This window comes from Gambusia affinis, linkage group LG01, assembly GCF_019740435.1.
Source record: "Gambusia affinis linkage group LG01, SWU_Gaff_1.0, whole genome shotgun sequence".
NCBI classification, from domain to species: Eukaryota; Metazoa; Chordata; class Actinopteri; order Cyprinodontiformes; family Poeciliidae; genus Gambusia; species Gambusia affinis.
The window spans coordinates 35,170,114-35,287,451 of NC_057868.1; the positions used below are offsets into that span (position 1 = coordinate 35,170,114).

Here is a 117,338-nt window from a genome sequence, read left to right on the forward strand (position 1 = left end):
TAATAAAATTACATACAACAAAATATAAAGTTAAGTAGAAATTTTGGTATTTTAAGGATGAAAATGACAATAATTCATAGGAGTAAGAAAAAAAAAAACAAAATCAGGAATGATTTTTCAAAATCAGTATTCCAATAAAAAAATTAATAAATGTTCAGCAAAAACTGCAGGTGTGTGTCTGTGTCTGGTGAAATTTTGGCTAAAACATGTTTGTTTTTCATTCAGTGGGTAGAAATACTTCATAATAAAATTACTAAAGTAAAAGTAAAAAGTACAGCGCAGTAAAAGTAAAAAGTACAGCGCAGTAAAAGTACATTGTTTTAAAGTTTCTAAAGTACATGGTGTATATACCATGTACACCATGTACGTGTTTCATAATCTGTTGTACAACAACAAATGAAAAAGACCAAATGATAATAATAAGATAATGGAAATAGTACCACAAAATATTGTGATAAAATTCCAATGTCACCTACTACTAGTATAGTACCAAAAATTGTAACCAGGTAAGAGCATAGGAGAAATATCAACATATATTTACTTAAGTAAAGTATTCTGTTCAAATGTTCAGAACATCTGATTTAATATTTAAAACGTCATCAGACAAAACTATGAAGTTATAAGCAAATTGGTTTATTTAAAAGACCAAAATAAAAAAAAATGTTACACAAGCAGTAACTACAGAATAACAAATTCAATCTGAATGAATATTTTAATCATGAACCCAGAACACAGACAGATTCATGTTATTCTCTTGGTGGATGGAGATCTAGAGGTTTCCTACCAATCTGTGACGTATGCCGTGACGCAATTCCCCTCACTTACTTTTAACTCCGTGTTTGATCAACAACGATATAAGTGAATAAATACACAGTAATATCAGTACTTAGTGGCAGCTGTTGTCACATATGGATGATAGTTGTTTTGTTTGGATGAAGTAGCAGAAACAGAGGGGGTCAGTGTGAACGTGGTCAGCGTTACGTCACAGGATAACCAAGCTGCTGCGGAATGGATGCGGTTAATAAACACGTCATTATTTGTTTTCCTGTGTTTGTCATTTAAAAACAAGTAAAAGCGACGAATGGGAGCGGGGTGTACCTGTCCGAGCGGGAAGTCATTATTTTCTGTCTCTCTGCATCCGCCGGAATCCTGCATCGACTGCAGCCTTGAAGGGAGTCCGTCTGAGGGACGCTGGGGGATTATGGGTAATGTAGTTAATCAGAACCATCATCATTAATCTGTCTCCAGATGTGGGCAGAGCAGACAAAAATTGTACTCAAATAAGAGTAACGCTACTTCAACTTATTTTTACTCAAGTAAAAGTAAAAAGTAGCCATCCAAGAAATTACTCGAGTAAAAGTATTTGGTAAAAAAAAATTATGTACTGAGTACAAATTATTAAATGATTAATATTTAAATATTACATAAGGTGGACCAAAATATAAGTGGATATTTTGGTATTTTAAGGATGAAAATGACAATAACTCATAGAAGTAAATTAAAATAAAAATTTAATAAAAAAGAACTTAAATTGTAGGTGTGTGATGAATTTTATTTACTTTTTTCCCCCCATTCAGTGGGTAGACAATCCAGAAATTTAACTCAGGAGTAGAAATACTTCATAACAAATTACTCAAGTAAAAGCAAAAAGTACAGCGTAGTAAAAATACTCCTAAAAGTATTTTTTATTTTTTCTACAACGTTACTCAAGTAAATGCAATTGAGTAAATGTAGCTAATTACTACCCAACTCTGTCCATCCCATATCTCAAAACAACTGACACACAAAGAAGCACCAGTATTTTAATAGTTTTGTTTAATAATTAAATTTTTGACATAAAAAAAAAAAAAAATCAGACAATGTTTAAAGATACACATGAATATAATAATTAAGCAGAAATCAGAGCAGTACAACATTAGATCAGATTGTCATGATGCTTTTTTCATCACAGTTCACAGTCTGTAAAGATGGCGTCTGTCCGTCATGTCGATGCTGAGTTAAAGTCTTTCAACGTCATTCTGCAGCTCGGATGGATTTATTCCTCACCGGAGCGTCCAGTTTCTCCAGCTAAGATATTCTTCCAAAAGAACCTAGAAGAATAAACACACCGTCAGAAACATCCAGTGGCGTCTAACTTGCTCATTTTTCGGTATCCCAGCTGTAAGCAGCTGCTTCTTATTTCATCCAGGCAGTATGATTGGAAACAGCTGGGACGGTTTCACACACAAAGGAAGGAACCGACCCGTCTGACATGCTGGAGCTTGTTGGTGAAGCCTGCGCCGTAACAAAGTGTAAAAACAACAATTTGCTGTCACTGAAAAAGAAAGAAGGGGGGTTTGTTTCTGAGCAGTTGCCAGGAAACAGTTTTACAGAAAACAATCAAGCTTACAGAATTCTGGAAAAACAGCACAATGTTGTTTTTTTTATTTAAACCATTGAAGAAAAGCCACAGGATGAGAAGTGATCACTGTTGAATGTTCGCTTTTCTTTAAAGCTGACCTATTATGGTTCCCTGATCAGTTTAGGAAAGATCTATGGTCTATACAAAACATGTTCTTCACATTTTTTCCACAAATTTATTCTAAGATTTCAGTTTTGAGATCCTATTAGAACAAGCTGTTTTATGGCATCCTGTGACTTTAAATCCAAATAAGCTGCTGCTGGCCACGCCCTGAAACTCAACGTTTACACTCAAACATGAAAATGGCTGCAAACAGATGCGCAATTATAAAACCGTAAGTCTTTGAAAAGCATTAGTAGAGCCTCCTGCACAAACATGCAGCAAGTGGCTTCTGAATGGTAAATCAACAAAAAAACTTCTTGTCGTTTCCAGCAGCCAGTGTACAGCAGATACGGAGGTAAAACCGGCTGTCCAAATACGCTGGAGCTCTGATTGTGTTGCCAAACCAGGTTGAGCTCAGCTGGGGTTGCTAGGTAACAGCACAGTGTCTGTCGAGCGTGACTCGATAATTGGGAAGGTTTTGAAACGGCTCATTTTCCAGACACCAAAAAAACTTTAACTTAATCCTGGAAACATCTGGGTGTTTTTTTTTACCACTTGGGTTGTTTTCAGAAGCAGCTGAGATCCAAATATAAAGATAAAAACGTAAAAAAAATTAGAATTGTACTTAATGGTTCCCTTTAAATGGCTGTTGTTTATTCTACCAGTAGTTTAACAGCTATGATGAGGTCAACTGACCAATTATTTTTAATCAAACGAGAGTTCAGGCGCTATAGGCAGAGCCTGTGTGAGGCTGAGCAGAGTGAGATTAGACGTTTGTTTTTCTGACTCGTCCGTACATGAAAGATAAACTGTACAAACATTTTTTCTGCCCCCATCATTTCATATCTACTGTATCTGCCAGGGTAAAAACAGATAAGATGTTACAGACAGTATGGCTCTGTCTGTTAGTTGTTAAACCTTAAACCTTTTATATTAAAATGCCTTACAGCGTTTATGTCGGACATGTTGTGTGGAATGATTTATTAAGCCAGTGCAAAATATACAGATCTGTTTATGTTGCACAATTCTTCAGTGTTTTAAGGGGTTTTGGTATTGTTTCAGAGTGTAACCGCAATGTAAGCGCTGTAAACTTTAAAGCAGAACTCAGTTTGGAGTGAATAAAACACTGGACCAACATCAGCTGATGACGCGGCTCCCCACATCATCACAGACTGTGGAAACTTTACCCTGAGCCTCTAAGCTCACAGCAAAAACAAAATATTACAGAGTATTTCTGGTCCAGTTTCTGTTGCAAATATCTTAGTACACATGAAATAAGACAAAACTAACTGACAAGTAACTTTTCAGCAAGATATATCAGCTTGTTTTAAGTTAGTAATTCATTTATACTGATGAAAAACTACTAGTTCTACTGCTAGATTATTTCAAAAATAATAATAAATAATCTGCCAGTAGAACTGGAACGTTACGTTGCGGTTACACTAATATTTTGTGTTTTTATAGTGCTCTACCTCATTCGCATATGTAACAAAATTGAGGTTTGCATTACATTTAATCCTCAAAAATATCCAGCAGAGTCATCGTTTCTGTGTCAGGGAAACGTTGATACAAGGAATCCTCTTGTATCAAATACCTCAATACCTCTGTTATCCTTGTTGCTTGTACACATTTCTTCCTTCCACTAAGCTTTACAGACAGCTCTGGAAAAAAGAGCCACTGCAGTGAACCCGATTGAAAACCTCCTGGTTTTTCCACCAAGTATTGATCTCTGAACTCTTCCTGAGTTTAAACATTAGTATTGTTGTTTCTAAATTGATATAAACTTGTTTTCTTTACATTATTTGAGGTTTGAAAGCACTACATCTTTTTTGTTATTTCTCATTTTCTGCAAATAAAAACTAAATGTTGCTTGGAATTTCAGAGACACGTTCTTTTAGTTCATAGAATAAAATAATAATGTTCATTTTCCTTTATTTTTTTATTAAGATGCTCCTGCAGCTTTTGGTTGTGTAGGACAGATTTTTTCCTCCTTTCTTTGTCAGGACGTTCTGAGAAAATAAAATCAGGCTATTTCCTCAGTGTTAGTGACCATAAAACCAGAACAAAACAAAACATCAAATGAAGGCCGAGAAGTCAGGGTAAACTAATTCAGCTTAATAGAAACAATATAAATGTTTAATTTAGTTACTTATTCATTTTTTGTTAAATTTAAATTTGTAGCAAAACAACGAGTCAAACAACTAAAAAAGCCTTCTGTCTACATATTTGACTGTCTGGTATAATTAAAAAATAAAAAAGGGAAATTAATGCTTTTCGTTTCTATCTGGTAAATTAAAACGACAGCATTAAACTTTCTAAGTCACCTGTGTTGTCTGAGTCTGATAAGATGGGAGAATGAAGGTAAAACTGTAAACACAGGATAAAAAGAATCGATCAGCATCTCAAGTTATTCTCTCAGGTTTTGTCCAGATTTTTGTTCAGCTGCAGCTCGATCATGTTCTGCACAGCAGGGAGCCTGAGCTGCTCACCGCTGGAGACCAGAGAGGAGACGTGTCAGGAGAAACATCCAGAAGGAGAGAAAATACAGGAGAACTTCTCTTTTTAATGTCTGAAAAGCCAAACTAATTCCAATTAATGCCACAATATTACTTTTATTTTAATTAACATGGCTGCAGAAACTAGATTTTTGTTTTTGTTGTGTGAAAATGTATGCAAGCCCCTGAAGACGCCCCTGTTTACCTCTGCTGAGCAGCTGCAGGTTGCGCCCTTCCTCCTGCACCTGGAGCTGCAGCACCTGCTGCAGCAGCTCCTGCCGAAGCGTCTCTTGCACCAAACCCATCCTCTGCAGCTTCTCCCCATTTAGACGCAACAAAGCTCGGCCTGCAAAGTGAAAGCTGCTTTCAGACATCTTAGTCTTTACATCATCATTTAGGCTTTTCCACAATTCTGAACAAAATCACTGAGGATGTTTTCACATCCTGATAGTCCGGTAGACTCGGCTTGACTGGGGCCCAACGTTGCAACATTTGTTACATTTTCAGCTACTGTGGTTTGCTTTCACCATGTGTCAAATGATCCAAACTAACTGGAAAAACCTGTTCCCCTTGAGGGCGCTGTGTCAAGAACCACTGAAGAAAACAGTACAAAACTCCCAGAAGACACTGAGCACAACTTTCTTTTTCACAAAATTTAAACAAAATGGAGAAGCGTCAGATTTTAGTGGTTGTGGATTTTCTCTTTTGTCTGATAAAAGACTATTCCTCCCACTGGCACGTTTGTTTTGGTTGCTATTACTCAGAATGCCCTGCATTATAGTCCAGTTCCTGCTTTTGGATGAGTCTCTGGTCCGTTTGGTCTTCACATATGCATTCAAACCGCACCAGACTTCACTTCAGCCAAACTGAGACCGAGGTTTTTAGATGGACTAGAGAACAGGTGTCAAACTCCAGTCCTGGAGGGCCGCTGTCCTGCAACCTTTAGATGTGCCTCTGCTGCACCACCTGAATAGAATAATTAAGGCTCTGGGGAACTGATCTACACCAGGAGGAGGTAATTAAGCCATTTCATTCCAGTGTTTTGTACCTGTGGCTCATCTAAAGACTGCAGGACTGGAGTTTGACACCCCTGGACTAGAGTTTTCTTTTTTGGTTCTATCAGAGTTTGACTGCACGTTCAGACTTGGCCAAATGAACCAGACTAGAGTTCAGTTAAAGAGCACCAAACGAGGCTGGTGTGAAAACACCGCAAGGGTCTGTTTAGTTGGCTTTAATCAAACTCAAGTTCATTTGTCTAGAAACTCAGGTTCCTGAGGGGAAATCTGAATGTGAAGTCAAACTCTGATACAAATAAAAAAAAGCAAAGTAACGTAGGTCTCTGTTCGGTTGAACTCAACTCTGGTGCGGTTTGAATTCAAGTGTAATCAATCAATCAAATCAAATCACATTTTATTTGTATAGCACATTTCAGCAGGAAGGCATTTCAAAGTGCTTTACATCAAATCAAACACAATGCAACATAGAATCATCAATCAAAACAGAACATCAAGTCAGGTTCCATCAATAAATTTGCAATTGATTAAGTTTCAAATACAACTCTAAACAAGTGGGTTTTTAGTTGAGATTTAAAGGAGGTCAGTGTTTCAGCTGTTTTAAGGTTTTCTGGAAGTTTGTTCCAGATTTGTGGTGCATAGATGCTAAATGCTGCTTCTCCTCGTTTGGTTCTGGTTCATCACAAGGAGATCCCACCAAAAGCAGGAAGTAGTCTACAGCGCAGAGGATTCTGGGTAAATATAACCAAATGTTAGACTTACCACAAGTCTGACGTTAGAGGGAGAAATGACTTGTGGTCTTTCACAAAAGACAAAAAATAAATCCTACAACCGCTACTCCATTTTTATTTACATTTAACGTCTGCTTTTGAGGTTTATATGTAATTTCCTTCAGTAGTTCTTGTTGTAGCGCCCCCAGAGGCAAGGAGGGGAACAGGTTTTTCAATTAGTTTGGATCATTTGACAGTGTGGTGTGAAAGTGAATCACAGCAGCTGAAAATGTAACAAATGCTCCAATTCTGGTTCCAAATCAAACAGATCCTGAAAACACCTTTATTTTATGTAATTTTATCAATTCTCTAAAGAAATTAAAATTCTAACTGAGCTAAAACAGGAAAGGTTTAGTCTGATTTACTGTCAGATCACTTTAAAAAGGTGATTATGTGTCTTCTGATGGGTGAACCTGTGATGGCGTGCTGTGAGAACGCCTCCACGTAGGTCAGGTAGTTGTGTGGACAGTGTTTCTTCAGCCATTTACAGACATCCTGCTGCGACCAGAGAACGACGGGCCGGATCAGGCTGGGCTGCGTCGGACTCGTGTGATAGATGCCGTAATTGTCACTGGAGCGGTACTAAAAAAAAAAAAAAAAAACAGACAAGCAGCAAAACATTCAGGACAAAACGAGAAAATGTAGCTCAATTTTTAAATCTTTACTGCAGCCTCACGCTTTGTTGAAAAGTCGGCTGCAGCTGAGAATAAAGGCTGAAAAAGTTATTTATTTTCATGAGAGAAACCACCAACACTTCAGAATGTAAACTGCTTTGTTCAAAGATGATTTGCAGGACTGACCAACAGTTAACAGAAATATTGACTTGCAGAAACGGGTCACAACACAGTCCTGAAGACAGCTGCTGCTGTTTAAAAGCTTTTGCCAGATATTGGAAATGCATCTGAAATGTATGCAGAAACAAAAACGTCTCTGAAGAGTTTTCAATCCTTCGTGGATCTGAATTTAACTTTAAGCTGAACTCTGACAACCAGAATCAGTATTTATGATGCCGAGTCTCTGCAGGTGCGGCAGAAAAATCCAGCATGGGCCACTGGGATCAAACACAAACATTTACATGATGTATAGACGTACATAGTGTACGCAACAGTGCTGAGGCTTAATACCTAAATCTAAGATATTTTTCAGACCAAATCCGATTTTAACTGTACGAGAATAAAGCTGAAATAATACAAGAGTAAAGTCATAACTTTACAACTTAATTCTGGTTTTATTTTGACTTTATTCTCATTATTTTTCATAAACTTGCTACTTGGTATGTCCTTCATACTCTATTGTAAATGTTTGAATTTAATCTGTTTTTATTTTTTTTCTACTTTCTAAAGCAGAAATGACAAAAGTGGCTTTTATTTCAAACCATCAAAATCCCTCCTGTGATTTTTATGGTTTAATTGCGAGAATAGTAAACATATTAAAATAAAATTTCTCCAAAAGAACGACTTAAAATTACAAGAAAAAGTTGTTTTAAAGAAAAAAAACGTTTTGATAATGAATAATTTTTTATTATTCTCCTTCTGTTAAGACTTTATTGTCGTATGAATTTATGAAAATCTTCTTGGTGTGTATTTGAGTCGATGACATCTCAGGAGGAACAGAAATGGAGCTGAAATCAGTGGAAAATGTCCGATGATCAACTGTTTTCAGTTCTGCAGAAAACATGAATGTGATTGTTGAAAACTGACCAAGTAATCGCTGAAAATCTTCAGTGATTAAATCTGACTTTTAAAGTCTTTTTCACTAACAACCTCCATGTGTTTTATTACAAAACCCAAGTTCTTGTTGCAGATTACAAGAAAATGTCTTTGAGGAAGGAATTTGATAAAAAACAAGCGATAAAGAGAGAAACAAAACAAGATGTACTCAGAAGAAATCAGGACAATCAGCTTCCTTAAACCTCATGTGATGTCATCAGAGGAATGCACATGCGGAGGCTTGTTTTTATGTGGAAGACGAGACCTGCAATTAAACAAAACAAAAAAAAGTAAAACTGCCCCTAACGTGTTCTGGATGTGCTGCAAGCAACATCTAGAGGAAGTTTGATGAGGTTTGAATTAAAGTCTGGGTGGTGAGTAGCTTTAAAAATGTCAAGGATGTAAAACTGTACATCAGAAATCCTGTTGTCTTTCATAAATATATATATATATATACGTACTGCCAACTCTTAAAATGACATTCTTAAAATCCAACCACATATACATCTTCAGTTTAATCTAACACTTTACTCCAGATAAATGTTCTTTCCAGACGTTCTTTCTCAGAATTCTAATTCTGTATTTAGAATCCTGAAAATATTTTTCAATTATGTTAGTATATGAAAATGATACAGCTGTTTCTTCATGCTGATAGGATTTGTAAACCTGCATTTTATAGACTCTGAAAGACAGTCCCAAATTTATTTGGTAGATTTAAATTTTAAGATTAGATTTGCCTGACAACAATAAATAAATAATTTAAACTATTATAATTCTGAGATTAAAGTCAGGAATCTGAAGAAAAAGTCGGGATTTTGAGAAAAAAAATAATTCTCAGGAAGAGTTTTCAGAAAGAGTCAAATTTTTCTGAAAAAAGTCAGAATTTACTGGAAAAAGTCAATTCTGAAATTAAAGTTCAGAGAAATTTCAGAATTCTGAAAAAAAAAAGTCAGAATTCTTAAATTAAATCCAGAATTCTTAGATTCAAGTCAAAATTCTTAAATCTAAGAATTTTGATTTAATGTTTAATCCTTACTTAATATTGAACATCCTGAGTAAGGATGTTTAATATTCCACAGTGAAACATGTTGTTGCTCTGAGCCTCCAGCGAAGGAACAAAAGAGCGCCGATGATGAATGCAGGAGCAGTAAATGAAAGGATGACATGTAAAAGATGAAAGTGAAGTGTGGAAGCAGTAATAATGCTGCTCACAAAGCCGCACAACCGCGTAGCAACGATTAAGTTCATGTTCCACGAGACGAAAATAAACCAGCCGCTGCTCTGTGTGTGCTGCAGAAGAGGAGAGGCAAACAAAGCAATGCCTGCGACTCTGTTATCAGCCCAGCCCAGTTCTGTTTGCAGCTTTAGCTTCAGCTCCCAAAGGCCTTTTAAACTGCCTTTCATGGGCTGGAAACAAAGCCGACTTGTAACCGCGGGCTCTAAATGAGGCCAGTTCACAGCATAAATGGACTGCGACTGCAGACAACACTGACCGCGTGAGGAGACAAAGCTGCATCAGATAACAAGAGACTTTAATTTAAGCTGGAACCGCTCACGCTTCTGACCGGGTTTTACAAAGAACTAGGAGGGTAACGAGACCGGCTCGGCCGACTGGATGCTATCTGGCGCAATAATTTCCGTTTCTCAATAAACAGACACAGTGGTGCAGCAGAAAAGTGTGAGCGCTGGAAGACCTTTACTATTTAAAGCTAGAAGGCGGTAAGAGCCGCCGTGCCGCTGGGGGGAGAGCAGCTCCCATTCTCTGCTAACAAAGTGTCCATTAGCCACAAAGGAGGAGGGCTTGTTAGACTGGGATTTTTATTCTAGTCATGATTTTCTGCACAGAGGAAAAGATGCAGACCAGCACAAAGGACGGTTTTCCTCAACAAGACATCACACCGTCCATCTTAGTGCTGGGCGACATGGATTACAAAGAAAACCTCAGATTTTTATCATAGTAGATCTGATTTCTATGACGGAGTATTAGGGAAACACTTAGAAAATAAAAAAACAATGAGAAAAAAGTCCAAATAATGTCACAATTTCAGTTAAAATACAAAAAAAAATTAAGTCGAAATATTATGAGAATAAAGTTAGAAAATTCTTACTTTATTCTGGTATTACTACAACTTTAGTCACATCCTATTTTGACTTTATTGTTGCACAACTTTATTCTCATAATATGTAAAATAAATGCAAATCTCTTATAGATATTTTGTACATTCAAAACATGATTATAAATATCTAAATTTACTAATACAGTCTCTCATAAACCAGTTTCAGATTCCTGCATCTTAGATGAGGTGAAACTGATTTTATGTGAAAACGGTTTGCCATATAGAGTGGCGATCATCTCCAGCCAACAGATCGGAGTAAATTCATTTCTATCATGTCCATATAAACAAAAATCAAATTAATCAATGTAGTGAAGAATTAAAGTATTTCTCTGTTCAAACAGCATCGGCTTTACTGACGTCTCCTAATGGGAGGTTGTTAAAGGCTCCTCGCCAGCGGAAAAGGCTCTTTATTTATAACATTTACCATGAGAGTGGCTTAGGTTATTCTTAATGCACGGCTAATTACACTGCTATTAGCTTAGCCACAGCACTTAGCGACCCCGAAATGCCACTTTCTGGTTCAGGTTTCTAACAGGAACCTTTTGTTACTTTTTTAGCCTGTTTCACTTGCTGCTCAATGTCTGGAGGCAAAATAAATGATAAATAATAATCTAGCCAAACAGCCAGCAGCTAAAAGAAATTGATATGGGTTCTGTTGGGCTTGTTCAGCTCCTCCAATCTGGAACAAACTTCTAGAAAACTGCAGAACAGCTGAAACACAGAGTTCCTCTAAATCAAGACTAAAAACCCTCTTGTTTAGCAAATAACATTTAAAATTTTGAACCGTGATAAACAAAACATTGAGCAACATATTTAACGTGTGTTGATAATTTTAACAATGGCACTCGACAAAATGTAATGTCTGTTACTGATTTTCACAATTATTGACTATATGAAGTGTTTATAATGTTTTTCTACACTTTGAACTGCCTTGTTGCTTAAACAAATGAACTTGGTTGTTTGTTAGAGATGGTAAGAACTTCAAAACTTGTAATTTTGAGAAAAAAATTAATTTTGTTAATGTGGGATTTGAATGTAATCAAATTTAAAATCAAAGTTTCCAAGTTATGCTACAATACCAACAAAAATGTATTTATTTTTACAGGGAGAGTCAATAAATGTGGGAATTGCTGCATTTATTTTGGCTTCTTGGCACACAATTAATCTGACCGAAAAAAAAAAAAAAGAAGGAAATATGTTCAAATCACATCCAGCAGTCAGGAAAAGCGACGTTATCGACTTTGCAGCTGCAGCGATCAGTTGAGATCAAAATGAAAATACCAGGATTATAAAAAAGCAGCTGCAGCGTAATTACAATAATGAGCCAAATGTCTGCAGCCAAGCAAAAATCTCTCGTATTTGCGAGTGGCGGAGTTCGATAAATAAGTTCTGACAACATAATGAAAAGGAATTTGACTGAAATTAAAAAAAAATGTCTCAGCAGAGGCGTTGTCTGAGTCTAGCAGCGAGAGCAGAGGCAGCTGCTCTGGGAGGAATGAATGGGTTTTGTGTTTGTGTTGTTTTTTCCTCTGGCAACAAAGTTTTACATAAAAGCCTCCAATAAGCTGCCAGAGCCTGAGCTAGTGGCGATACAAAAACACGTGTAACAGCCTCTGTCCATAAACTCAGGAGTGGAGATCATCAGATTTGCATCTCATTTGGTTCAACATCCTCTAGCCGTACTTGTTCATCACTCTCTGTGTGTTTAAATAGCTGGAGAGGGTCGTTGAAATCTGATGGCCGGTCCAAATTAGCTGCTTATGAATTCATGCCCAGAACTGTTGATGTAGAACACGTGTCAAACTCAAGGCCCAGGGGCCACAGCTGGCCCGCCGTAGCTTTTTATGCGGCCCTTTAAAATCCAAATTACACCAATAAGTTCTTCTGTTTTCACAAATCTGCGAAATTCACACAAAATCAACAAATCTCTGCATTTTTTTCTGATTTTACTGCAAACTGTATCAAAATTGTTCAAAAAATATTGAGTTTAAGTGACTGCTGCCTCAGCAGTACTTGATGTCAAATTGTAGTATGTAATTGACACAGTGAGTGATAAAACTTCACATTTATCATCAGGTAAAGTGCTTTACAAACATTCTTAAATTGGCAGCACAAAATCTGCAATTTTGATTGCCAAGAAAACACTAAAACGTCACATAATCCTGGAGGACTAGCTATTTATTGATTTTTTTAACAATTTAATTGGTTTTATCAATATATTCTGGCACACCGGCCCTTTAAGAACATTCAGATTTTTGACATGACCCAAAATGAGTTTGACAGCCCTGATGTAGAAACCATTTTTGAATTTATCATGTAGTTTATCATTTATCACGATACATTTCTTATCATAAGAATTAGAATAAAAATCACAATAAACTCCAATTAATGATGTTTAAACCTCCTAAAACTCAAAACAATAAGACTCAGCAGTCTTATTATTTTCTTCACTGTTAGTTCAATATACAATATTTAATTTGAAAATATGATTAGAAGCAGTTACTATATGAAGCTTAGTCACAAAATTCAAACTTCTTTATGTGATATAAACAGTAATAAACAGTTTATTACTGTTTATATGACAACAGTAATAAGTAGTTTATTACTGTTCATATGACAGTAATAAGTAGCTCTTATCATTTTTATTGATGATGGTAACAGAAAATATTGTGATAAAATTTTAAGCCCTTATAGCTCACACCTACTAACATTTTTATCTATAAATTGAAATAAAATAAAAGGATTTCATGTAATATAAAACAGCAGCATCAGAGCAGATTCTACTTTTTATGTTTTTACACTTCATTAAGCCTGATTAATTTTTTGTCACTAAGATTTTTTTCACATTTAGTAAAATTTACATTTATGTTGAAACATGCACGATTGATTGATTGATTAAAGTTTTGGTTTGGGATAGTAGATAAAGTCTAGACATGGTAACATTTCTCCAAAGTTTCAACAAATTCAATACTTTTACTGATTTTTCAGTACTGCATATGAATCTTCTCAACTTTCACATTTAGCTACAGATTTAAGAAATATTAACAGTATGGAATCTGTTGTGTGCTTTTATATAAACTATTTCACGTTTAAATCATGTTTAGAACCTGGTTTAGACCATATTTCCTGGGATCTGATCAATTTTTATCCAAAACCCTGGAATGGGAACACCGAGTTCTCTCTTCTTATTAAGACTGTAAATATTAGCTGAAACAAATCCTGTACATCTCCAACATGAGCGTAATGACATCAGGCAGGTATTACATGGACGCAGGTGTTTGACGTGCAGAGATCATGTCGGTTCTCTGTACCTGCAGGACCTCCGTGCCCGGCTGCTGCAGAAGCTTCACGGTTCTTCCCCCAGCCGTTTTCTGTCCTCGGCCGTCATGCCAGGTTAGATTCCCACCTGTCCGCCGACTCAGCTGGTGCTTAAAGTCCTCAGGCAGAGCCCTGTACTCCACAGCGGGCCTGCAGAAACTGAAACTGGAGGCAGCTGGGGAGGCAACAGGGGAAGGAGTAAAGCAATCAGATTTAGATTCCGAGTGCCTTAAAAACAAAAGCCTATGGATACAAATGATTAATTAAAGGGTTAGTCTAAAGTTGACTGAAGTTGTAGGTCGACTAACGACCACCGTAATTTAGAAGCGGACATTTTCTTTTGTATCAAGAGGGACGACCGTCTTCCGGTAAATTTGTAGTGAGCATCTTTTTATTTTCAACATTATTTTGTGTCAGCTGAGATAAATACCGACTAAGTAAACAGAAAACTGTGGGTTTTTTTCCACATTAATAAACACACTCCACTTTTCTGTTCATCACATCCTCACCTTTTGTTTAATATAGTTGATGCAGCTCAGAAATGCACTTCGGCTCAATGAGCTCTACTAAGGCGATAACTTAAAGAATTTATCGAGTGTTAATAAGTCTAAACAGAACCGAATAAAATGCATTTTATATCTCACAGTGGACTCTGTTTGGACAGTTCCACTTTCACGTATAGCTACGACCCGCCGCCATCTTTGTTTTTGCTTCAACGGCTCCGCTTAAGAATGACCTGCAGCGCCCTCTGCTGGACGGCGGCGAAACTACAACAATAAAAAAAAAGGTCTACGCGGACGTTATTAGTTAATCGATTGGAACCAATTTTAATCTTAACAAACCCTCAGATGGGGTGGAGTACCCAAACATTGTACTCAGGTAATAGTAACACCAGCAAAATATATTTTTACTCAAAGTAAAAAGTGGCTATTCAAGAAATTACTCAAGCTTACAACTGTATTTGGAAAACAAGACTACTCAAAAACAGAGTATCTAATCAAAAGATCAATCATTTAACATTAAAAAGAATTACATTATCAGATGGACCAAAATATAAAATTATGTGGAAATGTTAAAGATAATATTTTTTCCAAACAATTTCAATTAATATAAAACTTGTTAAACATTAACAAAAACTGCCAGTGTGTTTCTGTGTCTGGTGAATTTTTGGTTAAATACAGCATGATAAAAATACTCCTAAAAGTAAATCTTTCCCCGTAAAGTTTCTCAAGTAAATGTAATAACTTTCTATAATGGGGGTGTCAAACTCATTTTTGAGCCCAGAGTTTGTGCCCTGTACCATTAATCTGTAGTCTGTATCACTCACAGTTGACGTCATTATGAAATACCTGATCTGACCTGCTCCTTTAACCACTGCAGGGCTTTGAAATCCAGAGCTCAGGTGGTACAATTACCTTTAGTGAAAGGCTGGTAAGCAGATGTCAGAGCAGCGAGACAAGCCAATTTCTCATCATTACGAGGAGGCCTGCAGGCAGAGATCCAAGCCCCCTCAACAGCAGGTGGCTTCTCCACATCCAGTAATTAAAGCGTGCGGAACTATAGTAAACACGCTGTTACTGGCTCAGATTCTGGCAGAAAGCCGAGGGTCATTACAGATTCATGAGCCAGATTGGACGGATTTTCTCACTTTGAAAAATATGCGTGCAGCTGTATCAGTGTGTGCTACAAAGTTGACTGACACAATTTGAAAGGAGGGCCAGAAGGAACAGAGAAGTGAGGGGGAGCTGGTTTCTGAGCAGCTCATAAAAAGAGTGTCCTGGTGAGGTTTTTTTTTCTCTTTAGCGCTGTGCCTCTCCTCGCTGTCATTCTGGATCCCCTGCTGAGCAGTCCAGCAGTCATTAAGGCTTCATCTTCATCATCAGGTTATCTAAGAAAACTCTGCATGCCATTCTGGTTTCTTTGAAGCTTTGCTGAAATGTGAGCTCTGGCTCATGGTGCTTCTGCTGATGTAAACACTAATATGCCCCTTTCACTGCTATAAAACATAATTAAACCCATTTGTCAGAGGTTTTTGTTTTTACCCCTTTTTAGATCTTGTTTTCTCTCTCTCTCTTCTGCGGGAGGAAAATGTCCTCATTAACTACAAATTGCTTTTTTCCCCATAGCAAACATCTTCAGTGAAGCCTGATTACTGTTTGTTTAATTTTACTGGAGTGAGTGCTGCAGATAGAAGCTCCTCTTGGTTAACTTTGACATTAAAAATCCCTTTCAGAAACCTTGGCTCTGACTCTAAAGGAAGCTTTGAGCTGACCAGAGCTTTGATGATGTTGCAGATGCTGATTTACCCGTTTCAGCACCCTGTCTCTGTCCATCAGCAGATTGTGCCCTGCAGGCATTTATGTACGCTGCCCTATAGATTGAGAGCAACCCAGTTTTTGGCTGATAATGGATGCTTTGACCTCAGCTGAATCTCTCTGAGAGCGCACAGGAGGCGCTTTGTTTCCTGCTGCCTGCATTTACCCAACGAAACTGGTTTGACAAGTGAACAAACCGGAACTGCACACTGTCTCGCTAAATTCAGCTTGTTTTTCTGAAAAAGACAAGAACAAATGAATGATTAGGAGAGGAATATAAAGCTTCCTACCGTCCACAGCCATGGCGAGACCGAGCTGGAGTGAGTTTAGTGAGTGTCTCCCATGGTCTCCGTGGAGCGACGCGCCTCTCCTCCTCTCCAGCAGAAAGTTTCCTGCGCTGCGTCGCTCCACATCCTCCCGGTTCTGGTGGTTAAAACCAGCTGACGTCCTGCGCGGAGAGTGGGCTGAACTCACTCCAGGCACGCAGGAATATTTCCCCGAGACGGGCTCCTGGAGCTTCCTGCGCGTGCGCCTTCTTCTGTTTGTTTTTGTTTTTTCTTCCTCTCCTTCTCTCGTGAGAATGACACGCGCGGCTGTTTCTCAAGAGGAGCGCGGTGAGCTCAAAGAGCGGCCCCGGGCCCTGTAATTAACGCAGCTCGCAGAGAGACTGAGAAACAGCGCGGATGAAAAGGCTTCTCATCATCTCTGCAGCATCCACCAGAGGGGATTCCCCTCTGCCTTTTCTCACAGAGAGGGAGCTCTGTCTTTCTGATGGAGGCTTTTAGAGCACAAGAGCTGCAGGACAAGTTGCCTCTCCCCGAGTCCTGACCCGGTCTTATGGTAAAGACTGGTTAGGTGACCTATAAGCTGCTGTCAGAAATAGTCAAAGTCATTATTAGGAGCTCATCTTGGCATATAGATTGCTTAAAGGGACAGTGCTATGCATTTTCCAAGCACATATTGTCATTTTATAGTCATATATCAGTCAGGGGCGGCCCAAGGATTTTGGGGGCCCTAACCAGATTTTAATTCGGGGCCCTACATAACATGTGACATATACTACATTCTTAGCTACAATGATCTAAGCATATTGCACATGCTTCATTGTGCTCTAATTAATTTGCATTTTAAAATGCAAATTAATTAAATCTGGAAGAAAAAAAAAACACTGCAAAAACACAAAATCTCACCAAATATTTTTGGTTTAGTTTCTTTTTTAAATATTGTACTACACTTTAATTTAAATATTTAAAAGTAACATCTGCAGACAAATATTAAATTTACAGTAAACACATTAGCAAGTTTAATATCTTTTGTTTCAAAAGTAAGAAGATATTTGTAAAATATGCACAACGTTCGAACATTACAATAAAACCATAAGATGTTCTGGTGCTGGGGCCCAAGGCAGCCACTTAACTCGCATTGCCTTGGGCCAGCTCTGCCTTCAAATGTTATAAAACTGCTATATATATAAACAAGACTCAAAATAAATTTGACTTCTCAATTTATTTACTTAAAATTGGACCTCTGCCATTTTAAGAAACTCTTGCTCTTTCAGAAACTCTGCCTCCAGCAGGTCATCACACATCACAACATTCCTCTATTAAGCCTTTAAAACATTTTACCAGCATTTCAGTGAGAAGTAGCTCCTATGATAAGCCCAGGAGTCAGATGCAGTTCTATCAGTTGTTTGCTAATTGCTGCTGCCACTAGTCTGAAGGAGCTTAATGAGAAAGGCAGTGCCTGGTGAGACCAAACAAAATGGTTTTGGAAATTAAAGAATTTCTCAAACATGCTTTGAAGAATTAAAGTGACACTCCAACTATGTTTTTGATGAGGGAATAATATTATAACATGATGTAACGCTCAAAAAAGTCAAATTTAAATAATAATGCCCATTTGAGAAAAAAACAAATGTACAGTAACCTAAAATGATTCAAGGAGGAAATTTAATTTCATTTTAAATATAAACACAATATTATGTGGATGGTAAAAACAAAACAAATTAACAAAAGTAAAAAACAGATCCTATAGACATTGTTCATCTGAAAATTTCATTTTCCAGACTTGAATGAGCAAAGTTGTTAGCTACAACTATAAATCTAATCTAATCTAAACTATAAGTTTAATTGAATTTCCTGATCTCTAAAAGGCTTCCATAAACCGATGGAGGTAAAACTGAAGCATTTTACTGCAGAGCAGCTGAATCACCTTGAGGAATTTGGTTAAAGCACAGATGACATTCAGCTAAGATGATAATGAACTGCATACTTTAAATGTGACCCAGATTTTTTGACTTTCATAAAGGTTGCTACTAAACTACAGCAGCAACTACAACAGTATTCACATTGTAAGTGAATACCAACCAAATTAAAGTTGTCAGTAAATTAAATAAAGGTAAAATGAAACACCTATTTTTTAAACACTGGATTTTTCACTGAAGTATACAGGTCCAACGCTCTGATGTTATCATTGTTGCTTAAGCTGACAGAAAATGCATCCCAAATAATCAAAATATGATTTGCTTATGTTATGGCCGATATTCAAGCTATGTTCCACCAGGTTCATGTTCCAGAGAAACACAGACACTGTCTTCGCTTCCTCTGGTGGCCCAATGGTGACACATCACAAGTTCCACAAGAGTATCGGATGACAGTACATCTGTTTGGAGCAGCGTCCTCGCCGAGCTGCGCAAATTATGCATTAAGAACAGCAGAAGACAAAGCTCAGCAGCTTCCAGCTGAAGTGGTCAGTACAATAAAACATAATTTTTATGCGGATGATTGCTTAAAATCTTTGCCTACAGAAGAGGAAGCAATCAAGTTTGCTCAAGATTTGACGGGTCTCTGTAATAAAGGAGGATTCAAGCTCTCCAACTGGCTCAGTAATAGTCCTGCAGTTCTGCAAACAGTTTCAGACAACAACAAAGCAAAGAAAATGTTGGAAATGGATCTGGATCTTCCAGTGGAATGGGCACTTGGATTAAATCCAAAGCTTCACTTCAAGAGCGGTCCCACACAAGAAGAGGAATACCGTCAGTAGTGAGCTCATTGTATGATCCCTTGGGGCTCTTTGCTCCCTTCATCATCACTGCCAAACTGCTTTTACTAGAGCTCTGCAGGAGAAACCTGGGCTGGGATGATGCAGTTCACCATCATTTTTCCAAACAATGGACCGACTGGCTGGATGACCTGAAGTGAGTCGCTGTTACAGAACAGCTCCACCATTTCTCTGATGCCAGCCAAGTGGGATATGATACAGTGTCATATATACAATTGCAAAGTGAGCCTCTTGTGCATCTGGCATTTCTCCTAGGAAAGGCCAGAGTCGCTCCTCTCAAGCAGACAACCATCCCTCGAATGGAGCTCACTGCAGCCGTCCTTGCTGTTCGAATGGACCAACTGCTTCACAGAGAATTTCATCTTGAACTGGAGACCTCTGTTTTTTGGACTGACAGCACCACTGTCTTAAAATACATCTGCAGCAAAGCAAAGAGCTTTCATACCTTTGTTGCAAACAGAGTGTCCATCATCAGAGAAGCTACACAAGCTAACCAGTGGAGATATGCGAGTTCCAAAGATAATCCAGCAGATGAAGCAGGGATGAAAGCAGAGGACTTTTTGGAGCACAGCAAATGGATTAATGGACCTGAGTTTGTGTTTGAGTCTGAAAACAGAAGCTGGAGGTAAAGTATGACTCACTTCCTGTTGATGATTCTGAAATAAAAAAGGATGTGACTGGTAATGCTGTTGTTGAGGAGGCTGAAAACCACACCAGTCTTTCATTTTCTACTTCTCGTCCTGGATTAAGCTAAAAACATCTGTAGTTTGGGTTTTAAAGCTCAAAGAACTCCTCCTTCAGCTGTCTCAGAAAAGAAAAGAGTTTTCTGCCATGATGCATCAGTCTACAGACGATGCAAACGTTAAAGAGCAAATGGTGTCGCAAAAGATGCAGCAGTTTAAAACTATGCTGAAAATTTAGTGTTTGGCATCTGAAGATCTGGCTACGGCAGAGCATTTCATTATTCTCTTTGAACAACATCATAGGTTTGGACCAGAGATCCGCTCACTCAGAGCCAGCAAGACCGTCTCTAAAGACAGCCGGCTGTACAGACTCGATCCAGTGGTCGATAATGGAGTCCTCAGAGTGGGCGGACGAACGTCTCAGAAGAGCTGCTATGGTATCTGAAATTAAGCATCCGGTCATCCTGTGTAAAAACATGCATGTGGCAACATTAATTCTGCGTTACATTCACTATCTGCTTGGTCATGCAGAAAGAAACCAAATGTTGTCCAGGCTGTGTCAGAGATACTGGATAATCAGTGAAAACTCTGCTGCCAGAAAGATCCTGTCCGACTGTGTCACCTGCAGAAGAAATAGAGGAAAGCTTCTGGAACAAAAAATGGTCGACTTGCCCCAGGAAAGGGTAAAATCAGACAAACCTCCATTTTCAAATGTTGGTGTTGATTATTTTGGCCCCACTGATGTTGAGAGAGGCAGGAGTATTCTCAAACGTTATTTACTTGCCCAACTAGTCGTGCCTTTCATTTGGAAGTGGCTCATACCCTTGACACTGATTCTTGCATTAATGCAATCAGAAGATTCATCTGCAGCCGTGGTCCAGTCTCTTCCATCAGATCAGATAATGGCACAAATGTTGTGGGACCCAATACTGTAGGCAGAATTCTGACATCACCAGCGATTATATAAGCTCGGCACATCATCTACTTTCATCACAGCCGTTTAGCAGCCATTGTCGATACATTCTCTTGAGAATTTATTTAGCAGTTCGCAGAAAGATTTTCAACTTTGTTTGGTGTACATTTCTTTTGGAGATTGACATCAAGCTTAATGTGAAATCTTTAGAGTTTCTAGAGAAGTGATTTTAAGCGTAGAACCTGAAACAAGAAAAGGTTACAATGGAGTCTGTGACGGACGTGTACGTTGATAGCTAGTCGCTCCCTCACTGACTATGTGCTCCGGTCAGAGAACAGCTGCGACTTTAGGTGTTATTACGGACTTTATTGATGATCATGTGAGAGTGTGTGTGAGTGTGTATGGATACGTGTGTGGTTTCAGCTCTATAAGCGCTCCATACTACATTCGGAAGCTAGTTTACAATCCTGAACATCTTCAGAACAGTAGAAATAACGCTACAATTCGGAGTACTGCTAAACAGCTCTCAAACTGAACTATTCTTGTAACGGTAAACCAAGAAATGAGCGTTAGCTCGGCATTTCCTCGTCTGAATACATTGGAGCTCGCGGTAACTAAGGTTACACAGTTACCGAACTAACAGCGTGTAGTAAACACAAACGGACGAAGGAATTATGTACTTACATTGTCATCAACGCACATGTACACACAAAGAATTCGACATTTTAGTGAGGTGCTGAGGCAGAGCTACAAGTGCCTGCTAGTGGAGCACACACTAAAGTCAAGAGTCATGAATGTGCGCAGGCGCGTGGTACGTTCCTAATAGCGTCTCTGACGTCACGACGCAGGTTCCAGCAGGGAGTTTTCCACAGAGTCCAACCAACCAAGAGTCAAAGAGGTTGCATCCAACAACATTGTCGAAAGGGAGGTACAGCCACCCAAACCACCCAAACACAGGAAGAAGAAGGTGTCATTTGCTGTCTGGTTGGAGCAGCAAGAGCTTAAGATATCTGCTGAAAATATTGAACACCAGGACGCTTCACCTGTGATTGACAACGAATCAATCGCCAAAGCACTGGAGGCAGGAGATCAAAAAGGGGACAGACCGACACCTGAGAGTGAGACCGATGAGAAGAACCAGGTACCAATTAAAACCTGTTTGGAGGAACAGGTCCCCATTGAACAGGAGACACCAGAGAAGGAACAGCCCTTTGAGTCTGGCGTTGAAAATGTTAAAAAGCAGGACACTTCTCTACCGGAAAAAGAAGAAGGTGGTCAGGAAAATTCCTTTAAGAAGGAAATTTGCCAAGAGGAACCTGTGATTTCTAAAACTGAACTGGTCGATGAAAAGAAAAACATCCCAAAATCCCAGAAGAAAGTCAGAAAGGGGGAAAAACAGTTTTCAAATAGTAAGCGCAGCAAGAAGATGCCACTGTTATGGAAATCTTTCCCCGAGCCAGAGGCGTTCATAGATCTCGAGTTTTTCACTGAAAACAGTGACATCAATAATGGACCTCTGCCGGAAAACCAACGTTTTCAGGCAGCTTTTCCCAGCACAGGAAGGAAGACAATTTGGAAAATATTCCCCATGTCAGAACCTCAGATAGATGTAAGTTTTGTTTACAAGAATATTGAAACGCAAAATGTTTCAATGATGACACAAGAAAATGATGAGGCAGCTTCCTTGAGAAAGGAAAGTTATTCTCAGAACACTGTGATTCCTTCAACACAGCTAATCGTCAACAAGGAATCCATCTTCAAACCGCAGGAGACACTGGAGCAAAAAGCAGAGAAAAGTCCATCTACGGGTGAGCCCAAGGACAACATCCAAACTGGGAATTTAACCGAGGTTCCTGATAGTAAAACAGAAGAAAATGTTCAAGAAGAGCGTTTAAATGAAACTCAAAATTTGCCTCACTCTTCTGAAAAGTCAACAAGTCAAGCACAGTGTACGTGTCTTGCCAAATTTAAGGAGACTGAATTGGGATTCATTGAAGTACAAAATTACTTAATGAAACAGCTTGATGAGACGTTCGATACATATAAAAGACTTAATGCTAAACTTAAACAGCAGAAAGACATGATGAGGAGAGTACTCTCAGGGAAGAGAAAAAGCAAGAAGTCAGTGGTTTCTGTTCAAATTCAAAGAGATTCACAAGACAGCCCAAAGCAGAAAACAGTCCATTATAAACCTGCTTCAGGACAAACTGAGACGGATGGACAGGAAACCAGTTATACATTAAAACCAGTCCCTCAAACCTCAGAAACACAACTGAATAGGCATCAGGATCGACAGACCAAGCTATTAAAGAGATCTACAGGCAAGAACAGAAGAGAGTCAGCAATGAAAGATGGCTCTGAATTGGAAAACCTCAATGATAAAAAGGTTTCTCAGGCAAGCAGTGAACAACAAGACATTTCAGTGCCAGAAACAGTTGGAGATCAGGCAGCTACCATCAAAACTGAGACTCATACTAAAGAAACAGTCATAGGTAAACCACAGGAGGCAATCAAAGAAGAAACGGTCTCCACAACACAACAAAACGTGGACCAACAAGTTAAGAAGAAACCATCAAAGAAATATAAACGTAGGATTAAGAGAAAGGCAGCAATGAAAGCTGCCTGTGAGCTGGAGACCGTCAATAATGAAAAAGCTTATGGAGAAAAAACTGAACACAAAGTTTTGGTACCAGAAATAGTTAAGGATCAAATAGCTACCATCAAGACTGAGATTCATACAAAACAAACAGAGATTGCTAAAGTACTGGTCACTGAAGAAGCAACGGTCTCTGAAACCCAACAAAATGGGGATCAGCAAGTTAAGAAGAAACCATCAAAGAAATATAAATGTAGGATGAAGAGAAAGGCACCAATGAAAGCTGCCTCTAAATTTCAAAACCTGAACAATGATAAAGTTTCTTCAAAAAACACTGAACAAGAAGTTTCAATACCAGAAATAGTCACGGATCAGACAGCCACCAACATCACTGAGATTTATAAAAATGAAACACTGATTGGTAAGCAGGCAACTCAAGACAAAATGATCCATGAAACCCAACAAAATGGGGATCAGCCAGATGAGAAAAGGCCTTAGACTAAATCAAAACGTAAGAAAAAGAGAAAAATGGCAAAGAAAGCTGAACTGGAAACTGTAGTAAACCCAATAGAGACAGATCAAAACTTAATCCAAAATAGTAAGAAGCCAAAAACCGATTTAGAAATGATACCTGAGATCCCACAGACAGATTCTGAGCAAAGAGAGACAAACGTTACATTAAACAAAGATTTAATCTACACAGCACCTCAGGAATCAGAGACTCCAGCAGCTGAAGAGTCAGTTGAGCAGAACAATGTCTCTGAGCAAGAAGAGAGCCCCAAGAAAAAGATTTCACTGTGGAGGTGTTTCAAAAAGGCTTTAACTCCATCATGTCTGCGCCAGTTCAAAGACAGAAGTGAAGTCCATCCAGCGTAGACATCAATTTATGTCTCTAGTATATTAGATTTAAAAGGGCGGTGGGGCCATGTGTGGGTTGGGTGATTGGCGGTAATTGGAAAAAGAGCTACAGTTGTTGTTAATTGGACATTTTAATATTAAAAAAGCCAGGACTGGGAATTGAATTCAATTAGAAGGTGTATCCAAACTTTTGGTCTGTACTGTATATAGACATAGATTTCTATCTATAGCAATATCTAAATCTGTCTCGATCTCTATAAATACATATAAATCTAAATACAGATATCTATGTATATATAGATATCTATCTATATATCTAGATATATATACATATATATCTATATCGATATCAATCTCTCTCTTTGTATACCCAGGTCCTGGGTTCGATTCCCAGCCCAGGGTCCTGTGCGTTCTCTCCGGCTTCTTCCCACAGTCCAAAAACATGACTGTCAGGTTAATTGGTCTCTCTAAATTCTCCCTAGGTGTGAGTGTGTGTGTGAATGGTTGTTTGTCTTGTCTGTCTCTATGTTGCCCTGCGACAGACTGGCGACCTGTCCAGGGTGACCCCGCCTCTCACCCGGACCATAGCTGGAGAGGCACCAGCAACCCTCCCGACCCCATTAGGGACAAGGGTGAACAGAAAATTAATGACTGAATGGATGGATGGATGAAATGTTAGTATGGAGAAAAGGTCAGGAAAGAAATGAGTCAGTAGTTGTGAGGGTATCTTACCACCAGAGGGCAGTCTCATTCTGTGTACAGTTCTGTGGATATTACCGGTTTCTAAAAGCGTATTTATTTTAGCTGTAGCGTTAAATTGAATCCAAATTAAGTGGAAGCCCTGTAACATAACTGGCTGCACTATGGCGCATGACTGTTTTTAGAAAGGTGAGTTTGTATTGTTAATAGTAAATATAAATTGACTTATTTTTGACACTTGGAAACAAGAACTCAGGAGTGTAGAGCTTAAAGTTTGGGTTTTTCTGTTTGGAGATTTTATGTTTTCCCAAGTTTCTGAAAGTTTTCCTCTCATGGCTTCATCATTTTTATTATAAATACCAAAGCAGTTTTCAAATTGACAGTTCTACATAATAAAACTCTACTACAGCTTCAAAAAACTATTTTTTTATAAATGTATGGCATAAAATGTTTTATTATGAAAGCTAAAAAAATCTTTTTATGTTTGTTTTGTCTCATTTTAAATATAATAAGACATTGGCACAAGAAACTAGACAACAAATATTTGGTAAAATGTGTGTTTTTCTGCTATATGTAACTTGTGGAACCAATTATTTATATTCTCTAACGTTGGATTTTGAATAAATAATCTAAGTGGAATCTTATATTTGTTCTAGTACATTTTAATGTGAATTTAAGCTGCAAAAAAGATCAAGTTGTCAGTAAATAAACAAAGAACAAAAAAAGACTGTGGCAACTCGAAGCTTATGTGTGAGTTTTGGTGTGATTGCCAACTGTCTCCAAATGTGTATAGACTCCTGCTGCCATCTGTCCGCAAGACTATGAAGTGTGCACGACACTCCGAGTTCCCCTGCGGCCCTAAATGAGGTTTGTTCGACTCTAATGACACATCAACGTCTCTGAATAAATAAATTTTTGCAAATAAAAAGACAAAACAAAACACGTGTGAAGTTAAACAGGAAACAAGTTTGTGAAATTTAGTTCATGGATGTGAACATACTAAAGTCTAAAACAAACAATACGGATGTAACAAGCAGGCATCCTGTAAATAAAAACAGGATACACTGCAAAAACAAAATCTTATCAAGTGTTTTGGTCTATTCTGGTGCAAATTTCTGAGTACACAGGAAATAAGACTAAACAAACTTATAAGGAATTTTTCAGCAAGATATAGGAGCTTGTTTTAATCAATAATTGATTAATTAAAAAAATAAAATACTACTTCCACTGGCAGATTATTTCACTTATAACATGGGAAAAATGTCTTGGTAAAAGTGATATAATCTGCAGTGGAGCTCTACTTAAAATAAATATCAAGGAATTATTGACTTAAACAAGCTCTTATATCTTCCTGAAAAGTTACTCGCAGGTTAATTTTGCATTATTTCAAGTGTACTATCAAGCAATCGAGTTCATTAGCATAGCACATATCAGCAACAAGGCATTATACATCATAAAGCGGGTAGAGCATCCAAATATTGTACTCAAATAAGAGCAGCATTACTTCTACTGAAGTAAAAGTAACAAGTAAACCTCATTAAAAAAATCTAATTTTTCCCCAAAAAGTTACTCAAGTAAATGCAACTGAAAAATACCCAACTCTGAAAACAACATACAGTCGGCAACTGAGAAACCAGTAATAAATATTACATTTTGCGTCAGAAATAAACTAAAAATGCTTAGTAAGATTTTGTGTTTTTGTATCTAGAGAGCACTTTTGCTCATTAGAAGTTGATTTAAACCCACTGATAAATTCAGAAGCATTTTCCAAAATATTTTTTTTAAAGAAAATTAGAATTAAATGTTTGGTTCCTGCTCCTGCTCAGAGCTACAGGAACCTGAGACAAAACTGTCCGGTTAGTGTTACCGAAAAGCCACAAATAAAGCGATTAACAGGCTGGTTCAGAATCTGGAGCGTTATTGCTAAACTCAAACTGAAATAAGGAGTGGGACAAACAAAAACACAGCAGCCCTCCATCTGCTGCACAGACTCACACTTTCACACCCGGCCTCGCCCTGTTCACGAAGTGGCCGAGTTGAGAGGTCCAGGTTTGTCACGAGCAGCGTGACACGCAGGTGAGCCAGGCAGGAACAGTTGGGACTGTGTGACGTCACAGAGAGGAAACTCAGGGTGTGTCCGCCTTGGTGCTGCAGAATAAAGCTGGGCTTTGAGCTCTGGTCCGAGCATGGCTGCTTAGCTCTCTGCAGCTTGTATCACGTCATACAATGGGAGCTTGTTTATGAGTGAAGAGGGCCAAAGAGCTCGTGGAGAATATGTAAACACAAACTGTTTTGTTTCTGAGCTGATTCGGGTGTTTTCAAGAGAAAAAGGCGTGATCTGGAAGAAACGGGGAGACAGGAAACTGGTTTGCTTCAAAAGATTACAGCTAAATAATGAACACAAGCAGCTTGTGGAGCAGAAGGCGCTAACATTTTGTAGTAATAGTTGTAATGTTGCGTTTCAGTGAACCTGACAAGTGGGAACTCGGACCTGGGTTTAACGTCAGACTCGAAGCAAAAGCGTCGGAATTTCAACATGGCGACACCCATAACAGACATAATTTTAACCTTTACTTTCCATAAGCAAACACCACTTTAAATTTTTCTCCAGTTTAGATATTGAGGGCGCTACATGTGACATTGATTTTAGACGCACGCTAACACGTCTCTTGTAAAATTAGCATATTTCTGCCACATCTTTCTATTGTTGAGGTGAGGAGCGGCCATTTTAAAACGTAAAGTTCACCTTTCAAGTCGTAACTGGTAGTAGTTGGAATCGGAATCGGTACCTTTTTCCCATTGAGAAATCCGACTGCTGAGGGCATTCCAGTTGATTTTTCCTACTGGGAAGTCAGAATTTCCCAGTTCCGAGTGCAACCGGAACCTAGCATAAATATACTAGCTAAACACCGGAAGTTGGTGTATTTTTTTCTTAACATTTTTATCCGTTTTTAATTCTTATGTTTTATTTGTTTCATTTAGTTATCAGTTTTGTTCAGCACTTTCGTTAGTGGATACTATTTTTTAAAAGCTTTATAAATAAAGTTGGTTTCACTAGGTGCCCCCATAAAGCACTTTAATACATTTCTTCATGTCTGACGTCATTGCAAGCTAAAATGTGCTGCTATTGCTGTTTATCTGGTGTATATTACACTCATTTGCTATACCTCCATATTAACGTTTAGCAGTCTTTTACCGCTGGGGCCCATCTGCTTCGAGGTTGAAGGTGATTCAGAGATGGTTTTATGCAAAGTGGTTATTTTAGCAATTATTAATTTGAACCAATCTGTCTTTTCTACCCTAGTTTCTGACATAATCAAAAAGCTGCTGCTCACTGGATGTTTTCTCTGTTTCACATCATCTGGATCTGAAAGATGTGAAAATCCCTGATGATACCCAACCTTCCACTAAGGCTGCAGCTAACGATTATTTCAGTAATCAATCATTCTGATGATTAATCAAATTAAAAATTGGCACATTCTGCAAATTTTTTTCATTTAAGCATTTAGACTTTTTTATGCAATATTATAGATGCATTCAAACAACAAGTAATTAAATTCATTTCAAATAAGAAAATAAACGTAAAATTCAACAGCATAGCATCCTTAGTGTTTGCTTGATCACTTGTATCTGCAGCTAAAAAAATAATTTAAACTGTAATATTTTATTAAAACATGTTAACACTGGTATGAGACCCAATCTTAGATAAGTACAAATTCATATTTTCCAAAATATTGGAGAGATGTTTCAGTAATATTCTAGTGATTACTGCTTGGCACTAAAATGGGACTAAGGACAGTTTTGTGAAACAAACAGGCTGCCGGGCCTGTTCTCTATACTCTGGGTGGTGAACTTACTAAAACTGCACAAAGACTTGTGTTGTGAATGAATGTGTGATGTTGTGGGGCAAAGCACTCAGGCCTGGGTGTGCACTGTCACGGTCTTAAACACAGAGTGTTTGTTAGTGTTTGCTCTGGAGGTTTGCTGTTAAGTCAGGTTTAAAGCTCTCTGGGTGTGCGAAGTTGAAAAGATGTTTCTCCGTTTCTCTAGACAGCCTGTAGAAAACACCAACATTACTATCAAGGCTAAGTCCATAAAACCTGATAAAAGTGGCAACAAGCAGTATAATTAGTATATGGTAATTTTTTTATTATTTATTCTATAGGTTGATTAATTGAGATTTAATTATATCTCATTTAGAAGAGAGACCCGTTTTGATTTTTTTTTTTTTTTACCTAACTCTTATGATACATGTGACTAAAACATTTGACAAAATTTAGTAAGAGAATAAAAATGCAGCCAAAAATTTAACAAGTATCATAAGTAGATATTTTCTTTTTCTAAAAGAAGTTTATGGAATAATGGAAACTAAAGATTCTATTTTAAATTTCAACCATTGTTTCCCAAAGGTTTCCTGAGGAAAATGTCTTTCTGAAAGATTTTTTTAAAGTGCTTACATTAAAGGGTTAATTTTTCTATATGCAACAGCAATAAAGCTTTTTCATTCATCTTTACCAGGATTGTCGATATCAATGGATGCTTTAAATTCTTGGAATCATTTCAGTTCTCATATAAACTGCATGGTTATGCATGCATATACTTATGTGTATAAATTGAATCTGTTTGACTTTTGAGATACAAATAAATCAAATTACACGATAGTAACGACAGTAGTTGTAAAAAAATAAAAAAAATAAAGTGGCTCACAGGAGCTACACTATGAAATTGTCTTTATGTTCCAAAAGCTAAGTATAGCTACAAATTACTCATGTTAAGACAAGGTCTTCTGTTGTGCCCTGAGGATGTGGTGTGTTATTTTTTCCTTCTGACATCATCATGGGAAAAAGCTAATACGGGTTAGCCACCGCAATGACTGGTATATGGAGTATTCTGGGTCGATGTTTAATAAAAACTGGATTTTCTACGAAGCTTAATGGAGGAAAGCATCCCACATTTGAGAATAACTTAAGATTTTGGTGTTTTTCTTCTTTCCGTGTGGTTTATTGTCACTCTGGTGTTACATCTGAGGAGGGCCGGTGGGAGGAGATATGCAGATGTTTTCCAGGGGGCCCTATTAGTGACTTACTGAAGTCCTTCAAGCCCACAGTGGACTGCTGTCACCCGAACACAGTCCACCTCAAACAGCATCAACTTCAGCAGTCCTCTTTTTATGCTGTTAATATTTTTACTGCCTTTTTTCCCAAAGGAAGGTTTAAGTAATTTAAAAATATTTCATCCTCCAGTGAAATATCTAGGATTTTAATAGTTCTTTGTCTTCTGTGGTATTTTTTCTTTCTTTCAGACTGATTTTTATTTTTTTTAAATGATGCATTTTGCAGTTGTGATTGGTCTGTTTTTCCCACTAGTTGAAGCCAAATACCCCAATTTATTCACAATTCATCAGGGGCTCAGTCCACACCAGGAGCAGCTGAAACCAACCAGCAGACACAAGTAAGTTCAGATCTTTCAATGTCAAATAAGCAGCAGCACATTTTAGGTAAAACTTTAGATCTGGCATCTGTTTTTGTTTCATTTGTCATGTTTTCTGTACACTTTTTAAAAGGAACCACTGTGCCTACGTCACTGAGAAGACGGTGTCCTTCACTGTCCAGGATGGGGCAGCACCATATGTGAAGGCTGAATACAACAAGTGTTCCTGGGCCAAAAAATGTCCAACTCTCCTGTAAGTGCAGACAAAAGCAAAGGGATGCAAACAACTAATTGACTTACGATTAATTGCAGATTAATAGTTTGTTCAATTAAAATTAGTACCAATAGATAAATAACGTTCATTTAGACCTTAATTTAGTGTTGTAGTTCGGCCGCCATCCAGCAGAGGGCGCCGCTGGTCATGCTTAAGCGGAGCCGTTGATACAAAATCAAAGATGGCGGAGATAATCAACAAGAAAGAGAAACGGTCCAAACAGAGTCCGGTGTGGGTTGCAACATAGACTTTATGAGGTTCTGTTTTGATGTGTAAACACCAAAACAGACTCCTTAAGTTTCACATCTTTATTCAGCCGAGCTGCATGACCGGAGAAGTGTCACTTTATCATTAAAACAATTATTGATTTGCTACGAAGGCGAGGATGTGATGATCGAAAAGCGGGCTGTGTAACAGAAAAATTGTAATGTGATGGAGGGGGGGAAACAAGGGCAATAAACAAGATTTATTTTGAGAGCCGTGGTGAGTTAATTCACTCAATGTAGCGAAGTTTTAACATTCCTTCAAGAGCAACAAGAGAAGTATTTATAGAGTACGGATGTATATATACCTGTTTGTCACATTTATTCTTTTTATATTTTATCGTAATATTAGCAACCGATAAACTCCTGTTTTGTAATATTATATGTTTTGTTTTGGGGGGTTTTCAGCGATTTATGAAAAATTTAGTTCTTCCTACTATGGACAGTCGGTCATCCCTCTTGATTGAAGAGAAAATTCCGGGGGTTTTTAAAAATGGCAGCTATCAATTAATCACTAGTCAATTGATAAGACTAATCAACTTTAAAGTACCTCATTAATCAATAACTTGCAGCCTGTATTTTACTGCACTGAACCCCACAGAAAACCTCCTGGTTATTCCACCAAATATTGATCTCTGAACTCTTCCTGAGTTAAAACTTTAGTATTGTTGTTTTTAAATGAATATCAACTTGCTTTCTTTGCATTATTTGAGACGTGAAAGCTCTGCATCTTTTTTGTTATTTTGACCATTTCTCATTTTCTGCTAATAAATACAAAATGTCAATAGTTCATAGAAAAAAAAACAATGTTAATTTTACTCAAACATAGACCTATAAAGAGTGAAATCAGAGAAACTGATCATTTTAAGTGATCTCTTAGTATTTCCCAGAGCTGTAGATGAGGCTTCAGCTCTTTGACAAAGTGACTGATAACTCCATGTTTTGCTCAGGTATCGCCTGCTCTACAAGCCGATGTTCAAGGTAGCCCATAAAACAGTGACTGAACTGGAATGGCGCTGTTGTCCTGGGTACTCTGGTTACAACTGTATGGATGGTCACCAGATTTACCAGCATCCATTCAGGATGATGCCACCATTCAAAGGTCCACCAATGGAAGGCCCTCAGTTTGGGGGTCCACGGCACAGAGGGTCCATGTTCAAAGGTCAAATGTTCAAGACTCCACCTATGGAACCAAACCCTTGGAGTCAACCGAAGCAATCTCACACCAGCAGTTTCAGCTCCTACCCTCTGCCTCACTTTGGGCCGCTAAAATCCTCGTCTTACCCCGACTCATCCTTTGAGCCTTACCCACCAGAACCTCAGCCAGAACCAGAATACCAGGAGCAACATATTACAGACGGCGACTCAGAGCACCTGGGGGAATACAACCAAAGACCAGAGGATGTTACCCCAGAGGAAATGGCCGCTCCGACCGAAGAACAGCCAGAGGGGAAGATCACAGGTAACTCTCAGAAATGACTGATGTAGACGGAGACTTTCTATTCTCAGTTTGGGACAAAGAAAAATCTTACAATAGAAACTGTTTGCAACAACACAAATTTTTTTGTCTTTAAATAACCATGTTTTCTGCATTCTGCAGGGATCACATCTATGCACACAAATCTGCTTTTAATTACTTTATTAAACTTGATTAAAGCAAGCAAGGAAATATTGATCTAAATCATGCACTGCATAAACACAAAATCTTAAATATTTTGGTTGAGTTTCTAGTGCAAATATTTTAGTACAATTCACATAAGACAAAACAAACATACAAGTAACTTTTAAGCAAGACATGAAAGTAAATAATTTCTTAATGTTGCTGAAAAATTATTACTTCCACAGGCAGATTATTTCATTTCAATAATATGACAATGGAACTAGTTCTTTTTAATCAATATTAAGGAATTGTTGACTTAAAACAAGCTCCTATATTTTGCTGAAAAGTTCTGACTTTTCAGCAAAATATAGGAGCTTGTTTTGAGGTACACTTGAAATAATACCGTACTAATCTAGATATTTGCACCAGAAACCAGACCAATCAGTGCTTGGAGTGTGTTTTTAATTGCTCTGAAATGACTCAGTTTTCTTCTACTTTTTCTAATTGGTAGAGAAAAAACATGCAAATTTCTTGTAATAACACAAAATCCTTTTTAAGTTTTGCATGTAGAATCATTTATATGTAAATTTCCCAACAACAAACCTGACTACTTTATTGGTTTATTTAAAGCATTGCATGTGTTTATTGATGAGTGGGTACACAAACTTTTCTTTTTGGCACTCAAGTTGTTGACCAAACGTTTAGACACCTCTGACTTACACATTCTTCCTGAAAATGAGCTTATCTGATTTTCTGCTTATAGGCCAGGCTCTGGGGAGTGAGACAGAAGAAAGGATATTTAGAATAGAGGAGGACCTGCGGCATCTGAACCACGGTCTGCAGACACTCAGGGGAACCGTGTCTGGACTGGAGAACAGCCTGAGAGCCTCGCTGAGAGACGATGCCAACAGGATGCTGTCAGCTCTGCTCTCTGCTGCTCCAACGCCTCTTGCTGCTCCCGCTACAGCGTCTAACCCACCCACCGTCGGGTTTGTGGAAATTCCTGCCAGAGATCTCGATATGGAGGCCTTCGATGGCAGCCACGTGTTTCCAGACCTCACAGAAATGAGTGGAAGGGTGGAAGAGCTGAGGACGGAGCTGCAGGAGCTCAGAGCAACGGTGCAGGGACAAGATGGAGTCCTGAAGATGATCTCAAATAAAACCAGGGGAGGTGTGGAGAGTTTGATGGATGCTAAACTGAGTGCAGTCAGGGTGGAAATACTCGATGGATTGGAGAAACGAGTTGAGAGTGCAGAGGGTCGCTGCGGGGAGAAGGTTGGAGCTGAGCGGCGGCAGTGCCAGAGGGATCAGCGGCAGCGGCAGGAGCAGATGAGAGGCGCTCTGGAGGAAAGCATGTCAAAGCTGAGGGACGAGCTGGGGAACATCCAGTCGCAGATCCGTCCATCAGGTGAGCTGGCAGAAAGAGTCCTGCATCTGGAAACATCCGTGGCAGACCTGAACCGGTCCGAGATGCACCTGAGAGTGGCTCTCAGCGGTCACAAGGACCACATAGAGGCGATGTTGGAGGGCCGCCTTCGGTATGTTGAAGACAAGCTCAACCTGACTGGAGATCTGGTGGAAGAAGCTGCAACAGGGCGAAGGCTGGAGGCCAGAATGGAGGGTAAGCTTCGAGATCTGGAGAACCGCTTATTGACGGCTCTAGAGGAGCTTAGCAACGCAACCGCCCCCACTCTGCTGGAAGGCCATGCTGTTCCAACACTGGAGGCGGAGCTGGAGTCCCTCCGCGGGAGACTTGAACTCGATGTAGACCGAGTTCAGAAACACCTAAACAACCTGGAGGTTCTCTGCTCCTCTCCTTGCTCTCTTGCCACCCAAAGAGACGCTGCTGGGCCGGGTGAAAACCAAGAAGAACAGCAGAACATAAAGCAGGTTTTAGACTCGCAGAACGACCGCCTGAGCAGTCTGAACTTCACCCTGCAGAAGATCTTAAACACCAGGGAGAGGCAGGTAGACACAGAAAGAGGTCCTCCATTTCAGGCAGAGCTTACGGTTCTTAAGTTCAATGTTCGTTCAGTCAACCACACCCTGATGAGTCTCCAAAACTCTCTGGGCAAAGTGGTCCATCAGGTGGGAGAGGCCAACAGCTCCTGGCACGAACGAGAGCTTCGCCTGGCGAAGCAGATGAAGGGCGTGGTCCAGCTGGTCGGGCATCAGGCCTCCATGCTGGGGGCAGGCGAGCGCAGGCTGACCCGGCTCAAAGCTGAGCTGCAGAACATGAAGAAGCGGCTGGCGGAGGAGGTCCGCGGGTGCCGGAGCACCGCCATGGTGGTCAAGAAGGAGGTAACTGAGGTTGGAGGGCGCGTTGCCAGTGTGGAAGATCAATGTAAAGGTCTGAATTACCTGGCAGAGGATCTGGAGAGAATCAGGGAGGAGCTGGAGAAACAATCCAGCAGTCTTCTTCTGCAGGTTAATGGTACGCTGTCCAGCCACGCTCAGCAGCTGTACGAGCTGAAAGACGAGCTGAGAAACTGCACCGTGAGGGCCGAGCCGACGAGGAGCTCAGAGACCAAACGAGGCGACACATTCACTCTGAATTAGTTCAGTCGGTACGGATGCTAATATCTTCTTGCTGAAACCTTTAAAGGTGACCTATTATGCTTCCTTGAACAAGTTAACATAGGTCTATGGGCGTAAGAAAACATGTTCATCACATTTTTTGCACAAAATTGTTTTGTTTTTTGATAAACAGATATCAATGTGGTCAGTTCTGAATATTTTGAGCTGTTTTATGGCCTCTTGTCACTTTATATCCAACTGATCAGCTGATGGCCACGCCCCCCAACTCAACATTTACACTCGCATGTGAAAATGGCTGCAAACAGATGCATAATTATACAAATGTACTTCTTTGAAAAGCACTAGTGGACCCTCCTGCACAACCAACAAGATTCACAAATGCTTTTTTGATCCCAAATGAAAATGAAATGTTGCTGTAACACATATTAATTCAAGATTCTTCAAGGAGTTACTGTAGATGGTGATGGTTGAATGCAGCAAGTGGATTTTGGATGGTAAGTTGACGACAAAACACTTGTCTTTTCCAGCAGCCATTGTACAGCACATAAAGCAGTTAAACAAGCTGACCAAATGTGGTGGAACTCCACCTGGGTTGCTAGGTAACGAGACTAGACTTGGGTTGGGTTGCTAGGAGACCGGGGCTGCACTCTTCTGAGGTTGCTAGGCAGCATGACTTAAGGAGGTTTTGATACGGCTCATTTTCCAGACACCAAAAAACATTTAGTTATTGCAAAAATAAAAAAATGGTTGGCCTGTTTTTAGAAGCAGTGAAGATTCAAATGGAAGTAAAAGAAATGTGCGAAATATGAATTTTGTATAATAGGTCCCCTTTAAACCTGCACTGAAATAGAAATATTATCATGATATGGAGTGAAAAAATAGAAGGCAGCTAACTGATTAAAATGGTTCCATTCATGACGGTGCTATATGACAAATTATTTTTTTGTAAACAATTTTTTAGCGTGATTGAAGGATGATTCTGTGAGTGTGAAGCTTAGATGAACAATCATTTAACAGTGTTTCTATGTTTTTATATTGAATTTACTTATGCAAAAACAATGATTGGTGTAACAATCTGTTGGACGTTGGGTTTAGTTTGTTTATTTTGACTTTTATTTCTGTGATCCTGATCTTTAAAGTTAATTTTCCTTCAATTTCTCTGTATCTAGGTGTCGCAACGCTACACCTGTTGTACATCTACTTGCCCGTGGAGTATAAATAAGTATAAATATTCTTTTGTTTCAGTCACACGTTGTCAGATCCTACTGTTGTCCACGCGGGTTTGCTGTACTGTTTGGATTTGTTAAATAAACGTTGTTTCACCAAACCGTCGGTTTATTCAGCTCTTTATTTACGTCCTCTATAAAAACCTCATGTTTTTATTGTGTGAATGTTCTCCATTCCCTTAAAAAAAATCCAATAAAAACGTCCGGAGTATTTCTGTTTTTCTTTTAACAACTAGTGAAAAAACAGTCGCTCATCATTTCATCTGATGCAGCATATTTATCTTACATTGACTGTATAGAAGCCTGCAACAGATCCCATAGGTCATAACGTAAAGCTAAAAACAAAAGGTTTATGTAAAAATGTAAATACACGCCGTGACTCAGTTGACTTGGAAAGCTATATTTGGCTAAACAACACCGAACTGTAATGCCAGTTCGACGCTATGTAGCTTAGCATAAACAACCTTCCTCCAGTACGGAGAGAAGTATCGATCCTAATGAGGCGGCTGTTAATGCTAATTCAATATTTGGAAGAAAAGTAAGTACACCCCGTGAATCTATTGCTTGTAACACCATCTTTGGCAGCAGATGACTTGAATTTGGGTGACGCTTCATGTGTTGCTCATTGGACGTCATTGGACGCGGTTGACTCAATGATTTAACCCCAAACCGTCACTCCTTCACCGCCGTGCTTGGCAGTTGGTTTCTGGTGTGTTTTCTGACACGCAAACTAAGCGTGGAACTTCGTTACAGAGTTAAACATCTCCATTTAGGTTGTAACTGTTCAACGGAACCACAAGAGGGCAGTAGAGACATATTAATGTGTTTTGCTTCGGTGCCGTGAGGATCTACGCTGGCAGGGCAGTAAATTATACTCCAGTGCTTTCCAAGAAGTAAGTCATCACGGACAAAGCTCGCTTGCCAGAAGAATATTACAAATTTGTATTATTGCCAAGGTGATGAAGAAAGACAACCCAGGAGCAGCAGCCAATATCTGATTTACACATCACACACGGCTCTCATTGGACACTACAATATAGTAAAAGGTGACCTTGCTAATAACCCTCTCCTGTTAGCTCCTGCTTTGCAATCAGGTGGTAAAATGACAGCTTCATGGGAAATGAGTCCACTGTTGTGTGAAAACACTTTATCCCCAGACATGGGTTGCATGTTAACTGAGGAAATGAAATAATAGAGGATGGAAAGGAGAGCAGACAGGCAGGGAAAAACTCCACATTTATGTTGTTTGGGGAGCTGGAAAATGAGCGAGTTTGAGATGGAAACGTACACCTGAGGGAAAGACACACAGTTTCTACAAAAAGGCAACACTTCACAGTTAAAAAAAAAGGGACCCATGATATCTATCTAATTATCTGCGCTCTCTTCTTTGTATTCCCCAAATGTCTGGATTGGGTTCACAGTAACACCAGACCACAACCCATTAATCTTTGTTTGTTTCCAACAAGACACTTGGACAGAAAGGGCAGACATGGCTCTGGTGAATTTGTCTCTTTCTCTCTCTCCTCATGGTGGAGTTACGCTTCCTGTGCGACACGCAGAGCGCTGACCACCGCCTCCCTCCACCCAAATCACAAAAGGCACAGCTGGCACGAAGACAGACGACAGAGGATATTGGAGTAAACACAGGGCGGCAGCTTTCGAAAATGTGAATCATCCTGTATAATGTCCTCTGCAGAAGCTTAAGGTTAAAGTAGTGTGCAGCTTTTGTCCTCATTACAGTGATGGCCAGAGAACAGACAGAGTTGATTACAGCTGGCTCGCAAACCAGGAAGCCCAGGAGAGAGTTGTGTTAAATCAAGGACTTCTCCGGGATTTGACATTTTCCAAGGAGATGTTACAAATAAAGCTGAGCTAAAGGATTTATCCTCAGCCTGAAGTTTCAGTAATAATGTCACAGTTCTAGAAAATAATCCGACTAACTCACTGAACGGATGCAAAGAAGAAGTAAAGAGGAAACAAAATGAGATATTATCATTATAATAAAGAAGTCATAAAAATGTAAAACAGAATAGGAACAGAACCACTGAATAGATGCTTAAAATGGATACATGTGGATTTTTCATAACTTTCTCCACCTGAACAGAAACAAAACTGAAGTTATTATCTTTGGATCGACAGTCAAACTCATTTCAATTCTGGGCCGCATCAAGATCATCAATGTTGTGGAAGAAAGTATTGATAAAACCCATTAGGAAACTCTTAAAATATTAATAAATATCTGTGTATAAGTTCTCCATCAGGTATAAAACATCCAGGCTTACCTGATTAAATAAACAACCCTGTAGAACTAATTTAAAAATATTTACAAGGAATTCTGGCCCTTCAAATGATTTGACCACAAATCAAGAATGGTAAAAATAAATAAATTAGCCAACAAAGAAGAAAACGATTCATGAACCAAAAACTTTGGAAATTATAATTTTTCTTTTAAAAATGCAACAATCAGAAGCCCTTTCTGCATTTTGTATCTTTCAAGATTTCATTCAAGTTTTATTATTGTTGAGAAAAATCTTCAAAAAAAGAGAAAAGAAAAGAAAGAAAAATTACAATAAACAAATTTTTATATTTTTATTTGATGAATTTTGTGGCTTGCCAGTTTTCAAAATTCGCCCAAAAGTTTGGACACCACAGATCTAGAGAAACTCCTCCATGTGTTTAAATTTAATCGCATTGATTACTGCAACGGTGTTTTCTCAAGAATATAGAATAATTCTGGTCTGGAAAACCACTTTTTATTAATTTTCTTTATTCGGTCACTCTTTTTGTTTTTATGGTGTCAAATACTTGTTGCTTAAATGTGCAATAAAAATAAACTTTGACTTCACAAAACCATAACTGAATTTTTGGTTTGTTTAGGAAACTCTTTTGCTATTATGTTGGTTTTTTTATTTTTTATTTATTCAACACTTAATTCATTCACACATTAAATGTTTGAAAATAAAAAAGGTCTTTGATTTTCCAGAGTAATACACAAAACTCTTGGTGGATTAAAAAAAAACATAAACCAGAACAAACAATGACTCAGCTCACACAAATTTCTGTTTAGCCAGAAACTGGGGGAAATAAATCTTTACAATCTAATTTATTTTCTATTATCACAGCATGAGATTTCCAGAAAGAAGTGGAAACTCATTTTTGCCATTTTCGTGCCTGTACTTGTGTTAAAAACAACAAAACAAAACTGCATATGAGAGACAAGATTTTGCCTCCATTTCTATTGTGTTGCTGTACAGTCAAAGCACACAGTCACAGTCCATTACTGCAAGATACTGAAGGTTAAATGTGGTCTTGGAAAAAGCTTTGACTCAATGCAGAAAGTTAAATCAGGTGATCAATCCATAACTCTGGTCATAAAGAATAAATATCAGAAAAATCTTAAAAGCATAAACAGTGATTGTTCAAAGTAGATAAGTAATTTTAAAGCATGTTTCTGAAACAAAGACTCTCAGGAACAGAAAGGAACTACCATATATGGGCAGTGAGGCGTCGCCTTTTAACGTTTCCTGTTGTAAAAGACAAAATATATCATGGAAACAAAGTATTGTGTGACCATTCGTACTTTCCCTCTGTGCAGGAGAAACAGAAAAATGTTAGAGTTATCATCACCCACCAAAAACTTTCTATTAGAAACGTTTAAATATAGAAAACTGCGATTGGCTTTTCAGGTGAAAAGATGTGTTTTTATTTTTTCAAATATCTACTTCCAGCCAGATATTTGCTTTACTTTACTAAGATTAATCAAAAACTGATCTCACTTTATGTCACCCACAATAACTAGCTGTAGCGGCTTCTTATTTAATCAAAATACCACAATTGCAACAACAATAAAAAAAATTTCCAACATTAACAGAATAACAACAAAGATTTATGCATTTTTGCAATGGAAACACAGTAAGTGTAACAATGCAGGTCAGAACTGGAGCAGGAATCTGAATTGCAGTTTTTCGATCTACACCTTGCTGAGCTTTCTGCACCGCGCTTTTGAATCTCTGTGTGTGGTGCGAGTCTGCCTCTCGGATAACTTGCTGACTTCCTCCTCGATTAACAAATTGCCATAAAGATCTTTGACTTATAAACTCCAACAGAGCTGGAGACGACCATCCCTCTGAAGCCGAGTAGCCAGTGTGCATCGCATTGATACCCAGTTTCACTGATGGATGCATTATGTGTCTAACTTTCACTGCGCTGCGTTAATTTTTCTTTTTTATGCTTTTCTGCAAAACTGTTTGGTTCAGTTCAGACACGGAAATAAATACATACACCATGACGTTAAATAACACAGTTTAAAATGCAGCAAATGCGACTATCTGAGAGGTTTCCATGCGATTATCATGTCCTACTGATTTATTTGCACCACTTCTGTTGTTGTTGTTTTTTTCCAGGTACAGAATAACAAACTTTAATGATCTTTAAAAAGAATTGGACAGAGATGCTTTTAAAAAAGCTTTTAAAAAACGGCTGATTTATACATGTAGGCTCATGTTTTATCCTTGGAAAAGTACAGAGAATAACTTTGTTATCATCTGAGTGTTTTTCACTTTAGGTCTGTAAACGTCCTGTTTCCTGTTACTTATTTTCAGTGTTTATTTTTATCTGTGAGGTTGAAGTTTTTTATGGATTAGCCCCCGGAGACGTTTCAGTGTAACCCACTGAGACTGCTTTGACCTGGACAGAGGGATATTTCTCTCTGTTGGTCAATTAGGTGGGAACGTCTCTGCAGTCACAGTGTAATTTATTTGGTAAAAAAGAAATCAGAAGACTTGCTTACGCCGTAAATATTCACATTTGTACAACCTTTTATCACCTTTATGTGATGAATGAACTTCTCTATATTAAAGTTTGTTTTCTTTCCTTTTTTTAAGGAAAGAAAACAGCTATATCAAAAACTTTTGATATAGCTTTTGATATATAGCTATATCAAAAGCTAGCTATATTGCTAGCTTTTGATATAGCTAGCGAGAATATAATGACCAAACTCTTATAGCTGCAGTATGTTTATAACTTTTACTTTAAAAAAATATTTTCTACATATTTGTTAAAATTATCACCATGTTGTGGCAGTAAAACATAAAACACACATGAAAAAAAAATCGAGCTCCTCTGCCTCCTCCCAGTGCTCCCTGTCAGAAACAACCAATCAGAACCAGGAGGAGGGTCTTAGCGCTGTCAATCACCCTCTTGCCCACCCACTCTTACTTGCTTATTGCTAAGCTACATCTGGTTCACCACAAGGCTAGTTAGCATAGCCACTGATGACACCAGATGAAGGCTTTTCCTGTAACATTGAGCTCTATTTCCACCATAAACACATTCAGCAGCGTACATGAGGATGATTGACAGCGCTAAGACGCTCCTCCTGGCTCTGATTGGTTGTTTTTACCAGGACTGGTGCATTTCTGCAAACAGCAGGTCAGAGAGTAGGAGCTTCATTTTTTCATGTATTATCTGTCTCATTACATACTGTCACAACATAGTTACACTTTTTGGGTAAAACTTTTTTTTTAATAAAAGTTACATATGGCACCTTTAAAGTACTTCTGTTCTTAGTTTTACTAGTGTATTGTCTTGTTTTTAACTGCATTTATAATTCCCTTTATGTTGTGCACCAGACTTGGACATGAAGCTAATTTGACATTTATATTTCTAGTGTCTCTCTGGTCCCAAGTCAGTTTCAGGCAGCATACGAGTTTAATGGGATTAAAAGATACAGAACAAAGGAGAATGATTTAAATCTGCAGATGACATTCACTGTCAAATTATTTATGGTCAGGAAGTGGAATAAAGTTTCCAGCTGCATTGCTTATCACATTGCAGCGTCATGTCGGATTAACTCTGTGCAGCTTGACGTTTTTGTAATCCATTTCCTGCTCTCCTGGGTTGAAATATAAATACGATAATACCCGATTATTTTTGAAGTCTTTTAAACTATGTAAAAGAAAAGTAGCACTGTGAAACATTTTTGGATTGATTATTGCAGAAATGCAACTAATAACTACTGGATTTCAGACTTTAACACTAAAATCCTCAGATTTCTTAGTCATATTTTTCTAACCATTTTGCAACAGTTAAAAAAACACACTTAGTAGACTTTAGATACACAATAACACTGAGAAAAGAGCAATTAACTGCTATAATATAGGGCAAAGTGATGCAAGTGTGCATAACATCACAGCTTAACACTTGGATATTGGAAATAAAAACTATTTCTGCTATTGCTATCACCACAACCAGAAGTAATAATAATACAGACAGTATTCTTAATATTAATATCATCCTCTGGCCCACATATTATTAGACATATTATATTTTTAGAAAACGAGACAGAAAAAGAAAAACCCTGAGACAAAAATATTATTTCCTACTGGTCCAGATTTGAAACACACTGAATTAAATAGTTCCCTGGACTCTCCAAGAATGAGTGTGCATTCACACCGGCCCTGTTTAATTAGGTTTAATCAAGCTGTAGTTCGTTTTCGTGGTAAGTCAGATTTCCTTTGGAGGCATGACAGTGTAAAAGTAAAATCTGGTTCGTCTATAAACCTAAGTATCTGTTTGGTTAAGGTGAACTCTGGTGAGATTCAGTGCATGATGTGGATGCAAACGGGCAGGAGACCGGTCCAAAAGCAGGAAGTGGACTACAGCGCAGGGCATTCTGGGTAAACAGAACTAAACCAAACGCTCTAGTCTGGCGCAGGCGGTAGAAATGGATTCTGGTCTTTTACCAAAGTAAAAGAGAAATTCAACAACCGCTAAAATCTGATGCTACTCCATTTTTGCTTACACTTTTGTGAATCAAGTTGTTCTCACTGTCTTCTTCTCAGGTTCTTGTGGCGTTTATTTCAGTTGTTTCTCCTATAGCGCCACCACAGGCGAGGAGGGGAACAGCTTTTACAATTAGTTTGGTTGTCTGACAGTGCGAAAGCAAACCGCATTTGCAGAAAATGAGTCAAAATAATGGAAAAATGCAGTGCTTTCAGACCTCAAATAATGCAAAGAAAACAAATTCATGTTAATTTGGAAACAACAATACCAGATTATCTGGAGCTGTAGCTGGCTTTCAAAATACAAAGACTGTCGAAATGCTAAATCTAAAATACGGTGGAAAAACATTGTCATATGCTGGAAAGGACTGAACGGTAGCAGAGATATTTTTTAAGCCTTGAACCTTTCCAAGCTGATTTTCTTAAGTTAAAATAATAATTCACACATAAATTTAACTACCAAACCTGTTTCTCATCCCGATCGTCTCCTGCCATCTCCAATAAGCCCCTGAATCAACTCCGCTCTCTGGCTGACCACTGGCTGTGACACTAAGATCGTCTAAATATGCTCGTGAACCCGGCCATGTCAGTGACCAGATAAGGGGCCGGGCCGAGGTCTTAATATGACAGCGTTGCTCTTTACAGCTCTGACAGCCCTGCAACCTCTGCACAGCTCAGGCAGTGAGGCCACGCTCCCTTAAGCAGCTTTCCACGACTGTCAGTCTGCAAGCTCCCAGCAAACTGCATGGCGGGCGATGATAAAGTGGGATGACACAGCGCTTTAGGTGCAGCTCCAGCCTTCCCTCAAAGGCCTGAATTTGCTGTTTGACCTCAAATGAGACTTTATTTCTCAAGTGAATGTTGCATTTGTTTTGGATTGTTGCATTAAGCTCCTCATTCCACGTCAAATGCTAATTGCAAAGAGTCAATGCTGTTTAAGTGATCAATATGCTGAACTGTTGCTGAAGATTTCCAAGTCCTAATGAGCCAGTTTTTTTGTTCTGCTTCACATTTATGGATGGAGCGCCATAGATGAACCACCCACCCACACACCGATATGCACAGCGGAGGCATTTGAGACATTCAGACTATAACTCAGGGACACTGAGGACAGACCAGCCGTCCAATTAGTGGACGAACAGCCATACATCCCCAGGCACAGCCACTCATTTCTTCATTCCAACAACTGGAAACAAACTGAAACATGTTCATCACTGTCCCTCTATTTTGTAAACATTTCTTGAAGATTAAATAGAGCATGAATCACACAGTTATGTTTTTTTGGGGGGGTTTCTTAGTAACTGCAAAATGGTAAGAAATCTGAATGATGTGAAGCTAAAAAAGACAGCAGACGGCAGATGGCAGCTGTGAATAAAACATACATGAGATTGATGCTGGTGAATTTCTTCTAATAAGCTCAATGGAAATGAGTTAATCAGTAGAAACGATACAGCAGCAGACAGGACGGGTGTTTAATCCACCAGATGCAGAAGCAGCAGCAGACTGAGGATGTTTTCAACACTAAAAAAACACCCAACTCAAACATTGTTGCGTTTCAAAAACGATTCCACATTTTTTACATTTTTAACTGCTGCGGTTCACTTTCATACTGCACTGTCAAACAAACCCAACGCTTTGAAAAAAACGGTTCCCCTCCCCGCCTGTGGGGGCGCTGCTCTAAGAACCACTGAAGGAAACACGACAGAGCGCGACTTCCTTCTTCACAAAATATAAACAAAAGGGGATTAGCGTCAGATTTTAGCGATGGTAGTTTTTCTTTTTTGTCTTTGGTAAACGGTCACTAAGCATTTCTCCGTCTAGCGAATGAAACACAAGTTGTTGTTGTTGTGTTTACCCAGAATGCTCTGCGCTGTAGTTTGCTTCCTGCTTTTGGAGCGTCTCCCCTCCACTTAGCACCCGCAGTAAACATTCAAACCGCACCAGAGTTCAGTCCAACCAGACCAACAGGTTTTTGGACAGAACAGAGTTCCCCAAACGAACCGGACTTTCTAGACTAACGGACCAAACAGGGCCCGTCTGGTACTTGTATCCACAACCTCATTCTTTCTGCCAAAACTCAACCAATAAATACAGAGCTTTGCCTTTTGGCTCAGATTTCTCTTCATGGTTATAACATGACAGAATGTGAAAAATTTCAAAGGTTTGAATACTTTTTTCAAGCTCCTGTAAGCTGTCCATCACATCTAACCTTGTTAATTTTTATTTACCATCACTTACTGTTTATCCGACTGTCAGATGCTAAAGCAGCTGCCAGTAACACACTAATTTCTCTGTTACTTTCTGTATGTTGTTTAAAAACATAAATAATTTACAAATACACCGCTGGTCTGAATGGAACTACATACAAACTGATCCATTATAACTCACCAATAAATCAATCCTCTTATTGGAGGAAGGGAATGGAAAATGTATCTGACACACAGCAGTTTAGAGGTGTACATTTCTGAGCGTAACCTTGATGTAAAACTCAATTTAATTTGCTGTGAAATCCAAATATGTATCTGTATAAATCAGCTGTGACTAAGTGTTGTTTAGGTTGGTATCTACATTCAAGATGGTTGAATAGATGCTCTAACATTAGATGCTAAATGTTAGGATGACGCCACTTCTCCACTTGAGTTTAATTAAGATAGAAGTGAAAAGAACATGACGAGTGAGGGTTAAAAGAGAAACTCATTGACCTCAAAGTGAAGAGATTCATATGAAAAGCATCATGTTTTTCTTCAAAAGGTTTTTGCACAAAAAGAGCAGGAAACCGATTGTAATGATGCTGCAGGTCTTTTGCGTTCAGCTTTAGAGATTAACATCCCCTCTGTGCAAAATTCACATTTACATGTTTCGATACTTCAATTTGGGTCTCAACTGCTTCTAAAAAGTGTTTAAGAAAACAACTCCCGGACATTTATTTGACAATAACTTAAAGTTTCTTGGTGTCTGGAAAATGAGCCAATTCAAAAACCTTCAGAACGTTCAGTCACATCCAAAGAGCACTGAGCTGTTACTTAGCTACTCCAGCCCGTTACCTAGCAACAACCCAAGTGGGATTCCAGCATGCTTGGTCAGCTGGTTTTACAGCTGGATGTGCTGTACAATGGCTACTGGAAAAGGCAAGAGTTTTGTTGGTGACCTGTTTATTTAGTATTCAGAAACCACTTGCTGCACTGCAAAAACACAATGTCTTACCAAGAATTATTGTTTAGTTTCTAGTGGAAACATCTTAGTACACTTTAAATAACTTAAAAGTAACTTTTCAGCAAGATATTGGAGCTTGTTTCAAGTTAATTATTCCTTAATAATGATGAAAAAGTACTAGTTCCATTGGTTTATTTCAATTATAACAAGACAATTCTCCTGTTTTACAACTGAAATAATCAGCCAGTTGAACTAATATTTTTTTTATTAATATTCAAGAATTATTGACTTAAAGCTAAACTAATTCACATGTAGCTTTGTTTTAAGTAAATAGTTTTTCAATATTGCTTAAAAAAGTAGTAGATTTTTTTTAATATAACAATACATTTTCTCATATAAGTGAAATAATTTTTAAAGGAATAATTTATTTAGTACAAGCTCCTACATCTTGCTAAAAACTACTGCTAGGTTAGTTTTGTATTATTTCAAATGCATCAAGACATTTGCATTAGAAACTAGACACACATACTTGGGAAGATTTTGTGTTTTTGATATGTGCATTCTTGTTGGTTGTGCAGGAGGCTCTCTGAACGCTTTTCAAAGATGTACAGTTGTAATTGTGTGCTAGCAGCAGCTTATTTGGATTTAAAGTGTAACATCTCATTCTGAGAGGAGCTCAAAATAGACTAAAATTTAATTATAATGATTTTGTGCAATAAAATTTAATGAGCATGTCTTTTATAGTGCACAGACGTATCCTAACCTGTTCAGGGAAGCATAACAGGTCACCTTTAATGAAGAGTGTTTAAAGACAGATGAACAAAGTGAGGGGAAAAACCAGGAGAAGTGGTTGAGACGGGTGGGGGAGCGGTACTTTGAGTCATCACTGATGCTCAGACCTTCACAGTGTTATGCTGATCCCTCTCCCTCGCCCTCCCTCCCTCCCTCTCTCACTCTGAGCTTCTTGTTGTACATCAGCCAGACTCGGGTGCGTGTCCACAGGATGAGGAGCGCACACGCTGCGTGACGGAGCGAGCCCTCGTCCACCTGGACGCTCACGTGCGTGGATTCCTCCACTGAGTGTCAGCCTCACACCGGTCCCCTCATCCCTCCTTTCTTCTTCTTCTTCTTCTTCTTCTTCTTCTTCTTCTTCTTCTTCTGTGTTTTCTGTTTTTGTTTTTCCTCCCAGAGACTGGTCAGATCCTCTCCTCCATGTCTGGCTCTCCACCTGGCCTCCATGAGTTTAATTGAGGACAAGCCATTCCTCCCTGGAAGGTAAGCAGCAGCGTCTGTTTCCACGGCATAACGGTGACTTTAGATATCAGGGAGGTTGATATATTTCATCTTTTTTGAATTTCCTCATGTGGTTTTAAGAGGAAATTAAAAATATATATAAAGATGATACAGCTGAAAACATGGATTGTGTATAATTTTAGGGAATTTTCTGCGATTTGTGTCTGACTGGGATGAAAGAGTATTTCCTGAAGGGCAGCTTGTTTCAGTAAAGTGGAGCCGGATTGTTCAGCCTGATGATTAGATGAAGTCAGAGACCTGACAGAAGACTGTGGGACCCCGCGCAGGATTAGTGACGAGGCGCTCTGATTGCACCTCTCTGCAACAAACAGCTGCTGCTGTTTGTCTTCCAGCCCATGTGGGAACCGTCACAACGGTCGACCGTTTCCAACGCAGCCGGGTCAACCTGATCCCAGGCGGCATGAATTGTTTGTTTGAATGTTTGCCTGCATAAACAAGCTGCTTGTTGTCGTTGCACAAACACATAACTGGGTTTCACTTCGGCTTCAACAGAAAATCAATACCTGTAGACGACGCTTGACTATTATGAGTAAGTGTGGCCTTAGAACTTGGAACAACTTTATTTAACAAAGTGATTCACATTCGGCTTTCAGGGATCAAAGCAAAGGCAGGAAGGAAACGTGAAACAGGATGTTTGCAAGAACTCGATGAATAGATTTGTGTGATTTAATGAAGCAGAAAATCACCGGTACAGAAACTTATAGCTGCTTCTAATCTGATGTATTTAATACTGCTGAGTAATTTTCAGTGATATTAATCAAGGACATGAAGGTCATTTAAGTTTTTGTGTTTAAATACTTAATTTTATCTGTTTTGTTGATATTTAAATAATTATACAATATCAATTAATTTTAAAAGGGTTAAAAATAGGGTTGAAATGACTAATTGGATTAATCATGATGAAATGATTACTACACTGCACAGTGAGCTGTTGCCTTGCAGCAAGAAGGTCCTGGGTCCAGGAAATATAGATACAACCAAGAGACCACGTAAAATGATCGGACGTTTGAGTAAAACTGATTTAAAATGAACTTTGTTCTTTTATTCTATGATCTACTGACAACATGTTTGTGTCGAGAGCACACATTTCCTGTCTGAAAGCAGGATTTTATGTACTTTGTTCTGAAAACCTTTAATTCTTTTGCTTACATTTTCAGTTTGAAAGCAAACAAGTACTAAAGGTTTTGAGAACAGAAGACATGAAATCCTGCTTTCAGACAGGAAACGTGTGCTCTTGACTTATGGCAGAAATATTCCCCCATATTTTGGCAAAATTACTGTGGTTAAGTTATGGAGTTAAATTTGTGTCACAATTATTCAATCAAAAAATTATTACAATTCAAAAAGTTTTGACTAGTTAAATTTTTTGATTGAGATATATATATTTTTTAAAAAATATACTCTTTTGCAAATCCAAAATTTTTGATTACAATTCTATTTTTTTTTTGTTTGACATGATTTTTTTTTTATTATTGAATAATTGTGAAACAAATTTAACTCCATATTAAGTGCTTAAATAAAAAATCTGCAGAAGGCAGAATTATGTTTTAATCCAGTTAATCGATTAATCATGAGAATAATCAATTAATTGTCATAATAATTTATATATCATCAAAAAATCAATAGAATAATTGATTAATCATCAGAATAATTATCAGAATAGCGGAATAATTGATTAATTGTTAGATTAACTGACAGGATAATCAAAAAAATCATCAGAATAATCAATTAATTGGCAGAAAATTTTATTAATTATGAGAATAATTGCCAGAATGAGTAATGTAATCAATAATCGACTATTAAAATAATTGTTAGTTGCAGCCCTACTCAGCCGTGTTTGATGTAAACTAATTCATCTTGACAAAAAAAGGTTTGAATTAAATCCATAAAACCCCAAACTCAACATGATATTCACACCGATTCAGAGTGTATTTAAATATCTGACTTTTTCCCATCGTTTCATTAAAGAAAATTAAAAACCTGCAGTAATAAAGCTCACATTACAGGCAGCAGCAAAGAGGTAGCCGGTGCTACTAGTTCTGTTCTGTACATGACAAATGGTGAATCCGGCCCTGCTGGGAATTCATTTATAGTCTGATTAGATCCTGTCAAGCTCTGCATCTTAAACACTTTAGGTGCGCTGCATCATGTGATCGCTCCCCTCAGACATTGCATAATTTATGTCGCAGCACGGTGCCGACGTTGGAAGGAGTCGCCTCCGATGGCCCTGTCATTCTGCCCAGGCTTTGTGTGAATATTATACAGTTTTGGCATTTGCTTGTCACTGACAGTCCCTCTCAGTTGAAGAGGCAGGCAGGGTGAATACAGTCAGCTTTAATCTCTCAAAGGTCTCCACAGGCTCTGGGGGACGTGCAACAAAGAAACCCTACATGTTTCTGAAACAACTTCCTGCTACATCTTTTTATATCGCTGGGAATTATAAGCCTACTAGATTATCACACACACAGATCGGGGTAGTATTTATTTGTCATTTAACAGCTGCTTTGTTGAATGTGATTGTCAAAACAAAAACAGCAGACAATTAGCAGCGAGTTTGAGATGAAAATTATTTTAGATCTAGTGGTTTGGAAACTGTGAAAAGTAGCACAGGAAGCATAAAAATGTTAGAGCTCTGATGAAAACATTGTTGGTGCCCTGAGGGGGCAGGAAGCCCAATTAAACCAAGCGTAAAAGATGCACTGTGACACATAACCTCCCAAAACACAAACACAAGATATGTCAAAGGCGCAAACTCTGAGGGCTGTCCGTGAACATACTGTACCATTACCACCATTGTGTAATCACTGGTGTTATTTAAGCAAATACAATCACTGATGTTGTTGCTGACGCCACTTTAAGACCATAAAGGTAGAAATGAAATTTAAAGGAGGCCTATTGTACAAACATCATATCTTGGTAAGTTTTTGTACTGCTTCTAAAAACAACCCAAGCACTAAAACAAAAAAACCCACCCAGCTGTTTTCTGGCAATAAGTTTGTGTTTTTTGGTGTTTGGAAAATGAGCGGCTTCACAAACGCTCCATTCCGGTTGTACTCAACTTCTTAGTTGAAAAAATTAACTGAAACGCCAAAAGGAGTCGGATTTTCCACTGGGAGACTGGGAGCAACTCCAACTACCCCCAGTTACAATCTGTAAGGCAGCTTTGCTTTTCAATATGGCCGCTCTTCATCACAACAGCAGTAAAATGTGGTTCAATTTACAGAGATGTATGTACCGTAAAAGTGAAGTTTGCTTATGGGAACCAAAGTTTAAACAGTACTTCTTCTGTTGGCAGATTATTTCCAATTAACATTGGAAAAATGTCTCGTCATAAATAAAATAATCTGCCAGTAGAACTTAAAACAAGCTCCTACATTTTGATGAAAAGTTACATATAAGTTAGTTCAATCATACTACGATGTTTGTGCTAGAAACTAGACCAAAAATACTTTGTAAGATTTTGTATTTTTGTAGTGCAGCATCCTTGGTCAGCTGGTTTTACTGCTGTATGCGCTGTACAATGGCTGCTGGAAAAGGAAAGTGATTTGTTGTTGACTTTACATCAAGAAACCACTTACTGGACTGTTGTTGGTTGTGCAGGAGGGTCTACTAATGCTCTTCAAAGATGTACAGTTGTATAACTGCACATCTGTTTGCAGCAAACGTAACCATTGAGCTGGGGGCGTGGCCAGCAGCAGCTTACTTGGATTTAAAGAGACAAGACGCCCTGAAACAACTCAAAGTAGGCAGAACAGAGCAGACTCAAATCTCTTTATCTAGGAACGATTCTGTGGAAAATAATGTTAAGATCATGTTTTGTATCCTGTTCAACAGGTCACCTTTAACTCCGACACAGATTTCCCTGCAGATGGCCGCTTACCGCCGCGCTCCCCGACCCTCAGCCCTTTAAATGGCCGCTCATTTCAGACGTTTATGAGTGACAGTCCTATTTTCAGTGCCGTCATAAATGTCACAGCATTAACGACACGAGACTTGTTGCAAACTCACGCAGAGCAGATTCCTCGTCATCCTGACAACAGGAATAAATTGCATCGGTTTGAGGCGTTTTCCTCGGCGTTTTCCAGGTTCAGGAGCGCCGCGGACGCCAGTCAGGAATGAAACGGCGGTTCTGCTGCGCGGCCGGCAGCCACTGCATGGTTTATGCTCGGTGTCACCATCTGGAGGTCAGCGCTCTTCTTTCACAGAAGGAATCTAATTAACTGGACATCATAGCTGCTCTGTCGTGAAATGTGGCTCTGCAGACCGTCGGTGGAGTTCAGCTGCTCTCCCTCGTTTTCAAACTGATGAGCTTTAGCTTCATCTCGTTCCTCGAATCTCAAACACACTTTGCTTAAATCAGATCATTTCAAAGACTAAATGATGAGTAAATACAGGAAGTGGTTTTCAAATGGTGATTTAATTGATGAGGAGGAAAAGGCCAGATGTGAAGAAGTAATTAGTCCTTCTTCTTAAAATGTGGATTAAATGTGGTTAGAAGAAATAAATCCTTTGCTTTGAAGCTGATTGACAACATCAGATACGAGAAACTCATCAAACTCTGAAGAAACTCAGGAATATGAGCAAAATGTGTTTGATGATCGCTGAAGCAGAAATGACATTTTTCACATTAATTTAGACAAACTTTTCCTCCTAATGACAAAATAAACAGTTGATTTTGTATTTATTTATTTTTGTCAAAATAGGAAATATGTGTAAATTGGGAAACACCTTTTTAACTTATAATGCTACAAAAAAAAAACAGTCTAAAGACTGAACTCCATCACAAAGAATCAGTGAGATTTCTATATTTCTACCTATTTATTTATAATTACCTCATATAAAATAAAAACATTTAATCTAAAACATGTTCACTGGAAAAGCGTATAAGCATGACCTGGAAATGATTAACGTTATAATTTATAATTTAATGTATTATTACTGTCACTTTTAATAATTTAATTAGACAAAAGCCAACAAAAACAACCAAAATGAGATAAAAACAGATAAAATTACTTTACTATCTATGGTAAATATTATGTGTACATCAATAAAAACTAATTAAAATTCTAAATCTTATTAAAAGAAATTTGCTTTGACAGGAAAAAAGAAAATGTTCAGAAACTTCATAAAATGTCTTGCAGAACTTCAAACATCAACAAAACACATTTAATAATAAAAATTATATAAAATCCTTCTGAGCCACAATCGAGACTGAAGATTTAATCTGAGCAGATTTGGGAGAAAATAATCCAGAAACTCTGAAGAAAGCCTTAAATTCAATGTCAGGTTAAAATAAAAATAAAATAATAAAATAAAATAATCACCTAAAATATAAAAAGCTTTTTAATTCAACATAAAAACACAAATTTTTAACAAGGAAATTAGAAAAACCTGTTTTTAACAAATCTTGTTAATTTGATTAGTGGAATAAAAACACAGGCAGCAGAGAATCAATTTTAATATGAATAAAAAACTAAAATTATTATTATTATTATTATTATTATTATTATTATTATTATTATTATTATTATTATTATTATTATTATTATTATTATGGACTGTAGATTTTCTTGTCCTGTAATGAGGATAGTTTGTAATTATTTTGTTTATGTAATATAATTTATTGATTGGTTCTTTACCACAGTATATTGAACAGGCATTAGAAAACCATAACACGGTTTTAATGACACATTTTTGATAATTATTGAGTCTGTAAGTCAGATATTTTATTCAATTGAGATCAGATTAAATAAGTATTTGCTTCTTCCTACTCCTTTTCAAACAGAAAACAGTGCTAAGCAAATTATTTTGCTCTCCGTTATAAATGCATGTTTTCTCTTGACCTACTGATTGTTTCCTTTCTTGTTTTTTAAAAATCTGTTTGAAATAAATAATTACATGAATGGATGTTTAGTAGAAAGGATCAGGATTCCTCTAACACTGTATTAAGTTAATTTACTAACTCCTTGAAATCTGTGTGCGATGCTAAGCTCTTCGTAGAGGCGGAACAGTTTTTCTTTGATCATTTTAAAATGTTGGATCAACGTTTCCTGTTGGAAACATTCGAAGATCCACCAACTTTTCAGCAGAGATTTGAACAGAACAGTGATTAATTATTGCAGCTGTTTTGTTTTCAATCCTGCTGCAAGAGCTAAAAAGTTTTGTAATTTTTTTCAAATTTTGTTTTAAATTGAGTGCATCTGGATTTAAAACAAAAACGGCTTTTCATCTTTTGCAGGGGATTATTTCGTTTTGTCATTATTCAAAGGAAATCTTTTTTCATTTGTTCCTCCATCTGACTGTGTGGGTTTGAAATACTGAGAGCAGCACAGAGAAGGTTGAAGAGTTAAGTCAAACTGTTACCACTGATGTGGTTTTAGTAATTCATTTACAGGATGCCTTTGGGAATATTTTCACAGAAAAGATGCCCAGTTTCAGGGGGTGTGACGACGACTAAAACTCACAAAACAAGAATAAGTTACGACCAAATTTTAATACTGCTGTCGAGAAAACATCAAAGATCAAATTTACGCAGCAAACAAACAATCATTCTGACATTTATTAGTCTCACCACAAGTTTCAAGCATCTAGTGTCCTGAGGTGAGTCTATAATAAATATAAATTGGGGTCTTAAAAATGCACAATATATACAACTGTACATCTTTGAAAATGATTAGTAGAGCCTCCTGCGCAATAAACAAGAATGCATCAAGTGGCTTCTGGATGGTAAGTTAACAACAACAAAACTCTTTCCTTTTCCAGCAGCCATTGTACAATGCGTACTGGTAAAACCAGCTGATCTGGGTTACTATACTGCAAAAACACAAAATATTACAAAGTATTTTTGGTCTAGTTTCTAGTACAAACATTGCAGTAAACTTGAAATTAGACAAAACTAATTAATATGTAACTTTTCAGCAAGATATAGGAGTTTATTTAGTTAATAATTCCTTAATATTGATGGAAAAGAACCAGCTGCATTTATTTAAAAAAATTTCTGTTAAAAGTGAAATAATCTGGGATAATCTAAGAAGAACTTTTTCATAGATATTAATAAAATATTGACCTAAAACAAGGTTAAACATCTTGCTGAAAAGTTATGTTAGTTTTGTCCTATTTCAAGTGTAATAAGATATTTGCACTACAAACCAGACCAAAATACTTGGTAGGATTTTGTGTTTTTGAAGTGCTTCAATTGTGCAAGAGCTGCAGTACAACATTTACCACTTTCCACATGCAATTAGTGTGTTTTGAAGTGGCTTAACGAACCAGTTGGCCATTTTAGTGATGCTTTCTGCCTCCTTCAGCGTCTGAACAACTTGCAGTTCTTAAATATAGTTTTATAATCCCAACAAAAACCAGAAATTCTACCAAAATGTAAACTTAAGTTAACCTCAAGTATACAAAGCACAAAACAGATCCCACATCACCTTTGTGTGTGTAAGAAAAGTGGAAAATAAAAAAAACTGCACATCTTTTCATGGCATTTAGGTGAGGAAGTTGCAGCTTAATTAGCACATCATCATCAGTTTCACCAGCAGTTTGTTGGCCTAAAATATAAAAATGTTTGTTACGATGCCAAAAAGGAAAAGACATCAGCAGCAACATCAGAGATGCAATTTGCTGTTGCACCTCAATCTGGTCAAACTATTTTAAGAGCTTCATTCTTAGGTGAGAATCACACCTAACAGGAAAAAATCCCAAACTCTAACATGTTACAGCTCATAAGAACAAGACAAAACGGGAGCAATTTGACAACTTCTGAAGGGTTTTGAACGAACATAAAGGTTTCAGACTGCATTTATTAAACCACTTCACTGCAGCAAGGTGACGTTTCAAACGCCGGCTCCTCATCAGACAGAGAGAGGTTTGATGAAGAGCCAAGTGTTTGAAGCGTCACCTTGCAATGTCATCAGCAGTGAAGTCATCGTGGAGTTCTGGGCCAATTTGTTCTGTCAGGATATTTCACCCTTCATGTTGCTCTGCATGTTTCTCTGTACACTTAGGTTTGAAAATGGGTTTGCAAACAGTAGGTTTTGTTACAATGTTATTTGGATAAATGAAACCAAGGCGAAGGGTTCTGATAATAATACTACATATTTTGATATCGACCCAATAACAAATAAATACAAGGCCAGTATCGTCAATACACTGCAAAAACATAAAATCTTACCAAGTATTTTTGGTCTAGTTTCTAATGCAACGTCTAGTAGTAAACATTAACTAATACAAAATCAATAAGTAGCATTTCAGCAAGATATTGGAGCTTGTTTTAGGTAAATAATTATTTAATAAAGGCAACAACATACCAGCTCCACTGGCAGATTATTTCACTTATAGTGAGACGTTTTTCCATGTGAAACAATCTGTTAGTGGAACTAGTACTTATTTTTAACAATATTAAGTAGTTATTTATTAAAAACTAACTCCTAAGTCTTGCAAATAAATTACTTGTAGGTTTTAATTCAAGTGCATTAAGACATTTTCACTAGAAATTAGATCAAAAATACTTGGCCAGACTTTGTTTTTGCATCGAGACTGAAATCTATAAAGTTTTTCATTATTTAAGTTTGATATGTTATCAAACTTTCAACATTCAAGTGTTTGTATATTTTTTCCATTAAGCTATTCTTTTAAATCCTAAAACACAATTTATCTACAGAATAACATAATTTACAGAAATATGGAAATATGGAGTGCATTTTTCCTAAATAAAGTGCAAATCAAGAGAAAATCTTTTCTGATCTGGAGTTGAGAAACTACAAAACAAAAATAGATAAATGTCAAGTTTGAATCTGAACTTTAAGTATTTATATTATCAGGTTGGCATCGATCCAATACTTTTACGGATAACAATGTTTTTAGTTTTATTGAATCATTTACTGTGTGTGATTAGTTTTTAATGACGTCCTGAAATCTCTTGTATTTTCAAACCTTTGAAGTTGAATTTAAATCAGTTCACAACCAGATAAACATTTGAAACTAGAAACTTACATACAGAAGAAGAAGATCACAACATTTTTTCTCACTATCTGATGTTAAATGTGATCAAACTTCTCTTGTTTTAGGTTGGATAGAATCACCAAAATTATTTCTCTTTGCTAAATGTCAGTAAACTTAGCAAGAATTTATTTATTTATTTATTTATTTATTTTTAAATTTAGTAAAAAATGTATTAAATTTTCTGACATTTAGCAAATAGAAACATCTTTGGTAATTCTGACTGACCAAAGCAAGAGACATTTGGTCTGATTTAGCTTCAGACAAAGGAAAAAAACAAATATATGCGTCTTCTTATTTGCTGTGTGTAAACTTCTGGTTTCAATTGAAACAATTTAAACCACAGCTTGAAATAAATGTTTTGTTTTTTTATTATTATGACCGTGTTTGACCGTTTTCCACTGCTTACAATCAACGCTTCAACATCAATCTACTGTAGAGTTCCAGTAAATAAATTCTCCAGTCATTTAAAGCATTATTTGTGATGATCTAATTTGTTTGGTTGTGCAAACATTTTAGATGGGAAATGCTTCAGACGCAGCCTCTTTGTTTGCCTCGAGCATCTCGAAGGAGCACGACATCCTCATGGGTTCCGTCTACAGCTTGTTTTGTGAGTGAACACAATGATCCGATGTTTGCCACGCTGATATGTTTCCTGACATTTAGTCTTTTCGCCATCCTGCTTTTTCTTTCTTTTCTCCCAAAGGTATCCTGTCCCTCATAGGCAACTGCCTTCTGCTGCTTGTTGCTTTTCACAAGAGATCAACTTTGAAACCAGCAGAGTTCTTCATCATCAACCTCTCCATCAGCGACCTTGGGATGACCCTGTCTCTGTTTCCACTGGCGATACCGTCGGCCTTTTCACACAGGTATCTCGTTGTCATTTTTAGTAAACAAGTTGATTTTAATTAAAAAGGACAAACGCAGACAATTCAGATTCCCACTTTTATTTATTTTTTTTAACAGAAAACAGGATGCAAGTTATCGATTATTGAACTAATCTAAAGTGGACTGATTTTATCAATCGACTAACTGAACTTAAGAAGCTTTTTGAGTGTTTATATTTCAAAACAGAACCGTATAAAGAGCATTTTGCATCCCACAGCAGCAGCTGTTTGAACTGTTTCTCTTTTCTGTTTTGTTATGGCGCCGCCGCCATCTTTGTTTTTATCAACCGCCTAATATGACCAGCGGCGCCCTCTGGTGGATGGCGGCCAAACTACAACACTAAAGGAAGGTCTAAGCGGGCTTTATTAGTTAATCGATTGGAACTAATTTTAATATTAGAAGCCATTAATCCCCAGTAGAGATCCATCATGAGATTGGAATTGATTTTTAGCAGCAGGCATATAGCCGTCTCGTTTCTCATGTGTGCAGGTGGCTTTTTGGAGAAATTACCTGCCAGCTTTATGCCATGTGTGGAGTGTTGTTTGGTCTCTGCAGCCTGACAAACCTCACTGCCCTCTCCTTGGTGTGTTGCCTTAAAGTCTGCTTCCCTACTTATGGTGAGGACATAATAAAGCAACAAGCACATTGTTTTTTGTTTTAACTCTGCAGACTTTCATCTCTAATCTAGTAAAGTCTGTTTTATATTTACCTTCACAGGGAACAAGTTCTCGCCCTCACACGCCCGCCTCCTGGTGGCCGGAGTGTGGTGCTACGCATCTGTGTTTGCGGTGGGGCCCCTGGCACAGTGGGGGCATTACAGCGCTGAACCTTACGGCACGGCCTGCTGCATTGACTGGCACGCACCCAACCAGGAGCTTTTAGCTTTGACATACATAGTCTGCCTTTTCGTCTTTTGCTATGCACTGCCCTGCACCATCATCTTCCTCTCCTACGGTTTCATTCTGCTGACAGTGCGGGGATCGCGTCAGGCGGTTCAGCAGCATGTGTCACCCCAGACCAAGACCACCAATGCACACGCTCTCATAGTGAAGGTCAGAGGATGTGGCTGTCACTGATGCAGAGGCAACACCGAGTTCATGGTTTTGCAGTTGACAGAACTTAAAGGGCACCTATTATAAACAGGTTAGGATAGGTCTATGGGCTATACCAGGGGTCTCAAACTCCAGTCCTGGAGGGCCACTGTCCTGCAACTTTTAGATGAGCCTTTGCTGCACCACACCTGAGTAGAATAATTAGATCATTAGCAAGGCTCTGGAGAACTGATCTACACAACGACGAGGTAATTAAGACATTAATTCCAGTGTTTTGTACCTGTGACACATCTAAAAACTGCAGGACTCCGGCCCTCAAGGACTGGAGTTTGAGACCCCTGGGCAATACAAAATATGTCTATTAATTTTATTTGATAATTAGATTTTATTCTGCCTATTTTGAGCTGTTTTAGGGTGTCTTGTCACTTTAAATCCAAATAAGCTCCTGCTGGCCACGGCCCCAAACTCAACCTTTACACTCACACATAACATTACTGGAAACAGATGTGACCGTAACATCTAGGACCCTGAATTAGACTCAAAAGCAGAAGAAGTACAGCCTCCTGCACAACCAACAAAAATGCAGCAGCTGTTTACTGAATGGTAAGGATATTTTCACACCTGATAGTCCGGTAGTCTCGGTTCCATTTGGGACCAAAGTTGCTTCAATTTTCAACTCCAGCGATTTGCTTTTACTGCCTTGAGTCAAATGATCCAAACTAATTGAAAAGCCTATTCCACTCGTCGCCAGTGGAGGCGCTGTACCAAGAACTACAGAAGGAAATGACGCAAAACTTCAGAAGAAGACAATGAGCACAACTTCCATCTTCACAAAATTCAAACAAAAATTTTGCAGTTGGATTTTTCTTTTGTCTTCGGTAAAAGACCAGAAGCCATTTCTCCTGCTAGCACGAGACTCTTGCCTTTGTTTTGTCTGCATCAAAGTTCGACTGGACATTCACACCTTCACAAACGAACCGGACTTTCTAGACAAACAAACTGGAGTTTGACTAAGGCAGACTAAACAGGGCTGGTGAGAATACACCCTCAGTCAACAACAAAACGTTTATCTTTTCCAGCAGCCATTATGCAGCGCTTATAGTGGTAAAACCAGCTGACCAAACTTGCTGGAACCTTTCAGGTTAGTTACTAGGTAGGTTTTTTCTGAACACTCTGGCTGTCTTTAGAAGCAGTCGAGACCAAAATGAAAGTATAAAAACGTGCAAAATGTGAATTTTGCATAATAGGTCCCCTTTAAGGATGTACTAGGTTTTACTTGCTTGTTTTTGTCATGTCTTTTGCATTTGCAGCATTAAAAATTACAGAAAAGAGACAAGGAAATCAATATTTGCTTTTGTTAAAGTGTTGTGAAACCAAACTCAGACTATAACAAATTTAAACCGGATTTTATGTGATACACCAACACAAAATAGTTCTTTACTGTGAAGTGGTAGATCATATAGATGGTTTTCTAAATGTTCTGTGCACTTGCACTTACAGTTATTAAATGCAATGCAATCAATTGGCATCTAAAGTTACTAAATATTTTAGCCACAGGAATTCCCTGAAACAAAATGTTTGCCAGGCTTTTCTGTATCTTAAAGGATTTTAGGTCAGTCATAAGCTAAATGCTGTTAAAGCCAAGACTTTTGTTACTGGTTTGTGATGTATTATGACATAAAATCCCCATAAAACTGAAGTTTGTGATTGTAAGGAGATAAAATGTAAAAAAGCTAAATAGTTTTCCAATGTGTAGGTCATTATCTGTCTGCTTTTCTGCTTGCATTGCTGCGTTCCCCACAGCTGTCCATAGCAGTGTGCATTGGTTTCCTGGGAGCCTGGTCCCCCTACGCTGCCGTGGCGATGTGGGCTGCTTTCGGAGACGCCACAACCGTCCCTCCTGTTGTGTTCGCCCTGGCCGCAGTGTTGGCCAAGTCTTCCACCATCTACAACCCAATGGTCTACCTGCTGTGCAAGCCCAATTTCCGCGAGTGTTTATGTAGAGACACGTCTACACTGCGACAGATGATCTACAGGGGCAGTCCACAGCCGCAGGAGCGATTCAGCTTCACTCCACAGCGCAACAAGGACACGAGTGCCTCCACAAGGTTCTCAAACGGTCAGCAGGAAAGCTACGGGGCGTGTCTGAACTGCACCGAGAATGCAGCGCTGTGTCATGCGACCGCTCCGCAGAAGACTGCCTGCGTCCTGACGGGATCCACCTACACCGAGGTGACAGTTAGTCAGCTCTCAGCCACACCAGGAACAGATTTCATCTAACAGAGCGACTTGCTTCAAACACTAGAAAAGACCTGATGTAACCTGTTTCCTACTCAATCTAAACACCATGGCAACTCCACAGGACTGCAATGAGCTGCTGTGGAATCCTGAAGGACTGAAATTACAAATCTGCACTGGTCTGAGTCAGCCTGAACAGATTTACCACTGACATTTATGTTTGTCTCAAGGTTTACTTCACTTTAAGGTTGCTGGTGGCTTTATTTTATCCAACAGACATTTAGGACTCAAAATCTGTAAAAACTAAGACAGTGGTGCTACTGCTGGATCAGGGACACTTTGTTTCCCTTGTAAAAGAGGAAATACAGAGACACGGGAGATCACATGATAAGAAAGGTAAATGTGCAGCTGTAAAGTGTTTCTCAACTTAAAATCACAACTTCCTGTTGAGTTGAACACCTCTGTGTGAATGTGATGTAATCATTACAACTAGGATTCATTAAAAAAGAAACTTCTTTGGTAACAAACGCAATGCAAAAACACTAAATCTTACCAAGTACTTTTGGTCTAGTAAATATCTTGGTACACTTGAAATGAGACAAAATTTACTTACAAGTAACTTTTCAGCAAAATATAGGCGCTTGATGAAAAAGTGCAGATTATTTCACTTATAACATGAAAAAACGTCTTGTTATAAGTGAAATAATCTGTCAGTGGAACTAGTACTTTTTCATCAATATTAAGGAATTATCGACTTTATACCGGCTCCTATAACTTGCTGAAATGTTTGTAGGATTTTGTGTTTTTGCAGTGTACACAAATATCATCATTGCACCATTTTCTGCTTTTCTGTAAGATCTGACCAGCCGGCTCAGATTTTGAGCAATTTCTTTTTTCTTTTTTATTTTAATGCTGCCATTTTTTTGTGGTTTCCATGGATTCTGGAAACAAGTTTTGGGTGTAATATTGTCTAATTGTGAGGAATTTAGGAGATTTTGTGGAACATAAAGTCCTGTTTTGATTTTGAAGTATGTGAGTTGTTTCTAATCTCCTGAAGTTCTGAATGCGTGTTTGGATCAAGAGTGTGAAATTTATCGCATTCTTCAGCTGTGTCACGTTTGTGGTGATGTCATTTTTACTTCTTATTCAAAAATTTTTATCAGCTGACAGTCCAAAGTGTGAGTGGCTAAATAATTATAAACCAAAGTAATCAGAAAGTAAGTTGAGCCGCCAGTTTCAAGCATCCAGCATCCTGACGTGAGTCAAGCATCTGTAAAAACCGAAAGTAGTCTTACCCTTGGTTGATTTACATTTACACTTGAACATGATCCAAAAAAATCTGTGGATTGATCTAAAGATTAGCGTTATGGCAAAGAGGTCTGTCAATCTCAACGACTTGGATCTCATCACTGAAGATAAACTGTCAAAATATCAACGGAAACATATAAAGGGATGTGATTGTTGTAATGCCAATAATTTCCACTGATTGTTCCGGAGGGTATAAATAGTTTGGCATGCCACTTGTTAATAAAATCTACCTAAAGAACTGATAAATTAACTGATTTTCAAATGTAACCTATCTTTATATTGTTTTAATATCTTTAGCAAGATGCCTGTCTTCTAGAAACAAGCGTCTTGCTTGAACGGAAAAAAAGTAAAATCTTCCAGCAGTATGAATATTTAGCTGAATTGTACATGGCGTGTGGAAACTGCAGCTCTGATAGAGTCACATTTTTCAACTAGTCCAAATAAGTAAGTAGTTAATGATCAAATTGTGTCAACGACGACGGTGAAGTGGCATTACTTTCCTGTGGCATTTAAACCAAAGGTAGAAACAGAGTAGTGTGGTGGGAGAATAAGGACTTTAACACGAGAGAAAATCAAATGTAATGAGTGAATCTGTCAATAAGTGAGTGTTTTTAGTTCTGATGCAGTTAACAAATAGAAAAATAACATTTTAATGTTTCAACTGTTGCATTTCCATTGACCATAAAACTGTGAAAATTGGAATTATAAAAGTAAATTTGCTTTATATAAAGAACTCATGCTTTAGGAGCATTAATGCAATGGAAACACTTTTTTCTCATCTCATGTTCAAAAGCTACTGGTGGAAAAGACGAAGTTGACGACAGGAAATGGCAGGAGGACGATGGCGAATCACTTTTTTTAATGACTTAACACCTGAACAAACTTATTCATCATGTGTGATTTTAATTTAATTTCTTTTTTAATGGAAACACACAATTGCGAAATTCAACATCAGTGGAATATCAATAAAGTTTTGCGCATGTTGATAATGGAAACGCAGCTAATAACTGATCAGACCCATTAAGAGGAAAACTGATCGATTCCAATTTTTACTTGGTTAATTTGTGTTTTTCTACTTTCAGGCTCACTGCAATCAAACCATGTGAATAAAAAAGTAGATTTGTGTTAAGATAAGTTAGATTTTACACACACAACTAGAACATGCTAACCAGATAGAATTTACAGATTTTTATATCATTGCAAAAAGAGGGAAAGACTTTTTAAAAAATTTTAAATTTGGATTTCCAAAGTAGTTTACAAGCTGAAAAAGATAGATTTACTGTAATAATTGTTTAAATGTTTTTCTTTGATCCAAGCACATCAGGGCTACTTATCATGTAAAACAGATTCCACTGCAGCTCCTTTCATTGCTCATCTTTCCTGGCAACTAATGTGAATAAAAGCCTTAAACTGAAATGATGCAGGACATCATCATTTCTGATGATGTCCTGCATCATCAGAAATGATGCAGAACATCATTCCTGATGTCCTGCATGCTGCTCCCAAAATCTGCTTTCCTACAAATTAGAAACACATTTAAATCGATTTTCTTTATTTATTTTTTTCACTGCTGTGTGGCTTTATGTGTATGTAAACATGAGCATAAGTAATGCTATTATTGACTAATTAAAAAAGAATCTTGTAAAACTTATTTAATAAAAAAGACATAACAAACTTCCGGTTTGGTATTCTCTTATTTCTCCTAAAGTAGGGAAAGTATAAGTCTTTTATTAGGATGGACTCCAAATGAACACATCTTCTTCTAAATTTAATATTTCTAAATCAATACTTGAAGCTGTTACATTGCATGATAAATATATATAAAGAAGAAGCTTTAGATTTCTCAGGTTCTTGGTTCTTTTTGTGAAAGTAAATCAATATTTGAAACCTCTTTGATTTCATGTTGCTTAGGAAACTGTTCATTACCTGGAGAGTCCAGCATCTTCAAGTTCATTCAGTAATCTATTTTTCTTCAAAAAAGGAGAGTGTCGACAAAATAGGAGGCAGCTATTTTATTCTAAACAATATTAGAAAAGTGAGAGACACAACAGGAGGAGGATGTACTTTTGGAGAGAAGGGATTGACTCCGACTAATTTTTAATGTTTAGAACCTGAAAAGTGCAAATCTGCTTAAATTTAAGAAAATATTATCAATAAGCTAATTTATTTCACTAATTCTGCTCACAAAGTGAAATCATGTTTGATATAAAGATACACTGATCCACTTTTTCCACTTCTGATACCGATACTGATATCTGAAATTTAGTATTGGTCGATACCGATACGATACAGAAAAACAGCTGAAACTATTTCAACTTCCAGAAAACTGCAAAAATGCTGAAACACTGAGATCCTTTAAACCAGGGGTCAGCAACTTTTACCGTTCAAAGAGCCAGCAGTCCAGCTAAATAAAACTCATTTAGCTCCACAAATGTTACATAATAAAAGCCATTTTTAAATTTTTTATCTACTATGGAACATTTGTTATTTTTAAAGAACCACCATTTTAGTTCTATTTTTCAGTTTTATATACAGAAAAACTATTTATTTTTTTTTTGCAAAAAGAGATATCGATGATAATACTGGCAAAAGAAAAAAAAGTAAGTTGTTTTCAATATATATATATATATATATATATATATATATATATATATATATATATATATAGTTTTCAGCCATTGTGGAAGGTTCAAAGAGCCGCAGGTTGCAGACTCCTGCTTTAAACCACGGCTGAAAATCAAATTTATTTAGAGTTGCTTTCTATTAACAACTAGAACATAATAAATTGTTGTCTGTTTTTCATCTCTTTTCTTTCTTTAAATTCCTGCAGGAACAAATTTTCTGATCTGATAATGAATTTTAATAAACATCACAATGAATTCAGCTCAGAAACATTTAGTGTGAACAGGACATTAAATTAAACATTTGCCTTAATACACAAGAGTCAGATCAATGTAACGCACTTCCAAGCTGCTAAGCATTCTGGGAAATACTCCCCACTCCTGTCTTTTTCATTCAGTTTCTTTAAGTGCTAACCTAAAAGCTCTAGTTTATTCAACTCTTGGAGGTTTGACAAAATGAATAAAATGTTAACATAACTTACTGCTGTAGGTTTATCTTTCACAAACCGACACATTTAGGTTCAAAATATAAAACTGGGTAAATTTATTTGACTTAAAGAGTAGAACAAAGTAAACACGACTTAATGCGGCTCAAATGTTTTGCAGCTGTTCTGCATTTCCTGGAGTAAAATCAATACTATTTTGATTTGAACTGTCCATATGATAGTTTGATGTTCAGCTGAAAACCTTCAGTGACTTATTCTACAGTATTACATACGATTTCTAGAAGCAACAGAAACAGTTGACTGTTGGTAAACATTATGTTTTGTGTTTTCTCTAAATCTTGAATAAAATTCTGATTAGTGCCTCCATTTATTTGGAGAACATGAGGTGACAAAACCCATTTAAAACTTACTGTAAATATCTTGCAAAATCCACTAGAAAATAAAACAACAGAAAATCTTACGGAATGGATTATGAATATTTAAATTTTTATAGACAATAAAGATTAAACAATTTAACAAATAATTACAGATAACAAGTTGATGAGATATATAGCAGTAAATTAATAATCTACTGTAAAGGAAAGCTAGAATCTGACCAGTTTGCACAATAATGTGCTTAAAGTTTTTTGGGGGTTTTTTTAAGCTAGAGCGCCCTCTACTGAATACAAACAGAAGCGAACAAACAAGACATCCACCAAACGTCTTGTTTTTCCATAAACTTGTTTGTTCTGCAAAAAGACTGGATTACCCTACGTATTCAAGTTTTAATGCTTCAATTTGTGCAGTGAAAATTGACATTTTGTTAGTTTATTGGGCATGGTGATGACTGTTATTTATTGCCAAAATCTTTATCCATTTGAAAAGTTCACCTAATTTAAAAAAAGAATTTTCAAGTTTTAACATTTTAATTGCACAGCAATTGACAAGGAACTCCCAAGATCTTAACACATTGAGAAAAAGTTTTGAAATGTCATTCCATTCAGATAAATCCCAGGCATAAACTAGGATTTATGTCTACTGCAAAGAAAAGCTAGAATCTATCCCTTACAAAATAAACATGAGTTTATTGTGTTTATTTATTGCGTAAACATTATGGTTTAATGATTTTCATTTTTCTTTTGCTCATCACTTTGTAATCTGTCTTGAAATGTGCTATTTCACTCTAAACATTGTTTTTTTCTTTGAATATACATTTGTTATTATTCCTTAGAGAGATATGTAGCCTACATTCTTTTACACTCCTTAAAAATAATAACATTGCTTTTATTAACTAAATTTATTTTCCTATTTAATATTGATATTATTAGTGGCAATCTAGTATTTTGATCATTATTACTTCTTGTGAATTTCTTTAGCCCATTAGGCAACCCTATTAAATCTGACTGCTTTACAAATGCCTACAGCAACAAATGCAAACCTCCAAACGAAGAACTAGACTTTTAAACAAAATGGACTTAACATGTATTTATTTTCTGTACTTTAAACAATATTACCAAAAATAAAAAGAGCTGTTAAGCTCTAATAGCTTAACGGGACCTATCTAATAATCTTTTGCCATAACGTTTCTGAAATGAATAAATACTTACTGCTGCTTTGAAGATGTTTTGTTTGTTTTATAGAATATGCGGTGTTAACGCTTGCAACTCGGAAGTCCGCCATCTTTGTTCTGATCGGCATACAGGCATTCGGCTATTTTTGTCTTGCGCAATATCCAACAGATGCAAATTGTCGTTTCTTATATAACAGTTACAGGGAATATACAGACACAGGGAAGTGTCTTAGAGTCGAATCAAGCCGAAAAATCTCGAATATGACTCAAAACTTCCAAGCTTCCTTCTAGTCGAGGGAGACGTTGACGCTGATCATTTATTTATTTATTTATTTATTTATTTATTTATTTATTTATTTATTTATTTATTTATTTATTTATTTATTTATTTATTTATTTGCCTCGTTAATATAATAGATATCTACGCTCCTCGTCTTTATTCGAGCAATAAAAGAATTACAGATTTTTAAATGACTCGACGTAGTTCGTTTTCTGGAACGGAAGTGTTGGTTGCTTAGCAACTAAATACGTCTCGTGCTGACGTTCACTAATGGTTGTCAAAATTCGTTTTCAACTTGATCTAAAGGTAAGTCGTGCTCGTGATATCGGCGCTATTTTCTCCCTTACAACGTTTACATTTCATTTCTAAATTATGAAACATTAAAATTCTTCCGACGTCATGTCTTTACCCATAAAACTTGACCTATAGCTGCCGGGTTTTAGCTCACGACGCAGTGGCAGCTAGCGTTAGCTGACTTTAACCTAACCTAGCATAAACGATACATAGTGTTGTTGCTGTAAAGTTGATACAAAGACATAGCTTAACATTTCCTTGTTTTTCTATACCAGGTCATATTAATCCTTTCACAATGATGTTCTTCACGCAACTGTTTACGTCCAAAAGAGGTCCGTTAGCCAAAATTTGGCTGGCAGCGCACTGGGAGAAGAAACTTACCAAGGCCCATGTTTTTGAATGCAACTTGGAAACATCCATCAGAGACATCCTTTCCCCTAACGTACCACTTACTTACTAAAAATACATATCTACACCTTTTAGAATGAAATATATCAATTTGTTAAATCCATTTAATTTGTAGTAACTTTAAACAGCTGATTTTGAAGATGTGAATCTGATTTTTTTCTAGATGAAAATTGGTTTGAGGACTTCTGGTCATCTTCTTCTTGGCGTGGTCAGAATCTACTCTAGGAAGACAAAGTATCTCCTTGCAGACTGCAGTGATGCCCTGGTCAAAATTAAAATAGCATTCAGGCCAGGTAACAATTACTTTAACTTTTTAGCATATTCTTTTATTTGTAGTAATAAAAGTTGGTTATAATGTTTCAGAAGTTCCAAGAAATTGTCAGTTTCTGTACAATCTGGAAAAGTAAAATTCTATTTATTTTTTACAGCTCAGGGTTAGTATGGAATATATAAAATAATATGTAAAGATTTTGGGTAGATTTTCAGGCTCATCTTTTTTGACCCATTTTCTAAGCTAAGAATCTGAATTTCCACCATAACTTGGACAAAATTACCACAAAATCAACCTGTTCTTTCTCAAGTTTTTTTATTTTAAAACTTCACACACACAAAAGAACACCTCTAAAAGCTTCATATAAAGGCGTTAGAAAATTTAGAAAGGGTAAACCTTGTAATGTTTAAACAAGGTTTATTATAAAACACTATTTTTCCTACAACTTTATATATTTATGTCTTATTTACCTGCATGTAGCACGTATTTTATTATGGTGTTTGGAGCTAAACTCTGACCACTGCTGTTATATCATATTTGTGTTTATTTGCTAAAAATTGGTTATAGAAATGTTGGAGTTTGTTCATTTTGCCCTTGCTTGTGTAGCAACCATTTGTTTTGACTGGGCAAGTTTATATGTACATAAAACTATTCAAAGTGTTTCACAGAAAATCAATGGAAAAAACATTAAAATCACAGAAATGTTAAATTTTCACCTAAGAAGAGTGCCCAGTATGTCAAACTCTTAGAAGCAACATGTGTTAAAAATAAAATTTGCAGCAGATTTATAGCTAAAAAGTAATATGAATCACTTTGAGGTAGTCCAACCAAAAGCCTCAGGAAGCTAGGAATTAGTTTAAACACAGGCTAACACGGATCTTATGTCCCTTCTTGGTGATTATAGGGTAAATACATTTATATTTTAAATTGTTCCTTCTCCAGTAAAGCCAAAGCATGTTTTCTTTGGTTTTATTTAGAGATTTGTTGTTGAAGATTCCCTTATGCTTTAATATCATCCCAAGTGGTTTTGAAACAATATTTTATAAAAAACTGATTATTTTATTATGAGGCATTTTTATTGAGGAATGTTTTCTTTACATGGTGACTCAACAATAAGTGCTGACTAACTTGTATACCACCATAGGGCCACATTGACATTTTAAATCTATTTGTTTGAGTACGATGAACTTTGTTCTTTTATTCTATGAACTACTGACATGTCTGTGAAATTCCAAGCAAAAATTTTGTATTTACAGAAAATGAAAAATGGTCAAAATGACAAAGAAGATGCAGGGCTTTCAGACCTCAAATGATGCAAAGAAAACAAGTTGATATTCATTTAGAAAAAACAATACTGATGTCAGGAAGAGTTCAGGAATCAATATTTGGTGGAAAAACCAGGCGGGGTTCAGTGGGGTTCAGTGCAGTGGGCTCTTCATTTTACATTCATTTGTAAACTCATAATGTGTGCAGGTTATAATAAAAAAATTATAAACAAGTCCTATTTTTTATGATTGTTTTATTCTTGAATTATAAACATGTAAATTCTTTTTATCTGTGTCAATACTGCTATTAATTGAAGTAATTACCATTAATGCAACATTGATGTTTTTTTATGTCAATATTTCAGGTCAGACTGATATGCCTGTGGAAGGGCTTGAGGCGACAGTGAAGGCGATCACTCTGGTTGAAGATTTCACCGCCTTTGATACGCCGCTGCCTCTGCCCAGGTGACGGCTCAGGCTCCACAAACACTCACCACCAAGATGTTCTCCAGTTCTCCTGGAAATGTTTCTAATTCCCACAGAAATGATTTCAAACTGATTACTCAGCGGTATCAGATTGTGATGTAAATGTTCTCCTTCATTTTTAATCACCTAAGTGACATCGATGTGTCACTGAACCAGTGTCGCTCAGAGGAAATCACTCTGAAAGAGGATTTCGGACATCAGTTTTTGAACTTTCAAGACATCGGTGAGAGCCAGATTGTTTTCATACTCCCCCAGAGTTTGATGTTTATAATAGTTTTATCATTTTAGTCTCTGTTAATTAGACAGCATCCATTTGTTTTGACACCACATGTCCTAGGACATGTGGTGTCAAAACACATGTCCTAGAAGACTAAATAAGAAGCAAAACTGCTTCTTATTTAGTCCTTATCTGTTTTTTTCCTCCCCTGCTTCGCTCTTTCTGACATGTAGGCGATGAGTCACAGAGCCAAGCAAACACACTGCTGGACCAAAGCTTTGACTTTTCAGCGCATAGAGACGGATTTGGCGATGAGGAGAACGAATTCGACCTACTTGGTAGTGTGTGCCAAACTAATTAATCTTCTTTTTGTTCTTTTATTAAGTCTAATCAATTAGTAAACTATATTAAAAGGCTAAACAGTTTAACTATTTCTCTTGTTTTGTTAAAGTCACACTATGTAAAGTTTATAAAAAAATATTTTTGTCAAATCTGTCACCGTGTCCTGACAGATTGTAATTAAGCAGATAATCTGTGAAAACATCGATCTCTTCCACCGTCTCCCTGAGCAACGATAGAGAAACACACTGCTCCAGACCAAGAACAACCAATCAGAGGGTGTTATCGCTGTCAGTCATCCTCATCGACACGCTGCTAAATGTGCTAATGGCGGAGAAACAACTTGTCATTACAGGAAAACTATTTATCCACCATTATTGGTGGCCAAGTTAACTGGCTAATTGACAGCGCTAAGACCCACCTCCGAACTCTGATTGGTTGTTTGTAGTTAGCGCTGGGAGCACGCAGAGGAGCTTGTTTTTATATCTTTTCCATACTGTCACAATACACAGCTCTGGTAAAAATGAAGAGCCCACTGCACTGAACCCCATTGAAAACCTCCTGGTTTTTCCACCAAGTATTGATTTCTGAGTTAAAACATCAGTATTGTTGTTTCTAAGTGAATATGAACTTGTTCTCTTTGTTTTATTTGAGACCTGAAAGCGCTGCATCTTTGTTGTTATTTTGACCATTTCTCATTTTCTGCAAATAAAAACAAAATATTTGCTTGGTATTTCAGAGACATGTTGTCAGTAGTTCATAGAACAAAAGAACAAAGTTCATTTTACTCAAACATAGACCTATAAAAAGTAAAATCAGAGAAGCGGATCATTTTTTACTGAACGGTACGTGACAGTTTCAACAAATATGTAAATAAATAATTTCTTTTATAAAAGTTGCATACTGCAGCTTTAATGTTTATTTCCATTAAAGGTAACAATTTGTCATAGATTAAAGGGATCTGTTGCTTCTTGGTTTCCCTTCAGACTTCCTGACGAACCCCATCGATCAAACTGAAACCCAAAGTTTCATCCAGGAAGAGCTGCAAAGTGAAAATAAAGAAGGTTCTCCAATTCAGGATGATCAAACTCACATGGGTGACGATGTTTTACGGAACAGCACTTTTATGTCTGGAACAAACTCTCTGAGTTTTCAGGTGTGTGATGGTCGTGTTTCATGAGCGCCTCGTGTTTTCCAGATGTTGACCTCGGCGTTCCCGAGGAGACGGTAACTGAAACCACTCTGCTGACCAATGATGAGGCCGCTTTCGCTTTAGAACCCGTTCCCATCACACGTAAGCAAACGCCTCAAACTGGGACCCTCCATTTCCCAATGATCGCAACATCTCAGCTGGTCAATAAGAAATCAGCAGAGATGTTGCGATCACTGGGTCTGTCGCAATAAATCAATTATAACTCAAGCTTAATAATTTCTATTTGTTGTTTTTCTCTTTTCTCTCTAAAACTGGATGATAAAACTCTTTAGTCTGATACTTTTTATTTGTTTTTCCTGTTGTTTTTTATTTTGGATATTTAAAATATCTCCCAGTTCCGTTGTTAAATATTCATCAGAATTTAAAGTTTAGTGATTTTTCAGAATGTGTTGTTGCATTATGTGTTGTTACATTTTATTACTTAAAAATGGTCTCAAAGTAACAATATAATTATTTACCGCAATAACTTTTGGGCTGATTTATCGGCCAGCAAAATTTGTTATTGTGACAGACGTGGCGATCACAACTATTAATACCAATTCAGTCATTTATTGTGGGCTTACAATTTTCACCAGTCATCAACTTTTGTTCACTAATAACTTAAAAGTTTTCTTTATTTTCTGACTAATCACTGCAACTCAGCTGAACTTTGACCAATCCGCTTAGCCCCTTTCTAGTCTAACTTCCTGTTTCATGACGTCTCTTGAAAACCAAACTTGCAGGATTATGCTAAAATGTAAAAATTGCTTTTGTTTTTTGCAAAATACATTTTAATATGCTCTATAGCAATGGTCCCCAACCTCCGAGCCATGGACCGGTACCGGTCCATGGACCAGTTGGTACCGGCGCGCAAGAAATAATGAAATATTTCCGTTTTATGTATTATTTGAGTCTGGAGGATCTTTTATTTTGAAAATCCCTTACCCGGATTCTCTCGGTTACGTCTTGCGCGCCAACATTGAGCCCACAAGCAGCAAAATGAGTCAGAAACAGATCAGAAGTCTTTGGAAAGTTTCTTTGGGAAGGGGGAAAGGCCCAGAGAAGATACAGGAGGATGGATTTATCCCGGTAGGTGATTCCCACATTCCAAGCTCTCCATGACATGGTGACCGCCTCGCTAATGAGGGAATGAAATTTCAAACTGCTTCGCCAAGTAGAGACCAAGCAGCCTGTGCATAAGCATCACTTCGGGTGATGCTTATGCATCCCAGATAGACCGTCTGGTTGCAGAGAAACAAGCTCAGGGCACCCATTAGTCGTTATCGAGAGTTAACAATTTCACGAAAGTAAAATGTTGGTTTTTGTGGCGCATCTGTATCTTATTTTGAAGGGATATGTAAACGTCAGCGAGTTCAGTGGTCGAGACGAGAGGAGAGGAGTATAGTTTATGAGTTTTAGGTCTGGTTCACATGGCACAATTTAGGGATTGTCGGCCGATTTTCCAAACTTCTGTGACCACAGAGCCGATAAAAGTCCAACAAGTTCGGTCGGTTTGTGTGGCAGGAGCAATGCACCACAGACGAACATCCCGGTTCTAGAAGAAAATCCAGTAAAACTCCCAACATACTATACGTGAATTTAGAATAATCAAACTCGGATGACGATGTAGAAGCAGTAGTGACAGTTTGTGGACTCATTTTAAGCGATAAACGACGAAACAAAAAGAAAAGGCGTTTGATAAAAGACGGCGGGAGCAGCCGCTCTATTTGCTGCACTATGATTTGTTATGTTTTTTCATAGTTGACATTTTTAACTGACTAAACAAAATCACATATAATAAACATAATATGACCTTTACACGTAGTAATAAACATTTCCACATTTCACGATGTCCACCGGACTCTCAGTTGCCATGTCAACGGTCTGGGATTCCCTCCTGCTTACGTCACCGCGCTTTCTGATTGGCTACCTGTCACATTCAACAGGCTGCCTTCTCGCTCCCAGTCAGGAAAAAAACCCCACAGGCTGCGATAAACGGGCCAAGACTATCCACCACGTAACACAGCACACACTGCAGGACGTTGGAAAGGGAAAATCGGGGCACAAAAAAGTCTTTAGCGGGAAAACCAACATGCAGAAGCATCATCTGACGGTTCCTCCCCCCTCGCTCCAGGGCCGCAGCAAAATTGCCAAGTCTTGACCGGTCCGGGGTAGTAAAAGGGTTGGTGAGCACCGCTCTATAGCAGTGTTTTAAAAGGGATGGCCAGCAGGAGGCGCTGCAGGGCCTCTGAAAACTTGAGGGAAAATGAGAAAAAATGGCAGAAATGTAAAAATTTTGTAAATATTTTAAATCAATGTATAATTGTTTTATTTAAAAAATAAAAAAAAAAACTAATATATCCATTATTATAAAAAAAAATCATCTTGGCCAACTAAAATCAGAAGGCATGAGGCAGCATTTATGCTAAACAAATATAATAATTATTGAGAATAAAGGAGAGAAAACTTTCTAAACTTTATTTCTTTACATATTTTGAAGTCCAGTTCTATAGGACTTACTTCTACTGTTTATCCGGTTAATTTTAATGACCAGTATCAAATTCGTCTTTTGTATTTTGGCAATTCCACAGGAGATGATTTTATTGTATTGGTGCTGATATTTCAAGAAGCTGCTTGGTAATGTTATGTACACTTTAAATATTAATTAATTAATTATTAAAATCCTTTTTTGGATAGTTAAGTGCAGCAATTTGAACTGTTTTGTAAAAATAAAGCTTCAAAAAGCTCAACTTCTTCAGAGGTGCTGCAAAATCTGAAACTTTAATCCGCAACTCTCACATAAAAACATTGTAACATCCGGAAGGGACCGAGAAGTCATGCAGCCTTTTTGATTTCTAAAAAATGATTGTTTTTTATTTAAGCAAACTCTGAGAGAAAGCTGGGCAAGAGGAAACGTAAGCTGGTGGTTGACCAGACGAAGGAGCTGAGCAACGACGCCATCAGGGAGCAGATCTCAGATTATTCGGATCTGGTCGCTCCGTTGGACATGGCCCCGCCGACGGTGCAGCTCATGCTCTGGAAGGAGAGCGGCAGCGCCAACAAACTCTTCTCTAAACCGTGCTGCACTCTGGTGAATCCACTCATTAAAGAGGTAAAACTCACATGTTTGGGTTTTTACCGTATTAATACCTTACATCTGTATATAAATGGATGTTGCCTTCGCAGGTCTTTGCCAAAAGTGTCTTCCATTTGAAATTTTACAGCGTAGAAGAAGAGGTTGAACAGATACGCCAAGAGAAAGAAGGTACGATTATGTGAATCATGCTTAACGTGATTAATGTGCAAACACAAGGACAGTCACTGAGACTCCTGATAAAGATGCATAAAAGCCTGAAAATAAATGCATTTTCTTATTGCGATCTGCTGCAGAAACAAAATCTTATGTCTAATTTCTAGAGCAAATATATTAATACACTTGAAATAAGACAAAACTCTCAAGTTACTTTTCAGCAAGATATGAGATTTTGTTTTAAGTCAATAATTCTTGAATATTGATGAAAACATACTAGTATCACTGGCAGATTATTTCACTTTTAACATGGGAAAAATGTAAAATGTTATAAGTTAAGAAATCTGCCAGATAAAAAGCCATAAAGTGAAAATGTGTTTATACAGCCCTAATTCTGGTACAGAAAAATGGTGGAAATTGTTTGTTTATGTAATATGTTCTGGTGAAGGAGAAAATGGCCCTTTATTAACCCTTCAGACTAACAGATCCACCAAAACTGTCAGATTATCCTCAAAAATAGTCCAAATAGTTTGCATGTGTTTTTATTTTCTTTCTTTCCTTCTTTCAGAAGGAGTCTGTTGTGTTTATGTTTTAGAGTAAGAATGTTTTACATTAACTTTATAGATTTTCTAGAAACAACTTGGAATTTTGAGGAATTTTTTGGAAATTTTCTGAGTTTTTTCTCATATTTTTGCAATTGGAGTTCAGGAATTTTCTTGTTTTCTGTCTAGAAAATTTCAGATTTAATCCCAAAATTTCTGAGTTTTTTGATGGAAACCTTTGCCTCTTTTTTTTGTTTTTTATCTACAGTGATCCTAATTTGTTGTACATTTGAGAGATAAAGGAAACAAATCCCTCATTGACCACCAGGGGGCTCTGCATGTTTTAAGACATTTTATTAAAAAATTTCCATCAGATTTTTTGTTTTTCTCTACCTGTTCTGGTTTCATTGCAGCTCAGGGAGACTTCGGCTCCCTCTTCACAGGCAGCGCCAGTGTCCTAGATTCATCCGCAAACACTGAAATAACTCACAACACTGAGCTGATGGCCTTTGACCTCATGAATGACAATCAGGAGACATATTCTCCTGTCATCCAAGTAAGCTCTAACGGGAAGTATCACCTGAAAATGTGAGGAATGTCGCTGCTTTTACTGCTTTCTGATCCGTGTCTGTCAGGATGAACTCAGCGTAGATATCGCTCATCCCGACCTGCCGTCAGAGGACTCCATGTTTGTCCATCCCTCTAATGTGGAGCAGCGCACTCAGTCAACTTCTCTCAACACCCAGGTGCTTACGAGGAAACAGACGCTTTCTGTCGCTTTCCTCCTCCTGCTGGCCTCCTCTCTGGCTCTAAATAACTGAAATGTCTGAAAATAGCTGGTAGGGAAGCTTTAGTCTGCCAGCTCCTAACAGATGGCAGGTGTTAATTTCCCCCCTGCTGGCTGGACGATGTGCGCAGCATCCCTGATTAAAAACATGGTTGCTTTTCCAACCTGCAGTCTTTGCTGGGGAGCCAGGACTTTGAGGAGAGGAGAATAACCAGGAGAGCAATGAAGCTTCTCAACGACCTGCAGGTAAAAGGCCTGCAAATGAAAAATAACAAAAACTACAGGTAAAAAAAATAACTGAAAGGAAAATAAAAATGAAATGTCACTAAAGATCCAAAACATAAAAGAGGTTCTCTTATTGAAATAAAAAACATCCAATTATTTTCTGTTTTGTTGACAAATTTTTAACATTCTTGATTTGTAGTTTTGGGCCAAACAGAATAATTTAAAGGGCCACTATTGGTCCCCAGGCCACACCTTGGTCACCCCTACACAGAGATGAGCAGAGTACCCAGAAATTATACTGAAGTAAAAATAACTCTACTTGAACACATTTTAACCCAAGTAAGAGTAAAAAAGTATCTGGTAAAAAGTCTAATCAAGTATTGATCAGATTATCAATCATTTAATATTTAAAAGTGACATAATCAGACGGGCCAATATATAAAGTTAAGCAGACATTTTAGTAGCTTAAGGAGTGAAATGACAATAATTCATATAAGAAATAAAAAATAACAAAATCAGGGAAAATCAATAAAAAGCTTAAAACATTTTATCAAAAGCTGCAGGTGTGAGTTTCTGTCTGGTGATTAAAACATGTTTGTTTTCATTCAGTGGGTAAAAAATTCAAACATTTAATCAAGTAAGAGTAGAAAGTTCAGAGTGGTAAAAATACTCCTGAAAGTACATTTTGTCAAAGTTACTCAGGTAAATGTAACTCGTTTCTACCCAACTCTGTTCAATGTGCATTAACACATTTTATTCAAAACTGACAGGTTTTTATTTTTGGAGGATTTCGCTACACAAAAATAATTTCTGTGACTTATTTTCCCCACATATGTAACTACTATTACAAAAACAGACTGAATCTCACCTGAAACCAACAAAAACTAAACCAAGCCAGCAAACAGCTGATGGAAACGGATCTGATGGATTCGTTTTGTTTCTGCAGCGGAGCCACACCGCCGGAGACTCCGCCTTCAGCCTGAAGTCGCTCTGCAGAGGAAACACTCGATCGCAGGCTGCAGCCACTTTCTTGTCCCTGCTGGTTCTGAGAAAGCAACAAATCGTGGTTCTGCACCAGCCGGGCCCATACCTGGACGTATCTGTGGCCCTTGGGCCCAAATACTACACCTGAAGCGGTTCTGGGTGTTTGGAGCAGATGCGGTTTGATCACAACGAGCTCATTTCAGCTGTATGAAACTCATGTTGGCCTGTTTCTGTGAGAGAACATATTTATTATTTATCGTTCTTTGTATGTTGCAACTTATTTCAGCTGCTGGTTCTTTACATTCCCACCTGTTCGGTTTCACGTCTTGTTCAGCGTGTCGAGTGTCACCTGCAGCTCCATCCCAGGTGTGATTCATTTAACCTGAGAGAGAAAACCAAGGTGAAAACATACAATATAAAATATTTAAAATAATTCTCACACCTGTGAAGTTTGATGACTCGGTTACAATAATTGTTGTTTAATTTAAACATTTTGTCCGTGTCAACAAAGTTTTAATTTTCTGTGAGCTAAAATGATCAATTATAAGAAATAAGGGCTTGGAATATTTACTCTTTACTCACTGAATCTAAAAAATACCTTTAGTTTCTGACAAAAAACATATTTTCACAATGTTCTGCTTTTTTTTAGATGTAAATACCTTAAAATTATAACAAAGGAAAGAAGCAAAACAAGCCAAAACCAGATGGAGTGCAGAGAAACTATTTTTTTCTGAAACCTGACATTTTTGGTTGTATGTAATATTCCAATTTTCTGAGACATTAAATTAATAGATTATTTATTATCCACGTTTAACTGTAGCAAGTGGTTCACATGATTACGCATGATTTACATCAGAAATCAAATGAAAGCCGAAAAAAAACAGGGAAGAACCTGCAATTTTAGTCTAAACTCATAATTAACTGTAATGTAATCAGTTCACAAGCAGGAACTGAAATTGTGAGATAACAAGTTAATTTACAGATGTTTTTCTCCACATCACAAGTGAAACTTTATTTCATTCTTTAAATGCAACTTGTTGATCTTGTGATCGCAAGAAAACAAAGTTTGTTTTCTCAAGATTAACTTGACTCAAAAATTTTATTTGAGAAAAAAAGTGGGGAAAGTATATATGTGGAAAACAATAAACGAACTCGATATCTTGAGTAAAAGCACTGGAGAAATTAATACTTTATCTAGAAAATAGAGGAAATTAAGTGATTATCTCAAGAAAAACTATTTGAAAGCTAAGTTGTCTTGAGAAAACCATTGTTAAATTAACTTGAAATAACGAGTTAATAATGAAAATTAACTTGCTATATCCAGAAATCAATGAAAATATTTGTGGGTAATATGAAATTAACTCATCATCTAAATAATCAGTGGGGAATTAACTCCTTATTTTGACAAAACCATCAGGAGTTTAAGTCATCTACCCATTGTTATTAACCATCATTAAGGAGTTATAAGGAGTTAATAATGGAAATTAACTCCTTATCTTTAGAAAAGCTCCAAGAAATTAAGTCATCTCTCGAAACCCAGTGGAAATTTAACTCCTTATGTTGAGAAATGTATCAGGGATTTAAGTCGTTTTTGCGAGAAAATGGTTAGTTAATTAATCTCTAGAAAACCATGGTTATTAATAGTCATTAAGGAGTTAATAATGAAAATTAAGTCGCTATCTCTGGAAAACCATAGAGAAAAATGTGAAGCACGTCCACTCTCGGCTGCCGTAGACTGTGTGTGTATTGAACCTGTGTGTTAAACTCAATTAAATAAGCCATAAAACTATATTATTCTACTTTTTGAGATCCTTCCTAATGTGTTTTTAGTGTTTTATCGGGTCTGGGTTGTGAGCAGCTGCTCCGCGTGTCTTGCGGGGATGTTGCGGGTCTCCAGATGATGCGTGATGATGCGTGATGAGTCCCTCCTGTCACTTTAAGAAGCAGCAATGCAGCAGCGGCTCTCGCCTCATTTCGTCTCGGTGCTTCATGGCTGCAGGATGGATTCTCATCAGCACCTCTTCTTCCTGCTGCCGCCGGGGACCATAAAGTCTGGCCGGAACCGAGGCTCTTCTGCGGTGCCGAACCGGTTCTGTTTTGCCAGCACAGGTAGAACCCGTCCGCTTCAGAGCTCCACCTTAACATCCACTGTATGTAGGACACTGCTGAGTCTGGGTTCGTCTTTATTTACCAAGATGGAAAGTAAATTCTGGCGGCTTGAATCTCTCTTGTGCGGGACTTTTCTTGTTTTGTCTCTTATCGTTTTAATTGCTGTAAAGTTATTTTCTGCGAGAGGGATTCGCTGCTGACGTTTTAATCGCTGCATCATTTGAAACTGAAGCGTCTGGTTTCATCCTCCTCCACACTTACGTAAGGTGATTGCGTATTTCTCACCAGCTCTTTGCCACTTGTTGCGCAAAGCAGAGCGGAGCCTCGTCCTAGAAAAGGAGGATGTAGGACGGGGAGGAGAAGCAGGTTCTCCTCCTCCAGTCCGGCTATTCATCAGGTTTCTGAAGCTGCTGAGATCCGGCAAGTTCTGAGGGAAAATGGCGACATTTTGTGCTCATTTCAGATAAATGTTTCCCGTTAGTTTATTGTTTGCACGCTGATTTGCTTAGTTTTACATAAATGTACAATATTTCTGGCTTGTTTTGAGTTATTCACAATGAAATAAATATTTTTATGGAAGTAGCAGAAGTGAAGTTATCCCTCATTTCCAGTTCTTTGCAAAAATAAAATAATTCAGAGCCCTTTAACTTCTCCACAATAAAAACTGTACTGTAGTACAAAACTTTAGAAAAAAACAAATGATCTGAGAAGTTTTTGTAAATTTTTATTCAGTCATTAATACTCTCATAAAATCTAGTGAAATTAATTTTCTTTTTTTCGTGACACCCTTAAATAAAATCAGATGCAATTAGTATCAATAAGTGAAGGATTAATTTATATTATTTATAATAATTGTGTTGTAGTTTCATTGTTTTTAGTGATTTATGTTTTTGTATTTGACTAAATGTGTGTAAGGACAGATGACTTAAAGCTTTTTAGCTAATTTTACTGTATTAACAGAAATGTCAATTACTGTGCATTGTCCCTTATAATTAAACTACATTTCTTAGAATGTTACTAAATTCAATGCTTGTTGCACTTAACTGTTTCAGATCATTAAGAAAATCCAAAATAGACAAAGATAAAAACATAAAATGAATAAAAACATGTTTTCAAATGATGGTTTTATTTATTACGGGAGAAATCCAAACCACTTTGTCCCTGGAAAAAAGTAAACATCTCTTAAAGTTAATAACTTTTGTCTGACAGAAACGTTTCCAATAATGTTTAATGGAGGAATTTTCTGCCGAATCATTTTAATCCAGAACATTTGAGGGTTTCTGAGCCTGAAAGGACATTATTCCAGGCCAGGGGGATTTAAAGCTGAACTAGGTCACTGAAAAACCTTCAGTTTAATTTATTTATTGAGCCATCCAGAGGTGAACTGGCTTTGTGTCGTCATCCTGCTGGACAACCAAGGTGTTCTTGAGTTTAAGGTCAAAAAATGACAGATTTCCATTAATCCCAGAAAATCCTGTCGGTATGATGTTCTTTTTCTGAAAAGCAGAATGGAATAAAACAACAATACCACACATTCAGGCCAAAGAGAAATTCACAGTGTGACGTTAACCTGGAAATCAACTACACTGCAAAAACACTAAATCTTACCAAAATCTTTTTGTCAAATTACTACGGCAGAAACAAGAAAAGAGAAAATAACTTTCAGCAAAATATAGGAGCTTGTTCCAAGTCAATAATTTCTTAATATTAATGAAAAAGTACTAGTTCCACTTATAAGACATTTTCCCATGTTATAAGTGAAATAATCTGCCAGTGGAAGTAGAAATGAAAAGTTCTTTGTCTTAAGAGCAAGTGATGGGAATAATTGCGTACTACTTTAAAACAAAGATGCATTTCGATGCTCTGATAAAATTATAACAGAGTTGAAAAACTGCATTACCAGCCCAAAATACATTAAAATAGTCTTTCACACTTCCAAATTAATAATTAGGACAATGATATATTGTTTGCAACTTATATTGCTAATTTAATGCACGTGTCCATGAAAGTTTGTTTCAATTATTGAGAAAGGAGAAGGTTTATACAAGATTTTATTGTTCTTCCTGGTCTCTTTTTACTCGTAGAGTAAACTGTTTGCGAATTAATGATGAAATTTGTTAAATGAAGTTAAACTGTTTATTTAGGTCTGGACAATAACTCAATAACAATATTTATACCCATGATTAATATCAACAGATGATATATCTGGTGGAATATTCAGTACAGAGAAAATTCACTGAACTCTGATCCAGAACCGCACAGCATTCTGGGAAATGAAGGCAGAGGAAAGCTGCTCAAACTCCCAAAGCCAGATAAGTTAGTGGGACCAACTAACACACTCATTATTTGGTTACCTAGCAACGACCTGTGGAGTAACTGACGCAGCAGCAGTTTAAGGTTCCACCATTTTGCCTCATAGCTGCTTTAAAAAAAGCAACACTGTGGAGAGAAAGCTGTGGTTCAACAGGAAAGGTCACCACAGATATTTAAAACAAAAATATTCAATAACTGATACTGGATATGAAACACCCTTAATGTTTTCAGCCCTAATTTTATTACACAACTCAAATCCTAATCCAAGAAGTTAGCAGTAATGGTGATCCATCAGTTTCTTAGCAGGAACGATAGAAAGCAAGTAAATGTCTCTGCCATCCTCCAGTAGTCAGACTGCCGTGTTGTTCTTCTGTCAGTGTTCGTTGAATCATGTTTATTTTCAGCTCTGTCGCAGAAGGACAGCTCAGGCTGTGAACTCACTGGTCCTCTTTGTGTCCTCGCAGAAAGAAGGCTTTATTTCCTGCTAATATCTTTCATAAGGGGTCAGACTGTTGTCACTGGGTTACAGTGAATATTTACACAGAGCAGATCATTTAGGGCAGAATTCATCCTCTTTTGGGATTCATCTGGCTGGATTTGAGTCTGTTTCTGATTATGTAAGGTTCTTATTTTGCTGCCTGCTGCAGTCATTACAGACTGGCTGTGAGGGCTCCCAGCGTCCCCTGTTAGCAACGGCAGAGACGACCTCGGATTTGCTTTTTCACGCCAAATGTCTCTCACTCCGAGTCGGAAGTCGTCCTCCGTTCAGCGCAGGTAATTTTCAAAGTTTCACGTCTCACTCAGCCGTAACTTTAAAAGGAACACGTGCAAAATTTTAACTTGACATGTTTTCATACTTTCATTTGGGTTTCAACTGCTACTACAAACAACTCAAGCACTTGACAAAAAAGAAAAGAAAACACATAGCCATTTTTTGGTAATAAATTAATGTTTTCTATGTCAGGAAAATGAGCCATTTCAAAAACGTCCCGATTCTTAATGCTGGGTTCCAGTTATTTGTTCAGTTTGCAATTGCAGGCAATCCATGTAACATTGATTTCACCTTAAAAGCTTTGGAGTAAAGTCTATTTTCCCCTTAAGGCGCTCAGTTGGAATGAGTGGCGGCAGCAGGGGATGTTCCCATAGCGACATGTCCAGTACTTACACCTATCCCGGCCGGATGAGGGGTTCTGATGGTAACCCCACAGCCCGGACCAATCCCAGCACGCCCAGGTGGGGTTACTGTTCGGCCGCACGAGCAGAACAAAGGTTTCCGGTTGGTATGTTAATGGGGTGTTCACCTGTTTGTGTCGATTCAGGCGCCAGACAAAGCACACGGCCTGCATCAACAACCATGGTATCAAAGTCCCGACGCCGGAGCAGTACCTGACCCCGCTGCAGCAGAAGGAGGTCTGCATCAGACACCTGAGGGCCCGGCTGAGGGAGAACGTGGAGCGACTGCAGCACAGGTCCACCAGCCATCCAACCAACAAACCAACCAACCATCCATCCATCCAACCAAACACCCATTTGTTCATCTAACTAACCAACCAAACAGCCATCCAACCAACAAACCAACTACTAATCCATCCTTCTTTACTTCTATCAGTCCATTAATACATCTATCCATCCGTCTGTCCATCTACCATCCACCCATCTGTCCAACCAATTGCCCATCGATAATCCCACCCATACATCCGTCTACTAGTCCATCCAGACATACATCCATTAATCAAGCTATTTTTCCATTTTCTGAACACCATTCCATCCGTCTATTTACCGTCCACTTACTCATCCATCTGCACACCTACACTAATTAAACCATCCATCCACTGTAATAATCCTTCTGTTATTATTTTCCAGAGACTATGAAATAGAAGAGTTGAGGTCCCAGCTGAACAAGATGCAGGAAGACTGGATAAAAGAGGAGTGCCACCGCTTGGAAGCCCAGTTAGCTCTGAAGGAGGCCCGTAAGGAGATCCAGCACCTGCATGAAGTGGTGGAGTCGGTCAAATCCAACATCGGCGTCCATGATCAAGACCCTCACGATTATAAGCCATACTCAGGGCTGCAGGCAGTTCGGCCAGGAGGAAAGTCCAGGTCCTGTGGTTGTTCCCCCGCCAGCACCTTGACCCGCGGTTCCACCTTCACCCGCCGGAGCAGCGAGGCTCTGCAACTGGACCGCAATGCTCCAGAACAGAGCGGGGCACCTCGCTCCACGGGACAAACCCACTTGCTGCTAGAGGCGCCGCTCCTGTCCGAGCAACTGCCCCACCAAGCCCACCACCTTCGGCCCGGACCAGCCATCTCCCGCTCGGCCACCTGTGAGCATCTGTGCAGCGGCGGCGGCGTGCTGCCCATGTCCCACTCCTGCCACTCCCTCAGCAGCAGCTGCAGGTGCGGCGGACACACCTACCTCCCGCATCATCACCTGTTCCTTCATTTACCTCAAGAAGAGCCGCCGCTTTCAGCAGCAACACCAGCCGCCGTCCCGGTCCCGGTCCTGGAGAAGAAACCGGAGGTCCGTTCTCAGGGCTGCAGCCCCACCATGACCTGGCTGAGCGAGGAGAGCAGCGCCGAACAGCTGAGCGTCATTTCCATCGGGAAACCAGAGCTCACCCCTTCAGATCCACGGTCCATGTCAACATCTTTACCTCTGCTGTCTCCTCCAGATCTCCCTCCCACTGACAAACCCGAGAACGACAGAAAGGTGCTGGCAGGGCCCCACACCTGCCAGCCCAAGCCAGTAGAGCCACTTCCTGTTAGACAGGAAGCTACCGTACTGGAGTTTGACGAGGACGAAGCAGAGGGAAGTGAGGACAGGCGTCCCCCTGAGTTGTCGCACTGGAGCCGCTACTTCCTGGTAGACCTTCTGGCTCTGGCGATGCCGGTGGTTCCCACCATGGCGTGGTTGTGCCGGGGGGCGCCACAGGAAGTCCTGCCTGCCTACCACATCGGCTCCCTGCTGAGAGGCTGCTGTGCTGTGGCCCTCCACTCGCTTCGGCGGCAGGGCGCAGGCCGGGGCAGGCCGACCGCCGACACGAACGGGACAACTTCCGTCTGACTCTTCAAGCCCACTTTTAGATCAACGGGAATCTATTATGCCAAATCCACATTTTTATGCTTCCATTTGGGTCTCATCTGCTTCTAAGAACAACCAAAGCAATTAAAAAAATAACATCCAGATGTTTCACAATAAGGCTACGTTCATATTGCAGCCCGTAGTGACCCAGTACCGATTTTTTGTCAAATCGGATTTTTTTCACCGTGGTCGTTCACACTTACAAATAAATGCGACTTGTATTAAGGTGACCATATTTTCGGGGCGTGCTCCGGTGGCGTAGACGTTAGCGCGCCCCATGTTTGGAGACCTTCAGTCCTCGACGCGGCCGTCGCGGGTTCGATTCCCGGACCTGACGACATTTGCCGCATGTCTTCCCCTCTCTCCTTCCCCCTTTCCTGTCAGCCTACTATGAAAAAAGGGACACTAGAGCCCACAAAAGGGACCCCCTGGTGGGGGAAAAAAAAAAAAAAAAAAAAAAGGTGACCATATTTTCATTAGGGAAAACCAGGACACCTTGGAGGGGGAGTTGGGGAAATCTTTGCAGCAGGCCTAGGTAATCCTACAATAACATATCGCTTTGGCATGTTGTTGGCGTACTGACAGCCACGCTATCTATCTTCTGATTAAGAACAGGGCTGCCCGCACTGACGCGGCTCAGGGATTACGTCACACGCAGCGCTGTGCGCAGTGCCCTAGTGCCCGTAAATTTAATGGTCCAATTAAGGTAATTTAAAAAACAGGACATTTCCTCACTTTCTAAAAAAAAACCGGGACAGGACGTGAAATACAGACATGTCCCGGGAAATACGGACGTTTGGTCACCCTAACCTGTATGTGATCCCCAGAGTGAACTGCAAGCGACCAGAAAGTCTCTCACATGCGCAGTAGAGGCGCAATAACGGCACACATAGAGAGCGTGCTCGGTGTTTTGCCGACCACCATAAAGAAGAAGTGCTCAGTGTTCTGAAACAAACATGGATGCTAACGGTGGAGCATATCTTACGATTTTGAAGTTGTTGTCCCACCGGAATCAGCATATTAACAACTTAATCCTCATTATCGTCCACCATGGTTGTTGTTTTTCTTCCCGCTTGAGCATATCAGGACACAGAATAGTGACGTTGGTCGGTTATCAATGACGTTCAAATCGGTTGGATGAGACCTGGAGGTTAAGGTGACATAAAAAAAAAATCTGTTCAGGCTGCCATGAAAATATTAGATACAGGTAGCATTACATCAAAAAAATAAAAATAAAAATCGAAATTGGGTCACTCCAGGCTGCAGTGTGAATGCAGCCGAAATTAACACTTTTAGAGTTTAGAAAACCGTTTCAAAAACCTGCCATTGCTTAGCAACTCCAGCCCGTTACCTAGCAACCCAGTCAAAGGTTCAGCACATGGCTACTGACTTACCAGGAAAGATGTTTGTATAACGTCTGTTGGCAGCCATTTTCAAGTGCGAGTCTAAACGTTGAGTTGGGGGCGTGGCCAGCAGCAGCTTGTTTGGATTTAAAGTGACAGGAGCCCCTAAAGCTGAATAATTATGTGCAAAAATGTAATGAACATTTTTTTTGTATTGTTCGTAGATATATCCTAACATGTTCAAGGAAGCTTAATGGGTCACCTTTAACACCACCAGTCTAACCATCTGCAGATCAACTCTGACTTTTAAATCCCAGTTCCATGTTGGATTCCTCCTCAGCTGGTTAGTGACTTAGAAAAATAAGAATTAGCTTTAGCAATATTGGAGTATTATTGAAATAGTTTAATCAGTTTTTCAGTTCAAAAAGGGAATCTCATCATACAATTACATTTTTAGTTTTGTTTTTTTCAGATAATGTTTATTATTTTACGGCTTACAGCAAATGAAAACCCAAAATTCAGTTTCTCAATATTACATTCGGGATTTATGTTTTGACCCACCAGAGGTCTGCACCATTAACAAACAAAAACCCATTTTGCCCTCAGTCCAGCAAATAAAGCCTTTGAGCTTTAAATGTTAACCTTTTGAAAAAAAGACAACTTCAATTTTTTATAAATACTTATAATAGGAGACTTAAACGTTTTAAAGAAGCACAATTTCACTTCTAGTTGTAGATTTTAAAACAAATTAAAATGTGAAAATCTATGCAAAAAGATGTAAAGAATATAAACAACTGCTTTTAGTGTCATTCTGTTGTGCAAGTTCAATACAATTATTCTATAGAAAATTTGGAAAAAAATACTAAAACATGCATTTGTTAGTATATTTGATCATTTTTAGCTAAAGTCTTAAAGAGCCACTTGTATCTCCGCAGAGAATCATTAACACTGTTCACAGTGAGGAAAAGTCACAAAGATTAATTGCAAAAGGAGCCGTTCAGAGTTTTGTATCCATGCGTATTAGAAAGTTCAGTGGAAGAAAAACATGAACAAGTATAATCTTAAATCTAGCTTGGAAAGTTTTTTTTGCATGTTTTGGTCAGATTTCATTATATTTGTTTGACATTTAGTTAATTCTTCATTCTGTTGATTACTTTATTTATGGAGATGCTGATTCCAGTTTCCAGCAGGATTTTGTACCTGTCCACTCTGCTAAAGGTAAAAAAAACATTCTCTATTAGTTTTATCTAATATTCAAAATTTTATGAGAAACTGAATCTTAGATTTCCATTTTCTCTGAGTCATAGTCATCAAAACAACCAATATATTCCTAAAATATATGATTCTGTTTAAGTGAGTTTTAAACGGATCGTTATCAACTTTTCAAGGATATTCTGATTTATAGAGAGCTGTAAGTGATCATCTCCTTTAACAGTCTGCATGTAAAGCACAGATTGTTTCCCACCCTGCATTGGTTTTGGTGACCAACCTTCAGGGCAAAGATGTACAGTTTATACAATTAAAAATAATCACAAGTTAAATACTTCTCTTTTTGTATCGAGAAGATTTTAAAATAGCTTTAAGGAAATGTTATCAGTGTTTGAGTGCAACAAAAAGCAAGAATTCATCTTAGTTTTATAAAGTTAAATCTAATGTTTTAAAGTATTTATACACTTGTTTGCTGCAGGGTTCTTGCTATATATGCTTGCTATATATGGTGTATGAAGGCCATTGTAGAAAAAAAAAGGAGTAAATTTCCATCTAAAATATCAGAAATTCTGAGTTTAATAGTAATTTTCTAGAAAAAAGCTTCAAAATTAAAATAAAAAAAAGGGTATTTCTGAATTTCATGGTCAAAAATCAAAAAATTTTGTGTTTTCATTATCTGTAAGCCATAATCATCAAAATTACAATGAAAAAGGCTTAAATATTTCACTGTGTAATGAATCTATATGTTCCACTTTCTGAAATGAGTCAAAAAGGATTAAACTTTTTCACAATATTCTAATATTTTGCCATGAACCTTTATAAAGGTTTAACACTGTCTTCAATGTGCAATAATTCAGTCCAGGTTTGACATTACGCTTCTCTCAACAGCTATAAAATCCTTCAAAATGCTCTTTTTGTCTTTCAAAGTGTAGAATAAAGTATTTTATGAACCTTAAACTGTGCTATAAAGAATTTGTTTTCTAGAAATGAAGAATAAAACGGAGTCTGGAGTTTTAAAATGATGAAACAGCGACTTACCAAGTGCGAAAAGATAGGGGGCGCACTTTCCCCGAGAGCCAGGATATAAAGCCACAACGAACAGGTAACGTTTTGTTTCCTGAAGTTGCCTGCAGTTTCAACGTTTAGAGTTTTGAGTTCCTGAAACTGAAATCAAACTTTTGTCAAACTAATAAACTAATCATTTATTACATCTAGTAAAAGTATATTTAAGAGATTCGACCAAACACACAATAACTTCACAGAAAGTTTCTTCACATGAAGAAAATGCTACATTTTCTGAATATTGTAACCAATATTTTCCATGATTACCATGTCATCACCCACTTAATACACCGGTCATACGGCACCATAAAGTTAGCTCAATATGTTGTTAAACTGAAAAAAAGTTTTGAAACTAATTTGAAGAAAAAAATTACAACTGGAAAAATAATTGGAACCCTGAAAAAAAAAAAAAAAAAGTTTTGAAACTGTAGAGTTTTGAAAATTAAAAGAAAATAACTCCTTTCTAGATTTGTTTTCCCCCTCCATTTCAGTTTTTTCCTTTTAGCTTTCTGGCCCCAATTTAGTTCCATACAGATTCTATCCAACAGACCTAACACATATTTACCATGTAGTTACTTTAAATATTCTGTTATGCAAATAAATATAGAGCCACATAATGCATTGCAATTGTTATAGCAAATTCTGTAGTAATAATTGAGATTTTATATGTGCAGCTCTAATTAGGAAAATACATTTTTCTGCTTTAAGATTTAAAACTGGATCTATCAAATCCTGTATGACGTGTCGACACCATTTCATCCTTTTAAGAGCAAAGTAGCCTAATAAACTGGACTTAATAAAATTACCCAAATCTTTTTTTTAAAAGAGAGAAGAAACCACAAGTGTTCATTAAAAAAAATAAAAAATTTGATTAATGCAAGAAAATATTGCTCCTTAAGAGTGAAATACTTCAGAGTTAAAATCTTTAAAAAGTCATTTAGATATTATAAATCTCACATAAGAGCTGTCCTTTTTTATGCAATTATTCAATGCTATGTATATTTGTAATTAAGATATGCAGAAGATAAATATTTTATCTTTACTGGTTTCTATATTTTTTCATTATCACAAAGAAGGAAATGTTGAAAATTGCTTCTGTTCCTACAAGAAATCGAAGCAACAAAAACTTTAAGGTGAGATTTAGTAGCAGCATGAAAGTTTCAGTGTTCAGAAAAGTGCAATCCATGAGACGGTTTGAGCAGTCTGAGAACATTTTATTGCAAAATATGGTTTGTTTATGGTTCACTTAATATTGCAGTTGTCCAACTTTTGTATCCAAAGCAAAAAAAAATTCAATATTCACAAATGTGCTTCAACACTGCTGCCCATAAGGTTGGAATACATTATTATTATTTTTTTTAATCGGTTTTCATGTAAATGTGAGATTTATGATTATTTTTCAAAATGTTGTTGATCAAACTCTTAGAAATGCACCAGAGTGATGATAAAAAGTAAATTGTCTAAAAACTAAAATGTTTCCGTCTTTATGGGCATCGGCGTGTATTTGAGATTTAAAATGGCACATTAATCACCTTGTTTCCTTTTGGTAAATAAGAAGCTTGTTTCCTTTATTTCATGTTTGTTTTTACTGTGCTGTAACACCATTAAATAACATTTTATAAATGAGGAAAAGCAAAGCATTGTGATAAAACTGTGCACAAGAAAGCATTCCTTTGGGTAAAATGACTCCTTAAGATCCTCGGAAAAAGCAACAGAAGCAGGCCTAACCTTGTTTGTTTTTTTAATTGTAAACATTACACAAATTCAGTCACTTTGAAAATTATGCAAAAAAAATAATAAAATCACATCTGCTAAGACCTGCAGGTTATTAATGGAAACAATCCGACTTCTTTTTATCGTTTTATTTTTTCTATTAAACCCACATTGGAAACGTTCTGTACTAATTTTTCCCCACTAGTTATGATTCTTAAAACCTTATTATATTCACGTCTGTTCATCACCGGCTATCCAAACAACGCAAGAACCACAGGAATGATGACACTTACCTGAAACATGGTCCTGATGGCAAATATAGCCAAAAATGTCAAAATTAAGCCAAAGATTAAACAAAACGTTTAAATATATACCAGTAACAGAGTAAAAATACATGGGATGGGCTGACCTATGACTTAAAGTCTAACTTAGACAGTAAAAATGAATAAAGTTTTAAAGCAAGTGAGATTATTCTGCATGAAGCTGAAATGGCGATTGACAAGTGATGTAGGTCCTATGCAGGAATCATCGTTATTCCCTCCATGTTCCCAGGACAGGAGTCAACCTGCGGCAGGAAAAACACGACACGGTTCAGGAGGAGAGACACCAAAGCTCAATAAGACATCATCTCAAACTGAGGGGAATAAAAAGTTAAATCTGATCCAAATTAGAATTTCACAGTAGAACCACCAGAGGGAGTAAATCTGGGCTCCATTCAGAGAAGCATCAACTTTCGTTTAAAAACAACATGCATTTATCACTGATACTGTCCTGCCTGAGATGCCAATGTGTTGCGTCTTTATTAATTTAATTTAAAACACAAAAACTACAACATCTTGACAAGTATTTTTGCTCTAATTTCTAGTGCTAAACTCTTACTAAACTTGAAATAAGACAAAACTAACTCACAAGTAACATTTTAGCAAGAAATAGAGTTTTCTAAAGAAAATTATTCCTTAATACAGATGAAAAAATATCATGTCCACAAGCAGTTTATTTAACTTGTAGCAAGACATTTTTTACATGTTAAAAATTAATTCATCTGCCAGTACAACTAGTACTTTTTCACCAATGTTAAGGAATTATTTACTTAAAACAAGCTTCTATATCTTACTGAAGAGCCACTTTTAAGTTTATTTGTGTTATTTAAAGTAAACTAGGATATTTACACTAGAAACTCAACTATAAATACTTGGTAAAATTTGTAATTTTGCAATGTTACATTCACATTGGTATTTTTCTTTCTTTATTCTTTTTGCATGTTGTAATAAAAAAATATACTATTTAAAGAGAATAAAGGTAAAAACAGTTTAACAGCATTTTGCAAGACTGTTTTGGGAAAAAAATAATAATAAAATAAAGTAGATGTATGTTCCCTTATACAATAATGAAGCGTAATAAATTTGCGTTTCCCATAAATACATGGTACAGTCTACTTACTCATAAAAAATGTAATTATTATTTAAAAAAAAAAAGGTTTTTATTGATTTATCTTTTTTGTGCGTGATGAGTCACATTGACGGCCGCTACTAGCTAACAGCTAACAATAGTTATCACTTAACTAAATTATGACAATTATATCACTGTCTAGGAAAATAGGTGATCTCATAACAAGTAATATTTTAATTAGTGTGAATAAATGTGTTACATTTTGTTGTTGTACAGTTTAAAAATAATCTGGAAGCATTTCTTCAGTGCATGTGCTAATGAACCAAAAGTACAGATGATGCTTTCGGAACATATCGGTAGTTACAGTTCCCAATGATGTCACATAGCAACCACCCTCTGCCTTAGCAACAAGAATTCTGATTCTGATTTTCGTTGCATTCAAAGTCTGCATTTTTAATATTTTCTTTAGAACAGTTGAGAATACGGTCGGGTGATGTGACTTAAAAATAAAATTTCACTTTTTTTTCATATCAGATCCAGTTTTCCTACATTTTTTTTCTCCTCGATTTCTTACAAATTACAGGAAATATTTTCAAAAAGCGGCTTTAATTTGTTTTGCGAGTTGTATGATAGAGTATTAGGGTTTGGCTACAGGATTTTTTTTTTGTGAAAATGGTATGGTCGTAATTTTAGCAAAAAAAAAAAAAGGTTTTAAACTTAAGAGAAAAAGTCGTTTAAACAGGAAAAAGCTTGAAGCTTGGAGTTAATGGGACCCGACATGAACAGTTCAGTTTACTTATAATAATTTGATGCGGATATGATAAAAAGTATTTTAATAAGTATGAAGTCCAAAGTATAAATTTGGAAGGTGATCAACTTGTTCAATTAATGCATTTTTTTTGTTTTATAAATATTATGACTTTATTCTCATGATTTAAAAAATGTTGCCTGTCCCCTGATACTCAGTTGTAGATTTGACCTGAATTCAAAGTCAAATAGACAGAAACTGTACAGCAAGCTTGTCAAACAAGATGGCCGCCATGTGCGTACTTCGGAAACACACGGTACGCTTTGGTGAAAAATATTCTGATTTTCCAAAGTTGAGAATAAGTTGAATTAGAATTTTGTGAATGGAACATATGCAAAATTAATTTTTTTAAAGATCTACACACCTGCAGGTCGGTTAAAGCTACAAACTGGATGCATCGCTGTAATCTAAATATCATGTCTGAAATAATGAGTTATTTCCAACTCACCCTAAACATCTGAGTGGAAATAAACAAAGCTGAGTGCACAAGTTTCAAGCTTCCAGCCCAAGCAGCTCCACGTCGAAGGTGAGAGTGGCATTTGGTGGAATGACCCCTGGATGACCTTTGCTGCCATAGGCAAAGTCTGGCGAGCAGATAAGCTTCGCCCGCTGGCCTACGCTCATCTGTGGACAAAATGGACCCAGATTTAAAAACTTCATGCCGAGTCAAAAACAGACCAATATATACATCTGGACCAAACAGTTAATTATGATGCAGCCATTTCCCCAGAAAGCCGGAACAATGGCCGAAATGTAAACAAGTTACTGAATAAAACGCTGCAGTTTTGAAACCAAAAATAGATTTTAGGTTTTCTGTCTTATTTGTGGTATTTATTTTTTCACAATCATGTATAAAACTGTGTAAAAGTAAAGGTTAGGAACGACTGCTATTCATAAATGCAATTTCTTTCTGATGAACAATTAATTGTAATAATTGAGTAATGAAATAATTGTAAACTAATTTCAAAACTGATAGTTAACTGGAGTATAAACTCTAAAAAGGAAAATTGCTGGAATTACACCACACTTAAGTTAAAACTGTACAAAAAATACACAATTTTACATTTAAGAATAATAAAAAAACAAACCTTTATCTGTAAATATGCTCAACCCAAAACTCCAACCGGCAAAGTTGTAAAAAATAAAAGCATCTTTTGCCATCTAATTATTAATCAGTTAATCCAAAACATATTCAACAATCAGTGCAGCAGAAAAGGCCGAGCTTTTCACATGTTGATTTTTTGCATCCTTTGCAAAAAGTTATCAACCGTTCACTAAGAGAACTCTGTTATTGCATTTTTAGGCAATTAAATAGCTATTTTCTTACTGTATAAAGGAATTTATTTATTCAATTGCATATTAATATATTTCTAATCTTTAAAAAAGGCTTAAATGAACATTCTGGATCTTGTAACAGTTAATCGTCAGAATAATCGATAATTAAATCATTGTTAATTGGATCTCTGCAATCTTTCCTCACATTTTCTTCTTCTTTCACTTAAATGTGAACATTCAATGCTTTTAATTTCTGAAACAGATGAAAGTTTCTATGGGCACATTGTTTAAATCTCAGCCTTTCATTCGCGTTGCTCTGCTCTCTACTTCCCACTGCACAGCATTGACTCATCGAAAGTCGCAGGAGCAAAATGTTCCTGCGTCTCCACGCAGACTGAAGAGGAAAAGCTAATTTCTCCGTTTGGTGCTAAAAACTCCTGACAGTTACACACAATTTTTAATCACACAGATCTCAAACTCAAGACCCGGGCACCGAATCTGGCCCACCATCGCTTTTAATGTGGCCCATAAACACCAGAGGGACACGCAAATAGAACCTTAAAGATACCAGTTCTGTGATTTAATATTATTTTGTAAAAATCAAAACTATTTTTTCCTGTCCCTCCACTTTTTTGTGATTCCATGATTGTGGAAATTCATGCAAGTTCGTTGCAAATTTTCTGCAAGAATTTTCAAAAACATTGAACATCGTCAGATTGTAGTTTATGATAGAGGTGAAGAACGACAACAAGTCAAAGTTACAGAGTAAATATTGCAGAATTTCTTGCAAATACTTCTAAATTAGCTCCACAAAAATCAATAATTTTGATTGCAAAAAAAAAAAAAAAAAAAATTAAAAAAAAAAATAAATAATAATAAAAATTAAAAAAAAAATCACACAAAACCAAAATCCTGGAGGGAGTGATCAATGTGAAATGTTCAATATTATTTGACCATAAGTATTTTTCGAATTCAGACACATTTATTAATATTTTAAAAGTTTATTAATGGGTTTTATCAAAACATTCTGACCCAACAGGCCCTTTGAGAACATTCATAATCTTGACATTAATCAAAATGAGTTTGAAATTATGATTAATATCGTTAGAATCTTTAATAATAATAAATCTGATCCAGAACCGCACAGCATGCTGGGGAATGTAGGCAGATGACGCAAGAGTACACAGCTACGGAATATGGATGAAATATCATTTCATTCCCGTCATATCTTAAACCAGGGTGTTTTATGTTTATTTCCATAGACACATTTAATTATTTTCAGATAATCAAGATGAACTACAAGTGGAAAATAGCACACTCACACCTAAAGACAATTTAGAGAGTCAAATTATCTTACTAGTCATGTTTTTGGCTGTGGGAGGAAACTCAGAAAACCCACACATGCAGAGGAAAAACATTAAATGAACATCTTGTGACAGAGCATTCTAGCTACCAACTAAAATTAATGTTAATAAAAATGTGTAAACTCCATGTTTTGTTTAATGCAATAATTTTATATTCACGGTTTTGTACTTTACAGTGGCCTACAGGCTCAAACGGCAAAACGCGGTACAAAAACCAATTACAAAACACACACAAAGAAATATAATTAAATGCAACAGAAAACAGCTGTTAATGAAGAGGAAATGCTACAAATGGCAAAACGACAGCAAGCCTGGAAACTCGCTCCACAAAAACACAGGTGCTCCAGACCAATAGGGGAGTCTGAAGTAAATATATTACCATCATAAATAAATACATAAAAATGCTACTACAATATAATTTTGTAAAAGTGTTTTTTTTTTTACTTATTCTTTATTAGAAAAGCCATGCATAGTGTACAAAACAAATGAAGGCGGTACATTTGACAATATTAGTGTCTTCAGAAGCAAGTAAATTTTGTAACTAAGAGAAAAAAAAACATTTAAAAAAATTAAAAACAGCAAACTTAAGAATCTGTCTGCCTGTTTGAAAAAGACAAAAAAAAACATTTCTTCTAGGTATCCTGTTAAATAAAGTCATCCCGTCTTTACTGATTGTCTGGTTACATATGATTTGGTGATCGACTCCCCCTGGTGGCCTGGAAGACTTGCGTTATGTACCGTTATACACATTTCCTATTCAGGGCATTTATTATTTTGCCTCCATTTACGTGTTGCTGTATTTTTCGTTAGCAGCGTGTTTCTGTTAGTCTCAATCATGTGCAACGCATTTCGCCGATTGTACCTGTCGGCCACCGTACGGTTTATAAACTTTTTGACACAAGAAATATGACGGATTATGACCTCTAATCAAACCAAAACAACTGTGAACAAGCCTCTTGTTGTAATTAAAGTAAACAAACCGACTAAACGTCCTCAAAGTATACAGATTATGATCATCACACCTTTTGTCAGCTGTTCTGGAGGGTTTCTCACCTGAGCTACTCCCTCTTCCCATCCTCGGATAACCTCCTGATGTCCAATCTTGAACTTAAAAGGCTTCCCTCTGGACCTCGAGGAGTCGAAAACTTTCCCATCGTCCAGGGTTCCTGGATAGAAACAGACCCGGTGACCAGTTTGTAGTTTTTATTCAGCCTCAGCCGTCAAGAAGTCCCTGTTAGCTAGCGTTAGCTGGCTAACCTCGAAGCTTGCACCCCTTTAGCCAACGGTTCAATTAAATAACCCTCCAAGACAAAGCACCTCCTTCTCCATCTGATGGAGGGTTAGAGAATAAAAACGTCTTTTAACCCAAACGTAGTTTATTTTAGCTGCAGGAAATATGTTAGCTTCCATGCTAACTGAGATAGCCAGCGGCTAGGTCCAAGAACGTTTCGACTTGTTCGGACCTTTTTACGAACTTTGAGACCCTTAAGGACTTAATTAATACACGAAGTTAACCTAAAACACGCTGCGTGTAAATCTGTGAGCGTTTTTCCAACTCACCGACATAGTGCACCACGACGCGCTGTCCCTTCTTCGGGAATGTCTGTCCTAAAAATAAAAAACAATAAATAAAGGTGGGGAAGGTGAGCTTCCCTTCTGAACTGTACAGCCCAAATGAATGAAACAACGAACTAAACCCAGTATTATCCTCACCGTCTCCAGGAGTTATCGTCTCAATTTCTACCCCCATTTTCGCGTTACTGTATCCTTTCTGTCGACCACCGCTGAAGACTGGGAGCGGAAGGAGGAGGCGTTGCGGGGTGGGAACGGATAGGAGGGGAATGCACCAAGTGCTGATGATAGCTGGACTATCAATATACCTACAGGGCCGATCCAAGCCTTTTTGAGGCCGGAAGCAGATTTTAAATTTGGGGGTCCCCCCCTACTAATGTGCTTTATCATTCCTAAGTTACTCTATGTGTGTAACGTACCAAATATCATAAGCATAATTTCAAATTAGCTTACATCAGAACATAACTGATATAAGCTAAACATTTGAGGGTTTTAGTTACACAATATTTAAAACATGTTCTTATTTAACATGATAAAAATACGTTGTGCAGTCATCAAAGGGGCTTTTAATACACATTTCATCATCTCTGTTACAACTTATCTTTCACCGTTTTGTTAAGCTGCCTTTGCCAATAGTCGAACCGGAAGTGGTCCCTTCAAAATAAAAGCATCAATCGGCAAAACAGGAAACCAATAATATTTCAAGCTAAATAACGACAAAAAGCGCCATAAGGAGATACAAACAAGTAAAGATATTAATTTAGGATTAAATCTACAAGAAAACCCAAGAAAAAAAACAAAAAACAACAAAACCTTACCAAGTATGTTTTTGTCTAGTTTCTAGTGCAAATATCTTAGTACAGTTGAAATAACGCTAAATGAACTTTCAAGTAATTTTTCAGCAATTTATAGGAAATAATTCCTTAATATTGATGAAAAAGTGCAAGCTTCACAAGCAGATTATTTCACTTATAACATGGGAAACATGAAAAAAAATCTCCCACTGTAACTAGTACTTTTAAAGAAATTATTTAATTAAAACAAGCCCCTAAATTTTGCTGAAAAGTTACTTCCAAGTTAGTTTTGTTCATATTTAAGTGTGCCAAGATATTTGAACCTACTTAGATCAAAAATACTTGGTAACATTTTGTTGTTTTTTTAGTGAAAAGGAGATTCCTGATAGATCAAAAATGTTTCTGAAAAGATTAAATTTGAAATTGTTTTAACTTCTTCAGATTGGAATTCCACTCTTAAATGAAATAACAACATGGAGGTTAAACAAAGCTTAAATAATCAGCTGCTGAAACAGATTTTTACAGAGAAAAGAGGCGAATCAGTGGTTACTCAGGACCACATTTACACCCAGGACACCTTGGATCGGACATGTGATTGTCCACCATCATTTCCAGGGAAACTTTCACTTCCTTCTGAGCACCAATCAGGAAGGCTCGTCGGTTTTCGCCACTGAGGATTTACTTGTGTTATGTTCCTGGCGTTTTTCCCACGGAGGCTGCCCGCTACAGTCGAGGAGGTGGATAACCAGCATGGTGTTGGATCACAGTTGTGAAATCTGTCCGGTTTTGGGTCATCAGGATGAGACTGCTGAGAGTTTGTTGACAGTTCTGGTTCAGAGAACTCTCTTTGGTCTGCTGGTGATGAAGAGGCTTTATTGCTTTGCATAAGATAAAAATAAAAACATTTACTATTCAGCTTAGAGTTAGAGCCAAGGAGTTAAATCAAATTAACAAATTTTTAACAGTACAATAGTGTTTTATGCCTTTTGTTACATTTAATTTCAGTTTTTTATTGTTCTCTGTTTTGCATGAGACGTTTTGAAATGACCAACAGGGTATTTGTGAATTTAAAGTGGCAACAGCATTATTTTCGAACCAGATCAACCATTTTCATGTTAACTGAAGTTGGTACTTTCTAATTGTACTTGGAAGTGAAATTTTCTGTCCTCTAAGGCGGAAAATGGAAAATGAACATCCTTTGAATTTACAATGCTGTCTCACAATCCAATATGGCTGCCACACGTGTAAAACAGTGAAAGTTATTTCTAGAGCTGGGTACGGAAGATACAGAAGAGGATTAAGGCCACCGAAAAAATAAAAATAAAAATTCTGACCCTAATCTCAGAATTCTGACCCTAATCTCAGAATTCTGACTTTAAAGTCAGAATTTTTATTTTTTCGGTGGCCATAATCTTCTGTGAACATGATTTGATGCACAATAAAGAAAAATATTTAGAGACATTTTTAAAAAGCCTCATACTTCTGTTGCTTCAGCTCTAAGCCTTTCCTCTCATTGACTGGGTAGGTGTGAAAGATTCCCATCCCAATCAGCAGAAGTGTGACAGGAGCTGGAGAAAACAGCACAACCAGAGCTGTCACCACTTCATCGCCATGGTTACACGCACCTGCTTTGTAACCCACAACCCTGCAGACAAGCAGATAGAAAATACAAAACAATTCACACGAATAAGAAAGGCACAGAGAGTGGATAGAGGGGAAACTCACTGTAATGTCATGGTTGACAGTCCCACAGCTAGCCCTCCTGCTAGCTTACTGCAGAAAGCATAACCAGAGAAAAACAGAGGCTCCAGGTCTTTAAATGAGGGATGTCTCAAAGCAAAGTCATCTATCACATCAGGAAGCATTGACCTGCATAATACGGGCATAAAAATTACATTTCTGTTTTAGGGAAGGCTAAAAGTTTCTGTGGGACTCATCACTGGCTGGTTTGGCAGACCTGATGAATAATTTATTCAGTTTTCATACAAATTAGATCTGGCAGGCGTTGGAAATGATTTTAGAGCTCTTATTTAGCCGGGCGGTTGACTCACCAAGGCAGCAGGAACACGGTCGCCACGCCGAGTCCCATCAGGATGCACATGGTCAGGAAAACCGGGAGGCTGCTGGGAACGCAGCCAACTGTGATCACGGCTGGGATGAAGAGCTGCAAGAGAAAACAAGAGGCTTTTAGAGACAAAAAGAAACACTAAATATGCAGATGACTTTAAAAGACTTACTGAAAGTCCAATGAAAACTGTGGACTTTTTCCCAATTTTCAGAAGGACAAATTGCCAGAGTGGAACTGCTACTGAAGCAGAAATCTAGGGAAGTTTAAAAATGCTTTAAACGCACAAATAAAAGATACATTTCATAAAATGAAGTTAAAATCAACTTCAGTCTTACCAACAGAACCAGCAAGAGGAGCTGAAAATGAGCTCCCAGTCCAGCAGCATGACTGCAAAACAAGGCAAAGTTTCCCAAAGACATCTGAAAATAAACAAAAGGAGAAGAAAACCTTATAGGACTTTTATAACCTTCATCTTGAAAAAATAACATGAAGAAAAGTAAGACATATTAAGGAAAATTAAATAAGTTTATACTTCTCCCTACCTCTTCTTCAAACACATATTTTGGTATTAGAAGTGTGAATGTGTATAAAATAATCCAACTTTTTGTTAGCTAAGCTGAGCTAACAAAAAGTTAACAGGAGTAAAAATAGAAACGAGTGGCGATCCTAAACTGCACCTGAAAAGCAAGAACACTGAAAACAAAGCTGAGCACGAGTCGCTGGTAAGGAACGTGACACACGAGCATCTTCAGGGAGCTCAGATAGGACGGACGGGTTCGTTCATCAGCATCTGGAAAAACAAAAACACACAATATAAAATCATCACTGAGGTGTACTGAGGTTCAACAGTGGTGTAAGAAACACACTGTATCTATTTCTGTTGTTGTTTTGTCAGAATCTAATGAATGAGGTAGTTTAACGCTGCAAATGTCTTAGTACACTAGAAATATGGCAAAACTAACTCATAAATAACTTTGCTGCAAGAAACAGGAGCTTGTTTTAATATTGATGGAAAAGGTTGTAGTTCTATTGGCAGATAAATTAATTTATAACATGGAAAATTTTTTTTATTTTTATAAGTTAAATAATCTGCCAATAGAGCTAGAACTTTTTCATCAATATTAAGGAATTATTTACTTAAAACAAGCTCATATTTCTTGCTGAAAAGTTACTTGAAACCTGGCTTTGGTTTATTTTAGGTGTGCTAAGGTGTTGATGAGAAACTAGACCAGAAATACTTGGTAAGATTTTGTGTTTTTGCAGCGAAGTCCAGACTTTAACCTCTCACAGTGATTATTTATGATCCAATGCCCTTTGATGTGAGCAGGTTGAATTAATATGATTCTGAAAAGAATATTATCCTTGTCTGACATTATAATTGGCCCAGTTTACTATAAAATATTAAAGAGGCTTTGTTTAAAATCTAAAATAATAATTAAAAAAAACCCTGTTAAAACAACAGCGTCATAACATTTTAACATGGTGCCAGGATAGTTTGGATATTATTTCTCCTTAATAAGATAAATTCGTCATTTAAAAACTGTGTTTTATATTTAAAAGTGTTATTTTTGTCTGATATTAAAACTTGTCTTGTTACAAAAACCAAATGGCACTTTAATGAGCATTGTATTTGCAGTGTCTGACTACTGACCGTGTTGGACTGACCCGTGCCGCTGCTCCCTCACACCGAAGAACAGAACCAGGCTGCTGAGGAGGAACAAGCCACCCGTGATCCCGGCTGAGGTCAGGAAAGCCTTTTGCTGGAGGCAAAGTAAACACCAGGAAGTGCATCTCATGAGTAATTCATGTTTTGCTGTCTACAAAGTTAGACTAAACACAATCTGGAATTTCTATGTAACCTAAAGTTCACCTGCTGTGGTTCCTTGAGCAGGTTGGGCAGGTCTACAGGCTTTTCATTACATTTTTCTTTATGCAGAAAATCATTCTTACATAAAGAGATTTTAGTATGCCCCTCTTGGGCTGCTTTCACAATGAGCTGTTTCAGGGTGTCTTGTCACTTTAAATCCCCAACTCAAACTTGGTTCTTGTACATGTAAATTGCTGAGAAAAAAACCCCCAACACAATTTTACCAACGTACATCTTTGAAAAGCAGAAGTGGCGCTTCATGCACGCACAACCAACAAGAATCCAGCTGAATGGTAAGTCAACAACAAAACACTTATTTTTTTTAGCAGCCATTGTACATCTCATACAATAGTAAAACCAGCTGACCAAACATGCTGGATATTCACTTTGGTTGCCAGGTAACGGGGCTGGGCTCAAATGCAATAGCCAGTTAACAGCATATTGCCAAAAGATTGTGACTTAACATTTGGGAAGTTTTGAAATGGCTCGTTTTCCAGACACTAAAAACCATTAATTTACTACCAAAAAACTTCTTAGTGGTTTTCTTAAGCACCTCAGCTGTTTTCAGAAGCAGCAGAGACCCAAATGAAAGTATAAAAAATTTGCAAAATGGGAATTTTGCATAAAAGGTCCCATTTAATATTTCTGTGGCTGTCGGTAAAGTTATAGAAAAAGTAATTTTGTCATTACCTGAAGTAATGATACAACATTTAATCTACTGACATTAAAGCTTCATCACACCTTAGATGGAGGCTAAAAGGGCAGCATAACATTCAATATGCTTCACTTCCTGAGCAGCTGATTTAATTAATTCCCAAAAAAAAAAGCATTAAAAAAATCATCAACAGTTTCTTTGTTAAACAAAGAAGCTTTTAATTAATCAGAAAATTAAGAAATCAGGAGATCTAGCCATGAAATGGTATGTCCCCATTTTTTACCTGATATTTAGTAAACTTAAAAAATGTGTTAAACTGTTTATGATCTGATATTCTGGATGAGAGCCACTGCAAAAACACAAAATCTTACCAAGAATTTTAGGTCTACAGTTAATATAAGACAAAACTAACTTACAAGTTGATGACTGCCACATCTTGTAGGCAGGATGTGGGAGCTTGTTTTAAGTAAATGATTACTTAATATCGATTAACAAATACCAGTTCCACTTTTCCCAAAACATTTTACCAACCTGTAAGTGAAGCACTAATAAAGATTAATATTTTTTCATAAACATTTAGGAATTATTTACATAAAACAAGCTCATATATTTTGCTGAAAAGTTACTTGTTAAAGTTACTTTTGCCTTATTTTGTGTGTTTGCACTAGAAACTAGACAAAAATGCTTATTTTTGCAGTGTTTCGGTTTTGACATATTTAATGAAGAGCACAAAATATTTTATTTTTCAGTATTTGACCTGTGGATCAACAATCAGAGTTGATCAAAGCAGATTTTCAAGATTTTCTTCTAATTCTTGTGCAGCTTCCATGAAACCCTACTGACTTTTTAATGCATATTTCTCCAAAGTGAAAGTATAAACGGTTTATATTACTACAACATCTGTAGGAATAATACCTGAACAAGCAACAATGCCTTCATCCAGCCGAATAAAAGTAAATTACAGGGTAACAAGATCTTCCTGGGATATTGTGAGTATAATAGAAGCTCAAAGTTGCCAAGCCTGTTCTATAAATATTATTTTAAGCTTGTCTCTATTTTAATGTTCCAGTACCGTTTCATGCAGAGAGGCAGTCTGCGGCGCAGATGAGCTGTGAGGTGTCTGATGGACCTGGTCCAGATGCTCACAGGCCTCCTGCTTCTCAGCGTTGAACACGGACACGACTTTTCCCTGAATCACTGACACCAGCAGCAGCGCCGTCATCTCCACGCTCATTCCTGGAGGAAAACACCATAAACGCACTGCAAAGTCTGGAGTGAACCCAGTAGGTGATAACATCCCAGTTAGAACTACAAGCTAAGACAGGGGTGGGCACTCCTGGTCCTGGAGGGCCGGTGTTCTGCAACTCTTACACGTCTCCCAGGTCCAATACACCTGAATCCAATAGCTGAATCACCTCCTAAGTGCAGTCAGGTTCTCCAGAGTCCTGCTAATGACCTCATTATTTGACTCAGGTGTGTTGAAGTAAAGATACATCTAAAAGTTGCAGGAGACCAGCCCTCCAGGACCAGGAGTGCCCACCCCTGTGCTAAGACAATCATATATGAAAGTTTCCAGCTTCAGTGCAACAAAAATTTGATTTAGAACAATAAAGAAAAAACATAAAAAGAGGGGCAATAAATGAGGAAACCTTTAATCAAATACTTTTGATTTGAATCTAGCTTTCCTTTTGACTGGTCAAGTGAGTGAATGCACTAGACTAAAAAATTACTAGTCTGAACTAACCACAACACTCTTCGGTGTGTATGTTGTTACTGTGGAAAGACAACTCAAAGGTTTCTGTGATCAGTTCAGTGAGGTATTTTAAAGTTGTTCACATTTTTCCCCATTTCTGGTTAAATTATGAAGAACAAAATGTCCCATTAAAGGTAATAAAGTTACTTTTCACCAATTTGACTGGGGTGTATAAACGTTTCCAGATGCAGCCCAGTGGCTCTGAGACTCTAGCTGGTGAGTGACAGCGGTTCCTCTTACTGTAGGCAGTGGCAGAGTCTCTGTCCCTCTGACGTCCTCCGAGGGACATGCTCAGCGAGACGTAGGGGACGTTGTAGCACTGCTCACAGACAACAGGGGGAAAACATGACACCAGCTGACAGCAAAGGAGAAACTCGGTAACCATGGCGAAGAAGTTCCCGGAGGAATAACACCTTCTGTTATTAATTTGATTTTATTTTATTAGTTAATTAATGAGAGATAATATCACTTAAGCAGCTTCATTTGGAGCTTAAATTTGCCATAAACTAAGATATTCCAGTGGCTCCAAACAGATTTCTGATCTATCTGCTGAGCTATATATGGCAACTTTTTTTAATTTCCAGATCTTTGTGTTAAAAGTCAGTTTTACTGCTTAGCAACTTTTCACATACAAAACTAGATATGTGACATAAAACAACTTTTAAGCATTGAAAAGCTCTAGAACCATACGACCTGCAGGAATTTTTGGACTTGGATTTTAGAAAGTAAGAAAATTAGCCACACGTATAATGTCAGATTGACAAAGCTTGTTTCATCCATCTTACAATTCCAAAGTGAATAAACCTTTAAAAAATGTCAAATCTAAAAATTTATTGGGAACAAAACGCGTATGCTCAGTATGGGTGATTGCTTTAAAAAGGGGCCTGCCCAGGGCACCATTCCTGTTAGCACCACCACTGTCTGACAATAAGTTCTCTGTTGACAGAGTCCTGACCAGGAAATAAAGTTCATTTAGCTCAGAAACATCAGAACGACAAGAAGTTTGTGATTTTAAATCCAAGCCAAACATTTAAATAAGATCTGTTGACTTATATTGAAAAATAAAGAGAAACGTATTTCACAAAGCTTTATTGGAAAAAATTTAATAAGCAATTTAGTATAAAATATAAGAATATATGAAGAGTGAAAAGTTTTAATAAATTAATGATACATTTAAATAATCATTTTATAAGTTATTTATTGACATTTGGCACTTTTCACTCTCCACTTGAGCAACAGTTCAGTATTAAGCTTTTAGGGAAAAAATATATTAGAAACATAGTTCTATATATAAAAAATGTTCACGTTTTTCTAAATTAGTCTAAAAGTGTATTAAAAATAAACTGGCTTGTTCTTAGAAAATTGTACGTTTCAAAACTTTAAAAAGAATATTTTCTCCAGTCCTAAATTATAAAATACAAAATTAAAATTGTATTGTTTCTCTAAATTATTATCGTCTATATTAGGGATAGATTATGAATAAAACTTATAGTGCTATAAACACGAATTTTATTAACGGTTGAGATTTGGATAGTGTTTTTTCCTTTTGCAGGTGGGCAGGCTTTACGGGTGGAAACTAACAAATCTGGCAACCCGCCAATGGCGAGTTGTTTCTGTGAGGCGCATGCGCCATCCTGGATATAAAATATGGCGCATTTTCTACGTCAGTGTTTAAATTAAGGCGCGGCTTGCACCTGGTCGCAGGAAGACATGAAACCAGCGTTCAGATTCATCCATCCTGGCACGTGGATCACAAAATGCTCATTTCTGATCTCAAAAGACGCAGAATCCGCGTGGACGCCCAACCTAAATGACTCAAAACTTATGCGGATCTATTTGAAATTGTCTCCGTGTTGATGGGGCCTACCTGCTGAGGGATCTGCTTGAGTAGGTCAAGAGCGCCATGTTTGAAATAGCTGCATTTGTTAGTCGGTAAGTTATTTTTCAGAAACCTTATTCGAAGTTGTTTGCTTTTTTTTGTCTCTGAAGTCATTGAAACCATTGTTTGTGGTTAAACAGAGCAGCAGACGAGGAGCGACAGGAACATGGCGTCTGGCGGTGGATTGTTTGGCCCACGGCGTCTCGGCGGCGGATTGTTTGGCCGATCTGAGGAGGGACAATATGGCGTCTGGAACTAGCAGCAGATGGATTATGGATATACTAAGATAATCTTCAATCAAGCTGAGGATTCCCTTCAATCAAAATGAGGATCGCTTCCGTCAAGCTGAGGAATCGCTACAAGGTGCCTGGCGGACCCCGCCCAACCCATCAAAGGTTTGTTAAGTCAAAGAACTGTTCCAATGGCGGGTCCAGAAGACATCTCAGGGTAGGAGCTGTTGGGTTTTGCTGTGCTATGCTGCGGATGCTACCGCTGTTGCTGAAGGCCAACGCTAGGCCTCTTGGTTTGATTCTCTGCTGAGAGTCCATGAGCTGAGAAGGATTCTGCTGTTAATCCTTCTGTCTTTAGGGTTTTGTGTGCTGTGGTCATGTGACCTGTAGAGGTTTATGCCATCTAGCTTTTTGGAATTTCAAGTTCATAGCTGAAAGTCAGTTGTGATGGAAAAGAAAGATGGCTGCCAATGATTTGGCAACTGCAGTTTAGAGGCTGCAGGAAGTGATTCAGCTTAATAAATATCACTATCATAAACATTGATAACATACCTACATATTAGTGATCATTTTTACATACCTTTTTTATTTTTTGTATCTACTTAACATTTGAAATTTAATCAAATATTTCAAAGATAGGGTCAATACTTCAATATATCAAAAAGTCAAACAAATTTCATTTACGTTCAACAATAATTTAAATTCAAGCGTAAAAACGGATTTTATTTTTGCGTCAACCTGCGGCGTTGCGATATTTAATTTCTTCTGGACGACGACTCGGACTCCTGCAATTTAATTTCTTCTGGACGACAGTCAACAGAAAGATCTGGAGCTGCAGGTCAGAGGTCACAGAGGTAATGTATACACTAACCCACCATGTCTTTGCAGGTTTTCGGCTGAAATTTACTCATGTTTTCCTTCTAGATCTGGAACCCGTCTGTGTTTGCATCTGTTTTTAACCCAGTTTTTTTTCCTCGTAGATAAAGCGTCTGGCTGACTTTGTGTTTCATCTAACTAATTTTTTCTCATAGATAAGCCACTAAAGAAGTTTCAACTACAACTAAATATTTCATTTCTCCTTTAGAAATTCTGCTGGAGCAGCTCTTTTTCTTCTTCTGTATCTCTTTATTCTGTCCTTTCCAATCCCCCGGGGGTAGTGACAGATGGCCTTTCATACAGACCCAACTTCTGGTTCTGCTGGAGGGTTCTTCCTGTTAAAGGGAAGCTTTTCCTCCCCACTGTCACTACATGCATCCTCAATATGAGGTATTGCTTTAGTTTACTTAACCTTTAACCACTTTAAATAATTGGTACAGTTTTTATTTATTTTTTTTGGATTGTCTTCCTGTTAAAAGGAGGTTTTTCTTCACCACAGCTCTCCTCAATGAGGCCTTGCTTAAGCTTATGTAACCATTAGCCGGTACTTGATAACTGGTTTATTTTATTTATTTATTTTTGTTTTTGGAAAGTCTTTCTGTTAAAGGGAAGTTTTTCCTTTCCACTACATGCATGTTCAGTATGAAGCATTGCCTAACTTTTAACCAATTTAAATAACCGATACAGTGTGAACCTTTTTTAAATTCTTCCCCGTTAAAGAGAAGTTTTTCCTCCCAACTGTTACCACATCGATCCTCAGTATGAGACATTGCTTGAGCTTACTTGTATAACTTATAACCATTTTAAATGGGTAGGAACTTTTTTATTTTTTATTTAAATCTTCCTGTTAAAAGGAAGTTTTTACTTTCCACTGCCACCACATATATATCAAATATGAGACATTGCTTAAGCTTGCGTAACTTTTAGCAAGCGCTTCTTGACCGATTTGGTTTTTTTTGTTTAAAATTTATTTATTTATTTTTTTGGGAAAGTCTTCCTGTTAAAGGGAAGTTTGTCTTTTCCACAGTCACTACATGCATGTTCAGTATGCGACGTTTCACAAGCTTGTGCAACTTTTAACAAATTTAAATCTGTTCAGTGTGATCTTTTTTGGAAATTCTTCCTGTTAAAGGGAAGCATTTTCTTTTTCACTCTTGCCACATGGATCCTCAAAATGATGAATGGCTTAAGCTTACTTAGTTTACTAAACCATCTTAAATAATTTATACAGTGTGAATATTAAAATTTTTTTTGGGGGGAGTCTTCCTGTTAAAGGGAAGATTTTTCCTTTCCGCTTTCACCACATGGATATCCAGTATGAGAAATGGCTTAAGCTTACGTAACCTTTAACCGTTTGGTAACGTGTTTATTTATTTTTTTGGAAAGTCTTTCTGTTAAAGGGAAGTTTCTCCTTTCCACTGTCACCACATGCCTCCTCAGTATGTCTGTAATGGAGGGTAATTTTGAGCTCATGGTTGTGAATTTGAGGCCTTATCAATACCACGTGGTATATGGACTGAGAAGATGGATGCTGATCAGCAATTGTTGTTGAGATTGAGACTCTGAAGGCACCAGATGGTGTTGGACTGGTGGAAAATATGGATGTCAAGATGGTTGCTAGGGCACTGGACTGTGAACCCAATGCCAGGAAATGTGGTTTTCTCCTTCCTGTAGTCACTCCTTAAGGCTTGAAGTCATCGGATGAGTTCATGGACATTGGTAGCAAACAGTCATCGGATGAGTTCATGGACATTGGTAGCAAACAAAGTCATCGGTTGAGTTCATGGACATTGGTAGCAAACAAAGTCATCGGCTGAGTTCATGGACATTGGTAGCAAACACAGTCATCGGCTGAGTGCATGGACATTGGTAGCAAACACAGTCATCGGAGGAGTTCAAGGAATTTGGTAACAAAGGAAGTTGTTTTGGTCTTGGGTGCAACAACCAGAACTTTGATTCGCTCAACACAGGAAAAACACGGTAGGCTATATAAAAGTTTGGTGTTCTGGTCTTGGTATAATGACCAGAACAGATCTTGTATTCTCTGTTTGTGATAAAGTGTGTAACAACCCATAGGGAAAAGTCTTTCAGACAGGTTTCAGGGTTTGACCTGAAACGTGTGCCGTCCTTCAGGAATCCTCCTGGATCATGATTTCGTCTCTGATTTCCCCCTTCGACCCTCCATTGATGGATGGAAAAGCCCTTCGCCACCCCACTGATGGATGACCTTAGTGACCTTACCATCACCCTCAACAGTCTTCCTCAAATGCTGCAGGTATTTTGCTGTTAAGTGGTATTTGCAAGTGTGACTTTTTGAAATGTGATTTCGTTGAGTTGTTAAAGGGTTGACCTTAAACCTGCACATGTCCTGTTGTCCTTCAGGAATCCTCCTGGATCATCTTGTCGTCTCTGATCTTGCCCTTCATCGGCCATCAACAACTGCCGGAGAAGCCTTTCATCCCCCACCCACTGATGGATGACCATGGATCATCTTGTTTTCGACTCTGACTTCGCCCTTCATCGATCCTCCATTGACGGATGGAAAAGACCTTCGCCACCCTGCTGATGGATGACCTTAGTGACCTCTGTGACCTTACCACTGGACTCGGCAAGTGTTCCCAGGTGAGCAGGGTTGGCAAATGCTTCCTGATCCCTTTTTCCATTTAGATTTAAAACCTTATCAGCAGTTTTCCTCAAGAAATGCTGCAGGTACTCTGTTGTTAAGTGAGGTTTTGTTTAAAGTGGTGATTTTAAACCTGCACCCCTCCTGTTGTCTTCCTGTCCCATTGTCCTTCTGGATAATTTCGTCTCTGATTTCGCCCTTCATCGACCCTCCATTGACAGGCGGAAAAGACCTTCATCATCCTACCAACAGGCCCATCAATCTTCATCAAGAAGTGCTGCAGGTATTTTAAGTGATATTTATAAATGAGTTTTTGAAAAGTGACGATTTCATTCCGAGTTAAAGAGTTTGACCTGAAACCTGCATCCGTCGCTTTCTCTTTCAGGAATCCTCCTGTATCATCTTCTCCTTCGACGATGGATGGACTTTTTTTGTTTTCTTTTTGGACAGTTTTGTTTAGAGACTTCATAATTTACTTTTATTTTGGATATTTAAAATGTCTTGTTGTTCTGATCTGTCTCTATCTGCTGTTGTGTGTTTGGGTTACAGGTTTTCTGTTTTTCTCTCCATAGAAGCTGCACCTGGTCGGGCGTTCTGATTGGCTGTGGTTTCTTCCCAGAGGAGGGCATTGGCTGACATGATGCTGCCATCATCTAACGGTTCTCCTTCTCCCATTAACTCTTCGCTTCCATGAACATGGAAAGTTCTCCTGTTCAATTCACCTGTTGTGTTTCTGCTCCGTTTTCTCTCAGCTCCAGTTGGTCTTAGCAGATGGCTGCTGGTACCGAGCCCGGTTCTGGTTCCGCTGGAGGTTTCTTCCTGTTAGAAGGGGAGTTCTTCCTCTCCTCAGTCACCAAATGCATGCTCAGTGTGAGGGTTTGCTGTAAAGTCAACGACTCAACTTGGGCGATTTGCTGTCGTCCCCTGCTGGTCAGGAGGAGTGAATGCTGTAAGTAATGACTCTATGCAGTCTGCTGGGTTTCCTTTGGTACAAACTTTATAAACTGCTTTAATAATTAACTGGGCTCATTGGACTGTTAAATAATTGAAATTTTAGTTCAGGCACAAAGTGCATTGAGATGACATTTGTTGTGAATTGGCACAATACAAAATATATAAAAACAAAAACACTTAAACCAACAACCAATATTAAAAACCAACTCAAAAACCCCTTCAAAACTCCAGCAACCAACTCAAAAAAAACCTTCAAAACTCCAACAACCAAATAAAAAAAAAAAACATTCAAAACTCAAACAACCAACTCAAAAAAACCCTTCAAAACTCCAGCAACCAACTCAAAAAAACCCTTCAAAACTCCAGCAACCAACTCAAAAAAACAAACCCTTCAAAACTCCAACAACCAAATAATAAAAAAAAAAACATTCAAAACTCAAACAACCAACTCAAAAAACCCTTCAAATATTGTTAATTCACAACAATGTTGTTGAGGCATTTTTCAGAAAGTAATCTCAATTCAGTCATAAATTCCTATTGATTCTAGTTTTCAGTGCATTAGGTTCAGTTAGTCATTGAAGTAGTTTAAGTTTGTACCAAAGGAAACCCAGCAGACTGCATAGTCATTACTTACAGCATTCACTCCTCCTAACCAGCAGGGGGCGGCAGCAAATCACCCAAGTTGAGTCGTTGACTTTACAGCAAACCCTCACACTGAGCATGCATTTGGTGACTGAGGAGAGGAAGAACTCCCCTTCTAACAGGAAGAAACCTCCAGCGGAACCAGAACCGGGCTCGGTACCAGCAGCCATCTGCTAAGACCAACTGGAGCTGAGAGAAAACGGAGCAGAAACGCAACAGGTGAATTGAACAGGAGAACTTTCCATGTTCATGGAAGCGAAGAGTTAACAATGGGAGAAGGAGAACGGTTAGGTGATGGCAGCATCATGTCAGCCAATGCCCTCCTCCGGGAAGAAACCACAGCCAATCAGAACGCCCGACCAGGTGCAGCTTCTATGGAGAGAAAAATAACATTTTATACCAGTAGTACTTCATGTTGATGGGTTAGGTTCTCCTACTCACTGTTATGTTTGACCCTACATGTAATAAAACTTTGTAATTCAGCTTAAACAATGTCAGTCAATGTCTGTAAGGAAAGAAACGTGAATAAACCAACAGAACCAGAACCAAGCTGGCTGAAGGCAGCCATTTTTCACCAGTTAATCGCCAGTAAGGTCTTGTCTAGAGCGCCACCTTCAGGCCTCTCTCCAGATCAGTTAAATTGTTTCTGGTTTTAGTTTTTCCCTCCGTGGGTTGCCACCTTATCGTGGTGGAGGGGTTCGAGTGTCCTAGAGATCCTAGGAGCAATCAGAGGCTTAATCTGGATCTGTAGATCTAGCTTAGATCTATAGACGGGAGTTCCTGGTTAGAACTCGAACAATCGACAGAAGTCAGGGTTTCCCAGTGTTTTATCAGCCTGGCGGGCCACCAGGCTTTATTTGCTCCTCACCAAGCTAAGGGTCATTTTAATAATTTTTTTTGCACCATTGACAGTAAAGACAAATTAAGCTTAAGGTTTATAGTTGAGGCCCTTGAGGTCTCAGCTCAGCCGTGTTTCTTGAGGAAACCCTGGAAATGTTCCTGGGCGACACGTCCTGATCCAGTTCTCCATTTTGAGTTGAAACTCTCTCAGCAATCTTCCTTAAAGAATCTTGCAGGTATTTTGCTGTAATTTAAGTGATATTTACTAGTGTGAGGTTTTGAAAACTATTCGTTCTGAGTCGTTAAAGACCTGAACCCGTCTTGCTGTCGTCGTCCTCTTGGTTCGTCTCGTTTCTTTTTTTTTTTTTCTTCCTTCTGCAGCTTCAGGACTAAAACTGATCCTGTCTGCATAAATCTAATCAATTAACAACTGAAGACTGTATGTAGGGTTTCTGCTGCTTGTAACGTACGTTTTGATTTTTGGTATTTTTTTCCAGTTCTTGGAGAAAATACCTGCACCTCTGGTTGGCCTGTCACAGTAATCAAATCAATTAATCGCATCATAAATTAAGACAAGTTCAATTTCCATTTACAAGGTTTGATCCTTTCTACCAAAACCTGGATGAATAAAATCTTAAAGTGTTTTGGTCTCAACTAAACCGGTTTTTTTTAAAGGATAGTTTTGTTTAAAGACTTCATAATTACTTTTATTTGTAGTTTTTGTTTTGGATATTTTAAATGTCTTTCAGTTCTAGTGTTAAATGTTCATTAGAGTTAAACATTTTGAGAATGTGTTTTTGTCTTTTTACGCCATTGCCATTATTAGTTTAAAATGGTATTAAAAACAATATAATTTATTGCAATAACATTTTTAATTTGTCATGTGATTTATTTATTTATTGCTCATTGTGACAGGCTGCCCTTTGGCTTTAAATATTTTGGATTAATAATAATCTGGACCAAGATGATCAGTTATCAATGTTTTACTTCCCATTAGTAATTAGAGAAGATTTCTTCCCTCCAGTCGGCAGCTTCTTCCTTCTTGGTTGGGTTTTTATTTACCTTCTCCAGAACAAAGAGTGTTAAATAATTCATCTAAGTTTCCGTTTCTCCTTTTCTTTTGGTTCTGTGAGCGATGTTGGTACTTTAACATTCTGCCCAATTTTGTTTATTGGATCTTGGCTGTATAGTGTTAAATTTTTAAGGGAACAGGTAAACTTTTTCTGGAGATAGTTTGACATCTCGGGTACGATGAACATTAAACTTTAGAGATTAAATAAAAAAATCATAAATATCCTGGAGGCCAAAGATATCATCTCACTTCATTCTGCCAGGTGTTTCTACCATAAATATTCTTATGATCAATGCAATAAATGCCCTCCTCTAATAAAGTACTTTAACGATAAACTGAGTTTAACTGGAATCAACTGGAGTGTTTGAGTGGATGGAAATGATTGTTTTTGTAAAGTGCTTTAAAACATTTGTTGTGAATTAGTGCTGTATGAATGAACTGAATTTAATTGAAAAAGTGAGAAGCTAAGGGAATATAAAATAAACAGTTAATTTGTAACGTCTGTAGTGATGAAATTTATAGAAAATAAAGGAGCTTTAAGTAAATTTACTCTTTATCTTTGTGTTACTGTTGACATTCATTGGCATGTGTGAATTTTATGAATTAAATTCAGGGTTTCCCTCAAAACTTGCAGTCTGGTGGTAATCCATCCATGTTTTCAGTTAAATGTTTAAAGTTGACAAAAATGTGAACATATTTGTGTTATTGGAAGATTGACAGATGATCACCAGCTATAAAGTCTTAAAAAATTCAAACATTAGTAAAAACTAAAATAAAGAAACGATGCTCAGCCTGGCGGGGGCACAAGTAAAGCCTGGTGGCCCGCCAGGCTTATAAAACCCAGATATTGTCTGAGTTTTTCACGTTTGAGTCGATTTATACTCGTGTGCCTTGAAGTTGATCCTTGGGGAGGAAAAGTTATTTCAAATGAACTGGAAACTGAAGATATTTACGCTCATGAGCGTCTGGAACAGACAGGCGACTGTGAGGAACCACAACACGCAGGCGGCCTCCGACATGGAGTCTGCAGGCACAAACCACAGCAGCACGTAGGACAGGATGCCGAACGGAGTGGAAACAACCAGCCTGCCAGACGAAAAGGTGAAGGTTCAAATCCCGGACGTCCAACTCCAGCAGAGCTTCAATCCTGCGACTTTCAGGATTGTCCCTGATGTGACAGATGAATCTGAAAGCTGCAGGATTGTGGCTCTCAGGAACTGAAAAATGGTGGAACATTTCCAGAATAAGTGGTTTAATCAGCAGCTGACTGACCATGGGGTGAGTTTGCCGATGGGTGTCCAGGTACTGCGGGTCAGCAGGTATCCAACCAGAGGGTCGGTCACGGCGTCCCAGACCCGACTGAGAAACAGGATCAGAGATACAGAGGAGGCCTTCATCTGGGCAGAAATTACAGACAATTAACAGCACATAACTTTTACAGATGTGTGAAAACCTTTAAAACATTCATTTATTTTTGACACTTTTTAAGATGATGATGCAAAAACAAAATTTTACCAAGTGTCTTTGGTTCAGTTTACAGTGGAAATGTTACTACAATTCAAAAAAAGACAAAACTGACTTGGAAGAAACTTTTCAGCAAAATATAGGAGTTTGTATTTTATTTTTTTTTAATCTTTATTTATTTTATTGTCATATTATTTCACTTACAGGAAGACGATGTTTTAAGTAAAATAATCTGCCGATACAACAAGTATTTTTCATCGATATTAAGAAATTATTGACTAAAAACAAACTCTTGCATCTTGTTGAAAAGTTTCTTACAAATTAGTTTTCTTATTTCAGACGTACCGAGATGTTTCCACTAGAAACTAGACCAGAAAAACTTGGTAAGATTTTGTTTTTGCAGAGTTTGGTAGAGTTCCCAAAAATTTTATTCAAGAGTAGCAGTACTTATTTTCACTTGAGTAAAAGAAAAAAGTGGTAAGAAATTACCAGAGTAAAAAAAGTATTTGGTAAAAAGACTACTTTAGTGTTAAATAATCAAAATATCAATTATTTTATATTTAAAAATTACATCAGCTAGACCAAACTTACATTTCTACAAAATGTTAGTATTTTAAAGACAAAATGAAAATAATTCATATAGATAACATAATTATAAAATAAGATCTGTCAAAAGAATATTTTTCCAAATCAGTTTGTTTCAATAAAAAAACTTTTGACTGGTGAATTTTTGGTTAAAACATGTTTGTCTTTCATTCACTGGGTAGAAAATCCAGAAGTTTTACTCAAACGAGTAACAATGATTCAAAATTAAAGTAATAAAGTAAAAGTACAAATTATAAAATTACTCTTAAAATAATTTTTTTTGCAAAACGTTACTCAAATGTAACAGTAATTTTAACTAGTTTCCTCTAAACTCTGGGAGATTTTTGGAGAGAAAAGGAACTACGATTTTCTAGAGGGCCAATGAAAAATTATTGCATAAAAAGTAATTGAGAGAAGAAAATTGCTGATATCTTGGAGTTTATCCCCAAAGGTGAGGATAAAATGTCAGAGTTTTGTGTTAACAAGTTAAACGTTCACCTGCACAACATCCAGCAGGAAAATCTGCAGTGAGATCCCGATGGCAGCAGATGTGACCTGATGTGGGACGCCTCCGACGGCGTAGCAGATCTTCCTCATCAGAGGGATCCGCCTCGATCCCTGAGGACCAGAGAGAGGACAGACAGGAGGTCAATCTGCTGCAAGCAACTTTTATAAACAGTTTGGGTTTCACATATTTGTTGAAACTGTCACTGTGACCCGACAGTGTAACATGAGACAGATAATCTGAAAAAATAAAAAAAATCTGCCGTCTGCCAGTGATAACTAGAAACAACCAATCAGAGCCAGGAGGAGGGTCTTAGCGCTGTCAATCATCCTTGTGGAAAAAGCTTGGAGATGGCCCAATATTGCTTCATGTCCGCTTTAATGAAACTGCAGTTTGTTTCTCTAGAAACTCCGGTTCATTGGGGAATGAGCAGTCAAACACTGAAGCGGACCGGAAAGCAAACTCGGGTCTGGCTAAAAGCTCCAAAAGCAGGAAGTGGGCAGAGCATTCTGGGTAAATAAATTCCAAATGTTGCAATTTTGTTCCATAATCAAACCAAGATTATTGGACTATCAGGTGTGAAAACAACCACAGCAAACTCCATAAAGACATGAATGAAAGGTTTCAGAACCTCCTGACCTGCACAGAGTCGAGATCCGAACCCGACACAAGCTCTTTCAGCTGAATTAGAACAAGGCCTTCCTGTCCAACATCAGTGTCTGACCTCACTATTGTGCTTTGGGTAGAATAGTCATAAATTCCCATCAACACTTTATAAGCTTTGTGGAGAGTTGGGGTAAAACAAACAAAACTAGCTTCACATTATGACTCTGCTAAATAAAACGGTCAAAACTGGAGCAATTATCAATCTGACATGTGAATTCAGGTTCAATTCAAGCTTCGGGACCAAGGACAAGATTTATATTTTATAGCTGCATCTGAATAACTTTAAACATACTTCTTTGATTTTTCACTGAAATTTTATGAAGAAGTTTTTTTCTACCGGTGTCATTTATTACACACACAAAAAAAAAACATGTAGCGTTAAACTGGGGAGAAAAACGTCCGTGTTTACTGTTAAAAATGGAACAAATCTAACAAAACGTCACAAAATCTCACCAATGAGAAGAGTTTCCAATGTCTAGTTTCCAGTGCAAATATCTTGGCATACTTGAAGTAAGACAAAAGGAGTGAATATCATCAATATTCCACAATATTGATTATAAATAACTAGTTCCATTGGCAAATTATTTCACTTATAATGTGGGGAAAATTGTCTGGCTATAAGTGAAATAATCTGCCAATGGAAGAAATTTTTCCCCATTAATGTGAATCTGTTAATATTAAGGAATCATTAATTTTTAAAAAAGCCTCTTTTTCTTGCTGAACGGTTAGTTTTAAGTTAGTCTTTTTTCAAGTGTACTAAGGGATTTTCACCAGAAACTAGATCAAAATTACTTGGTAATATTTTGTGTTTTTGCCGTTTTCTTCTATAGGAGAAAGAAAAAGCGAATCTCTGGAGTAATTTAAAATATTTCTTCAAGTCGAATCAGTGGTAAAACATTCCTAAACAGGGAAAATCTCCCAGAAAGTGCAGACTTTGTTTCTGCTCTTTGTCCTGCTAATTCTTGGATGCTGTGGTGAAATTTTCCACGAAAAGAGAGGAATCTCAGTTACCCACCCTCTGCTCTCCGCTGCGCTTCCACAGGACATTTCTTAACGCCTCCAGCTTCTCCGTAAAGCTTTCACAGCAGCTCATCCTCTGTGTGCAGCAGCAACAATCACCAGGAAAGCAGAGTGCGAAGCAGAAAGCAACACTTTTCTTCAGGACTTAATTAAATCCCACTTATGTGAAACTCAAATCCGGTCGAGCCGCTTTTCTGTTTGTTTGTTTTTTTTTTTGCTTCAAAGTGCAGAACAGCAGATCGTTTTACGCCGACTGAAAGTGATTGTTGCAGCTTTCTGTGTGGAAAGGTGAAACATGAATCACTGTGAATATTTTCAGTTAAATTCATAAAAAC

At 37.6% G+C, this 117,338-nt stretch overlaps 8 protein-coding genes and 2 long non-coding RNA genes across 16 annotated transcripts; 5 read left to right on the forward strand and 5 right to left on the reverse strand.

Annotated features, from left to right (window-relative positions):
- Positions 1-1,798: 1,798 nt before the first annotated feature.
- On the reverse strand, positions 1,799-27,106 carry samd10a (sterile alpha motif domain containing 10a). 2 transcript variants are annotated; one of them, XM_044119083.1, is made up of 6 exons: positions 27,045-27,106; positions 16,531-17,107; positions 13,919-14,100; positions 7,195-7,363; positions 5,204-5,344; positions 1,799-2,090 (listed from the first exon to the last, which is right to left on the reverse strand). In XM_044119083.1, exons 2-6 carry the CDS (start codon positions 16,541-16,543, stop codon positions 2,068-2,070), a joined length of 528 nt encoding a protein of 175 aa, XP_043975018.1. In that variant the 5' UTR covers positions 16,544-17,107; positions 27,045-27,106; the 3' UTR covers positions 1,799-2,067. The 2 variants fall into 2 exon arrangements, with proteins under 2 accessions (XP_043975018.1, XP_043975008.1); XM_044119073.1 differs by lacking the exon at positions 27,045-27,106 and having other exon boundaries at positions 16,531-17,236.
- Positions 27,107-30,372: 3,266 nt separating this feature from the next.
- Positions 30,373-47,445, forward strand: emilin3a (elastin microfibril interfacer 3a). Of its 2 annotated transcripts, XM_044119059.1 has the most exons (5): positions 30,373-30,500; positions 30,613-30,732; positions 31,967-32,478; positions 33,380-35,183; positions 47,318-47,445. In XM_044119059.1, exons 1-4 carry the CDS (start codon positions 30,373-30,375, stop codon positions 35,173-35,175), a joined length of 2,556 nt encoding a protein of 851 aa, XP_043974994.1. In that variant the 3' UTR covers positions 35,176-35,183; positions 47,318-47,445. The 2 variants fall into 2 exon arrangements, with proteins under 2 accessions (XP_043974994.1, XP_043974984.1); XM_044119049.1 differs by lacking the exon at positions 47,318-47,445 and having other exon boundaries at positions 33,380-36,427.
- Positions 47,446-47,467: 22 nt separating this feature from the next.
- Positions 47,468-61,399, forward strand: opn7d (opsin 7, group member d). 2 transcript variants are annotated; one of them, XM_044119107.1, is made up of 6 exons: positions 47,468-47,590; positions 57,149-57,239; positions 57,336-57,498; positions 58,007-58,134; positions 58,235-58,569; positions 60,373-61,399. In XM_044119107.1, exons 2-6 carry the CDS (start codon positions 57,149-57,151, stop codon positions 60,847-60,849), a joined length of 1,194 nt encoding a protein of 397 aa, XP_043975042.1. In that variant the 5' UTR covers positions 47,468-47,590; the 3' UTR covers positions 60,850-61,399. The 2 variants fall into 2 exon arrangements, with proteins under 2 accessions (XP_043975042.1, XP_043975032.1); XM_044119097.1 differs by lacking the exon at positions 47,468-47,590 and adding an exon at positions 51,573-51,813.
- A 5,790-nt stretch (positions 61,400-67,189) lies between these two features.
- On the forward strand, positions 67,190-78,115 carry rad21l1 (RAD21 cohesin complex component like 1). The gene is made up of 14 exons (XM_044131430.1): positions 67,190-67,317; positions 67,581-67,747; positions 67,877-68,006; positions 69,615-69,714; positions 69,867-69,958; positions 70,186-70,290; positions 71,278-71,388; positions 71,490-71,585; positions 74,366-74,595; positions 74,670-74,748; positions 75,689-75,831; positions 75,911-76,021; positions 76,234-76,308; positions 77,234-78,115. The coding sequence occupies exons 2-14, from the start codon at positions 67,601-67,603 to the stop codon at positions 77,417-77,419; spliced, it is 1,605 nt and encodes a 534-aa protein (XP_043987365.1). The 5' UTR covers positions 67,190-67,317; positions 67,581-67,600; the 3' UTR covers positions 77,420-78,115.
- Positions 77,247-86,450, reverse strand: LOC122839683. Its single transcript, XR_006372088.1, has 3 exons — positions 85,761-86,450; positions 77,416-77,653; positions 77,247-77,332 (listed from the first exon to the last, which is right to left on the reverse strand). It is a non-coding gene; the product is annotated as an uncharacterized LOC122839683 (long non-coding RNA).
- On the forward strand, positions 82,351-90,186 carry LOC122839648 (syntaphilin). The gene is made up of 4 exons (XM_044131445.1): positions 82,351-82,467; positions 82,795-82,926; positions 83,013-83,162; positions 83,557-90,186. Exons 1-4 carry the CDS (start codon positions 82,424-82,426, stop codon positions 84,755-84,757), a joined length of 1,527 nt encoding a protein of 508 aa, XP_043987380.1. The 5' UTR covers positions 82,351-82,423; the 3' UTR covers positions 84,758-90,186.
- fkbp1aa (FKBP prolyl isomerase 1Aa) lies at positions 89,583-96,810 on the reverse strand. Its single transcript, XM_044131488.1, has 5 exons — positions 96,652-96,810; positions 96,499-96,546; positions 95,992-96,104; positions 92,748-92,923; positions 89,583-90,667 (listed from the first exon to the last, which is right to left on the reverse strand). Exons 1-4 carry the CDS (start codon positions 96,686-96,688, stop codon positions 92,792-92,794), a joined length of 330 nt encoding a protein of 109 aa, XP_043987423.1. The 5' UTR covers positions 96,689-96,810; the 3' UTR covers positions 89,583-90,667; positions 92,748-92,791.
- A 246-nt stretch (positions 96,811-97,056) lies between these two features.
- LOC122839656 (sodium-dependent lysophosphatidylcholine symporter 1-like) lies at positions 97,057-103,295 on the reverse strand. 3 transcript variants are annotated; one of them, XM_044131457.1, is made up of 9 exons: positions 102,967-103,295; positions 101,024-101,132; positions 100,050-100,162; positions 99,708-99,791; positions 99,542-99,625; positions 99,356-99,468; positions 99,030-99,173; positions 98,785-98,949; positions 97,057-98,182 (listed from the first exon to the last, which is right to left on the reverse strand). In XM_044131457.1, exons 1-9 carry the CDS (start codon positions 103,189-103,191, stop codon positions 97,867-97,869), a joined length of 1,353 nt encoding a protein of 450 aa, XP_043987392.1. In that variant the 5' UTR covers positions 103,192-103,295; the 3' UTR covers positions 97,057-97,866. The 3 variants fall into 3 exon arrangements, with proteins under 3 accessions (XP_043987392.1, XP_043987401.1, XP_043987410.1); XM_044131475.1 differs by having other exon boundaries at positions 98,002-98,159; XM_044131466.1 differs by lacking the exon at positions 99,030-99,173 and having other exon boundaries at positions 97,536-98,182.
- mfsd2al2 (major facilitator superfamily domain containing 2a-like 2) lies at positions 103,262-117,076 on the reverse strand. Its single transcript, XM_044140616.1, has 6 exons — positions 116,999-117,076; positions 115,311-115,430; positions 114,036-114,160; positions 113,717-113,849; positions 103,888-103,966; positions 103,262-103,287 (listed from the first exon to the last, which is right to left on the reverse strand). Exons 1-6 carry the CDS (start codon positions 117,074-117,076, stop codon positions 103,262-103,264), a joined length of 561 nt encoding a protein of 186 aa, XP_043996551.1.
- On the forward strand, positions 105,256-109,856 carry LOC122839679. 2 transcript variants are annotated; one of them, XR_006372087.1, is made up of 6 exons: positions 105,258-105,579; positions 105,667-108,612; positions 108,766-108,907; positions 109,015-109,254; positions 109,477-109,538; positions 109,641-109,856. It is a non-coding gene; the product is annotated as an uncharacterized LOC122839679 (long non-coding RNA). The 2 variants fall into 2 exon arrangements; XR_006372086.1 differs by having other exon boundaries at positions 105,256-105,579; positions 105,667-108,907.
- Positions 117,077-117,338: the final 262 nt, after the last annotated feature.

Coding starts and splice junctions, on each gene's coding strand:
- LOC122839648 (XM_044131445.1), top strand. CDS start 82,424: ATGTCTCTCACTCCGAGTCGGAAGTCGTCCTCCGTTCAGCGCAG. Junction 82,927..83,012: donor ACCAATCCCAGCACGCCCAG/GTGGGGTTACTG, acceptor GTGTCGATTCAG/GCGCCAGACAAAGCACACGG. Junction 83,163..83,556: donor GTGGAGCGACTGCAGCACAG/GTCCACCAGCCA, acceptor ATTATTTTCCAG/AGACTATGAAATAGAAGAGT.
- fkbp1aa (XM_044131488.1), bottom strand. CDS start 96,688: ATGGGGGTAGAAATTGAGACGATAACTCCTGGAGACG. Junction 96,547..96,651: donor GACGATAACTCCTGGAGACG/GTGAGGATAATA, acceptor TTTTATTTTTAG/GACAGACATTCCCGAAGAAG. Junction 96,105..96,498: donor CGTCGTGGTGCACTATGTCG/GTGAGTTGGAAA, acceptor GTTTCTATCCAG/GAACCCTGGACGATGGGAAA.
- rad21l1 (XM_044131430.1), top strand. CDS start 67,601: ATGATGTTCTTCACGCAACTGTTTACGTCCAAAAGAGGTCCGTTAGCC. Junction 69,715..69,866: donor ACGCCGCTGCCTCTGCCCAG/GTGACGGCTCAG, acceptor TAATCACCTAAG/TGACATCGATGTGTCACTGA. Junction 74,596..74,669: donor TGAATCCACTCATTAAAGAG/GTAAAACTCACA, acceptor TTGCCTTCGCAG/GTCTTTGCCAAAAGTGTCTT.
- mfsd2al2 (XM_044140616.1), bottom strand. CDS start 117,076: ATGAGCTGCTGTGAAAGCTTTACGGAGAAGCTGGAGGCGTTAAGAAAT. Junction 115,431..116,998: donor AGCGCAGCGGAGAGCAGAGG/GTGGGTAACTGA, acceptor TCTGGTCCTCAG/GGATCGAGGCGGATCCCTCT. Junction 114,161..115,310: donor TCCTGCTGGATGTTGTGCAG/GTGAACGTTTAA, acceptor ATTTCTGCCCAG/ATGAAGGCCTCCTCTGTATC.
- samd10a (XM_044119083.1), bottom strand. Junction 7,364..13,918: donor CGGGCACGGAGGTCCTGCAG/GTACAGAGAACC, acceptor TTTTTTTTTTAG/TACCGCTCCAGTGACAATTA. Junction 2,091..5,203: donor CCTGCAGCTGCTCAGCAGAG/GTAAACAGGGGC, acceptor TTATTCTTCTAG/GTTCTTTTGGAAGAATATCT.
- emilin3a (XM_044119059.1), top strand. CDS start 30,373: ATGATGCATTTTGCAGTTGTGATTGGTCTGTTTTTCCCACTAGTTGAA. Junction 30,501..30,612: donor AAACCAACCAGCAGACACAA/GTAAGTTCAGAT, acceptor ACTTTTTAAAAG/GAACCACTGTGCCTACGTCA. Junction 30,733..31,966: donor AAAAAATGTCCAACTCTCCT/GTAAGTGCAGAC, acceptor TGTTTTGCTCAG/GTATCGCCTGCTCTACAAGC.
- opn7d (XM_044119097.1), top strand. CDS start 51,745: ATGAAACGGCGGTTCTGCTGCGCGGCCGGCAGCCACTGCATGGTTTAT. Junction 57,240..57,335: donor TTCCGTCTACAGCTTGTTTT/GTGAGTGAACAC, acceptor TTTCTCCCAAAG/GTATCCTGTCCCTCATAGGC. Junction 58,570..60,372: donor CACACGCTCTCATAGTGAAG/GTCAGAGGATGT, acceptor CGTTCCCCACAG/CTGTCCATAGCAGTGTGCAT.
- LOC122839656 (XM_044131457.1), bottom strand. CDS start 103,191: ATGTTATCACCTACTGGGTTCACTCCAGACTTTGCAGTGCGTTTATGG. Junction 99,469..99,541: donor CAGTTTTCATTGGACTTTCA/GTAAGTCTTTTA, acceptor TTTCTCTTGCAG/CTCTTCATCCCAGCCGTGAT. Junction 99,174..99,355: donor ACCGTGTTCCTGCTGCCTTG/GTGAGTCAACCG, acceptor CGTATTATGCAG/GTCAATGCTTCCTGATGTGA.